The 121,491-nt window shown below is 40.2% G+C and overlaps 9 protein-coding genes, 1 long non-coding RNA gene and 1 pseudogene across 13 annotated transcripts; 4 read left to right on the top strand and 7 right to left on the bottom strand.

Moving 5' to 3' along the window:
• Positions 1 to 13,960: 13,960 nt before the first annotated feature.
• ccr10 (chemokine (C-C motif) receptor 10) lies at positions 13,961 to 19,259 on the bottom strand. 2 transcript variants are annotated; one of them, XM_005453689.3, is made up of 2 exons: positions 19,103 to 19,259; positions 13,961 to 15,297 (listed from the first exon to the last, which is right to left on the bottom strand). In XM_005453689.3, exons 1-2 carry the CDS (start codon positions 19,125 to 19,127, stop codon positions 14,159 to 14,161), a joined length of 1,164 nt encoding a protein of 387 aa, XP_005453746.1. In that variant the 5' UTR covers positions 19,128 to 19,259; the 3' UTR covers positions 13,961 to 14,158. The 2 variants fall into 2 exon arrangements, with proteins under 2 accessions (XP_005453746.1, XP_025765336.1); XM_025909551.1 differs by lacking the exon at positions 19,103 to 19,259 and adding an exon at positions 15,367 to 15,649.
• Positions 19,260 to 34,657: 15,398 nt separating this feature from the next.
• Positions 34,658 to 45,834, top strand: LOC102081151 (uncharacterized). Its single transcript, XM_005453690.3, has 5 exons — positions 34,658 to 34,825; positions 35,053 to 35,127; positions 39,669 to 39,773; positions 39,926 to 40,079; positions 45,366 to 45,834. The coding sequence occupies exons 1-5, from the start codon at positions 34,789 to 34,791 to the stop codon at positions 45,598 to 45,600; spliced, it is 606 nt and encodes a 201-aa protein (XP_005453747.1). The 5' UTR covers positions 34,658 to 34,788; the 3' UTR covers positions 45,601 to 45,834.
• Positions 45,835 to 55,287: 9,453 nt separating this feature from the next.
• On the bottom strand, positions 55,288 to 62,554 carry LOC109203178 (UDP-glucuronosyltransferase 2B31 pseudogene; annotated as a pseudogene).
• A 481-nt stretch (positions 62,555 to 63,035) lies between these two features.
• LOC112847687 (uncharacterized) lies at positions 63,036 to 65,858 on the top strand. Its single transcript, XR_003221405.1, has 2 exons — positions 63,036 to 65,091; positions 65,217 to 65,858. It is a non-coding gene; the product is annotated as an uncharacterized LOC112847687 (long non-coding RNA).
• Positions 65,672 to 69,099, bottom strand: LOC106098479 (UDP-glucuronosyltransferase 2B31). The gene is made up of 2 exons (XM_025909793.1): positions 68,998 to 69,099; positions 65,672 to 67,602 (listed from the first exon to the last, which is right to left on the bottom strand). The coding sequence occupies exon 2, from the start codon at positions 67,591 to 67,593 to the stop codon at positions 65,992 to 65,994; it is 1,602 nt and encodes a 533-aa protein (XP_025765578.1). The 5' UTR covers positions 67,594 to 67,602; positions 68,998 to 69,099; the 3' UTR covers positions 65,672 to 65,991.
• A 2,205-nt stretch (positions 69,100 to 71,304) lies between these two features.
• LOC100699395 (endonuclease domain-containing 1 protein) lies at positions 71,305 to 74,989 on the top strand. Its single transcript, XM_003448635.5, has 2 exons — positions 71,305 to 71,780; positions 73,739 to 74,989. Exons 1-2 carry the CDS (start codon positions 71,457 to 71,459, stop codon positions 74,372 to 74,374), a joined length of 960 nt encoding a protein of 319 aa, XP_003448683.1. The 5' UTR covers positions 71,305 to 71,456; the 3' UTR covers positions 74,375 to 74,989.
• Positions 74,990 to 75,284: 295 nt separating this feature from the next.
• LOC100694160 (DELTA-stichotoxin-Hcr4a-like) lies at positions 75,285 to 76,436 on the bottom strand. The gene is given in 4 exon segments (XM_003448699.5): positions 75,285 to 75,826; positions 75,829 to 75,848; positions 76,013 to 76,133; positions 76,262 to 76,436. Coding segments are annotated over 3 exon segments (552 nt in total). The 5' UTR covers positions 76,117 to 76,133; positions 76,262 to 76,436; the 3' UTR covers positions 75,285 to 75,398.
• Positions 76,437 to 77,582: 1,146 nt separating this feature from the next.
• On the bottom strand, positions 77,583 to 79,169 carry LOC100693886 (bryoporin-like). Its single transcript, XM_003448698.5, has 3 exons — positions 79,013 to 79,169; positions 78,674 to 78,798; positions 77,583 to 78,156 (listed from the first exon to the last, which is right to left on the bottom strand). The coding sequence occupies exons 2-3, from the start codon at positions 78,775 to 78,777 to the stop codon at positions 77,730 to 77,732; spliced, it is 531 nt and encodes a 176-aa protein (XP_003448746.1). The 5' UTR covers positions 78,778 to 78,798; positions 79,013 to 79,169; the 3' UTR covers positions 77,583 to 77,729.
• A 5,533-nt stretch (positions 79,170 to 84,702) lies between these two features.
• plaub (plasminogen activator, urokinase b) lies at positions 84,703 to 90,691 on the bottom strand. Its single transcript, XM_005453691.4, has 11 exons — positions 90,541 to 90,691; positions 90,346 to 90,439; positions 88,875 to 88,979; positions 88,638 to 88,791; positions 88,168 to 88,265; positions 87,700 to 87,741; positions 87,420 to 87,621; positions 87,183 to 87,334; positions 86,208 to 86,348; positions 85,633 to 85,781; positions 84,703 to 85,561 (listed from the first exon to the last, which is right to left on the bottom strand). The coding sequence occupies exons 1-11, from the start codon at positions 90,631 to 90,633 to the stop codon at positions 85,367 to 85,369; spliced, it is 1,425 nt and encodes a 474-aa protein (XP_005453748.1). The 5' UTR covers positions 90,634 to 90,691; the 3' UTR covers positions 84,703 to 85,366.
• A 2,695-nt stretch (positions 90,692 to 93,386) lies between these two features.
• Positions 93,387 to 108,600, top strand: hid1b (HID1 domain containing b). Of its 3 annotated transcripts, none has more exons than XM_013273423.2 (19): positions 93,388 to 93,563; positions 95,421 to 95,570; positions 96,485 to 96,649; positions 98,771 to 98,890; positions 101,334 to 101,440; positions 101,925 to 102,041; positions 102,336 to 102,576; positions 102,655 to 102,711; positions 102,800 to 102,940; positions 103,767 to 103,857; positions 103,948 to 104,099; positions 105,477 to 105,555; positions 105,642 to 105,806; positions 105,886 to 106,107; positions 107,007 to 107,155; positions 107,249 to 107,332; positions 107,434 to 107,525; positions 108,179 to 108,337; positions 108,413 to 108,600. In XM_013273423.2, the coding sequence occupies exons 1-19, from the start codon at positions 93,438 to 93,440 to the stop codon at positions 108,474 to 108,476; spliced, it is 2,481 nt and encodes an 826-aa protein (XP_013128877.1). In that variant the 5' UTR covers positions 93,388 to 93,437; the 3' UTR covers positions 108,477 to 108,600. The 3 variants fall into 3 exon arrangements, with proteins under 3 accessions (XP_013128878.1, XP_013128877.1, XP_003448682.2); XM_003448634.4 differs by having other exon boundaries at positions 93,389 to 93,563; positions 102,336 to 102,567; XM_013273424.3 differs by lacking the exon at positions 108,413 to 108,600 and having other exon boundaries at positions 93,387 to 93,563; positions 108,162 to 108,316.
• A 13-nt stretch (positions 108,601 to 108,613) lies between these two features.
• Positions 108,614 to 114,276, bottom strand: LOC102081765 (proton channel OTOP3). The gene is made up of 7 exons (XM_005453693.4): positions 113,749 to 114,276; positions 113,534 to 113,670; positions 110,768 to 110,826; positions 110,516 to 110,670; positions 109,685 to 110,361; positions 109,222 to 109,380; positions 108,614 to 109,132 (listed from the first exon to the last, which is right to left on the bottom strand). The coding sequence occupies exons 1-7, from the start codon at positions 114,131 to 114,133 to the stop codon at positions 108,962 to 108,964; spliced, it is 1,743 nt and encodes a 580-aa protein (XP_005453750.1). The 5' UTR covers positions 114,134 to 114,276; the 3' UTR covers positions 108,614 to 108,961.
• Positions 114,277 to 121,491: the final 7,215 nt, after the last annotated feature.

The following is a 121,491-nucleotide window of genomic DNA, read 5'->3' as shown; positions in this document are numbered from 1 at the left end:
TCCTTCAAAATCTGTGCATTTATTACTCATACCTGCTACAGACAAAAGTACTAAATGCTTCGTTTCTATGACTTTTTTTAAACCAAGACAGAGTCAGAGATGGTCAGTGTGGAGGTGAGATCCGACTTACTCTTGTCTCACTGTATGAAATCAAAAAGGGGACTTAGATTATATTAAATATGTTTAACTTTCGTCAGCTCTGTACCTGTAAGCTTTACAGTGTCCTGTTATCTAAGACTTTGTATCAGGCTGACATCTAGTGGTAAAAACTCTGTATTACAACAAGAAATGTACACTTCATCCTCTGTTTTCAAAGAGTGGGCTAAAGATGACACGCAGCAGTGAAATGGACCCAATAAGAGCAGTTAGTCAAAGTCAAAACAGCTGCTTTATTTTTTTTATATCACCTTTATTTTTACAGGTAAATCTCACTGAAACACAAGCTGTCATTTTCAACAGCAGCCTGTTTTATCCATAGAATGTGTTAAAACTAGAGATGGCACGATACCACTTTTTTATGTCCGATACCGATATCATAAATTTGGATATCTGCCGATACCGATATGAATCCGATATAGTGTGTTTTTTAATCAATAAAACTGTTTTTTAAATATCTTGCTGCATTTTGTATAAGTTCATACTCAAGTTTAAATAAACAACAACACTAAAGCTATTCTGTTATACCTGCATGTAAAAAATACACTGCACCCAAAATATTTCATAGTTCAGCAACACTGATCAATCTAATAAACTTAAACCTACTCCATCCTCCCTATTCTGGTATTTTAAAGAGTACTTAGCAGAAATATTAAGCAACCTAACTAATAGGGTTGCAAACTCCCAGCAAAAAAAATAGGGAACCACCCCCCACCCTCCACCTCATGATGCTTAATCGACGTAATCAACTTTAATTTGATGCAGGGTGAAAAAAAATGCACAGAATTAAATTATTTTTCAAGAATAATTAAATAGATTCAACATCTTTCTTCAACAGAATTGCAGACTGCACAGATGGTACCTTCCCAAAGGAAAAGTACTATAGCTTACTAGGGTATATTAGACTTAACAGTTACTATATACAGTAATGGACTTCTATATATTTTACATCAGATTAAAACTTTGGGTGTAAGATTCAGATAATTATTTATTAAAAGCTAGATATTTTAAATGAGAATAAGAAAGAAAAGTATGTCTTTGTGCCCCCTTTTCCCTGTTCATGCCCTATCGGCCCCCCTGGCTAAACTTTGCTAGATCCGCCCCTGCACAGTTACCAGCCGTCAGCTGCGTAGAAAAGGATCCTGGTGTAGAAAGTAATATTAAATACATTCTAACAACAGCTTATCAAGCTTAAACGTGCTGCTGTTGTTCAGCTGCTGGTTTCCTCTTTCTGGTGCAAAGTGGGCCAAAAACAAAGAAGAGAGACGGACTCGCGACAGAAAAGCCGATCAGCTGATCATTGATCAGTTTCACGATTGAAGTAGCGGCAGGAAGGTGAGGGAGAGAGAGAGGCGGTCGCTCCATATATCGGTTGTTAAGCTTAACGTGGGAACGCTTTACAAACATTCAGAGATGAACTTACACACTTGCTTTACTTCTCTCTGGGATAACTTCCTCGGAGATGAAATGCTGGTTTGGTAGCGAGGCTACAAATACATACAGCCGCTCTATCACTGAGCACACTGCTCCGACATTCTACGGTTGTGAGGCGAGTTACGCCGTGTCGCAAGTTTTGTGAGGTGTTTTTTGGATATTTAATGGATCGGATTACATTTTTTATTTCTCGCCGATATCCGATCCAGTAATTTAGGTCAGTACCGATACGTAATATCGGATCGGTCCATCTCTAGTTAAAACACACTGTAGTCATTACAATTCATAAAACCAACTAACTGGAAAAATACAATTAAAAATAAAATAAAAGGTAGTAGAAATAAAACATTACAAACAGGAACAATGATGCTTTCTCCAATATCCTTAGAATTTATTTAAAACCCTTCAGTTCAATTAAGCCGCACAACTACAAGTCCTGTTGTAATTTGTTCCAAGTCTAAGGAGCATAGTAAGAAAATGCCCTTTTCCCAAGTTCTGAGTTGATAGTTATTTATTAAGGTGGGATGGCCACCTTTTCTAAGGGTAGTATCAAAGCTGTTTTCCAAACATCAGGAACAGTATTAGTTTGAGTGGAAATATTACAAATTTGTGACACTGGTTGGGCTATAAGACCTGCAGCGAGGCGTAAGAAATAGGGAGGAAGGTTATCCGACCTGCTGATTTTTTAAGATAGGGAGAACGTTTACAGGGGGAGAGGGGGAGAAAAATAGAGGAGAAAAAGAGGGAGAGAGGAAAAAACACTGAGAATCTGCTGAAGAAAAAAAAACAGCAGAGAATCCACAACATGTGCGTAAATAACAGTAAATCATAATAAATAATTAATGTTACTGAACAGCACACAGTACTAATAATACAAGCAACAGCCACAGTGCAGAGGCCACAGGAGGCTGTGACATCGAGGCCACAGGCTCTGCCGTGGTCCACACCAGAGACCGGAGACCCAAGGGCACCCCACCCCCAGCAGGGGCCCTGGGCAGGCAACCGCAGGTGTGCCAGTACACCTGACCACCCGGCACTGAACACAGAGAACCACCAATGCCACTGGCAGGGAGTGTGTGTGTGTGGGGGGTGGGGGATTGACCCCCACACCTGGGGGAGTCAAAGACCTGACCTGACACATAGACAGACACAACAGACACAAACATGCACCTGGTACTTCACAGTTCAATCTGAATTATGTTCAATCTGAATCTCCAAAAAGTTTTGAATAATAAATATAAATATATATATATATATATATATATTTATATTTATACATAGAGAGAGAGAGAGAGAGGGAGAGAGAGAGAGAAAGAGAGAGACAGATATTATAGATGTTGTAATTCTTATTATGCTCTCTATAAGCAACATATATTGAAAGTACTATAGTAATTGAAAGTGTCATTATTATCAAATGAATGCTACCTTAAAGTAGAACTTCTTTTAAGGAACAAAGAAAACAAAATGAATGTTTTGTTCACTACTGCCTTTAAAGAAAGCATAGAGTGCTTTTGTTTAATGGTATATTTATGGTGTCTTTCAGTTTTGGTTTATTCATAGTGAAAAACCATCTGTCGTTTGCAAGAGAACATTCATATGTTAGTGAGTGTAGAAATACCAATTTTTTGGTATTACTATTAAAAATAGTCAAAATATGTACGTTCCAAGTCAGATCAAATCTGTTGTTTGTTTGTCATCTAAAAAATAAACATTAAAGTCTCAAGTTCAAATAAGAAGTTAAGTCTAAGTAGGAAGTGAGAAAACGGTCCACAGACCGAGCGTGACCTCGAGATTTTAAAAGCTCGGGGTATTTTGGAGAGTTGTGTTTGATAATTGTGCTTAACAACAGCTCAGCGCAAAAGAGGCTGAATAAACAGAAATCAATCAGTAGAATTCTGATTAGGTCAGCAACTTTGGTTTGGTTTTGTCCTCTGAGCTCAATGAAACTGAAAACTGAATCAACTTTTTGCTTCTTACATCAAAACAAACAGGCTCTTATTTTTGTTATGATACTTTGAAATAGTAAAGAAAAGTATGCCACAGGAACTAAAGGCCACCAAGATGTGAAAAAAAAACCCCGTTGGTTTCTCAGTCCTTTTTTGAATTGTACATTTCAGCCATTTTCATATTTACAAAACATGCTAACGTGGAAATGACTAACCCGGCTTTCCAGGCTGTAAAGCTGAATTTAAGGATACATTTTGTTTTAATTCTACTACCATTGAAAGCCAGTTAGAAGTAACCTTTGAAGCTCTTCATACTTCAGGCCTCCTTTAAGAAAATAAATGAGTGGGTGTGCATCAGAAGCCAGTGAGGCTGGAAAAACCTTGAAACTATTGTAATGGGCATCACACCACATATTTACTGACATATACTACTGTGTCAAAATTCATCATTAAGGATAAAGAGGAGGACGTCAGATATCACGTTTATAAGGGAAGAGTTAAAGTTAGACAGGTCGGACAGATGGATGGTGTCGTTTGGTTCAGAATTCCAAAGTTTTCAAATATGAGCAAATTAATTTGACAATGCAGACAAAACCTGGGTTTTCTCTGTAAAACTGTCTTGTTGTGGCTTTTTATTTATGATTAATGAGTTCAGCCGTCCAATTAAAGTAGCAAACATCTCTATTAATTAATATGTGAATAATACGGCTAATACTACATACATAAGAAACAGCATGTGGCAATTTGTCCAAAAACATGTGTGCAGACACTCGTAGGTTCCTCTCATTACCGGAACAGAGTGGCCTCACGTGCTGCAGCTCAGACGTGTTTACAGAAAGATGCCTCTGCGGATGGGTGCTAAAACCACCAAAGCTTTCTTTGAAAAACATGCAAGTACCAGAGATTATAAAGAGCAACACATACTGGCACAAACAGACCCGAGACGTATGAATGTACTGAAAAGGTAAACCCGTCTGACTGCAGCATAATGTGGAGTCTAATAAAGAGCTGGAAATGAGAAATAGGCTAACACTTGTCTGCAGTTTCTGTGACTAAAATGGAGCCTCAGCAAGCTTTGATGATAGCCACGGTAGCGTGTGTGTGTTTGCATGTGCGTGTAAATGTATTACTCGTGTTGTGGGCACATAAAGTAGGTTTTTTTTTTTTTTCAGTCCACTTCTGTGCACCTGCCACTCTTCTGGGAACAGAAACAAGGTCCCCAGAAGGTATGTCATTCATTTATAGTATGGAAGCTGGGTTGGAGCTTAAAATGTAGCAAGCGGTGGTTCAAATCTCCACAGCCATGAATGTGAGTCCTTACAGCACTCTGAAACCCAACTCTGTGTGTGTGTTTGTGAAGTAACTGGAAATGTATGAAATTAATCTTTAATTACACATACTGAGAATTTTAAAGATCAATCCTTCAGAGAGATAACAAATGCAAAAATAGCCTGAAGGAATAATTTAACTGTATCATTACAAATGCACTTTATATGTCTTAAAAATATAAGAAAAATATATGAACAAAAACCGGATGCTCTTTTCTTGTTCTGCACGATGAAGGAGTAAAACAGGAAATCACAATGGTGTTTTAGGGCCATTGAAGGTTTTACACACAAAAAAGGAGGGAGGGGGCGGAGTAAGATTATGAAACAAAAATGAGAAAAATCTGACAAATTACAGGAAAAAAACAAACTAATTAAGGAGGAAACACCTTTTAAATGGTCAAGGAAACACATTGTTTCTGTTTTTATGTTCGGCTGGAAATTCATCAAAACCAACAACAAGCTGAAAGCTTATTTTCATTACACAGACTGACTTGGACTGGATTGATTTTAAACAATCACTACTGGCCTAGAATTAGTTCATCTGTATTTTTCCTGATATATGATATGATACATGATATATGTAACATTTGGCTCCCTACATTAGGGACAAAGACATAATACACACTATATCAGTTATATACTAATGAAATTACTGAGAGGCTCTGTGGGAGATCTGATGCCAAGGTGAAAAGTTTTCCTTTTCAGGGGGACAACTGTGCCTGTAAGCTCCACACTGCATATGAAACAGATGCCCACAGATGGTTGAAACTGCTAGCGGTTTACAGGCTGACATTTGAAAATGTTGTAAGCAAACCCTCAGCAACGAATCTGTTTCCTAAACAACAAAAGTCATTAAGGTCCAAGTTTTGTTTGGTGAAAGGCAAAAACCTCTCTGGTGGATACAAAACCCTAGCCAGTTTTGAATTTTACATCTTAAATGAAGGTGCAGATGGCAGGCACGCGTGCTTACATGGACAACACAAGGGGTGAACCGAGTAAAAGAAGACGGGGAGCACAGGACGTCAGAGTGTTTGAGGAGAAATAAAAACAGTGGTGAAAACTTTTCAGGCTCATGCAGACGCTGCTCATACAGATGTGACACTACACAAAAATGTAAACATTGTTTTATTCCAAATAGATTTTCTTGAAGTATTGAGCCTCCAAGTAAAAATCCCAATCCTACTATAACTGCATCATCAATGTTTTCGTGTGAGATTAGAGAAAAACATTGATAACCTGATTCATACACATGTATCTGATCGGCACCCACATCTGGAAAATGTGCGTGCGTTATGTACGAATTTGCACTTAAATTAAAAAATGCACTTTTGAAAATGAAATTCACCTCTCAGCTCACTCACCCATAGTTCAGGCTTTTGTTTAACTGCGTGAAAACGATCGGCGTGAACGCATTCTGCAGTTCGGGTGCTTGAAAAAAACTAACTAAAAAACAGAAGATCTTTTATCACCTTCTGCTTCTTCTTTCCCATGTGGTGCAAATGAGTGTGTGGTTAGAAGTTTCAAAACTGAATTGACTCCAGCCATCTGCTGAAGGGTGATAAACAGCTCTGGTGACCACGCTGTTTTTTTCTTGTATTGTGATCACTGTGACCAATGATGACATGGGACTGTCGTCAAACCACAGAGAACCGAGCACCCAAGGAAATTTTTCAACATTCCTTTTTGGTCACCGCTAAATGTGTTGTTTGATCAGATATGACCTTATTTAAGCCGTAAATCTGACTTCAGGAAAGTTTCACATTGGCTGCTGATACAAATCGACTTCTGTCACACAGAGCACTTTAGACTGTCTTAAGCAGGATTATGGTGCAACAAATTATGAGAGGATTATTATGCTCCTGTTTTATTGAATTGTCACCTACATGACGTGTCTCAATGGAAAATCTTGTAATAGAAAAAGTATAAGGGCCGAATGTAAGCATGATACTTTATTTCGCATTTAACATCCCGTAGTTGTCTGAAAATCTGCTTGTTTGGCATGTCGGTAAAATACAAACTAAGCTTATTCAACTTATATTAATCGGTCATTACTAATTACTAATCAGTATGTTCTGAATCACAATGATTACCTCTAATGTGAAGGCGTCTGCAGGTCGAACAGCTGATGGGGGGTTTAGGTATTTATTGCATGGGATCTTAAACCTGTGTCATACAGCGTCAAACAGTATGATGCAAGTCTTGGGTTTTGCTTCCAAGCAGCTGGTAATTTTCGTAATTTTTCAAAATCTGTTCTTAAGCAACACTGAATACTTTTTCACTCATTTTCAGTCCAGCTGTTTGCAGAGAAACGATTTTTGTTTGTCTGTTAAAACCGACCTATTAATCATGCAAACTTGAAAAACAATGTTGAAAAGTGTTTTAATTCAATTTGAGCAAGCGCTTTGACGACAGTGGGAAGGAAAAACTCCTTTTTAACAGAAAGAAACCTCTAGAACCAGGCTTAAGGAGTGGTGGCTATCTGCTGTGACCGGTTGTTGTCACAGGACAGGACAAAGACATGCTGTGTCTTTAATAATAATTAAGAATTACATGCAGAGAGGTGTATAAATACATAGTGAGAGAAGAAGGTGACTGAAAAAGAAACACTCCGGCAACATAGAAATTAAAGCATAACTAGCATAACTCCAGCCCTAACTATAGCAAAAAGGAAAGTTTGAAGCCTAATCTTGAAAGTAGAGATAGTGTCTGTCTCCTGAATCCAAACTGGAAGCTGGTTCCACAGAAGAGGGGCCTGAAAACTGAAGGCTCTGCCTCCCATTCTACTTTTAAATACTCTAGGAACAAGTGAGCCCACAGTCTGACGGTGAAGGTGTTCAGTGTATGAGGTCTTGAGCCTGATAATTCAAGACCTTGTTTGTGAGGAGCAGGATTTTGAATTTGAGCAAGTATCTGCTTAGATACTAAATTTCTAAGAAATTTAAGGCCAAGTACAATAATAACAGTTTTGCTCTCCTCAACAATTAAACTTGCTTCTGCATTCTTTCATCTTGTCATCCAAATCTGTGTGAAATTTCAGACCTATGCGGCTGTTCTTGCAACAGACTGTGACTTTCCTGTTTGGGATGTTCCTGTTTTTGTTATCACCAGAGCTGAGCAGCTTCACAAGTTGCAGCTTTAAGATGTTTGGGGAGCAGCGAAAACCACCAAACCTCTCTCTGAAAAACATTCAGGTACCGCAGGTTATAAAAGAAAAACGTGTGTTGGCACATATAGATGAGAGGAATGCATGAAAAAGGTAAACCCGTCAGACTGCAGCATGATGTGGAGAGATGAAAATGAGAGACAGTTTAAAATATGCCTGCAGTTTCTGTGACTAAAACAGAGCCTCAGCAGGCTTTGATGATAGCCACCATAACGTGTGTGTGTGTACTTATATTACTTGTGCTGTGGGTACAGAATCTGGTTTATTCAGATCAACGCTGTCAATTAGTCTCTCTTTTGTAGACAAAAAAAATCCCCATCGAAGGCTGACTTTGAGGTCAACGTTACTCAACCAGTGGCTATGCCTAAGTCTGTGAAGGCCTTGATAGAAATCAAAATGAAGCAGTTTGGAATTACAGAAACTTGACCCTGTGTGTGTGCCTGGTAAGGATCGACTCTTCAGAGTAAACAAAGGTAAAAAAAAAACAACAACAACCCAACAAAAACACAATGACACGGTGATGTCAGTTACCAGAACAGGATAATTTCAGCATATGAACATTCTTCTGCAGGTGTTAGATGTGAACTTCATAATGTTTTTTTCCTCTTTTGCTCAGTGGAGGTGTTACTTCTTGTTACAATTATAACCCTGTTTTTTACAGTTAGTTACCCTCAAAGTAATGTGTTGGTGACATCAGCCCATTTACTATTTTTCTCATTGTATATTTAGCCATGCTCTCCTTTCTTTTAACTGTGAAATGGTCGTGTTTGCATGACTGAAGATCTCTTTTGGTCTAAAACATAATGATGCGAACGTGGTTTAGAATATTTTGCTTTATCTATCACATTAGTCGTCATATCAGTCAGTAGCAGGGGCGTGTCTGAGTGTGCTTGTGATTGACTTCTCATTATCCAGTGAGTTAGCAGAAAACTAAGTGACTACAAAGTCTTGTGTGAAAAATGGTACGACCAAGGTTTGCAAAATAGATTTTTCAATCAGTAGGACTCAGCATGAGTGACAGCAACAATGTGATTAGAGAAGTCAGAAAAGCCTTTCTTCCCACAGGCTTCGATAAGAAGAGGTTTGAGAGGCAAGGCTGGGATGGTTTGGACATGTGCAGGGAAGAGATAGTGGATATGCTGGGAAATGAATGGAATATGGAGCAGCCAGGCAAGAGGAAAATTGGAAGGAAAAGTGAGCCACTGCCAGATATTGTTCTCCAGTCTAATTACCACTTACAACAGGCATAGATTGCAAATTCAAAACTTTATTTAGTCCAATAGATTGATGACCGTTACCCCCAAACCCCAGAGGCTGTCTGCTCCCAGTCCATCTAAAACAAAGAGAAAATACTAGAAAAAATGCTCAAAGCACAGGTACAAGAGGAGTAATAGCAGCAATTTTACATTCTAGCTTATAAGCAACTAGAAAGAGAGAGCATATTTCTCCTGTTTTGGCTTCCCTTCATTGGCTTCCTGTTAAATCCAGAATTGAATTCAAACTCCTGCTCCTCACATACAAGGTCTTAAATAATCAGGCCCCATCTTATCTTAATGACCTTGTAGTACCATATCACCCCATTAGAGCACTTCGCTCTCGCTGTGCAGGCTTACTTGTTGTTCCTAGAGTATTTAAAAGTAGAATGGGAGGCAGAGCCTTCAGTTTTCAGGCCCCTCTTCTGTTGAACCAGCTTCCAACTTGGACAGACACTATCTCTACTTTCAAGATTAGGCTTCAAACTTTCCTTTTTGCTAAAGCATATAGTTAGGGCTGGACCAGGTGACCCTGAATCCTCCCTTAATTATGCTGCAATAGACGTAGGCTGCTGGGGGATTCCCATGATGCACGAGATTTTCCTTTCCAGTCACTTTTCTCACTCACTATGTGTTAATAGACCTCTCTGCACTGATTCATATCTGTTATTTATCTCTGTCTCTCTTCCACAGCATGTCTTTATCCTGTCTTCCTTCTCTCACCCCAACCGGTCGAGCAGATGGCCCCGCCCCTCCCTGAGCCTGGTTCTGCCGGAGGTTTCTTCCTGTTAAAAGGGAGTTTTTCCTTCCCACTGTCGCCAAAGTGCTTGCTCATAGGGGGTCATATGATTGTTGGGTTTTTCTCTGTATGTATTATTGTAGGGTCTACCTTACAATATAAAGCACCTTGAGGCAACTTTTGTTGTGATTTGGCGCTGTGTAAATAAAACTGAATTGAATTAAATTGAATTGAATTAATTCACCGTAGACTCAGACAAAGTTTTGATTTATTTGACTGACTCTTCGTCTTAAAATGGGAAAAAAAAAAAAAATAAATAAAATAAAATAAAATGGAAAAATAGGCAAAACGTATAATTGCATTAAACTGCTATTGGTGCTTGGGGGGGTGTTCTTATTACTGCGTCATATTACTGTGAAAACAAACCTTTGTATGCTGTTGCAACAGCTATAAAAAATATTGTTTAAAAAAAATGGAAAAATAGAACCCAGTTCTATTTATTGTCGTCTATCGTCACAGCTGGCCCTTACACAGAGTTGCCGGTCTGATTTTTATCTGATCTTTATCTGTGCTCAGTTCAGAGAAAAAAATGATAGTAGCTGATTTTAACATTCATGTAGAGACTGAAAATAACAAACTCAACACCAGGTTTGACGTATGATTTAGACTCAGCTGGCGTGTAAATGAGCCCACTCGCAGCTTAAGTCACACTCTGGATTTTGTCCTGACATGTGACGTGGAAAATGAACATTGAAAACCATTTCTCAATAACATTTAATTTCAGCACAAAGAATTGTAGCACGCTATATTTATTTCTGATAGTGCTGTAAAAAAATAGTAAGCTAATAAAAAATAAATAAATAAATCAGAAGTCGTCTTAAAGCTGGAGTAGAAATGATGTTGCACTAATCTAACAGATGTTTTTTTGACCCAGAAAAATAGCTTGTTGCTCTACAAAAAAGCCAACGTAAAGCAACTATTTGTCACTGGTGACAGAAAACAGACCTCAGTCTATTTGAAGAGTTTCAGTCAGGTTTCACAATCCATCATAGCACAGGAACGGCACTACTGAAGTTTACAACTAATCTTATAGCGTCTCATGTCTGATTGTGCTGCTACACCTCGGTGCAGGTTACGACACTGCCGATCACAACACTGTAATACAGAGCCTGACTGTTGCAAACTGCTATTAAAGGAAATGTGCTGCAGTGGTTTGAATCGTCTGTGCTAGCACCAACTCTGTTTACATTATTAGAAAATACTTCATAGATATTCATTGCTTTGCAGATGATGAGTTATTTCTGTCCATGAAGTCACATGACACAGCCATGTCTCAGAGACAAAAACCTGAATGACCTGTAATGTTTTCGCCTAAATAATGACAAAACTGAGCATATTATATTTGGTCCTAAAAGTCATAGAAACATTGCGCCTAACCAGATACCAATTCTGATATCTGTGGAGAATCTTGGTGTCGTTTTTGATGAGGACATGTCCTCCAATGCAGATATTAAACAAATATGTAGGAATGCTTTACTTCATCCGTGCATTATCTCTAAAATTGGAAACATTCTGTTGCAGGGTGATATTCAAAAACTAGTTCATGCATTCATTACTTCTAACTTAACTATGGAAATTCATTATTATTATTATTTAGTTATTATTTTCACTCCCCGTATGTATATATACCACTTCAGCATATTTGTCTTCTCTGTCTCTTCATGTCGCTGCCTATGCTCTCGTTTTCATGTCTCTTCCCTTCCCCCACCTTCTAACCAGTCATGGCAGACGAGCCTGATTTTGACTCTTCCTGTAAAATGTAAGTTTTTTTTTCTTCCCATTGTTGCACAGTGCCAACTCATAAGGAGTAGTTCCATTGTTGTGTTTTTCTCCAGAATGGTGTAATAGCTTTGGCTGATCATATGAAGTGATATGACTACTGTTGTAATTTAGAGTGATATAAATAAACTTTAACTGATCAGAAGGATCATGGATGCAGTGAAGAAAGTTGGTGTGACAGCAGAGGATGTTTGGGATAGATGGAGGCAGATGGTCCGTTGTAGCAACCCAAGAAGGGAGCAGCTGTAAGAAGAAGGAGTCCAAGTTTTGCTGTACTAATGATCAGTCCGTAGAGCCGGATAATGAGGGGGGGGGTGTAAGTGTTCATTGTGAATGGTTCAACTGACACTCAACCAACCTCTGAGTAATTTTATGACTGGAAACTTAACACTCCTCTAAGCTCTGAGGATTTATTGTGTCACCAAAGAGTGAAACAAGACTAAAGGTCAGCCAAATCCAGTCAGCTCTGAATTCTGCACGAAGACCTAAAGCTGACAGAATCAGTGAGATCTTTCGCATTCCTTCTTACAAATTTGCTTTCTTAAGTTTTTTAAATTTCTCTTTTCTTTGCTCCCTAAAAACATGCATTTCTATATTTCTTATTGGCAAAATGTATTATCTCTTACTGTCCCGATTCTACTGAATGTATTTATATAAAGCACTTTATGTTTTAAGTGCTTTATTAAGTTATAAATATAAATATTCTGGTTTGAAGGCCAAAGTAAAAGGAAGGTCTGTGTAATTAAACCTAAAAGGTAAATATTCTCAGAAAGTTATTTTAAAATAGCTGACTCATAAAACCCATAGAAATTTGTTGTGTCAACCCCTCATATCAAAAGCAACATGGAATTTTAATGGAAGAAAGCATATGGTTAATGCCTAAAATCCAAAATTTTAGACAACAGCTTCATTCATTTTGGGCTATCTTGTGAGAACTCCCAGTGAAACCAGAAGTGTAGAGAACGTGAGTTAAATTAGACACTCTGTTTATGCTGAGTAATGTAGTTCTGCTAAAACTTAACCAACTTGTCTTCAACTAGTGCCTCTGCCTCGGAGTCTGTTAGTGCAGATGATTTAATCCTGCTAGTTACATGCTGTTGTTGGGTAAATCAAACACACTAAAATAATTCAAGTGACAAAATGTTGTTTCAAGGCTGTTTCAACCCCTTTCTGAAATTAAAGGTTTTGGGTTTTTTATAGATCAGCTATAGCTCTTAAAATATACCGTAAGGCGTTTATTCAAACAAAAAGCAAGTCTTAAGGCAAATATCTAAAAAAATTAGTATGAAACTTTATTGTAATTTATAAAAAAAAATAATGCAAGAGTAAGTGGGCTACAGAGTCACAGTAAGAATGAACTAAAAACATCACATGATATGATATTTACATACAAACATTTGATAGTCTTGTCAGTCACCCCGTGGTATACTGCAGTGGATAACAGCATATATAACTAAGGTGTGGTCTATCTTCAAATAAGCTGCATTTTTGTACAGTAACCTTTTTTCAAGTATTGTCTTCATGCTATGAATGCTTTGGCGATGCTGGCCCTCCTAATCCTTACGGCTGGATCCTGATCTTCACATCAGGTCTGTAAGATCGTAGCTTTGAAGTCTCTTCAGGCTTCAGGCTTGCCACTTTGTGTTGTCAGTTTTGTGTTTATAGAGAATGTGTGTCGTCATCAGGATAGGGATTTGGGTTGGTGGGTGGAGCTAATGCTTAAAGTTTACTGGTAATTATGTGACAATGCATTCAGGTCATGTTATGGGGCAACACAAACGTAATGTAGAGTAGTGTAATGAATTAATTAATTAATTTTCCAGTGACTAATGAAAATACCGTTGGGCGTTACTCAACAAAAAGGAAAAAAAAAGTCATGTGTAATATGCTACTTTTTTAAGGAACAGCGCCATTACTGGTCATATGTGGGATAGGTGGTTGGATGAGACAAGGTATTACATGAAAGATCTCCTTTTTACCTATATTTTTGAGCAGGGTTTATCTTCTAGAATTACATGAAGTTTGTTAGGTTTGAAATGACACAGAAAAAGCAAAAAAAAAAAAGAATATATATATATATATATATATATATATATATATATATATATATATATATATACAGTGAAATAATAAGCTGAAGGGGTCAGGTAGGACAAACTTATTGATTTTTCATGGGATGACCCATTCAGCTTGACTTACCGACAAGTTTTGAACAGTGAATATAAGATGTTCCATTTCTAATAATAATAAAATACAATATAATACAATATATGCAAAGCAGTTCATTGTCCACTCAGAGTTTATTTGGTTCCCGAAAACTTGAAGGCAACTGGAGCATCGGGAGATGTTGGAGAGCACGCCGAAAGCACGGTGAGAGCAGGTGAGGAGGCGGAGATTGATGTCGAGTTCACCGTCTGTGGCACAACCAGATTGCGATATGGGCAGCCTGAATCGTAGATGAGCCTCACCACGTCCTGACGGAAACGCACACCTACCAGGGCGTAGAGGATAGGGTTGAGGCAACAGCGGGTGTACGCCAGCGTGCAGGTGACGTACTCCAACATCAGACCACAGAACGGGCCGAACATTTTGCGACACAGCACCGCAGTGTACGGCAGCTGGAATACCAGAAAAACCAGCACCAGGGCAACCATCAGCTTCAGGGTACGCTGCCGTTGCCACTGCTTCCCTCGCCGATGTGCGTGCCCTTCCCACAGCACTCGAGCAATCGAAGTGTAGCTTGCCACCATAATGGCGAGGGAGAGGCAGAAGACGGTGATGATCACGCCACTGGGGACCAGTCTTATTCGACCACTTACTTGCATGACGCAGAACGCTTCAGTTTCATTGCCTGAATGCCCTGAGAAGCTGACTGAAACCCCTGAGAAGCGGATTTCAGGGATGCTTAGAGCCACTGCAACAAGCCATACCCCCACAGCAGTGAGCTTCCCAGCTGTTAGGATTTGGCTGCGCAGCCTGAGCATTTCCTGCGCTCGTGCTACTACCATGTAGCGGTCGACGCTGATGCATGCAAGCAGCAGCAGCCCGCTGTATGTGTTGATAGCGTAGGTTGCACGCATGATCTTGCAGAGATGATAAGAGAAAAGCCAACCCTGAGTGTCAATGGCCTGCAATGGGAGTGTGAGGAGGAGGAGGAGGTCAGCCAGCGCCAGGTGGAACAGGAAGACATCGGTCATGGAACGAAGCCGAAAGCGGCGGTAGAGAGCAAAGGTGGCGATCACCAGGGAGTTTCCTGCAACGCCAAGCAGGAAGATGGCAGTGAAAGCGCAAGCTTGGAAGGTTTTGATGACGCGAGCCTGGTGGTCATCAGCTTCACACCAGTCTCCATTGTCAGGATAATCATCGTATGAGCCATTATATGAGCCATTACTTGTATTGAACAAGTACAAATAATCTTCTGTAGTATAGTCAGCCATTGCTGTTGGAGAAAATAAAACTTGTAAGTCAAAGAATTATTAAAATAATGAAGAGCAGCAAAAATACATACGTTTGCAATCAGTGTTTGCAGTACTGCTTTTTAAAATGTACTTTAAATACTATTGGTGATCCTCAGCATTTCCCCTACACTGTGGGCAGTTTAACTTTAACACATAATTCGGGGCTAACTGTATCATTTAAACTTAGCAGGAGCAGTTGATAAAGAAACTGAGTTAGGCCTAAAGTATCCCAGTATCACATGCAGTCCCTTGGGAAAAAATAATTGCCTCTGCTCTTGGAGCAACAAGAGGCTGACATTTTTGCCTTTCAGTAAATCAACTTAAAAACTAGCAAACAGATTGGAATAAACTGGGCTCAGACGCACTCTCGAGTGGCCACCACCAGGTCAGGATTATATTTGGTTCATGACTGTAAGACTGACACTTATTATGACAGATTAATAAGGACATGTTTGGGTCATAAATTCAAAGTTGGTACTTGTGATGAATTTATTGATTTCCTGCCTTTTTAGGGGACATGGTCAGCAGACGTATACTTTCCAAAAGGGCCTTCATTGCGTTAGCTTATTTCCTGATATTACAGGAAATTTATGGTCAGATGTTGATTCCTATCGTCGCTGCTGTTCTTAAAGCCTGTATGCATTCAATTTCTAAATGTTTGTTCATCAAGTGAGTTATTCTGCTTATTCTTGTCAGTAATTATGTAAAACAAACTACAACCAGAAAGCTGGTAACTAAACAGCTGCTCTGACTTGTGGTTTTTTGTCTCCTACCTCTATTATTTGTAGCTGCACCACTGCAACATTTATTAACATTTATCTAAGCAGGAAGCGAAACTCATGCAAAGATTAGAAATCTTCTTTGCATGAGTGCGCTGGGCTAAGACAGAGTTTCAGGAGAAAACCTGCCCAAGCATGGCCACTTATGGATCCAGGACCCTCTTGTGAAGCAGCTAACGACAATGTGCAGCTTGAAAAGGGGAGAACTTCCCCTCATTATGAGTTGTGTTTCCTTTCGTATAGTAGAGGGCACATGTCAACCATTCACTGATAACACCCCAACAGCTGCAGGGCCATGTCATTTCAGGGCATGGTATTAGGCTTCAAAAAAGAGGAAGCAAGCATGGAGTTGAGTGCAGCTGAAACATGTAACTAAAGACTGGAACTGAACTTTTCCTGAACAGACTTTGCCTTCTGCACTTTATTTACAACATAAAATTAAAGCAGTCAGTTGTGGGCAAATAGACTGCATATGAAAAACTTCCTGCTGTTTTGACATGTCTATAATGAATGTCTTGAGTCATTCTGTACTTCTCCAAAATGCCACAGAAAGACCAGCTTGCGTGAGTACTTATTATTGTTCAAAAACTGCAGTGCTGCTTTTACATGAAGCCGGGGCTGATTTTGAGCAATGTTTTGCCCTGCACGTCACGATATCAGGAAATACCAACCCCTTTACAATCAGGTTGAAAGTGAGAGATCTGCAGCAAAACTCTTCAGTCTGACTAGGCAGCTGTGATATTTTAGTCATTTTGTAGCATGTTGCGTGACACTGGCATCAGGTCGTTGGCACAGGGGAAATCGTGGGTAGCTTAAAGGTTTACAGATCAGTCAGTGTCGCGTGCTAACAGCCTTTATAGACAGTTTCCACAATCACCTTTTTATCATTTCATCTTCAGCGATGTCCCTGTTTGTACAGGCTGCTCACAATGTTAAGTTTATTACAGCAATCTTTTTTCTTCTCTTAACTTGTCGGTTTGATGGTGGGGACACACATTAAGGTAAGCGGAAAAGGAAAACGTGTAGATGGGCTTGTGTCAGAGGGTTTGGTGCCAGTGTGATTTTCTGCTCTTGAAGTGTGAGTTAGGTGAGGGCTGCAGTTAAATGTGGAATCAGTCAGGATGGAAGTAAAGTTTTCAATACTGGAAATAATGTAAGTCATGTGTAATACTTAACAGAAAATCTCCCTTATTAGAAACGTCCGGGCGAATGGAGATGTCTGACAAACAGGACACTAGAGAATTTGTTAGCAATATTAGCTATGTCTAATTCATACAGGGTGGGGGTTGAAAGAAAAAACTGCTTTAATAACCTTGTCATGTGCAATTTAATAAAATAAGAAAAACTCGGAGCTCCTTTCTGCACACTAGTTGTTCTAATAGATGCGTTTTTTCCGCAGTTAACAACTTAAAAACATAATCTAGTAATACTCGTAAATTAAGCGTTTAACAGCACTAATAGCTAAAAACAAGGTTTGCAAGCTGCTTACTTTAAATATCGCTCTCTAACGATGGACAAAAGGAGCGCCACTCATATATATTCCTAAGCCATGTTAATTCATATTCTACGTATGTGTTTATATAAGACAGCATTTTATAAATATTATATTTACAAAGCATTACTGTGCATTTCAATGGTTAATACTCATAACAGCACTTTGCGTGCCACTGATTGTTCGCCTTCTCTGTCTTTGACTCGTCAGCCTTCAATCTGCCTTTGAGCTTATTTTTTCTCAGTAGTGGGCTTACTCTGTAAATGCATAAAAGACAAATTATATATATCACAGCATTTAAGATTGACAACATTTAAGATTTAAAATTAAGATTAAATGTAAAAGACTAAAATCTGAAGAACTTGGACATCCAAAAGACTGATTTGTAAACATTGTGATGTGGTTTCTTGGTACATTAGAGGTGTTAAATTCATCCCTTTACTTTTTGCAGCTTTTTCCATCTGCAACTGATTTTCTTTATGTTGACGAGGGGATGGTTATTTCACGTCTAAATAAAAAGAATTGTGGGCAAAGTTCCTAAACTTTAATGTTAAATTAAAAAGTAAAACAAAAAAATGTGGGTTTTTTTCTTTTTGGTTTTATGGCTTATCAAATACTTGTTTATGCATTTTTAAAAACAATTTAATGTTTTACACGGATATACGTTTATCGGCAAAGGATGTGCAGCATTTGTGCCGCTGCAACAGCTATTTGTCTGCAAATGGCTTGTCATGAAATATTTAGAGTAGAATAATTATTTTTTGAGTGGATTTTAAACAAACTGAATCATTTTTCTTGCTGTTGCACTTTGCATTTTAAAAACAAGGCATTTATATTGCGCATGGATTTTTCCCTGATTCAGTTTGAACTCTAAATATGTTTTGCACTGAAATGATTATTTTTAATCTTTATTAACAACAACAGAATACTGTGCCTTACATCACAATATCAGGAAACTTTTACCTCTTACAATCAACCTGAAAGTGAGAACAACCCCACCAAACTCAAAAATGTTTTATTTGAGTAGGCGGGCGTTTTATATTTCACACATTTTCATGTCTGTCTGCAGCTTTCAAGAGCCAGTTTCATATTTTTATCATCAGTGTAGCAAATAAGAAAATTATATTTTTAACTGAAGCATACATCTTTCTCATAGCATTGTGACGGAGTAAATCCCCAGCTTATGCTTTACAATTTACAGTCACTTCTATGGTTACGGAGAAATAATTCTGACAGTTTGGTAGTCATAGCTTTGGTATAGTTGTCAAAAATCATGTGATTATGAGTCTTATGTGACTGCAGATTTGTTATGAACCACAACCACACTCCCAGACATTTCAACTTGGTGGATTTTTCACAGCAAACAGATTAAAATCACTAAATTACCCAATAAAAAATTGATTCTTTGTAAAGTTGCTGTTACATATATGCATCTGCACATCAAAACATGTGAAAGCGTCGTCCTTCAACTTATATTTTGCATTATTTTATAGTTACATGTGTTAGAGCCCTTACCTGTACTATTAGAGGTGTTGAACATGTCCTTGGTGCTCCTCCTGTGGCTGTTGGAGAGATCAGTGAAACTCTCATGTTTAAAAACACGCCTTTGGGGTGAACCTTAACCAATGAAACACACTCTGTGTTTTGCTGACCTCGCAATACCCCCAGTTGTTTCTTTCCCCAGGAGGATGTGAACTGACTGCGATGATTCACATAGATCTTTATGGTACCTTGGCTTTATTAAAACGATGCAATCAAGATAAATCATTAAAATGGTTTTTGCCAGTCAGTGCTTTTGTTCTCTCATACAAAGTCTAGTTGACTCCCTACCATGCTGTGGCTTCTTTTAGTTCACTTTTATTCACTTATATATGCAGCTTATTTCAATAAATGCTCATTCAGCCCTAAATTAAAATAAAATATATAAAAGCTCAATGAAGCTTCTGTTTTGAAAATCTGTGGGTGATCATGTTGAATCATCCTGATAGTAGGTTAGTAGAGAAAAAAATAATGCGAATTGGCATTTGTAGATACAGGTTATTTCCCAAGATTTGTCTTTGTACTTGTTATAGTTTGAATAATACAATGCATTTTGCTGTAGGTTCAACTGGCAGGTCAAACGTATCAAACCACATCTTGGGGCGTGACTGCATACTGGTGCCAGGACCAGTTCATAACCTCTGCCTGCTTCGTTTCGAGAGTTTATGATCGTTTGAGGACCCTGGCCACATAAGTCTCTCAACTTGTGAACTCAGTCAAGCATTTTTTCTCAAACCAAACTCAGAGTCATCCCTCGTGAGACCAAAGGTGCTCTGTGTAACCACCACAGAACCGTTATTATTGACACCTTAAGACATGAGATCAACTGTCAGTCAGCTAAAAACGTGATGAGCCACAAGACTCCGTTCATGTTGGATGATGTTATGAACGTTGTACATCGACTGAGAGACCAGCATATATATATATATATATAGGTTATACCAAGAGCATTGGTTGTCGATGAGGTGGTAAAGCAAGATGACCAAAAACAAAACTCGGGGTTTTAGAAATTTCATCAGACATAAATACTGATTACTGTAAAAGTTTAGCCTTGTTACCAAAACCAACACATTTACAAAGATATAGAGTTTACTGTGAAAGCAAAAATGTTTTATTTCTGGTTTGCGTCCCACTTTTCACTGCTGCTTGACGAGTAGTTTGCAAGTGTTTATAGACAAGTTAGCATCTTCCATGCAAACTACTGTTGACCCCAGCAATCGTAAGGAGGTTCTCAGGACAGCACTGTATGCGTCTTTGTTTGAAACTAGCAACCTCCCGCAACCACTCATTACTATTATGGGAATACCCTTTCCCCCCTCAGTACTGGTGGTTGCATGAGGGTTTTAGGCCTACGTGACTGAGGCCTAAAAACGTACGTGGCATTGCTACCTGCTCTGGAAATGCCCCTGCTTTATCCCCGAGTACAAAGTGATTGGACCTGATGAATGCTGCATAGCCAAGTTACAGCTAGCTGATCTAGCATTGTCGTTGCCCACCGAAATAAATAATCAGCAGTTATTCCAAGAAAAAGTTATAATCAATATTCACTGGGAACTAGTCTACTTTTCTTCAAAGATCACTGTAATCTCCAAATGACTGTTCATAGTTTCGAAGAAGCTCCTCTGCTTTTCCTAACAGAACTATCTCATTCTCATTGGATAATGACCTGCGATTAACAACCCATTAGCCAAATACGCCACATAAATTTACCTCACTTTAAAGGTTAAATTTTTTGCTTCTTTGTTATATGCCATTTAATATAAATTATCATGGATCACATCAGCTGGTGAAATAATATGAGAAGCTGTCCAATAAGCATTTGCAATTGTTTATAATTTTGCTACTAATAATATTAGCAAACACGAAAGCCATAGTTAGCCAGCTAGCTAGAATTTAGCTTATGCTACATGACTCTTCAACACGTTCTAGTGTTAGATCTTATGTAGCCCTTTCGATACATGATAGCAGAGTATGTTTAAAGTATGTTGTATGCAAACGACTTTTCAATTCTCTGGCTTTGACTCATCAGTCTTCAGTCTGCCTTTCATGTTTTTCAAAAAGTTGCTTCTCAGTAATGGGCTTACACTTACACTAAAGACAAAATATATTTATCTGCACCCGTTCCTACAACAAAATTAACATTTTACATTTATATTAAATGTAAAGACAATTAACATGCCCAAAATACAAATATACAATTATGTTTTGTTTTTTGAAAGTTGTTACTTCTGGTGGTTTCAGAACCACCAGAAGTTTCATATTCAAACTTTGTGTTGAAGTTTCATGTTCAACCTAATATTTCAGATTTTAGTCATGAAAGCACTAACAACAAATAAAAGTGAGTTTTATTAAGTTGTTTCAGGTCATAGAATTTGCAACTAGATCATATTATTGTGCACAGTAATGGAGTCTTCTCTGGGTTATTTATTGAATAAAATTTTTAAAGACAACCCTTTCAAGCACGTGGAATCTAATTTTCAGCCCTCGTAGTGTCCCTGAGTGAAGGTGTGATAATTAGAAAGTGATAGGCCTTATTGTGGTCCTTGACATAGCTAGCCTGATTCCTAATTCAGAAGCATATTCAGACTCATACTGACACAATGTACTGCATTTTTATTGGCTCTAGTTTGCAAAAGTAAACATGTCTCATGAAAAAAAGACATTTGTGTAGATGCATAGATACGTTGCAACTGCAACCCAACAGTTCAAAGTTAAATAAAGGGGATGCAACAAAGGGACCACAGAATGGCGCAGACTATGAAAGCAAACACTGGCTTCTGTTTGTTTGTTAAACACTGGTGGAAACAGACAAACACGGTATCTTGTTCCAGTGAGCTACACGATGCGCAAATTTTTCATCGCTAACCATTGGTCCCACAGAACCACAGTCTTTGACCCACTTTTAATTTGTTGTGATTTGGTCACCCTAGTCATGCCATCTACACAGCTTAACCTCTACCCTTTATTTCAGTATCGATGCATTCGATGCTTTAGGTTAGCAAAACGTTCAGTGGAAATATTGTAGGCCAAATGGAGAAGTTTGCATAGTGCTGCACTGTACCAGTGCAAATGAAGAAATGCCAAAGCTGATGCTGCTGTAACAGCTAAATCTTCTGAATTATGTATAAGTAAAGTAGGATAAATAAATGAAGTCAATATTGACATTGCAAAATAACCCCTAATGTGCACTTGCATCCATTATTCCAAATGACGTCAGGCTGCAACATCATTAACTCCATTCAGGACTCGAGCTGCTCTGGAATCCAATTAAGCAGTATTACCAGTTTAATTACATTTCCTACCATTCGAGAAATGGGTCAGATCAATTGACTGATTTAAATGTCTGCGAACGCATATTTATGACGGGTATGCAAATCGAAAACTAGTTGTCTGATCGCTGTGGAGGCGTTAACAAAGATTAGACCACAGCATTTGCTTTGCAGACCATGAGAAAGTTGTACAATAGGTTTCTCTGCAGTGTTTCTGCTGATGGGAACTTGTTGGCATGTTGACAGCTGAGCTCGCACATTGTCAATCCTTAATCCTCAGTGTGGTTTAGTTAACTTCTGATTGCAAACCTCCATGCTTGTTTGTACGTGTGGTTGGTGCAAAACGATGTGAAAGTGGTGACCTACTACTCAACCTGTGAACAACCTCTCAACAGTCATTGGCTCGTTTTTCTTCATTTCCAACTTTTGATTTTGCATATCTGAAGAACTTTATATCTTTTTCACCAATGATATCCGACCAGTAATTGTAAAAAACATTCTTAATTTAATTTGTCTTTATATGTAGGTCTTTAAAGATAGGTCTAGTCAAGTGCTTGGTGATGTGTCAATAAAGGTCAATAAATGACTACGATCTACCAAAAATCGAAAGGAAAACATTTGCATCAGTCTCACTTTGAAAAAGTGAACATTTAATTGTCTGTTACTGTGTTATATTAAGATATACACCATGTCAGTGTGTAACATATGCATATTTTCATTGGTTTATATTTTTTAAAGACCATTAACCAGTTTGGGATCCCAACAACTGCCTGTAGCTAAGCAGCTAAGTATGTCAACTGATGCTCATAATTTACTACGCATTTAAAAAAACAAATGTTAACATCATCATATAACAATAACCTCCCAATAACAAAATAATATTAAATGCAGTGCTGACTTTGGATAATTTTGACATTAATATATTATTAGAATACAATTATGGCAAAATTCAGTGTTTGTGTATATATAAAACAATTTCCTCAAAAAACAGCAGATTTCCCGGTATCACCGTTGGTCTTTTATGTCTAGCTTTTCATAGCCTCAAAAAATAATATTTTCATGTTATTATTAGAGATGGCACGATACCACTTTTTTATGTCCGATACCGATACTGATATCATAAATTTGGATATCTGCCGATACCGATATGAAGCCGATATAGTGTGTTTTTTAATCAATAAAACTGTTTTTTTAATATCTTGCTGCATTTTGTATAAGTTCATACTCAAGTTTAAATAAACAACAACACTAAAGCTATTCTGTTATACCTGTATGTAAAAAATACACTGCACCCAAAATATTTCATAGTTCAGCAACACTGATCAATCTAATAAACTTAAACCTGCTCCATCCTCCCTATTCTGGTATTTTAAAGAGTACTTAGCAGAAATATTAAGCAACCTAACTAATCGGGTTGCAAACTCCCACCAAAAAGAAAATAGGGAACCACCCCCCACCCTCCACCTCATGATGCTTAATCGACGTAATCAACTTTAATTTGATGCAGTGTGAAAAAAAAATGCACAGAAATAAATTATTTTTCAAGAATAATTAAATAGATTCAACATCTTTCTTCAACAGAACTGCAGAATTCACAGATGGTACTTTCCCAAAGGAAAAAGTACTATAGCTTACTAAGGTATATTAGACTTAACAGTTACTATATACAGTAATGGACTTCTATACATTTTACATCAGATTAAAACTTTGGGTGTAAGATTCAGATAATTATTTATTAAAAGCGAGACATTTTAAATGAGAATAAGAAAGAAAAGTATGTCTTTGTGCCCCCTTTTCCCTGTTAATGCCATATCGGCCCCCCTGGCTAAACTTTGCTAGATCCGCCCCTGCACAGTTACCAGCCGTCAGCTACGTAGAAAAGGATCCTGGTGTAGAAAGTAATATTAAATACATTCTAACGACACCTTATCAAGGTTAAACGTGCTGCTGTTGTTCAGCCGCTGGTTTCCTCTTTCTGGTGCAAAGTGGGCCAAAAACAAAGAAGAGAGACGGACTCGCGACAGAAAAGCCGATCAGCTGATCATTGATCAGTTTCACATTGAAGTAGCCGCAGGAAGGTGAGGGAGAGAGAGAGGCAGTCGCTCCATATATCGGTTGTTAAGCTTAACGTGGGAACGCTTTACAAACATTCAGAGATGAACTTAAACACTTGCTTTACTTCTCTCTGGGATAACTTCCTCAGAGATGAAATGCTGGTTTGGTAGCGAGGCTACAAATACACACAGCCACTCTATCAAGTGAGCACACTGCTCCGATGTGCTACGGTTATGAGCCGAGTTACACCGTGTCGCAAGTTTTGTGAGGTGCTCTTTTGATATTTAATGGATCGGATTACATTTTTTATTTCTTGCCGATATCCGATCCAGTAATTTAGGTCAGTATCGGACCGATACCGATACGTAATATCGGATCAGTCCATCTCTAGTTATTATTACATTATTATTTATTTTAATGAATAACTAATGAATTGTTTCTGACCTCTGACCTCATCAGCAATCAGTAATATTTATTATAAACTTTCTAAATTTTTAAAGGCCAACATCTTCCCTTTTATAAAAGTAACAGTCAAATGACACTGTCATGCTGCTAAACTGCCTCAAAAAATTCTGCAGGTAAATGTGTGTGAGACATATTTGTAGTTTATTAAAATTGTCATGCATTAAAAAAAAATGTCTAAATGAGTCAATCCTGGTTTTATCATGTATGAAATATTTCAGTGATGCAAACATATTTTACAAGAATAAAACCTCCATAAGCTGACTGACCTCGTGATTCCTCACAGTGATATGAGTACAGATAAATCTCTCTGGAGGCTTCAACAAATGTAAAGGTGGAGAAACCGGAACAGAAACCAGGCATCTTCAGAATGGATTCCAAGTTATAAAACGATGTTAAAGTCTCAGCCAGGAGTTTTTTTTATCACATCTGTTATTTTCTACACAGATAGACTGATTGATCCACAAAAGGCACGCAGTATATGATGTTATCCTTTAACATATTTTATTAGAAAAAGACTTTTTTAAACCTTTTTTCTTTCCTTGCATTTTTTCTTTGTATTTTTTAAGGCTGTGATATTTTATTATAGATCACTCTGTGTTTGTGTTTTTTTACTTCATGCAGGGAAAAAGCTACAAAAACGTAGAAACACCAGGCAGTAATTTTAATTTAAGCACATTCTGATGATGTCACTAAAAACTGAGCACTGTGTAATTTTACCTGTCATGCAGCCATGTTATTAAATAGAATTAGCTTCTACAGGTGCCCCTAATGAAGAACTACACAGTGTTTAAGCACACATACAGCTACATATTCTCTATGACAGCAGTTCAACTGTTCCTTTTTTTAATGTGATAGAAACACTGTGACAAATACTGATAGGGCATCTTTAGCCCTGCATAATTAGCCCATATTATACTACTCTGCAGTTTCATTCCCCAGACTCTTTTAGGTTTGCATGTTTATTATTAAACTTTGATTGTATTTTTAAATACACTCTTGATGAAAAAAAATGCACTCTTGCTGAAACACAGATATCAGTTATTAAAAATTAACATTTTAGTGCTGCAGCTGAAAAACAGCCATGCAGTGAGGCTGAACTGCCTTCGGTCTGAAGCGTAATTCTGAAACTAAGAAAAGGATCAGTAGGTGAGAAGAGCGATAAAGCGTGGGTCTTAGGTTCTGACTTAGTCCTGCAGGTTCTTCTGGGTGTCATAATTGTTGTTTCGTGTCTAACTTTTTAAAGGTTTTTTTTAATGTTTTTTTTTTATATTTTCTTGTTGTCTGTAATTCAGATTACTCTTTGCATTTCTTTTTGTGAGTAATGTTATTTATCATTTAATCTGGAGATTATTTATTTTGATCATCTAATAAAGTCTGATGTTTTATCCTCGGATAGCTTCCTCTGTCCAGCTGAATCATCGTTTCAGTAAACTGTACATAATGAAGTGGCACATAATGCAATGATGCCTTTTAACTTGTACACAGCACAGAAACTACTCTTAATTCTGTTCACACTCTTTAAAGGATTTCATTGTTCAACTCAATAGATCATTTCTCACCTCTGACCTCAAAACATCACATGGTGACTTTATAAAAGTCTGTGCACACATGTTTACAGCAAACCTGAAAAATATTTTCCGTTTATTTCTTGCACTACATCATTTTCTATGCACAGCTGTTTATATGTTCATGTGCACGCTGCTGCAACAGACACACACACACGGGTTATATGTACTGCATTGTGACATTTCCTTTCATGTTGTTCAGGTTTATATAGCACATATAAGGTGCGAATGTGTCAAATGTTCGGCAAGTTGAAACTAGTAAGGCTATTATAGTAAACTAAAACTAAACTAAGGTGTGAAAAGACATTTGTTCCCCAAAATAACAAAACAAAAACAAAAACAAAGCAAACATTTGACATTAAGAAAGAAACTAACTTTACAATAAAATGAAAATGTATAGGAAATTTCTTATTTACTCAAATTTGTTGTCCCAACTGGCCAGATGAAGAATTTGTGAATTTGTTTACTGAAACTGAAGTTTACATGACAAAATCTGCTGTTTGTGTTTCAATATTTATTATAAAAATCCTCAATTTTCCCCACATCGAAGGTCTTGAACAATCAGACCCCATCTTATGTTTATGACCTTATAGTACTGTATCACCCCATTAGAGCACTTCGCTCTCAGATTGTAAGCTTACTTGTTTTTCTTTTTTGATAAAGCATATAGTTAGGGCTGGATCAGGTGACCCTTAGTTACACTGCTGTGGGATTCCCATGATGCATTGTGTTCCTCTTCTTCACTCACCTTTTGTCACTCACTATGTGTTTATACACCTCTCTGCATTTAAATATTGGCTATTATTCATCTCTGCCTCTCTTCCACAGCATGTCTTTGTCCTGTCTTCCCAACCTCGACTCCAACCGGTCGCAGCAGATGCCCGACCCTCCCTGAGACTGGTTCTGCTGGAGGTTTCTTCCTATTTAAAGGGGGTTTTTCGTTCCCACTGTCACCAAAGCGTTTGCTTAAGGGGGGTCATATGATTGTTTAGATTTCCTTTGTTTTCTTTGTATTATTTTACGGTCTTTACCTTAAGATATAAAGCACCTTTAGGCAACTGTTTGTGATTTGGCGCTATATAAATAAAACTGAAGGTGCCGCTAATGTAGAACTACGGAGTGTTTCAGCACACATAAAGCCAATTTTACATTTGAACACTACAGTATTCTCTATGATAGCAGTTCTGTTAGGTAAGTAGAACACCAGGACAGCTGGGCTCCGAATAATGACGACACTTAGTGCTGCTGCGGACTACTTGGTAGTTCTTGGTGGGACCTACAAAAGAATTAAACTGTGCGCTCATTTTAAAAGAAAGGAGGCTCTTCCGCTGAGGAGAAGGGTGCAAAACCACAAAACATGAGATATGCAAACTGGCAGCTATTGAGCTGCTTCTACCTTTATCTAAATGTAACGAAAAGTATTTGATCTCTAACTAGAAAAACTGCTTCGTTTTTCCACTGCATGTGAATGAATCCAGCATCAAAAGGGCTTTAAAATTCTGCCCAATGAAAAATGTACTGTGGCTTTGTTATGGAAATAATAAAACAAAATACAAACACCAGACCCCCTGTGACCCTGATAGGGATAAGAAGAGAATGGGTGGATAGTACGACACACTGATTTTGTGATGTTTTTTGGTAAATGTGTGTTCGGTTTGCACGCTGTTTCCAATGCTCACTATCTATTTGTGTCCTCTGAGTACCTCCTACAGTGTAGTAGTCTGCAGTGGTTTATTTGATGTGTGGGAAGGTTACAGATAGTTTTTTCTAAACCCTCACATGTGTTTTATGAGTCAATCTTTGTCACCTACAGACGTTCTCCATTAGTGTTTTTAAGATGTTCAGTCATCCGTGAAAGACTTTCAGCTGCATGAAACTGCGTGATAGGTGCTGTGCAGATAAAGCTGCCTGTAACACAATAATAAAGAATACTTTCACAGAAAAATTGTGTTTGTGGTGATTTTTTTAATTATGTATGTACGTATTTAAAGGGAAACTTTTGTGCTCAGTTCTAGCTTCATATGTACTTTATGGACTCTACTATAGCAGCTTTTGCTGGATTCACAATTTAGAAGAGTTCATTCTCTGTCTGAAACAACCTTTTTTTCGCTCCTCCCCCCTTAAGATCATGTTTGATTTCCTGCACCTCACAAGTGGAAGATCTGAACAGCAGATTGATGGGGCGTCTTGGCTCACAGACAGCGTAGTGTGCCTGGGATATCCCTTCTTCATGATGTCATACAGAGCCAAGAATCAAAGTGTAATAAAGTGTTTGGAGCAGTCTGACAGGTTTGTATATTTAATATGAGCATTCACCATCCACTGGTTTTTTTTTCATGTATACAGAAATTGTGGCAGCTCTACAAGAGGGTATGACCTTCAACTAAAGGGAAATCATCCAAAAATACGTCACTGTGTATTGAATGCTTAGAAAAAACAGGAAACACACTCTCTGCCTTAACAATGTGTCTTAACTATGGTACTTATGCACAACGTCACACCTCCGCCCACAAGATCCATTTAAAGCCAGAAAATCCTGCATATTCCCCATTTAATTATTTTAAGCAGATACATTTCTTTGATTAGTGGCTTGCACGCATAACTCTAAGTGTAGTGTGGAACTACTAATACTAACTTAAATTAAATTAATTAAAACAATAAAATTCAATATGCAATAACAACAGGTCTTAATGAGATGCCCTAATTATTAGTGAGTGATGTACATTAAATATAGATATACATTTATAATGTAGTGTTAGCATTAAAGTGCAGTGGAACTTGAATTACATAAAAACTATGTATTTAAAAAAGTGACCGCTCGTCATATTTCATACTTAGTTCAGTCATTCCCTTAATCAATAAAGCTCAGCATCTACAGAAACGCATAATCGGGTTTTTCATGAGCTGAGACATTCACCAAAACGATTTTTGAGAATAAAATAATCAACATGTTTTGTTAGTTGGTGTTTTGTTTACTCAGACATCCTTTATTTGTGTCAGTTTATCTTTCAGTCAAACAAGGTAAAGCAGAGTCTTTGTTGTTGTTTTAACCAACCACCAAAGATTGACTTTGAAAAATTTCAGGCACGTGAAAAGTGACGTGGGGGAAAAATAGCTTCGAAACACCTGAACGGCTCACTTGTATTTAAGTGGTTTCTTTAAAAAAAAGGGGGGAAAACAGCTTCACCACATACAAGATTGTCATCTAGTAGAGGGGCAGCCTGTGACGCAGCGTGGTGTCAGTGACGACAGTACGTATAGATGAACATGATTAACTCTGTTACAAGGTTTAACGTGTTAACATGTTAATTCTGCATATCTTTGATCAGAGTTTTTCTTGGCTTATTAGGGGCCTTTAACAGGTTACTAAAGGCACAAATGATCTGCATGATAAACTCACATTAAAAAAATCTTATTTCTGTATTACAGTTCTGGTTATTCCTCTTTGGGAAGGATCAAATGCTCTTTAGAATTATTTTAGTATACATACAAAACCACGTGTAATAAATATTAGCATCCAGTTACTGTGTGGTAATTTAGCAGGCCCCTGTGATGTATAAATTAGATCGACTAATCTGACTTCCCTGTAACTGTTAAACTGAAATCAATCTGACTTTGTTCATTTAACTTGCACTTGTTTGCATTAAGAGCCTGGCTTCCTGTAACCTTTAACCTGCACTCTTGTTCATGCTTCCTCAGTTGTTGTCACCTGGCTGGAACTCTGCCTTTGCAGCACTTATACACCTGAATAGCAACCTCACTTTTCCTCTTGCTGTCATGCTGTGTACCTCAAAACTAGGTTTCTGAAGTACAAAAGCACTGCTTTAGAAACCTGATTGTAACCAGGATGCAGATGTCCATTTAAAACCCTTCGACTGTCCCTTGATGTCTGTCAACAAGCAGCAAACCCCCGAATGCCAGTTTAGTTTCCTGTCTCCGACAAGCCAGCTGAAAAAAAACTGACATCCTGCACATTTAATACCACAAAACACAGGAAGTTGTTGTTTTCATACCTCTGTGTGTATCTGTAGTGGGTAAAAGCTTGTCTGTGTGAAATGTAAACTTACTTTCAGGCCGCCTATTTTTCCCAACATCTGGTTAAGTCATCATGACAATATGAGCAATTCAGGTCAATTCAACTCAGTTTTACTTACATTGCACCAAATCACAACAACAGTTGCCTCAAGACATTTTGTATTGTAAAGTGAAGGTAAACCCTACAACAATACAGAGAAAACAGCAACGTGTCATGTTAGTAAATAGGACCAGACAGACACACCGTTTATGGGTTTCCTGCCTAACATTCATGCTGCACATACTTCCTGATTCCTGAAGGACGAAATGCCTTAAGAGTGTTTTTTACTAGTTATACATGAAGGATCATGAAGGATCAGGAAATTGGGCATGCTCATTCACTTGCACTGGGAAAGTCCCAGCAGCAGGCCTATCATATGTCTATAGGACAGAGTGCATCCAATTACTTAGTGCAAAACCACAATAATATGAATATACAGTCTGCCACCTGACAACAGAAAAAAAACACATAATCATAATATTGTTCATTTTGATTATTTAGCATGACTACTAACTTGGAGTTGTGGGGCGATCGTGGCTCAAGAGTTGGGAGTTCGCCTTGTAATCGGAAGGTTGCCGGTTCGAGCCCCCGGCTTGCATGGTAAATGGTAAATGGCCTGTATTTATATAGCGCCTTAATAGTCCCTAAGGACACCAAAGCGCTTTACATATCCAGTCATCCACCCATTCACACACTGGTGATGGCAAGCTACATTGTAGCCACAGCCACCCTGGGGCGCACTGACAGAGGCGAGGCTGCCAGACACTGCCGCCACCGGGTGAAGTGTCTTGCCCAAGGACACAACGACCGAGACTGTCCAAGCACAGTCTCGGTCGTTGTGTCCTTGGGCAAGACACTTCACCCGTTGCCTACTGGTGGTGGTCAGAGGGCCCGGTGGCGCCAGTGTCCGGCAGCCTCGCCTCTGTCAGTGCGCCCCAGGGTGGCTGTGGCTACAACGTAGCTTGCCATCACCAGTGTGTGAATGGGTGGATGACTGGTTGTGTAAAGCGCTTTGGGGTCCTTAGGGACTAGAAAAGCGCTATACAAATACAGGCCATTTTACCATTTAAAGATGTGCAGGAAGACACACTGACACACAATGGCACTCCAGCTCAAACGTCATTACTGAAATGAGTTGTTTATTTCTGGGGTGTTCCCCAGGGCTCCATCCTTGGCTCCTTGTTGTTTTCCTCTCACATGTTCACCCATAAGTAAAGCATTCATTATCATTAAAAACATCAGAAATAAGTCTATTCTTTTCCAGTCATAACAAATCCAAAAAGACCAAACCATCGGCATCGGCACTGTTTCAGACTCCCTGCCCTCATTACTGATTTTACTGATTAAAAGGCGGTGAAAAAAGTGACCACACATGGGAGTGAAGGATACTACTGAGTGACATTTGGACTCGTTCATTAGATATCTGGAAGTGAAGCATTTAAAGATCCACTAGAAAAGCAATGCAATGACAAGGAAGTCCCTATGTGTGTGGTCAAGATTAATGGCACTATTGGTCACTTAGTGCATCAGAAGCAATGTCATTTTATTTTTGCCATTACAGAGTTTTTGTCCATTTGCAATCTTCTCCAGCACCTTTGGTGTCACTGCTCACAAAATCCATCTCACACGGACAACTAGTGGTCGCTGATGGATTGGAGGATATCTGCAGTGGCAAGAAGATGTTGTATAAACATTGGTCTCAAGAAAAAAAAAATGCTTAGAGGTTCTCCACACAGAGCGATCGAGAACCATCAGCATCAACCAGCATCTTGGTTGCTGATAACCAAAAGACCAAGTGACCTTCATGGTTTGAAAACTGAAGCCAGTATGGAGGTGCCTTAAATATGAATTCTTTTTAATGACCAGCAGGTGGCAAAATTATGTTATATTATTGTAGGGTCTTTACTTTACAATTAAGAAGTGCCTTGAGCCAACTGTTGTTGTGCTTTGTTGCTATATAATTCAATTGAACTGAAAAAAGTTCAAAGACTTCCAACATTGTAGAAGACTATATGAAAAAGTCAATTTGTTCTGACCTCTGTAATCACTTTTCAAACATGTTTATGGACTCAGTCACTCATCTCAGGTCATACTGAATAAATTATGTTGTACATTTGGACGCTTTCAGAGTCAGAGAGTTGGATTATCTATGATGTGTTTAATCAGTATCAACGAGTGTGAACTAAGGTATTTTAGAAGAAAAGTGACTGAAAATTTTTACGTTTCTTGAAGACGTTTCACCTCTCATCAAGCTTCTTCAGTACTAAGACCAAATGGTATAAAGTCCCAGGTAAATAAAACCTGGTTACTCAATGTGAGTAACATATTCTGAATCCTTTGAATTACTTAATATATTGTCATGATTGTTGCAACTACATGAATGTACTATTGCTGTGTGATTTACTGCTTTCAGTTCTGAAAGACTGCTTTCAGAATTGCACATGATTATTTGCAGCTAGCTGGTGGTTAATGCTATCCATCAAGTCTAACAGTCTGTGGTCTATGAACTAACCTCAGCTAACGCCAGCTAAGCTGTTAGCTTGGGGGCGAGTAGCCTTCAGTAATAGTAATAAATCGCACAGCAGTAGAACATCAAAGATACTGAAGTGGCACATAACCCAGGTAGCTACCACAACTAAAAGAAGGTAGTTGCAGTAGGCTAACATTGTTTTTTAAAAAAGAACTTACTTTCAGATGTTTCTTTAGGTTGGAGGTGGAGTCTTTTGACACTGAGAGCAGTTTGGGTCCTTTGGCTAGTGCCTTCTTTTCAGGTTCAGTGAGATTCCTGTCTGATAAATTGATCACCCACTTTTCCTGACTGTCTTTGGTTGTGGTGTCTTCCTGTTCTTGTCTTTATGGTCTAGGTATCAACTCTGAATTATAAATCATAAATAAATGAAGTTGTCTTTCTTTTCTTTTTTGTCTTGGACGAGCTGAGCCTTGTCCACAAACTCAGAAACTTCTTCAAAAGTAGCAGAGGTTAGAAGTGTTTTGAGTTCCTGCAGAGTCTGATTGATCGTATTCCACAGCGCATTTATATTGAGATGCACGTGTCTTATCCTTTCACTTCAAAGCCGGTTTTGTGCTCTCTGCAGAATCAGCTTCCCTCTATGTTCCCTGACCGTGGATCCATTGCGCAAACTCTTGGAAACAAGTCTGCTTTGTCTGCGTCTTAGGTTAAAGGGAAGGTGGTTTCCATATTCTGCTAGTTTTCTTGATTCCCTTTCATATCACAGCAGTTCAAGAATGTTCCTCCCAAAGTGCAAGGAAATATGTATGTGTAGGTTCTCATTCATCCAGGTCATAGTAATCTAAGGAGCTTGGAAAAGAAAGCAATTGGACTTCTTTAAATTCCTGGGAATCTCTGCCATTTGGTCTTAAAACTAAAGACACTCCTCAAATGAGGGTTGAAACCATTTCAAAAAACTTAAGGAAGTTCAGTCAATTTTCTTCCCCAGCTCCTTAGTTCATGCTCATTGATGTTTACTGAACACATCATAGAAAATCCAACTCTCTGACTCAAATTATCTATAACAGTTGTGTTGACTGGCTCGAGCAGAATTAGTCCAGAGTTCTTAGCATTTTTTCTGGTGTGCCGTCTTTTAGAAGCTAAACAAAGATTACTTTCCAAACTTCTGACATATTGTTAATACAAAATTATCACCCAAGTTAATATTATTTTAGCAGCAGCCACCACAAGTTTGCCCTGTTCATCACATTGCAGCTACTGTGGCTTCCACCCACAATTTGAAAACCACTGAACTAAGCATGTTGATCAGTGAATTTCGCTTCATAAGCTAATCTGCCCTTCCCTGTCTACTCATTTCTCAACATTCAGTGTCTAAAATTAGCTACTAATATATGCGGGTGTTTTACTCTGACACTCATAAGGCTGAAATGGTTGCAGTTAAAGCTTTTTCTGACTGTGTAACAATTGGAATAACTTGTGATTTATTTTCTTCGCTAACCTCTTTCTCTAACTTTGGTAGCTTCGTCTTTGATCTGATCATGTTAAGTCATTGTCAGATCAGCATCTTTATCTGCTCGTTTTCCAACACTAGGCATGTTTAACAAGGATCTCTCAGTGACACCATGGCACAAATGCACTCAGACACATCTACAGCAAGCTGAGATAAGGAGGGCTGGGTTTCCTTCTTCCTCTGAGCTCCAGGAGGGAAATTATAGCCTCTAAAGACACGTTGGGTCACAGAACTGCCTCAACTGCTGTCCACAATGATCCTCTACCTGCTGTTCCCTGCTTTTGTCCTCGGTATGCGTTTGCCTTCACTTGAGGGTTTTTCTTTAGATTTTGTGGACATTTCCTGCTTTTTGGATTTGCGTTAATATTTCCATGAATTGTTTTCCCTGTGTGGAAAGGAAAGGAAAGGAAAGGAAAGAGCAGAGGCAAATGAAAGTCAGAGTGAGAGCATGCCTTTTAAAATTGGCCCGACTGGCATACCTGATCGTAAGGAACATCTTTGAATTTGTTGTTTGCAGGTACTGTGACATCACAATCAGCCAACAGCACAGCGGGAAAGCTCGATGAAGTTGGGAGGAACCAAACATTCAACAGTAAGTTCATTTCTTACTTTAAATAGTACAAAAGTGTCAAACATGGACCTGGAGCCCAGAAATAATAATAATAATAACAATAAATTTTATTTATGAGCGCCTTTCAAGTCACCCAAGGACACTTTACAATAGGAAGACACATAGTAAAACAATGGCAAAATAAGAATAATAAAACAAAAGCACAAGATAAAATTAACAAACAGTGGATTCACAGTGAATATGCAGATTTGAACAGATGAGTTTTGAGTTGGGATTTAAACTGGGGGAGAGAACCAATGTTTCTTATTTCTGGGGGTAGGCAGTTCCACAGCCTGGGAGCAGAGCAGCTGAAAGCTCTGCTTCCCATGGTGGTGAGGCGGAAGGAAGGTACAGCAAGCTGGATAGAAGAGGAAGATCGAAGTGAACGGCCAGAACAGGTAGTGGTTAACAGGTCAGAAAGGTAAGGAGGAGCGAGCTTATGAAGGGCCTTGAAGGTGAGCAGAAGAAGTCTGAATATTAGGCGAGGGGTGTGTCAGAGATGCCGAGAGAGGAAAGTCTGCTTAGAAGTACAGAGTGAGAAATAGCGTCGAAGGCTGAGCTCAGATTTAAAGGGACGAGAATGGTGAGAAGACCAGAGTCAGCTCCGATTAGAAGATCATTAGTGACTTTAAGTAAAGCAGTTTCTGTACTGTGACATGAGCGAAAACCAGATTGAAATCTCTCGTAGATGTTATTATCAACCAGGTGTAAATGAAGTTGAGCTGCAACCACTTTTTCGAGTATTTTAGAAATGAAGGGTAAATTGGAAATCGGACGGAGGTTGTTAAAGTTGTTGGGATCTAAAGAAGGTTTTTTCAGTATAGGAGTGACTAGAGCAGTCTTGAATAAGGAGGGAACGATACCGGTGGTGAGAGAAGAGTGAATGATAGCAGAGATGAGTGGGAGTAAAGAAGAGAGGCAGGATTTTACAAGCCCCGTGGGCATGGGGTCAAGATGACATGTGGCAGGCTTTGATTTACATATGAACTCGGAAATATCAGATAAATCAGGAAGATGAAAAGTGGAAAACGGCTCAAAAAGGAGAAAAGGTTCTGGAGAGGGGGTAGACACAACATTTGATCTGCACAGCAAAATCTCCAGAGTTAAATTAACACTACAGAGTGTCTATATGTGTCCACACTGTTGAGTGTTAAATGAACACTTTTGACAGTGTTGTATTTTTAAAAGTAACCTAGTCAGTTTTCAAGATTTACAATGAATAAAACTGAGCAGTGCTGATTTTCTGAACACTGGAAAATAACTCAAATATTAGAAATATTCCAGTGTTAGAAAATCAGCACTGCTCTGTGTTAGTCATTGTAAATGTTGAAAACTGACTAGGTTACTTTTAAAAATACAACACTGTCAAAAGTGTTCATTTAACACTCAACAGTGTGGACACATATAGACACTCTGTAGTGTTAATTTAACTCTGGAGATTTTGCTGTGTGAGTTGCTGGTGGATGTTATTGATTTTCGTAGTCCAGAACATCATCAAGGAGTTGCAGGTTTCAGAGGAATAGAAGTGTGGTGGTAAAGCGTTGGGGGGTTGAATTAGTTTGTTAAAAACTGAAAACAGAGTCCTTGCATTACCCTCATAAGAGTCGATAATACCAGAGTAGAAGCTTTGTTTGGCCTTGCTGATGGAGTCTTTATACTGAAGTACGTGGTATTTATAGATTTCAGAATCAACAGTTAAACCAGATTTCTTATATTTACGCTCTAGCTGCCGAGCTTTGGCCTTCAAAGCTCGGAGGTCAGAGGTAAACCAGGGAGCAGAGCGAGCGAAGGAAACAGTGTGGGTTTTTACAGGAGCCAGAGAATCAAGGACAGTGCGTAGACAATTATTATAATATAACAACAAATCATCAGGAGTGGAATAGAAGTCCCGAATCTGAACATTGTCCAAACTGGTAGTGAGAATGTCCATATCAATGTTCTTGATGTTGCAGAACGAGATGAGACGGGTTGGCTTGGTAGAAGAGCAGCAGAGAGTGAGGTTAAATGAAAGGAGGAGGTGGTCAGTTATGGGGATTTCAGTAGCAGAAAGAAAGAAATAGACCATGAAAGGATCCATTTTGTTCCGGTGAATGGCTTACTTTTATTTTTCCATAAGAAAAATGCAACTGCTGCCTATAAATTGTAACATAAATCTGATGACAGTAAACTGTAAATGCTGAAACCTCTGAGGGGTTTTTGTAAGCGGATTGCTCATAAAATGAAGCAACATAATTAAACAAGTAAGAAAACGTGCTGTCTGGCAAATTCATTACCTTATCAGTATTTTTACAACGTTTTTGGTGTTTGTAAACACTGATGATGTGTTTTGAGGACAGAGCTCACCTGATTGCAGAAACTGGCTGATCTCCAGTAGTGTATCTGAAAACAGCATCTATACAAACTAAATGCACACAAATGTTTTCATTCATACATTTTTGTATTTTATGCTCATTTCCAAGACGTCACATCTCACATCCAGGATATTTAATACAGATATTTACTGATTTATTTCTGTGTAACAGACCAACATACTGTATAAGACATGGGCTGTGATTAACACGTCTTATTGGAAAACTGCAGAATATATTCATAATTATTTAAATGCCACTAGGATTAAAAAAGCTGTCCAACACAGCAGATGTAATGACTGGATCCTGTGTTGGACAGGTTTGGGTGCTTCAGTGATCACAAAAAGTATGTTGTACTAGCTAGCCTAAGAGCAATTCAATACACCCCTATGATGTCTATAAAAATCAAGAGACCAGTTCACCCTGCCCAGAACAGGGTTACAAAGCTCCAGACCTGGGGCCAGACCTCGTGTACGGGCTCAAACCAAACACTTGGTGGCCTTAGACCATTGGACGAAGCCAACCCAGCATAACAGAGAGACATGGGCCCACCATGCAGGAGGGGGCGATCGAGGTTTGGTGCATGTACCTTGCATTGTCTAAATAATTGCAGAACACTTTGTGTTAATGGACTCACAAAATGAATTATTAAATCTTAGTTATTCTTTAGACCAAAAAGAGTACACTCTGGATTAAGCAGCCATTTGTTGTATTCTGAGACTGACAGCAGCAGTTTTCTTCTTCAGCAGAGGCGTAATTGCATCTGCCAGCCTCTGCTTCCATCCTTTCCAAACTCCATTTTACTTTAGCTTGTTGTTTGTAGAGTTCTGTTCAAATAAACAACTATTAGAGTGTCTTGATGCATGCTCAATCTGTTCATCTGGACGTAGCGTTTTCAGTGGGAGAAACGTTTCGTCACTCAACCAAGTGACTTCTTTAGTTACTGACAGGAGTGCATTGATACGCTGAATTTGATACATGACATGCAACTGTCTTCGTAATGGACAGAATAAACAAGTGATTAAGTCAGCTAAGAATAAGAATAAGAATAACTTTATTTATCCCGAGGGAAATTCTTTTGTCATGTACATGCTCAAAGCAGCAGGAGAGACAGAGGAACAGGTGAATAAGATATACAATATATACAACAAGAATAGTAGTATACAGTAATATACAGTAGTAGGATAGTGCAAGACATAGTATCAAATAACTCTAATGAAGTAATATAAATGACTGTATCCTGGAGAATAAATAACTTAACTATCAGTGCAGGCGATTCTAGAAAGTGACATAGTATTGTGCAATAGAATAAAGGGAGTAGCAGCGTATGATGGGGAGATGAAACAAATATTCAATAAGGTACAGTTGGGTAATATTGCGCGGTCTGAAAGGGAACAGAATAACATTGGTAATAGTCTCAGGAAAATCACCTACAGAGTGAGGAAGAGTTATACAGTCTTATTGCCACGGGCACAAAGGATTTACTGTGGCGGTCAGTTCTGCATTTCGGGGCAATGAGTCTTTTGCTGCGTTTGCTCCGATGGTCCATCATGGAGGCGTGCATGGGGTCACAGGGGTTGTCCATGATAGAAAGAAGCTTTTTTAGCATTCTCCTCTCAGACACCTCCTCCAGGTTCTCAAGTCTGACACCCAGGACAGAACCAGCCTTTTTATTCAGTTTGTTCAGCCTGTTGGCATCAGCTGTCTTCACCCCACTTCCCCAGCACACAGCTGCAAAGAACACGACGCTCTCCACCACCGAGTGATAGAACATGGTCAGCATTTTCCTACCAACATTGAAGGACCTGAGCCGCCTCAGTAGGAAAAGCCGACTCTGCTCTTTTTTGAAGATAGCATTGGTGTTCTTGGTCCAGCTAGGAAGCAGGAAATTGTCTGCTTGAGACACAGATCAAGGCAAACATCTATAAGTTGTTTTGCAACAGAAGGAATCACCCCCTTCTGAACATAAGGAAGAATGCGGATTTAAAGGAATTTTATATTGTCTTCACTTTTCAAATCTAGAAGCAAAGTCCACCAATTATATATCTGCTTCTAAACAGGAATTCAAAGCATAAATCAAATTTAAATGCAAAAAGTTTTCCACTTTGGATAAACAACCATTATGAATTCAAGGTGCAATAATACTTAGAGTAAAAGAAAATGTTTTGTCTGCAGGTACACTGAAACCAAAGAACGTGACATCCACATTTTATGAAGAGAACAAGGAGGTCGAGGATAAACTGCAAAGTAACCAAGTGTCTGTTATCACAGAAGATAAAGGTAAGTTCATGATTATCAGTGCCTCTTATTTACATGCTGTGCATATAGTGCAGATGAAACATGAAAAAATTGTCTGAGCGTCAGCTTCTGTTTTATACACGTGTGTCCCTTTTAGTTCATATGTGTCAGAAAAATCTTTGATTACTTTGCAGAGAGTTTCCAGGATGAGGAAAATAAAATTACTGGGAAAAACTGTGATCGGGAGTCACTACAATACTACAGTTCCAACTACTGTGGTCAAATTTTTCACCAGGAAATGTTGACTATCGGCAGAGATAACTGGTGTGTCCAGGAACATTTCATCAGGTAACTGAATAAATATATCCACAAACCTCCATGTTTAACACGCTGAATTATCCTTGTTACGCTTTTAATAACACAATATTCTGAAAGACAAAACAGCATGATTAGAATTCTTGCTGAGAAATATGTAATCATCTTTCCTGTACTTATTTGCATCAATTTTCAGTATTAAAGAAACATGACGTGACCTTTTAAACTTTATTCTTCAGAAAATTATCAGAAAGCACAAAGATTTAGGGTAATAGTGCTGTTTTACTAAAGTCTATGTCATAGACATGAAACTGGTGAAGTTTTGCTCCTGAAACTGTAAAATATTCCATAATACTGGTCTATGGAGTGTTGAGTAACAGGCTAATAAAATACTAGAATTTCTCTCACAAAAGTTATAAATGTTTTGGACAGCCTGCCCCACGTGTCCAAATATTCGATTTAAAAAAGTCAATTCAATTAAAAAAAATCTTCAATAGGCGCCAACAGCACAAACTTGGGGATCGACTCACTTTTGGTGCCAGCCCCATGTGGCCACTCGAGGAACTGCAGTGGGATGCCGCCACAGATGGGCTCTACAGGGCCCCATTTATTATTTATGGAATGTAATTATGGGAATAAGAAAAGACATCAATACCCAGTAAATTTAATTTAAAAAAAAAAATGTCCATACTTACATACAGAGCTTTAAATGGACAAGTAAATTGTAATGGGCTGGTTGTTTTATAGTGCTTTGCTACTCTGAGCACACAACTTGCCTCTTTTACCCAAGCACCTTTCTCTATGCTCTCTCTATCTAAGGTCATGTCCACACTAATACGATTTCGTTTGAAAATGCATCTTTTTTTCGCCGTTTTGGCCTTCTGTCCACACTCAACGGCGTTTTTGGTCAAGGAAAACAGAGATTTTTTAAGACGCTCTCCAAAGTGGGTAAATTTAAAAACGCAGTTTTCGAGTCGCAGTGTGGACCACGAAAACGGAGCCTTTCGAAAACGATGAAGCTTTTTAGTTTTATGATGCAGTGATGTGACCAATTCAACTAAGATGGTGAACAGCATTGTACAGCAGTTGTTTTGTTTGCTTTCAATTATGACAGCCCTATTAAAGATTAATATCGGTTTTTACATGCTCCAGATAGCTTTTCTTCAATTTCTTCAATTCTCGCTTTTGCAACTCTGTACTCTTGTGTTACTCGCAGCAACAACTTCACCTCATTGTCAGTCCATTTAAAAAACTCGGTGCTTTTCCTCGACATTTTGCCGCAATGTTTCTCTTTGAAACGAGAGCCGGAAAGTAAAAATATATATATATATATATATGTATACATATTTTTAAGCTCATATATATATATATTAAAAAAAAAAAAACACCCAGCACGCCCCTGCGGGCGGTTTTATCCTTTCAAGCTCGGGTCCTCTACCAGAGGCCTGGGAGCTTGAGGGTCCTGCGCAGTATCTTAGCTGTTCCCAGGACTGTGCTCTTCTGGACAGAGATCTCCGATGTTGTTCCCGGGATCTGCTGGAGCCACTCGCCTAGCTTGGGAGTCACCGCACCTAGTGCTCCGATTACCACGGGGACCACCGTTACCTTCACCCTCCACATCCTCTCGAGCTCTTCTCTGAGCCCTTGGTATTTCTCCAGCTTCTCGTGTTCCTTCTTCCTGATATTGCTGTCATTGGGAACCGCTACATCGATCACTACAGCCGTCTTCTTCTGTTTGCCTACCACCACTATGTCCGGTTGGTTAGCCACCACCATTTTGTCCGTCTGTATCTGGAAGTCCCACAGGATCTTAGCTCGGTCATTCTCCATCACCCTTGGGGGCGTCTCCCATTTTGACCTCGGAACTTCCGGGCCATATTCGGCACAGATGTTCCTGTACACTATGCCGGCCACTTGGTTATGGCGTTCCATGTATGCCCTGCCTGCTAGCATCTTGCACCCTGCTGTTATGTGCTGGATTGTCTTAGGGGCATCTTTACACAGCCTGCACCTGGGGTCTTGCCTGGTGTGATCCAGCCTCTATGGATCTTGTACTCAGAGCTTGCTCTTGTGCTGCCATGATTAGTGCCTCTGTGCTGTCTTTCAGTCCAGCTTTGTCCAGCCACTGGTAGGATTTCTGGATATCAGCCACCTCCTCTATCTGCCGGTGGTACATACCGTGCAGGGGCCTGTCCTTCCATGATGGTTCCTCGCCTTCCTCCTCTTTCTTGGTTTCTGCTGCCTGAGGTATTGACTGAGCACGCTGTCAGTTGGGGCCATCTTCCCAATGTATTCTTGGATGTTCGTTGTCTCATCCTGGACTGTGGTGCTGACACTCACCAGTCCCCGGCCCCCTTCCTTCCGCTTAGCGTACAGCCTCAGGGTGCTGGACTTGGGGTGAAACCCTCCATGCATGGTCAGGAGCTTTCTTGTCTTTATGTCAGTGGCTTCTATCTCCTCCTTTGGCCAGCCTATTACCCCAGCAGGGTACCTGATCACGGGCAGGGCGTAGGTGTTGATGGCCCGGGTCTTGTTCTTACCGTTCAGCTGACTCCTCAGGACTTGCCTGACCCTCTGCAGGTACTTGGTGGTTGCAGCTTTCCAAGCTGCCTCTTCATGGTTCCCATTCGCCTGCGGGATCCCCAGGTACTTGTAACTGTCCTGTATGTCTGCAATGTTGCCTTCTGGTAGCTCGATCCCCTCAGCCTGGTGCTGTCCAATTCTTCATACTAGAGATGTCTGCCACTGGACCCTGTTCAGGGAGGTCGCTATGGTCTGCCCTCAGATCCACTAGCCACTGAGCATTGCCGTTATGGGTTGCGTCCTTCTCCCATATGCTCTTCCAGTATTGCTCCATCTCCAGCCTTGGTGGTGCTGTTCTCTTATCGTTCCCTTGCCACTGAGAGTACACCTTTGCTGGTTCTGTGGAGAACAGCTGTTTATTCTCCTGCCTTCTATCTCTGCCACCTCTATGTATGTATGTATATATATATATATATATATATATATATATATATATATATATATATATATATACACACACACACACATACATACATACATACATACATACATAAGCTTTTTTAAAGAGCAAAAGCAAAGGTTCAACATGTGTAACATTACATATATTTGATGTATTTATTTATTTGATGAAGCGGAGGTTGTGCTTTATAATGATTCTGCTTTTTTTTTAAAAAGTACACATTTACTGTATATTACTCAAGTAAAAGTAGTTTTTGGTAGCAAATACTAAAGCAGCATTTTTAATGGGTTAATTCTAGCAGACTGACACATGATATATATGATACTTTATGACTATAAATACTGTTAATATTGTAGCTTCTTGAAGTGAATTTATTTATTTACAGCACAGGTTAAATCTTAGAGGTTGTTTGATTGTTATGGAAAAAATTTTTTTGGCTTTTTATATCCAATCTTGGAATTTTCAGATCATCTGAAGGTTTACTAAAATGAAAGCGTGTGTTTTAGAGAATGACTGAAATGTGACTTTTGTCACCGTCATCTGGGTGCAAATTTTGATCTTAAAAGTCGCTGGCTACTACAGTTTTTAAATATATGTACTGGACTGGATGTAGGATATGGAAATACTTAAGTATGGTGTAACATTTGAGTACATGTACAAATGACTTAGACTGTGCGTGTTTGCTTTGGTTCTTTACTGTAAAACAGTGATCTTATCATCTAAATTACAAAGTAAATAGGAAAGAAGTCAAAAAGCCCATTAAGTCGATAACAAGTCACAAAGGGAAATATCCATCATCCAAACAGGCTTAAGGAGAACGAGTGCCTCTCCAGCTGAAGGGTTAATATGAGCAGTGGTCTCTTCCTTCAGCCCACTCTGTCCTCTGCTTAATTTCAAACAGGAAGCAGTTTAACCACAACAGTTTTTCTCACAGGTTTATGTGCTGCTCAGTGTCAGTGTCAGTGCCTCTAAACAGTTTAATCTTATAATCTTAAAATCAATGTTTTTATAATTTCTAATGAAATATGCCGCCACCACACGCAAAAGCGTATCAAATTAAAACTTATCGGTGTATATTTGTGATAAAAACTAAGAGATTAAATGTTTTGGGAGGTTTTTGGATGATGAAAAAAAATCATCAGCTTTAAAGGAACTAAACTAAAAGAAAAATTTAACTTTAGGGAACCACCAGAACTAGACAAACACACAGCATAGAGGGAGATCGCAACAAGGGACAGAAGGAAACTAAGGACGTATGAAATCAGGGAGATGGAACAAACCAGGGAACACAGATGAACTAAATCGACCCACACCCAGACTGAGGCTGCCAAAGTAAACCAGGAAATAACAGAACAAAGATAAAAAACCCAAATGCTGAAACAGAGATTAGACACAAACAAACAGAAAGAGAAACAAGCACAGAGATTAAACTGGCTGCATACAGGGAACCCTAAGGAGAACACTGGGAGATGAGACCAGGACAAACTGGGCACGAAAGTGGACTGACTAAATAAAACAGGAAACCAAGAACTAGAAATATATATATAAAACTCAGGTAGTAGGAAAACTAAACTCTAGACTAACTAATACAGAGCTTGAAGAGAAATTGTTTCATAACTTCAAGAGAATGAATCATGAGCCCATAACACAAATCCAAACACTGGGCTCAAACCCCGGGATCCTAAAAAGCTAACTAATAAATCCTGAAGTTAGGGAAAACGTAAAAACACAGGAAACTTCAGAACCGACTGCGGGTGTCACGTCATTAGTGATGAAAAATTAGAAAAGTACTATTCAATATACTATGTGTACACCATATGTTAGTACTAAGCAGAAATCTCACACCCTTTGAGGTCTGCTATGGTGTATGGTTATAAATCTGGGGAGGTGCACTTCAGGTTAAAGCATGGATTGAACCCAGCACCATTAATTAAGGATTGCCATTAATAAGTGGAGAATAAGGCAGGATATGCTTTACCTGGTGACCTTTGCCCTTGAGGTAAACACTTAGCTCAAGGCTTGACAAGACGTTACTAACTAATCAGTGTAAGGGTGGCTACACCCATATTTTATGTGCCTTATGGCTGTTTTGTTTTTGTTTTTATGTCTGATTCTTTCGAGGTTTCTACTTTTTTTACCTACTTTTGCTGCATTCAAGTCAAATTGTGGCTGCAGGATCAATAAGACACTTTCAAACATTGCAAGTTTCATACTGTACCTGATGAAAAAAAAAGAAAAAAAATACAATAAAGTACATCAACACATTTGAGCAAATTTTCTTCATTATCAGAGAAGTTGTTTCACCTCCATCATTAACTTTTCTCCATCTGTTGCAGAGCTTACAATGATCTAACGATATGCGTGGAATCTGTGGCTAAACTGACCAGCTGTTTCTTCCCAAACCCTAATATTCAAGACTTCTTTATCGACATCCATTTGAAATACTTCCAGAACTGCACCAATGAGAATGATCCGATGACTGAAGATGCCCCTCAGGAGGTGGTGATTGGCCTCACTCTCCTTTCTGTGAGCTTCATCCCCATCATGGTTTATCTGGTCGCTCGGAGTTAGATGCGCACTTGTTGTTACTCCAGAGGCTGATGTGTGTATGTTTTTTAACAAGATATAAGTCATACATTCAAATGTGGTTAAAAATGTGCTTTGTTAAATCATCATGCGTTTTTACAACTATTGTAACACTTTCACTTTTGCGTGGTAGACATCAGCTGCCATGCATAAGCGCTTGAAAGAGGGTTTGGCTTAGATGCTATAAAAATGATGTTGAATAAAAACTCCGGCACTGACTTTGCTATTTTGTTTCATTTTTATCTAACTGACAAATATGCATCATATTTAATTGCATAGTTTGACTGTGTAATCTATATAGAGGAAAAATATATATGCAATTAAACTATATTATCTTAAATAACAGCTTTTTGAGTCTATATATTATATATGAGTCTGTGTTTTTTTCTTACTGTGTAATTGGAAGAATGCCAGATTTTTTTCCCCCCAAAAAAATGTCACCCTATGAATGCCCTTCAATAATAAACAAAAAATCGTATTTATTTGATACTCGTGTAGTTCTGCAAGAGCTTCTATAACTATAATCCGCAAAGAGTTTTGTCATTTATCACAGACCAAAGGTTTATTTATGGACACTTTTTAAAAGGCCTCCATGTCCGCCACTAACCACTCCACAAGGCACCTGACCGTATCGTTCCACCAAATTATGCTGGTCAACATATGTCACCCACTGCACCATCACAAGGTGGTGATTCATTGAGGCCTCCTCAGGAACTGGCAGGACCCACAAACCACACTCAACAACGTGTTTTAAGTTGAACTTTATTGTGGCAAAGTGTTTTTTAAGAAACTGGGAGCAGGCAGGCTGTGTGGATTACAGATGTTTAGGAAGTTCAGGTGGTGATGTGGAGTGGAGTCGTTCCTGTTACGTTCCCCTGAGGGGTCTAGGCGGTGAGGGGGAAGTAACAAAAAGTGTCCGGGTCAGAAAAAGGAGTCAAGGAGGCAAAAGGGTTAAATTAAATAGTTTTATTAAAGTAGCTCAACTAAAAGAGACGGACAAGCCGCTATCACCATTTAAGGAAACGAACAAAACTCAAGCTTTGGTCAATAAAGTAAAAACGTAAGTCAAAAAGAGAGAGCAGCTCACTAGCAGCAAAAACACAGCTCACTAGCTGTAACCATTCACATGGCACTCTGGCCCAGAGCTCACCTGTCCCTGGGCTTAAATCCCTTTAATTACTGATGTGAGTCAGCTGTGTAAAAGAGAAAAGGTGGCACCTCAGGCAGAAGAGATTGAAGGACACGCCCACACAGGCACCTTCAGGAGGAGGCCCTGCTAGGGCCGTAACAGTTCCCAAACTGCAGGTAAGTCTATGTTTGATCTTTGATTGTGAAGTCTTCAGACAGGTTGCTAACTGGGGCGGCCTAAAGCCTCCTTTTCCATTTGAACCTACTTGGATCGACTTGATGCAGATCGGCACGACTCAACTCGGATCGACTGGTTTTCCATTACAACCCAGTGTGCGTGTTTGTCATCATAGCAACGGGTCTAGGCGTGCCATGCCGTAATTAATATGCTACATGAGTGCTACAACAAAGGTGGACATCGAGGCAAGAATATACCTGCTGCTCGGCCTGTGGCTTTTCGTCGGTCTCGGGGACCACAGTGGGGGGGGGTTTGTAACCATTTCTCCAATTGCTGGGTTTCAAAAATGGTGGTTTTAATTTTTGTGAATGAGACACTCTCATGACTCATCAACTGACGCAACCAGCAAATCGGTGGCATGCCGTGCGACAACTTCACATTTTACTACCTGCTTGGATCGCTTGGCACCCGGGCCAAGCAGGTACTAATGGAAAAGAGGATTAAGAGACTTGTAGCCTGATGATTCAATATATCAATGGGTGAGAAAAGGCTGACCCACATCAAGACCAGGCAAAGACCAGGGACAAATCCAATTCCAACTGAGAATATCCGAGAGGGAGAGACAGAGAAGAAGAGAGTGAGAAGAGAAAAGGGAAGAAGAAAAACAAAAACCCGCTCGGTTCATAACACCTAGGATGAGTTGCTGCGGCATTTAGTATTTCCTGTTTATAGAACCCTATAAAAGATTAAAGATGTGATTTAGGTGCCCTAGGACTCATAAAGATACAAGAACGACCTCTCTTTAACACATTTTTTTTATTTAATTCAGGTCATCTCAAAGGAAAACCACAGTTTCTTTCTGCACACCTACACCACCCAAAACCACACCAAGTCAACCCTCCCTTTTCTGTTCACCCAAGAAAATCCTAACGAAAGTTTATGGTGAGTTCAGTGATACCCTTGTGCCCAACAGAAGAAAATTCAGCGGCCGAAAATTAACCAGTGGTCTGCCAGGGAATCGTTGCACCACCTGTCCTTACATTTGTAGCCTGATGATTTTGTATTTACTGTTTCTAGAACCTTATAAAAGGTTAAAGCAGCTGTTTAGATGCCCTTCTTAATGAGTGGACACTTTGTACATTCAATTACATTCTTCTGCTACTGTGAAATACTGATCTCTTTGTCTTGCAGCAACTTCTGGGGGGGGGGGCTATGCACCAAGTCAATATGGCACTGCTAAAACTGCTGACTTTGAAGAGCATAATGCTGGGCTTATGCCGGGCTTACACTATGCGATTTTTGGCCCATTTTGAGCCAATTTTTGAGTTGTGCGACCGTTTTGGTGATCGGCCCGAGTTTGGCCTTCATCGTGCGTCGTGCATCGTGTAGTATACATGGGATTAACGAGAAGCGATTAACACCTCACGACCAGCTCCCGATCATCAATCGCTTGGTCGGGAGGGTGTCACCGCAGCCGCTCACACTGCGCACGCGCAAACACATAAATGTCGGTGAAAAAGACGGAGTAGCACAGCAGTGCAGCGTGTGATCTGGACACAAGCGATGGAGGCACTTGTAGAACTTTGGAAAGCTCATCCGAGCCTTTTCGATGTGGCCTCACAAAATTATCACGACCACAACAACCGTGAAAATAGTTGGATTTACACCACTGCTCAATCACAGCTGCCTGATCAATGTTTTTCATTAGCAATTTAGCAAAGTTGATGGTGGTGGTGTGAGTCTGTGTGAGTGAAAGACAGAGAGGGAGAGCGAGTGACAGATCTTCCGTTATAACCTTCATTTTATGGACGCACAGTGTGAGCACTCAGGTCGCATCAGAGCATCGGGCCGTATAGTGTGAGACCCTGCATCGTGACCTGCGAACTTATAACCCCTGCGAGTCAATCGTACAGTTTGAGCAGAAGCTGAATAACGCGACTGAAAAAAATCGCACAGTGTATGGCCAGCATAAAGCATATGCCCATCTCAAAGAGGAATATTAGATCAATCCAGAAACACTGAGAGCCGGAGAAAACCTATAACACGATCTACTTTATAAAACATGAGGGACCAGACACAAACTTAACACATATAAAAAGGAATAGATGAACACAGACACTATGAATAGCAGGTAAATAACAGAAGAGGGAAGTGAACACACCGAAAACCACACCAGGATCTGACTTCCAAAATAAAAGAGGAAGTAAAAGTCAGCTTCAAAGTTTAAACAAAGAGATCTGAAGCGGAGATAAAATTCAAGAACCAGATTGTGACATTTATTGACTTCAAAATCAGATCAATTTCTCTGACAGCAACTGGCTTCCTTTTATAGTCCACCTCCCTCCGGTTATATCTGGAATATTCTATTTTAGGGGGCGGCAAGACAAAAAATTTTTTTTACATAAATCAACATCAAAGAAAATATGGAACAAAAAATTACATATTTACAAATTCCTTTAACTGTAAGTATCTCTTCCAGATTAGTTAATAGAAAAAATAAGGTTACCTAGAATTAACCCATAAAAAATACAGATATATACATAGAAGCAGGAGCTGTTTGTTGAAGCCGCCATCTTGACCCACCATCTTCAACACAACGAGAGATACTGATGTCCCCGGTCCACCTAACCACATTTAATGTTTGTATTGGCACACTTGATAAGTTACTTTTAATTGAAACATCCTAAATAACTGTTTACAACTGTATATGAGCATTTAATATTTCTACATGTTTTCATAATGTCTTTTCTACTAGATCTTTCTCCTCCTCACTCCTTTGTACATTATTATCATCTCCTGAACTGATTTCAGGGCTCTAACACATGAAACATGTTTATTGTCATGCTTACTTATAGCAGATGAAACATATCACCCCCATGTCTCTGGAGAGCTGACAATGAGCTATCTGAATGAAGATAACAGCTCGCTATAAGCTGCCATTGTACCAGCTAATATTGGGCTCGACTGTTCTAAAAAACACTTTTTCCTACTGAAAACACTTTGATTATATTCTCACATCATATGAGAGTTTATTTGAAAAGTGTCCAAGTTCAACAATGTTAGATGTGCTTACACTAGCTAACAGCAGCTAATAGAGGCTAACAGAAGCTAATAGAGGCTAACAGAAGCTAATAGCTAATAGCTACAGATGTTTTTAATCACTTCACTTTATTATGATCTACGATAAAAGAGGCCATGCTTTGCAAGTCCCTAACCTATGAGCACACAGTAGTGTGAACAACCGTAAACCATGACTAAAATGTTTATTCATTTAAATACTGAAAACGAAACCGTTTACTGCACCACCCAAAACCGCATAGTAAAATCAGGAGTTGTCCGCATACTTCTGACCACAAAGTTCACATAGTTATCTGAGACCTGCGAGCATGAAGAAAGCAAATACTGAAACTTTTTGTTTGTTTTAGTCCTGAAAAAAATAAAGCAATAGATTGTTAAAATCTGAAGATTATTTATAGTCATGTGACCTTATGGCAACTTAATCTGACTGAGAAATCAACAGTGAGGCGCAAACTTCACTGACTTGAAAAGGTCTAAAGATATGAGCTCCATCAACCACTCAAAATCATTAACCTCATACTCAAAAGCTATGATCTGTTGGCTCCCGCAGATGATGATAGGAATCGTAAACTCACAGGAACAACCTCTCTTTAACAGCTTTTATTGAATTTCCAGGTCATCTCAGAGGAAAACCACAATTTCCTTCTGCACACCTACAGCACCCAAAACCACACACCAAGTCAGCCCTCCCTTTTCTGTTCACCCCAAAAAATCCTAATGAAAGTTTCTGGTGAGTTCAGTGATACCCTTCTGCCCCACAAAAGAAAGTTCAGCTTAGTGTCAGGGGTGTCAAACATAAGGCCCCGGGGCCATTATCGGCCTTCCTGTGGTCCAATATATATATGGGTTTGCAATGCACTAAATGAGGTTTCCTTACTGTCTGGCTGTTTTTGAACTTTTTTTGAGCTTCAGTTTGTATTTTGAATTTCTTATTATACTTCTTGTGTTTTAGGTTCCTCTCTTTGTTCCACACTGTGTTTCTTCTGTATTCTACCACTTGTTCTTCTGGCCTCTGTTTTTTGTTTTTGTTTGTAATTTCCTGTTTTGCTTTGAGGTTTAATTTTCATTTGAGTGTCACTTTCTGTTGTTGCCTCCTCGTTTTCACTTGCTCTCCAGCTACTTTCTTAGGTTCCAGCTATGTGTCAACACAAGTATCTAATTAGTCAATCACATGGCAGCAACTCAATGCTTTTAGGCATGTAGTCATGCTCAAAGCAACCTGCTGATGTTCAAACCGATCATCGGGATGGTGAAGGGAGATGATTTGAGTGACTTCAAAAACTGCTGACCTACCAATCTTTACGGAGTTTACAGGGACTAGTCTGAAAAAGAGAAAATATCCAATGAGCAGCAATTCTCTGGGGGAAGTGTCTTGTGATCTCAGAGGTCAGAGGAGAATGGCCAGACTGCTTGGAACCTATAGTAAGATTTAAAGTAAACTTCAATAACCACTCCAGGTAAGGTATCTCAAAGTATCTCCGGAACCAGTTCAGTTTTATTTATATAGTACCAAACTACAACAACAAATGTCTCAAGGGGGTTTATATTGTTGAGGTAAAGACCCTAAAATAATGCAAAGAAAACAGAGAATACCCCAACAATGATATGACCCCTTATGAGCACTTGCTTTGGCAACAGTGGAAAGGAAAAACTCCCTTTAAACAGGAAGATACCTCCAGCAGAACCGGGTCAGGGAGGGACAGCCATCTGCCAGGATTAGTTGGGCATGAGTGGATGACGACAGGACAAAGACATGCTGTGGAAGAGAGCCAGAGATTATTAACACATCAAACATCAAACACATGAAACCTGGGTGCCACTCCTGCAGCTAAAAACAGGACACAGGAGGTACAATTAGCACAGGTTCACAATAATAATAATAATAGAAATAATAATGATAATAATAATAATAATAATAATGATGATTAGTGGTGCAACAGATCACTATTGATCCATGATCCAAACCAATCCTAATCCACGGTTCGGCACGCACGTGATCCGAAGATTCCAACAAGAAAAAAAAAAGTATTTGTATGGTGCGCGATAGTCATGGCTAGCGGTCCAAGTCGAGGAGCAGAGGAGTTTGCGGCATTTAAGCAGGCCTTTGCTGCCCAATCCGACCGGGCTAAAGCTATTACAAAAGCTATTGGGGTCTATAGCTGCAGACATGAGGCTGTATTCCGTTGTGCAAAACAAGTGGTTTAAACATATGATGAACATGCTTGAGCCATGCTGTGATGTCCCGTTGCACGTCCACTTCAGTGACAAGATCGTTCCAAGCATGTATGAGCAGGAAAAGTCTAAAGTTATGGCTGAACTGTCCCAGACGTCTTCTGTTGCCCTAACTACAGATGGGTGGATCTCCAGGGCAACATAAAGCTACGTGACTGTGACCGCTCATTATATCACAGCAGAGTGGTACATACAAAGCCCTGTACTGCCCTATATTGCACGTTAATTTGTTTTATATGAGTTTTTATATGAGTCTTGAGTTGAATGTTTTTTAATGGGCAAAAAATACGTAAATAAATAAATTTCATGTCTTTTTTCTTTTTTTGCTGATCCCAAAATTGATCCGATCTGAACCATGAGTTTTTTGATCCGTTGCACCACTAATAATAATAACGGATAATAGAACACTGAATAATTGTTGCTTGCTCTGGTGACTCTTGAATTGTGCTCCAACATTTGGATGATAGGTCAGAATCTGGCATAAACAACATAACTGCCTGGATGAAAAGCTACTGTTTAATGGTGTGGGGGATATCTTCTTGGCGCACATCTGAGCATTATTTAACACTAAAGTATTGTAGCTGATGATGTCCATCCCTTTATGGCCAGAGTGTACCATCCTCTGATGGTGGAATCCATCACGGTGATGTTCAAATGATCTTAATTTTGGCCTCCACATTGACCAAATATCCAATCCAACAGAGCACATTTTGGATGTGATTCCCATCATGGATGTGAAACCAACAACAGCAGCTGTGTGCTGCTATCATGAAAATATGGTCCAAAATCTTTGAGGGATGTTTCCAACATGTTGTTGAATCAATGCTACAAAGATTTAAAGGCAAAACGGGGTTCAGTCCTCACAAGGTGTACCTAATTAAGTAGCAAATGAGTGTATAGTCGTGACTTCAGTTTATCTTGGTTGAACTGGCTGTTTATATCGTTTATATCTTCAATCTCCTGTTTCTCTTGCTGTGATCTAGATTGATCTATGAGTCTTTGACTTTCTGTAGCTACTGAAGTTCATCTTTTGTCAAATTATTCTGACACTGCATCCTGCATGTGGGACTTCTAATCCACAGCATAACTGTGAGGTCCTGACCCTTAGCTTTGAAATACTTGGTTTAGATAATAGCACTCTGCAGTTCAATTTATGTGAACTAAGAGGCACCAGGCCTTGGTCAGTTCATTGCTTCTCGAAGTTCTGGCGAGCCTCACTGATGGGGAGGAGAGCCAAACGTAAAAGAGCACTGGAAAATTGGCAAATTGGTGTGATAGGGTTATGAAAAGTTGTTTGTCACAGTTTTTTTTGTTCTTTTTAAAAACATTTCAAGGTTTGTTTTGTTAACACTTTCCATTTTCCTGAGCCACTACACCGTGTTGTTTTGGCTAACAGACATTTAAAGCTTCTGCAGAAGCCTTAAGAGAGAGATTTGATGCCCAATCTGATCGGGTTGGGTTAAAAATTATTGAGAAACATAATTAATGAAATGAGAAGATTTTAAATACCTACTTTATCAAAAGGAAACAATAAAGGTATCATAAATCTAAATACCGTCAGGAATAAGAAATTATTCCTGTAGCTTCCATCTGTGTGTGCGCGTGTGTGTGTGTGTCAGTTAAATTGCTATACAGAAGGGTGCACTGCCACCTTCTGGTTGAAATTCGGTAAAAGTTTTGATTTTTTATACCCAGAAAATGAATTTGAGTATCTGTTCTGTTTCTTTTATCTATTCCAGTGTAACATATTTTAAAATGTACTAATGTTGTTTTGGTTTGTTATTTTTATACATTAAGAAAAAATATTATTTAGCCATTTCTCGTTGGCTACTTCTTACAAAAAAAATGTAAGTTAGTTTCATTCACATTAGGAAAAAAAATTGCATTTAAAACTTAAAGTATGTTTGAGTGAACGATACATTGCCGTATGTTAATATCTCCCTAATAGGTGAAGTTATAACTCCGTAATACTTTCATCAATAACAAATGATAACGAACGCCATCATAGTCAGGCTTTTTTATCTTTTGTTTCTAATTAATTCTAAATAAACATCTAATAATTAAAATATTTATTTTATTATATCAGAGACAGATAAATTAGGTGAAGGTAAAGGGCAGTATTCCCTCTAACGTTGCATTAAGGAACCCCAAAGTCACATCATATACATGCTTTTACCAGTGTCCAAATGTACCTGTTTTACCCTGAAACTGCTTGTGCGTGTATACCGCGTAAAGTCATGCTAAAGAAACTGTTTTATGATACATAACAGGAAAACCACACTCACTGTCTCTGTGGGTTAGGAAGTCTTTAAATTATTTTTCTTCTCTTGGGTTCTGCCTTTATTTGAAGTCTAGACACGCAAAACGTGTGTCTGAGCGAGAGTGTGTGGGCTGATGACGAAAAACAAGTAGTGCATTTTTCTTTCTAATGAACCCTCAGCTCAGGAAAACAAAGCCCCCCACTGCGGTCCACATGACTCAAACTGAGCTTATCGCACTTTTCTGTTTGTGTATGGCTGCTGCGGCTCGTCTCTGATATTAGGATGTCTGTCTGCAGGTTAAGCCTCCTGCAGACTCTGCGAGTTCAGCAAAGCAGATCATAACTAACTTTTACATTGATAAGTAGTACAGAAACACATTTCCAGCTCTGTTTTTTTATTCTTAGATTCTGCTAGAGTGGCTTTTCATGATTATCAGTTTAAAAGAATCCTTATTTATCTCATGCTGGACTTTCCAGAACAAATAAAGCTTCTGACAAAAAGCTTCATTTTTTAAATTTTAATCAAGTATTTTGTCTTCAGGTGATATTACACAACATACATTTGCATCACATAAATATTGAAAGAACATTAAAAATAAAGTAAATTATTCAGTTTTTCTATAGCTTGTTAAACATAAGAACTACATATTAGTTCACAGTAACCATGCTAAAAACACACTCATGGCTTACAAATTACACACTCACTGTTGCTATGTCAAAATTCCACATTAACAGTAACAGAGCATTCAGCTTTCCAGCGTTTATTAAATGTAAATGTAGTTACTGAATGTAAATGTAAATATGATAATCAAATGTACATATTTGTCTCCTTTTATCCATCTACCTTCAGTCTGAGGCTAACATGGCTGAAAATACATTTGAAAAACAGCAGTAAATTATAACCCAGTCACTAAAAATAATCCGAAAACCTTGTGTTTATTCAAGAACAAAGGATAGTTATGTTTAGATAAGCTTGTACTTCCTCTGTAATGTTTGCTGGCTCTACACTTCTATTGGTTAGTGGATGTAAACAGAAGAAAGAATATAGTTCCTTTATGCAACTGCTCGCAGCAAGGCTTGTGTTTTGTTTCAGATAGTTATTTTAGACAAGACCCAGTGACTTACTAAAACAGCTTGACACTACTGTATTGTGAAATTACTGAAACATGAGCATGAGGTGCATTTGCTGCTTGTGCGGATATAAACACAGGCTGAACACAGATGTCTGACCACTCAGAACTGCCTTAAATGTGAGTTCTGTGGGGAAAGAGAGATTGGCTACTATAAAACCTTTAATGATGAGCTTAGCTGGTCGTTTTGACTCTTATTGAACAGAACATTGAAAGTCAGTCCGATCCATAAAAGTCAAAGTTTCACATTTAACAGACTATTTTCTCTCATGTTTGGTTGCCACAGTACTGTCCAAAACGCTTGAGCCACCCTTCATCTCTTTGTATTTTGATTCCAAGCAGCAAGGCTTTGTTGTAATTTGAAGTGGTGTTTACCAATAGTTCTCCAGGCTTTTGTGTTTTTCTTCAGCTGCTTTTTCACTCATTTTCAGTCCAGTTTAGTGTTTTCACACAGACAAAGGGATACCCAAAGAGTTATTAGCTGAAAACCTGGCATATCTTGTCATGTTGTGGAGTGCGTTCATAAAAAATTTAAAGAAACTGGACAAGCGAAAACAAACAATGAAGTATCAGACCTAAAAATCTATCATCAGAAATGGTCCCAAGTTGAAGGGTGGCTGTCAAGAAGCCATTTACAAGGATGGGAAGCAGGGAGAGAAAGCTGAGGTGTCTGAAATTACACAAAAATTAGACTGAAAATCAGTGGCAACTTTTGGTTCTGCAGTAAGTAAAGAAGGGGATCTGGAACGAGGTAGAACAGTGTCTACAGCCATCTGTAAAACATTGTGGAGGTACAGTCATGGGCCTGGTTTGGGGCTGCTATAAGGCAGGCTGTACATATTCTGTATTTTGATTATTGTGTGCACATTTCGCTAAGCTTTTGATATGTCCCTAGCAAAATATGAAGAAAATCTGACTATGAAATATTTCTTTTCATGGTCATATATTGCTCACCATTGGAAGTTTAATATTGCATCACTTATTTTATATTAGCATTAAGTGACAGTGACAGCACCAGAGTGATTTGAATCAAATAGACAGTCCTAAAACCTTTGTATTTTATGGAACAGGCCAAAAAGCCAAATGCTCTGTCCCTATATTACGATGCAGGATCTTTGGAGGATAAGTTAGTGTAAAGTTGTTGGGTTTTTTTATTGTGTTCCATATTTACTTTTTACTTTCCATCCATCCATTTTCTAACAGCTGGGGCCAGGTCGCGGGGGACAGAAGTCTAAGCAGAGAAGCCCAGACCTCCCTCTTCCTAGCTACCTCCTTCAGCTTCTCCAGGAGAACATCAACACATTCCCAGGAAATTCAAGAGATATAATTGCAACAGATTGTCCTGGCTGGCTTTGTTCATTATTTGTTCCTTTCAGGCAGCAGTAAAGAACGACTAACCGAAGAGAAATCTCAAGTAAGTTTTGGTCTTTTCATGTGATTGGGTAAAGAAAATTCTAGAATATCAATATAAAATTTTAATTGGATCCATCTTCATTCAAGGAGTCACTCTTGCTTTGGTTTCCTCCTCCTGCACATTCGAAGGCACGTGAATCGTATGACTGCGACTACAAAGGCTGTCAGCATAAACAAGATGGCCAACAAAAAGCTTATGACATCCACAGAATGATACACATACCAGGGCATCTTATAAGACTCGGTGCGTAAATGTGCAGCTCCTTTGTGCCTCATAACAAACTCAATCCAGTAAACTGCAGCATCCAGAGGATGCATTGGTCTGTCTCGATGGAGAGCAGACAGATGCTTCATGTTGTTTCTGTAGGAGGGATTGATGAGAACTTCTTGTAGGACTTTGAGGAAATTCTGCTGGGTGATTTTTGTTACATCCACCATTTTAGCAGCTCCTCGAACTTCCATTCGCAAAATGTTTTCAAACTGGTCAAACAGCAGGGGAATGCCAATAATTGGCACACCATGGTACATGGACTCATAGATCCCATTGGTGCCACCATGGGCCACAAAGGCTTTTATCTTTGGGTGACCCAGCAGGTCATTTTGGGGCATCCATTTCACCAGAAGGGTATTGTTCCCCACATTGTTGGGGCGTTCACCAGCATGCCTCCATACGACCTTTTGAGGAAGCTGAGCAAAGGCAGCTGCGATTTCTGAAGTTATTTCTATTGGCAGACCATTCACCAACGTCCCCAGAGACATCAGGATGAAGCCGTGTTCTCCTGAACTTTCAACAAACTCCTCCAACTCTGAAGGTAAGGCCTCAGCAGGCTTACACTGAAATCCTCCAATGTAGACAATGTTCGGCATGGTAGGCCTGGGGAATTCGAAGACAAAGTCCACTCTCATGAGCCACAGGTCTACTCCTTGAAGAAGATGATAGAAGTTCACATCTGGGCCTAAGTACTTTTCTACCATTCTATCATAGGGAGGACACACTATAAACTTGTCAATGCAGGTGTTGAGGAAGTAGTGGAATGTGTTTTTGACTCTTTGAGAAAAGGTCATCTTATTAGAAACGGCATTTCCAGAAGTTGGGACATATGACGTTGGAGATGGAGCAACCACAAAATGACCTTCCCCACTGGTGATCCATCTGACGTTAAAAACAACTGGAAGCTTTAGTTTGTGGGCCACTATAACTCCAACAGGAAGTCCAGGGTCCACAAGAACCAGGTCAAATTTAGAGTCACGTATCTTCGACATTAGAGTCTTGTTCTCAAATATTTCTACACCTAACACACTAGCTTGTTGGTGGATTTTTGATAATGAATCTGTCATTTCCCAGTAAAACGTCATGAAGGCCATCAAAGATGCCCCCTGTTTTTGGATCTCCAGCATCTTGACCAGGAAAGTTACATAGAAGTCCTGCTCCTCTATGCAGACAGCCTCTGGTAAGGTGACAGTGATGGAGCTGTAATGTGGTGCCTCTTCTTTGACATACCAGCTAGTGGCTGTGCGGACTACAGTGACTTCATGGCCTTTGGCGTGGAGGCTCTGAATCAGCAGGTTCATGTTCACCCAATGGCTGCCATCAACGGGGAACACCAGAATCTTTCCACCCTGGAGAGGACTTGGAAGTAGTGACAAAGTCACCCCCAGAAGAAACAGAGAAACTCCTGGAAAGCTCCCCATGGATCAAGTCTGAGGAAAACAATAGAACAATTATAATTTAACTGTTAAGTTTGCAGTCAATGTTGCAAGTATGATTTTACAAGTGATGCATAAATTACATCTTGAATTTCTTCCAAGCTACTTAAGTTGCAGGACCCACCAGATTACAGAATTATTGAGAGAGTTGAAAGGGTTGTCTTTTTGAATGGTGCTACTTAGATAGCGTTCTTATTTCTAAGCACGTACTTATCCTAAACCTGACAAGTGTGCAAAAATAAAGGTAAAAAGTAAAAAGGGAGTAAAAACAAATACTAGTTCAAAACAAAACAGATCCCAACAGGACTCTAATCACAGCGTCCTGGCAGACAATACCATGTCTTTACATGGATTTTGTAGGTGTTGGGAGAACAATTATCTCTCAGCATCTAATACTGTTGCAAAAGTTTTGAATATAATGGTAAGACATAGGCATGCATTGTGTCATGACCTGATATGAATGAATGCATCCATGTATGAAGGTTAAATACTCGGGATTGACAATCGGTTAAGTCAAAGTCAACTTAATTGTGAGTTCTGCTCTATGTACAGGACATACACAGAAATGAAATGTCATATCTTCCTGATCCACAGTGTGCATACAGATACAGATATGAAATTACCTATGAGGTCTCAGCATATTAAAATGAATTACACAAGACACATTAAAGCCTAGATTCTATTATTGCTTTCTATGCACAAATACATTTGAGGCTTACAAGAAAAGTGAGGAAACATCAGGATGAAAGTCCTTCATGTAAAGTAAAGGCTAAGACATGGAGCATCTTTTTGAGAGCAGATAATTCTGAGTAGGTAAAGAGGTGAGGGAGGAAGTTCAATATCATGACAGCCTGGCTGATGAAACCTGGTGGAACCTCCCATACGTTTTCTCTGGGGTCACGAGACTAAAAAAGCTGTGTGAGGGGTTTGTGGGATCACCCACAATACTAACAGTGTTGTAGAGGGAGGGAGAAGATTGAGGCCCCAGTTAGCTTTCCTGCTCCATTTACTATATTCTGTGGTTCAAGGTGGTTGAGTCTTCAAACCACACAGAAATGCAGCTGGTGAAGATGCTCTCAATCATGCCTCAGTAGAAGGTGCACATGATGGGTACTAGGGCTGTCACTTGTCTAGATTGTTTTCACTGCACCACATACTAATTGAGATACCTCACTTCTGTAGTATGTCTCATCATTTTTCCTGCTGAAACCCACCATAGTTGTATCATCAAATCAAATCACTTTTATTGTCACGTCACATTACTGGTACACCGGTACAGCACATGTGAGTGAGATTCTTTTGTGCAAGCTTCACAAGCCAAGGTAGTGTGCAAGACAAAGAAATGTAAGAAACAAGCCAATTATAAGAGCAGGAATGTGAGAATTATGAGAATAAATATATGTACAATTTAAGGATGTGCACAAAAAATGTAGGTATGTATGCCAAACTCTGACTGGATTAGATCGTGACAATATCCCTATAGTTAAGTTGCATCACTGCATATTGTTTAGTTTGGACTTTGTTACTTTGACTGAATGCCAAAATTAAATATAAATATAAATAAACCATAAATAAACCTGCAAATCTAATAAAGAGGTTATTGCTGTAGTGTGGGGTGTGGTTGTGGGTCAGCAGAGTGAAACGAAGAGGACTGAGCACACATCCTTGGGAAGCTCTGATGCTGAGCGTGATGGTGCTTGATGTGCTGTTGTTGACCTGAACTGCTGGTGGCCTCTCATTGAGGAAATCCAGCAGTTAAATACATGGAGAAGTGTTTCCAAGTGTCTATTAGAGCCCCAGTACTGTACTTGTGTCTTGGCAAAGACAAACACAATAAACTATTACCCAAGAAACACAAAAAAGGACCGAAGGCTCTGTATAAGCAGGACAGAGAAGAGCCATAGTGTCTATGTGCCACTTTCTTGGTGTGTGTCAATCAGTCCATGGTTGTTTTTGCCCTAGGCCAAAGTAAAATGTTGGCAAAGCTATAAGAGTAATGCATCTAACTAGTGCACTCAGTGACTTTCCACTACAGTTGGTGTTTTATGCACATTTTGAGTCAACTGGGAGATCTGCATAGCATCAGTGGAAAATCATCCAGAACACTTAATGTAGGATATTAAGTGTGTGTGTCACCTTACAGAACATTGATAGCGTAATAATGCAATGATACAGTCACATCCAGCAACAACTCATTAAAAAAACTACATGGAAACGATATTTGTAAAGTGAAATAAGTCTCTTCAGAGATAACCCAGTCAATAATCAATTGGTTTCGATGTAAACGTGTCTTCTATTCTAAATGTCTTTTCCACAACTTGAAAAGATCTCATATCACCTTGAACATTTCAACCAACTTTCTGAGGTTGTGAGCTGTCTGCCAAAGCTGTCTAAAGTTTTATTTGTTTTGTTTTTGTGTTTTTTTCAGGTAGCATGTACTTCAGACAGCTCCAAAAAGCTTGACTTCATAATCATAACATTATTTAGTCCAGAAAACAACATCCATGGACAATTGATGATTGCTGGTTTAGGGCCTGGAGGTCCCTGTTATCATAATGGTGGTGTATTTGTTATTAAGTGGCCATACTATACTTCAGAGGTTGTATTCAATGTACAAAGCACCTATAGTGTGCCACTGGCGAGCTCACACTGCATGTAATTAAAAAAAACATTGCATTTAAAATGACTTGGAACAGTTTAATAACATCACTTTCTGAGCAACCAACAACAACAAGAGAAGAATTTTTGCCAGATGTGAGAGATCAGTGGAGCTTTTTACTCTATGTATGTGTTGGATCACTTTAAAACTCGAGCAGTTGATAAATATATGTCTGTCTGTTTCTCTTACTTTGCAACAATCGTGTGACATAAAGTTGCAGAATCTTAGAGGTATGTAGCTGAGATCATAGTGGAGGCAGATGCCCTCACAAGATCTTCTCTGGTTATTAAAATAATGGTTTGTCTCATTCTGCTCCTTAATGCACACTGTGTGCATTAACTCTAAATATACAGTTCTATATAATATAGCATTTTAATTCTTCTTTAAGCCACATTTCCTGTTGTTTTCTGAGGCTATCATTTGTAAATTAAACCATACTAAAAACCACTAAATGCCCAACCTGTGATCTATTTATTGCTACATTTAACAGAGGTTAAGTAACGCCCACACCTCTTTGAACTCTGACTGGATTGGACCATGACATTATCCCCATAAAGTTGCATCACTGCATATTGTTTAGTTTGGACTTTGTTACTTTGACTGAATCTGTCCAGGCACACATAATACTTGCAAAGAACTCAGAGATTTTTGGAGTAGTTTGTGTTGTAGGAGCTCCCTTAAGGATCACTTTGCCATAATGAGATCACACACAGGCTGACCTCGCTGTGTAACATGAAATGTTACAACAAATCAAAGTTCAGGGGGTTTATGTATGTCCTGAGAAATGCCTGCAGTCACTAATCTCATCATCTACATTTAGCAGGGATTTTCTGAAAAGCTAAAAACACCAAAGAAGAAGAAACATGCCCTTGTATTCAGTTTCTTTTCTGAATGCCAGTTGCTGAAGAAAAAGCAACTAAGTCTTCTGAGTTTATTTCAGAAGTGCTGAGTAAGCATTTGTAATCGTTTAACTGTTATAGAAAGTGTTGTAACCTACCTTAAATCCCTGAGAGTGTGGACAAAAGTACTTTGGATCCTCTCTAAGAGAAGGGAGCTCAGCTTCAGAGAGCAGAAGAAAAGAACCCAAATCCTAATTACTGTGTTGCATAAGGTGGGAGGAGTGTGTAACCAATGGGCTTCATATGCATGTGTGCAGTTCAGAGTTGGGGGAGGAAAGGGAAGCAGTCTTCCTACAGAGCACGTACTCTGTGGCACACACACACAAACTGTGGAGTAACACTATTGTGTTACTCCACATAGTAACACTATGTTTAAGAAGATAGTAACACTATCTTCTTAAACAGAAAAATAAAGCCAGTGTGGTCTTGACCTGTATGAGCTCAACCAGTCAGATATCCCTGTTCCTAGAAAGTAAGAACATTCCAGTGACAAAAGAAAAAACCTGGAATTGCAGATTCTGGGAGTTTGCAAAAGCTCTCTGCATTCTCAGGAAATAACCTTGAGAGAACCAATGGGTTGTCACTGGAGCAATGCACACAGCAGCCCTCACAACATCCTGTGACCTTATTGAAACAATACAAAAAATAATATTTTAAAGAGTGGCAACATTGGCTTGCCATCAATTTATTTAATCTTCATTTATACAGTTTTTAATATGATTGCATTTGTATAGTAATCAGTGTCAAACTCAACACCACCGTGGTGCTGACATACAAGGTAAAGACCGAATCAGACTCATCAGAATGAATGCCTGTTTAATCTAGAAGAAGTAGTATAAATATATATCCTTTAATATCTGGGAACATGTGAAGCTTTTTAGCTCTCGAAAAAAATGTAGAAAACTACTGGAGGTCAAATAATTACCCCTCGACTGGAAATTCATAGTGATTAGACTGCACCTGCAGGGTGCGCAGCAGCTACTGATTTTACAAACTTAATTCTCATAATTACTTACACACAGCCATGGCTAATGGATCAAACCCAAGACGGTACCTATGCCATAAAATATGAGCATAAATGTGATTTATTTGTGTGCATGATATGGGAAACATGATCTTTCTTGATACTAGCAGCAGGGGCTGAAAGATTCACATTGAAATTTGACTGCTATTACGTGTTGCTCTTGCCATTTTAGTTTCTTGGAGTCAGAAATAATCATGTAGTGAACACATGTGTTGGTACACGTGTCAAAAGCCAGCCACTCTCCAAACTTTGAGTCTTAAAAAAATGTAAAAATACAAGTTATAGAAAACGTCTCCCATGATGCAGTTGTTATAAAGGTAGACCTTACCCCCAGAAAACAAAAAAAGGTTTCATGTATCAAGCTGTAAACATCTTTATTTCTGCTGTAAAGTCTGTGAGGACTGGCTCGCTTTTGGAGACAGCAGAGGAACTGCAGAAGTTGCACATGTAAACATGTAAACACTTTCTTATTCATTTTTTAACCTTATAATCCTCCCAGTCACCCACTCCTGTAAACCACTATTTCCCATTGATTAAAATATATCTAACACATATATCTAGTTTTCATTTTAATTTCAAATCAAAACCCACAAATGAGCAGTCAACACCACCGTTTAGGGTTTTTCCCTCGTAACTGCAAGATACCAACTTCAGTATTCGAAACACAGATTCAGACCAACAGAGTTTCATATGAAACAAATGAAATAAAACAGCAAAATAATTTAAAGTTTGGTTTCTTTTTCTCTAACAAGGTACCAGGTTCTTTAGGGGCTAAATGTTGATCTTGTTTGTAAAATGACGTTGATAGCAGCGGAACAATCAGCTGAAAAACTCTGTAGATTTGAGGGAACTGTGGTATAAGGTTGAAATGAATTAAGGAAGTAAATATACATTCAAACAAAACAATGAAAGCGTTTCCTCTTATGAGCTGTGACCATGTAGCTGGTAACATTCATGCTTTCAGAGTCTGTGTGTGAAAAACAGTAGAACGTGGTCTTAGAAACCGAGGACATTTCCAGGATATTTCAAATGGGAGCCATGAGCACAATGCTCAGTCTCAATGCAGAAATTATGACACAAAATTTAGCTTTAGCTTAGCAAAATGTTTTTTACATATCCACAGTAAATGTTCTTTAAGTAAAAGTACTCCTTGTGCTGCTGATCATTATTGATTAATTGATGTGTATATCATGTCAGTGTTGCAGCTGGAGATGATTACAATTACTTATATACTGCTGTTTAGCTTTGTCTACAGTGTTACAGGATCATATATTAGTGGCTTTATGTTTCAAAATCTGCTAAATAAAGTGTAACTGATGCTTTGAAATAAGTTTAGATTAGATGTTTTTTATGCAATTATTTAAAAAATGAATTACTGTTTTGGTAAAACACCAATAAAAAATACTCCATGTAAAACAGTAGGTTATAAAGTCAGTAATAAACCTAAATCATATTTAGGAGAAATGTAATAGTGCTGAATTGATAACGTAATAATAGAGCGGTAATTGCTGATGAAAAGCTTCTTATGATGTTTTTGTTCAGCAGCCTGATTGATGTGAGAAGCATGTGGTTGTTCCATGAACGCTCCTGTACGTGTTCCCTGAAAATAGGCTGCGAGAAGGAGAGTGGGCTCGTTTGGAGGTGCTTTTACATCCTTCAGTTTGTCTGTACAGTCCTTCAGAGCAAGACCTGCCATTCATCTGAGGGTTGGTGTCAAGAGAGAATCGATCCTTTAAAACCACCAACTAATTAAGTTCCATAATTTAAGGTAGGAAATAAAATCCACACATCACCTCCTAATGCATTACCTGTCCAAGCCTGCAGACATGTGTCTAACATTTTCTGCCATGATCGCTGTCCTAACCAATGACTGTAGTCCTAACTGTCTTTCAGAACAGGAACCACGGGATGATTCAGCCTGAAGACTCACTCTTTGTTTAATTATAAGCATTAGGCTTCCTGATGGTTTGTTCCTTTATTTATAAGGTTCAAATGTTGTGCTTTAAGCTTTGTCAGCCAAATTAAGCCAACCTTTATCTCCTCTCGCTATCAAATGGATAATTGTACATGTACATGTATACTCCTGCATCACCGTGCAGCAAAGCACATAACAACAAAGAATCAAAAATCATCAAAAACTGTATGACATGCTATTCATTTATCTTAGGTTTATTGGAGAATTACTTATTGAATTCATTTTGGTAGCTAACTGCAAGGTGAGAGACAAAACATACAAACCACGTGTGTTTATATATGGAAAACATAAATGTGTTCAACATCTAAATAAAGAGTTTTATAACAAGAAATGTCTTATAATGCTGGTTAAAAACATGCCTGGTGACACATGATTCACAGTATTATGTGTTTTAATGCAACTTCAAACGTCTTAATGTGTTATAATTTCATAGACTTCTAGACATCCATAAATTCCTGCCTCTTTCACACAAAATGTGAAAAATACATTTGTTTTGAATTAAAATGTTTCATGTTTAAATGAATTAATCTTCTGGGAATGTCTTCCTGAACTTATTTCCATGTTAATGCACCTGTCAGTCACCTTCTGTCCTATCTCAAAGTCTTAAAAGTAATTTGTTATTTAGAAATTACTGAAATACAATGAAGAAAAACTGGTACGTATGAAATAATTCATTTTGAAATATTACATTTATCACTCTTGCTTTGGTTTCCTCCTCCTGCACATTCGAAGGCACGTGAATCGTATGACTGCGACTACAAAGGCTGTCAGCATAAATAAGATGGCCAACAAAAAGCTTATAACATCCACAGAATGATACACATACCAGGGCATCTTATAAGACTCGGTGCGTAAATGTGCAGCTCCTTTGTGCCTCATAACAAACTCAATCCAGTAAACTGCAGCATCCAGAGGATGCATTGGTCTGTCTCGATGGAGAGCAGACAGACGCTTCATGTTGTTTCTGTAGGAGGGATTGATGAGAACTTCTTGTAGGACTTTGAGGAAATTCTGCTGGGTGATTTTTGTTACATCCACCATTTTAGCAGCTCCTCGAACTTCCATTCGCAAAATGTTTTCAAACTGGTCAAACAGCAGGGGAATGCCAATAATTGGCACACCATGGTACATGGACTCATAGATCCCATTGGTGCCACCATGGGCCACAAAGGCTTTTATCTTCGGGTGACCCAGCAGGTCATTTTGGGGCATCCATTTCACCAGAAGGGTATTGTTCCCCACATTGTTGGGGCGTTCACCAGCATGCCTCCATACGACCTTTTGAGGAAGCTGAGCAAAGGCAGCTGCGATTTCTGAAGTTATTTCTATTGGCAGACCATTCACCAACGTCCCCAGAGACATCAGGATGAAGCCGTGTTCTCCTGAACTTTCAACAAACTCCTCCAACTCTGAAGGTAAGGCCTCAGCAGGCTTACACTGAAATCCTCCAATGTAGACAATGTTCGGCATGGTAGGCCTGGGGAATTCGAAGACAAAGTCCACTCTCATGAGCCACAGGTCTGCACCTTGAAGAAGCTGATAGAAGTTCACATCTGGGCCTAAGTACTTTTCTACTATTTTATCATAGGGAGGGCACGCTATGAACTTGTCAATGCAGGTGTTGACAAAATAGTGGAATGTGTTTTTGACTCTTGCAGAAAAGGTCATCTTGTCAGATACGGCATTTCCAGAAGTTGGGACATATGACGTTGGAGATGGAGCTATAACAAAATGGCCATCCCCACTGGTCATCCATTTTACATTAAAGACAACTGGAAGCTTTAGTTTGTGGGCCACTATAACTCCAACAGGAAGTCCAGGGTCCAAAAGAACCAGGTCAAATTTAGAGTCACGTATCTTCGACATTAGAGTCTTGTTCTCAAATATTTCTACACCTAACAGACTAGCTTGTTGGTAGATTTTTGATAATGAACCTAGCACTTCCCAGTAGAACTTCAAGACAGCCATGAAAGACGTCCCCTGTTTTTGGATCTCGAGTATCTTGGCCAGGAAAGTTACAAAGAAGTCCTGCTCCTCTATGCAGACAGCCTCTGGTAAGGTGACAGTGATGGAGCTGTAATGTGGTGCCTTTTCTTTGACATACCAGCTAGTGGCTGTGCGGACCACAGTGACTTCATGGCCTTTGGCGTGGAGGCTCTGAATCAGCAGGTTCATGTTCACCCAATGGCTGCCATCAACGGGGAACACCAGAATCTTTCCACCCTGGACAGGACTTACAGTTAAGGACAATGTCACGCCCAGAAGAAACAGAGAAACTCCTGGAAAGCTCCCCATGGATCAAGTCTGAGGAAAACAATAAAAAAATAATAATGATTATTTGAATGATGCCTAAATTACAACTTGAATTCCTTCTAACTTATTTTATGAGCTTGTCTTCACTCCTGGCTATGCTACAGGACCCACCAGATTACACCATTATCAAAAGGGGGCTGTCACGCCCAGCTTTTCTGTACAAAAAGAAAGAAAAAAAAACAAGCTCAACACAGGACTCTAATCACAGCTCCGAGGCATATAAACCCTCATCTTTACATGAACTTTCAAGGCACTGTGGGGAGAAATTATTCCTCAGCAGCCAAACTGTTCTTCAATAGACAAAGGTACATTATGATGACCTAATTTGAATTCAGGTATGAATATATTAATTAACTACTGGGCAATCATTAGGTGTGTCTCCACCCATCCATTTTCTTCCACATATCCGGGGCCGGGTCGCGGGGGCAGCAGCCCAAGCAGAGAAGCCCAGACCTCCCTCTACACGGCCACCTCCTCCAGCTTGTACGGTTGAACACCAAGGCGTTCCCAGGCCAGCTGAGAGATATAATCTCTCCAGGATGTCCTGGGTCTGCTCCGGGGCCTCCTCCCATTGCAGAATACCTCACCCCGGAGGCGGCCAGGAGGCATCCTTGTCAGATGCCCGAACCACCTCAACTGGCTCCTTTCGATGTGGAGGAGCAGCAGCTCCACTCTGAGCTCCTCCCAGATGGCCGAACTGAAGGGAGAGGCCAGCCACCCTTCAGATGAAGCCCATTTCTGCCGCTTGCATCCCCAATCTCGTTCCTTCGGTTACTACCCACACTTCGTATCAATAGGTGACAGGATGTCCTTCCCTTTCATTTCTGTTGATCACAGTTAGGGTCAAGTTGGGTCATCGCTTACTCAGATAATAAAACCAAGAATCAGTGGGTTTCTATGTAAAGGGATGTCTTTTAACATTAGAGGTTCAATCACACCTCTTTGAACTCATTGGTTGATTGGATCTCGACAACCCTTGTAAAGTTGCATCATTGCATATTGTGTAGCTTGGACTCTGTTTCTTTGACAAAATCTATTCATAGACACACAAAATACTTGCAAAGCCCTCAAAACCTTTTGCTGTGGTTCCCGCTGCAGGAGCTCTGTTAAGGATGACATTTTGCCATAATAAGACACATACACACACAGTTACACTGTCCAAACCGGTTAACATGAAATGTTGCAACAAATCAAAGTCCAGTGGGGTGTATGTCCTGCCTGCAGTCTCTGATCTCATCATTTGCGTTTAGCAGGGACTTTCTAATAAGCTAAAAGAACACCAAAGAAGAAACACACACATTCTGTTTCCTATCTGCATGACAGTTGCTAAGTAAGCATTTGGACTCAATTAACTGTTAATGTGGAGCATAGTGAGTATGAACCTACCTTCAGTCCTCGAGTGTGTGGAGAAAAGTACTTTCAGACTAGTGTGGAAGAGGGGAGCTCAGCTTCAGATTGCATAAGAACAGAACCCAAATCCTGATTATTGTGTTACATAAGGTGGGAGGCATGTGGTAAGATCTTAAATATATCCTTAATTTTAATTTGGACTCACAGTCACAACTCACAAATGAGCAGCAAACAGCCACAGCTCTTCCAAACATCCTAGTTTTATTTTGGATGCTTATTTAACTTTGCAGACAGAAGCTAAATTATTTCACAAAAACTACCAGGGTCCCAATTCTTAGCCTCCCTGATGCTAATAGGGAGTTGTGTAACCTTTTTACTGGATAACAGCCCACAATCGTTTGTTGTCATTTTCAGCAAGTCTTACATATGTCTCCTGAGCAATCCTAGCCTATTCTTCTTTATTCAACCTCTCAAGCTCCTCCATATTTGAAGTTCTTATGGCATGGACTTTAGTCACCCCACAGTTTTTCAATAGGAGTCAGGTCAGGGTTTGTGTAGCAGGTCAGGGCTTTGAGTAGGCCAGTCAAGAAAGTTCAACTTTCATATCCTTCCTTTTCATGATTCCTGCCACCTTTGCAAGATTCCCAGTTCCTGTTACTGAAGCATCGCCACAACATAATATTTCCACAACCGTGCTTCAGTGTGTTTTTTGGCTTGTACGCCTCTGCCTTCTTTCTCCGAGCATAAGCAGCAAAGGTCTCCAGTTTCACCTCTCTTCTCCAGGTTGTCCTTAGCATACTTCAGTCTGGCTTGAAGGTGTCTCTTCTACAGAAGCTGAGTTTTTCTTGGTCTGCAACCTGACAGTCTATTCCTGTTCATGGTTCTAGTCATTGTCATCTTTGAGGCTACAGTGGGCTAAGTCATGCACCAGTGTCTCTGGAGTTGTTCTGGGGTCTTTAGACACATTTCTCACTAATTTTCTTTCCAGAGTCTTTGAAGTCTTGTACTTCCTCCCTCTGCCAGGCGTGTTCTCTACTATGTGGCTCTTGATTTTGATACATCTTATTTCAGTTCTTGACACTTGGAAACACTAAGATAATTTTATATATCCATTTTCTGCTTTGTGAGTATCAACGATTCTTTTTCTTGAGTCTAAACTGATATCTTTTGTTTTTGGCATAAAGCTCTTTCATGTTATAGCTCAAACCCTTGGTGGGTTTTTTATTCTGTGAGAACATTTTTAGGTAACGCTCAGACTGACTGATTTTACAAGCTTTCAACATTACCAAGTCAAAGCGCATCATTGAACAGCAGTGGTTTTTGCCATGGTTCAGTTAAAAGCTTGTTTTTTCAGGAGGCTGATAATATTGATCATGGTAGTTTTTGTTTTTCTGAAATAATTCTGTTATTATGTATAAATAAATACAAATTACTGAAGTTTTCTAAAGAAAACTAGTATTTTTAGAAGTGCTGTGTTGAAAATATTTTACTCAGTTAACGAAGCACTTCATTGGGAGGGTTGATAATTTAGTCCTCATCTGTACTTTATATATGACAGTGAATGCTGAAGTTCTTGTTAATAGCCTGTTCTTGATTATTAACAGTCTAATGGAAAGAAAGCACATTTTATTGTAAGTGGCTGCAGTCAGAAAAGTTAGCAACACACACAGCAGATTTGGTTGGATGACCTTATAACTGAGCAGCTCACAGCATTAATAAGGTCAAGGTAGTCTGTGTCCATTCACACTTGTCTGTTGCTGAAAGTGAAATGTAAATGAGACCTGGCCCGACTTTTTAAGGTTTCTTTTAAGACTTTTACAGAATAGTGCCCAAGGTGCTCAGTCAGCCATGACATCAGCCATTTTGATTCCCACGGGGTCAAATACAGCTGCTCTTTAACACTTGCAGTCCCTGCTGAAGACTGGCCTCACTCCATAAAATATTTACGTTTATCTTTTTATGAACAAATCAGAAATCACCATGAAGAGCTGATCATTACACATCAGTCACTTGCTGTCTTGAGGAGTTCTTGACTTCTTTGCAAAGTACAGTTCGCCGGTTTCACTGTTGTTTCTACTGTGCGATGGTGGCTCTAATGAGACTTTAGAATTTGTCCTAAATTTTTTATTTTTTTTATGTGCCAATCCAACATCCCATACCTCCAACCCAGACACATTAAAACTATTTTCCACCTGTGTCCAGCAATGACGTGTTTCGTGTTCTTACTTTAATTTACGCTTTTATGAATGTTTTTTTTTTTTTTTTTTTTTTTTGTACTTCTGGTTAAATACAACGTCACAAATAAACGCTGACATGGTTGAACAGATGTTCTACATCAGCTGGAATTTACTGAGATGGTGACACGGTGGACAGACTCAGTAATCCTATTTCCTTCTTTTTTCTCACTGAAACTGTTTCTCCTTTAAAGAGGTCACGTGTTGATCTAAAGGGAAAAACCATGAGTGGATTCGGGCATCGCGTCTTTGTGTGAACGTATGAAAAGGCTCTGGGAGTTTAAAGAGACGCGCTTCGCCACCGGTAAAATGCCTCGTTTGTGTGCTGTGCTCGCCCTGCTCCTCGCTGCAGGCTGCTCGCTGTGCACGGCGGATGTCGGGACCTTCACTCCGTGCCTGCAGTTCTTTTACAGGTCTTGGCCCCCTAAGGGTCTGACAGGGACGCCGATCTGCCAGCGTTTTATCAACAAGTATCGGTTCGCCACCCTGTACAGCCGACCCCGCCGTTCGCCCTGGTTTTCCGCCTATTTGTACACAGTACCTGCCGGAAAGCGACCCTCATCATCCTGGAAGTTTGAGCCACAGGTGAGAGTTTGAATAATCCCTGTGTATATATATTCAAAAGAGCATCAAAAGTAATAGATAGCATGCACTATGGTGATTACTGAAGCTGGAAGGAAAACGGGCCAAAGAAAGAAAAAGAAAAAAGCCCGAGTTTAAGCAGAAACTCGAGTTTAGACGACTTTGTGCTGTGTCAGCTCTGCGTGCAAAGACGCCGCACAGTTCACGTCTCAGCACTGTTAACCGCTCCAAATGTGTTGACATGCCAGCGAAAATCATGTGATTGTCGAGCATGTGCGGCAAGAGGAATCTGGTTTATGGGAGGAAGTTGACTCTTGACACAATTACTGTAGCGCAGCCTGGCTGGTACACAAGATTTTTTGACACTGCATGTTTGATCGAGCAAATTTACTGAAATACAAATGTGTTTTCCACTGTAATACCCCAAAATATAAGAGTCACACACGAGTTAAATGGGGAAGGCAAAATAAAATGACTGTGATGGTTTGGTAGAGTTGGAGTGAGCGGAAGCAGAAGGACAAATATTTCATTTGAATGCTACTTTTCCCAACTTCCTCTTGTAAAGTCCGTTTTTGTCATGTTATCTGATGATCTTTGTATGCTTATCTAATGCTTATCTTATCTAATTTCAAGTCAAGGCAAAAAGTTAAACTTTTACTGACAAATAAATCAAATGAATGCAAACAGTCAGCATTTGCAGTATTGACCTTTCTCCTGCATCGCGTCCACACTTTTTTGTGCCATGGCTGAGATCAGCGTCAAGGGTAAATCCTGATTGATCCTGCCTTTATCAGTGCTGCAAACTGAGAACTGAACATACTAAAAACGTGAATAAAGAGAAATAAATGAATAAAAACTGAAGCGTGAAAGTGTTTGAAGCTCAAATTCTGTGCCACTTCCAAACGTTTGGGCCATAACTGTTTAACGGTCAAGTTAACAGGTTGAAAAGGGGATATAACACTTCGGGTTTTTTTCTTTTTTTGTGCCACATATTTCTTGCTTGACACTTTCTCGCTTTTATAAAGCAGACTATGTCAAAAAATGCAACATTGGCTCTATGCGTGAGACTGTAAGAGAGTGGGGGTGGTGGGGGTTGTAACCCTTTGACTGTTTATATCAAGAAATCTTTCCACGACATCCTGTTAAAGGCCGTGTGATATAAATAAATAAAAGTTCTAAGATTTCTCACCCCAACAAATAAAATGACTAAAAGCTTGAAAGTTCTTTGGACTATAAACATAGTAAGCACCACATGTGCGGCAGGAGATTCCCCACTCCCCCACCCTAAACGGAAACCCCCTGCTCCGCTGATTAGTCAAAGGCGGAAATGAAATTGTGACCCTATTTGCCTAATTTATGTCGCCACTTTTAATTTCACTGTGCTGATCCGTTTTGCATTTCGCACTTCTGACTGTACAGAAATCGGCTGCAGTTCATCAGTACACACACCAGGGGGCACTAGCAACAGTACTTCTCAATGACAAGGAGTGATTGGAGCTAAATATGTAAAATAAGTTTTTACACCTGCTTCTAGAAAAATTAAAAAAGCTATTTTACTTTAGTTAATAAGCAATGATAATGTGTCTGAAGGGAAATAAAGCAATGCTTCTGTAGTTTCTCTAATTAGGAAGTTGACTGTGCACATAAAACCTTAGCATTCTGCTCATTTCTGCTGATTGGTCTGTTAAGGATTTTTAACAGGACATTTGCTTGATGTCTGTTTAGCCCCAGAGTAAAAGAAGTGACATATAAGTTAAGGGCCACATTGAAAACATGCTTATAGTCTTGGACTAAAGGCAGTATCGAGTGGCAGTGCCAAAATAAACTTCATAACTTACAGTTACAGTTACAAGTACAAATGCAGCTTTAACGTTTTAGCTGAACAGCTTAAAGTCATTTGTGAAATCAGTGAAGTGTAAAGTCTGTAATAAACCCCCGTTTCTTCCTTTGCTGATCAACAGTTAGCCTACCCAGGGGGAGATGGCAACATGGAACAGTTCCCCCCAGGCCCTCTGGATCAGAACATTGTGGAGAGCCAGGCAGTGCAGCCGGACTACATCAACTCCACCTACTCCCGCGGCCACTTGAACCCCAGCCTCCACCACATGAGCCACGACACCCGCTCTTCCACCTTCACCCTCACTAACGTGGTTCCCCAAAAGGAGGGCTCTAACGACGGGCCTTGGCAACTTCTGGAGCAGAGTGTGAATCACACCTTAGCAACCTACTGTCTCGGAGACGCCTACGTCGTGACGGGCATCATCCCCTACCGCAATGACGAGCACTGGCTCAAGAATCACCGCGTGGCGGCGCCTGAGTATATGTGGTCTGCCTACTGCTGTCCAAAGTACAACCAAAGTCTTCCAAAAGAGCTGACCAACACCTTTCCCACGTATGCCGCCATTGGACGCAATGACCCCAACAGCAGCGAGGAGATTGTGCCTGTCGATAAGACGGCTAAGAAACAATTCAGGGGATACGATGTGAGAAAAATGTCCCTGGCAACACTTGAGATGTACTTGAAGGACAGGTTCAATACTGTTGTTAGTGTGTTTTATGAGCAGTGCACCGGATCAGACCTCACAGAAAATACATAAATGATACATAAATGTTGTGTATATACACATTTCTGTGAGGAGAATGACACAATGTGCAAATTTTAATGACCACTACTGAAATGATTACTATACGATGCGCTGCCACAGAGCTCAAGTACGCACAAAACACTTTAAGCCACTAGGTGGTGTCCTTGTGCAATACATGTAGCTGCACATTTCGGCTGAAGTTGTATGTATGTATGTATGTATCAAACTAATTCATTTTCTGATTCTGATTCACTAAATAACTAATAATGATCAGCGGTGTAAGAACTACTCGTGTACTGTACAACAATGCACATTCTTACCAAAGTAAGAGCACAGATGTTTTTTTAGCCAAATATACTTGAAGTATCAAAGAAAACTTTTCATAACCTGATCTATAACTTCTATATCTTTGCCCCAAAGGGCAAAAATGACAATGACTCCAACTCTTATATGCAACATCGATATTACTACATATCCTTCTTTTATTTTTTACTATTGAGAAATTGGAATGTCCCAATTTTCCTTTTGGATGCATAAAGTGTATCTGATTTATCTAACAGCACATAGTGTATGTTAATATGTGCACCTGCAAATGACAGAAACTATAATAAATTGATATAGAAAAGATTTTCATTGCTGCAGTGTTTGTGTCCTAAAGCAGCTTCCGCTGTTTGAATCAAAATGTTGTAGAATTCCACAGACGATTAAAACTGTAAAGCTTGACTCTTAAAATTATATTCTAACACAGTACTTGAGTAACTGTACTTAATTACTTCCCAAACCTGCTTGTTTTGTTTGTACTTCATGCCTCAATCAAAGTAATGAGTAACAGACTCAGTCACCTGCTCCACAAGTTAAACCCAACTGGTTTGTCGTTGTGTGAATTTCATGTCAAATGATCACTGACACTTGTGTTTTATCACATCAGACTAGTAAGAATTTATTGCATTTACAGGTAATACAGTAGCACAGGTGTACAATTGGCTACACGGTGGTGTTTCAAGCAGGTTTACTTTGACAAACATGAATCGACAACTCAGTAAGATTGCTGCATCTGGGGAGTGAAGAGCTTGTCCCAGATCTCCACCTTCATGATGGCCCTGCCCAGGGGGGACATGGTACCCTTGATGTCCAGGCTCCCACCCTCAAAGGTGAGGTCGGAGCCTTTGGCCTCCACCCGAATGAATCCCACCTGCTCTTTGTTGTAATACATTTCTTTGAACAGGCTCTCATTGCACTCTTTGCCCTTCTTGTAGATTCCCAAGGCAAACCAGTTCTTGTACATGTTATAGTCATATGGCACAGAGAACATTATAGCGAGTGTCTCATCGGCTCTGTTGAGTTCCCTCTTGAACAGGTCGTAAGTCAGCACGCCCACCGCCCCGGTGGCTTTGGCTTTGCCCTTGCCGAAGTTGCACACTTCAGTCTTTTGTGGACGTACAGTCGGTTGGGGGGGCTGCGGCAGTTGCCACTTTCCAGGAAAACCCTTTAATTTTTAACAGCAGCAAAAGTGAGAAAAAAATGAAAGCAGGAGGCAAAATTTGTAAAAGAATTTTCCTAACTGGATATTTGTCAAGCTGCACCTAAAGCATATTCTAACTTTAATCTGTACAAACAAAGTGAGCAAAAGTGCATTTATTTTGGACTTACTTAGGGTCAGTCAGGCAGTAGTTGTTGGTGAGGTTAGTTATCTCAATGGAGACGTTCCTTCGGCTTTCGACAGCGACAGCCAAAGCTTCTGCAGATTCACTCATGATGTTGCTTGTAAAGGCTGTGACAGACAGAACACAAGTGTAAACTGCAGATCTGTGAATGAGTTTAACCAACAATAATAAAAATGCACAGAGTTAAATCCATCTGCAAACCCTCAAATAACTGAGCAGGAATGAAGCATCTTACCTGTCGGGATCACTGGTACGTAGCTGACTCGTGCTTGGACAGATTTGAGACACTGAGTTCAGCTCTTACATGAGTCTCGTTGGGGAATGCGTGGCACCCAAAGGTGTCTCCACCCATTAGCATGTATCCACTTCCCATGTCACTTCCCATCGCATGTCTTCAGAGGTGTAAAGCAAAGGGTGTAGCTAACAACAACAGCACAGGATAACTGTAGTCTTTTTGTTCTCATACTGGTGTCAATTTGTGATGCTATGAACTGGTTTGTTGAGGTTTGTGGGATTTTTCTGCACCACACCTTTTCTTTATGGGTCTGTGATTTTGGTTTTCCATTGTCTGCACGAGGAAACGAGCACGCTGTGTCTCTGCAGAGGGCTTAGACAGTTTTAGGATTGAGACATGTCTGTTGAGAGGTTGATGAATAACCTATTCCCCAAACCAAACCAACAAGAAAATTAACTTTAAACTTAAAAAATTCCAATAAGGAGAGGTTATAATAATTTATGATAGACTCTGCACTCCTAATAGTACTGTGTAATCGCATTGGAAGAACAGGAAGAGTTATTCATCCTTTTCAAGATAAGAAAAGATGTGATACACTGTGGCAATAGGCACTAAACATTAAACATAACTTATTAAAAAGATATATTAAATAACTCAATAAAATTACATGCAATGAAAAGACAAAATACCACAGCAGGGTAATGTTATTGGTCTGTATTTGTGTGACTGTGCAGAGCAGATTACAGGAGCAGCATGTCAGAGATGCACACCTGATGATTTTACAGGGAAATAGCGTTTAGATTATAGATTAGGATACTCTAGAATAAAGCATGCACCCCAAATACTTTTGGGGAGTTTAGGACACTTATTCAATACCATATCATTTAAAAAACTTTTATATTAGCTTCATAACGATGGCCCACAACAGTGAAAACAACGTCTTAAGGATGAGACAATAAGTTAGATAGTAAGATAAAAGTAAAGACTGCAATATGAGAAAGAACTAATGATGACCAGAACTCCCTTCTCCTCTCTTTTAAAACGCTCATTATTTGAAAATACTTAGAGTATTTTTTGCAGTTTTATACTCTTTTGTTCCATCGTACCATTAGTAAGCAGGAAGTGTTTTTGGCAGTGAACTTAAACCCTAAATTTAGAAGAAAATCCAAAGTAAATAACTGGAAAATAGTGGGATAAGTCACAGGCTGTGTTAAGGGTTTAGAATGATTAGCTACATTTTTATTCACTTTTGAATGCAAACATTTGAAGTCATGTCCAACAGTTTATTTTGGATTAAACAAAGAAACACAGAGGACGGCGATTCAGTTGAATTGTTTTTTATTTGTTTAAAGCACCTCTAAATCATAACGATGACAACTTGCACTTTGGTTTTTATCAATATCAGCAAATACACTCGACACATTTGTTTGTGAACATTTTATTCTCACACCTAATACAACCAGACTCTTTAGCCCATCCTGTCATAAAGCTCCAGTTTAACAATAGCTTTGCCCTCATCGGACATGCACGCCCTCACATCCACCGTCTTGCCTCTGTACACCAGCCCGGAGCCTTTGGCCTCGTAGCGGACAAAGTCGCTGCAGTTCTTGTCGTTGTACATGTAGTCGAACAACTTACTGTCGACAGCTCTCGATTTATCGAGGACGCCCACGGCGAGCCAGTTCTTGTAGAAGTTGTAGTCGAACGGCACAGAGAACATGATGGCCACAATGCCATCGCAGCGGCGATTGCGCATGTCAAACAGCTCGTAGGTCAGCACACCCACAGCGCCTGATGCTGTGTTGTCATCTTTGGTGAAAGAGCACACCTCTGTCTTAGTGGTGCGCACGGTGGGCTGCGGGGGGCTGTGGGCGAAGCCACTTTCCATGTGAACCCTGAAAGGAAGGAGGGCAGAGGAAATGATGAGAGGCTTATTAATGCACCCGATGGAAAAACAGTCAACTGTGCATTATCCTCCTGACTGATGATGCCATCAGACATTTAACACTTGCGCTGCTGGAGGTGGTGCAAGCTCCTCAACTACAGACTCAACAGGACTAATGTTTAAATATCAAAGGACATGGAAATATTATTTTTGGCCTGTGACTAAAAAGAAGCAAAATACATCAGTAAAAAATATTGGATGCAATTAAAACGCAGACACAAGAAACCACAAGGATACAAAGTAACAAATGATGCGTGGCATAAATAACTTGTGTGTTAAAAAGTGATAGACGGGTCTTTTTGTCTGATGTTTGATAATTTTGCATCACACAGGCATTGAAATGGAGGTTTTAAAAGACAAATGTCTTTTTTTTTGTTTAACTGCAAACAATAAATCCTTTTCTGCATAAGCAAAGAAATCAAATACTTTCTGCTGGACTAAAAGAGAAATAGTTTGGGCTCTGTTACTTTGGGTTGACGAGGCAGTAGGTGGCACTGATGTTGGTGATTTCCATGGTGCAGTTGCGATTGGTGGTAAGAGTGGCGGAGTGGGCCTCTGCGTTCTCGGGCATGGTGGCGGCTGCTGGTAACGTCTACAAGAAAAACAGGTGTGAGCCGTGCAAAGTGCAGCAAAGCTCTGTCATGAAATGCTTTAGCTGTCCTGCTGAAATGGAATATGATCTGAAGATGAAAGTAAACACTAAACATTATATATAGCCAAACAAGTCATTATTAAATATCTGTATTCACTAGTTTCACAAATTGACAAAAACACCTGCAGGAATATCTGAAAATAAGAGCACTTACTTCGCGTTAGGTGACACACACAGGATGGCAGAGAGTCCTCTGAAAACAGGTTGGACTTCGATTTGGAGACAAGTTTAAAGTCACGCCCTCTCTGTCACACCTCACACATGAGCTTCAGGTAAGTGGGTGTGCCTTTACTCTGCTTTCGTATGTGTGCACCAATGCACGGGTACATGCACACTCAAACCATATGTGATCACTTCACACATACCTGAGAGTTTGGTAACGAGTGAAGAGCTGCACCCAAAACCTCACAATCCCACCCAAACCGGTCCATCTCGGCAGCTGATGTGAAATTCTGCTTTTCTTTGTTTTTTCCACAGTCTGTCTTTTCACAGGAGACTTAACAGTCTTGCAACAGTTTCATGATTCATGGACACAAATGAATTCAACACACCCTTTTTTAAAGGTCTGGATTTTTAAATATTTGTGTTTCCGTGCTGTTTGGATCTGTAGCCTGTCCCATCATGCACAAAGTGGAAGCAAGAAGGCAGAAAAGTTACCAGTCCATCAGCCCAGCAGTGCACATTCAGACGCATACTATGACTAAAAACACAAAGACAGATTACAGATGGCTGTGACCCCTGCATAAAAGAGGTGCAAAACTACAACAAAGCGATGTAAATACAAACAAATTGCACTCAGAATGACAATAAAACGTACTACATAAAGATGCAAAAGTACAAATAAGAGGTGCAAAACAATGAGAACCAAATAAAAATGAGCACAAAGCAACCGAAAAGAAATGTTATATGACAAAAAAGAGCAGCAGGACTATAAATACATGCAGCTTTATTGTACTTGTACTGAAAGTGCAAGCAAAAGCTTCATGACATAATTAGTATTTTACTTTAGGACTTTCATTACTTGAAAGTATTCATAGCAGCATCTTTCATCAGGACTGAGTGAATGACTAAATTTGGCCAGTTTACTAATTGTATGCACGGCCAGAGAGGTGCAAAATGATGAAAATGTCAATGTCATTAATGTCTCAAGCTACAGTACATGTTTGCATGTAGTTTGGATCAATGGCTTTTGTTTTCCTGCATTTTTCTTTTCAGTTATGTTGCATTTTGGGCTTTTTTATGAATTTGTCATGTAGTTTCAAGTTTTTGTGCGACTGAGAATTTGTGTTAAGATGATGCACACAAAGGGCCTCGGTGACTGAGACTCGTGAGTTGATTGATCCTGTTTGGTCAGTTTTCACATGCAGGGTGGTACCTTGACTACAGTAAAGAATTTGAGTGCTTCCTGCAGACACATTTGTGTGACTAATTTAATTTATTGAGTCAGTCGGGGTTATCCTATGGTTTGCTTTTAAAATCAATGATTGGTAACCAAGAGAATGAATATTAAATCCTTTATTACTGTATACTTTACCCTGACAGTGGTTGTAAAATGCAGGAAGTTTTGTACAGTAACTCACTATTATTTGTTATGACAGTTGTTTCACAGCAAATACAAGTTACCAGTGTTACATGTAAAGTGTTCCAAAGTAAAGCAATACTGAAATCACCTTCTCTATAATGTGGTAATGTAACGCATTGTTACTAAATTCTTTAATAAAATAAAATTTTTAATAAGTGTTGTTAACACGTTTTAAATTGTCATGTCTTTTCTTACGTTTTCTGCCACAGACAGACTGTGGGGTGGTCACAAGTGGTGGGAACAGATTAAGATATTTGGAGAACCTATAAACAAACTATTTTAAACTAACACTGCAGTGCACAGAGACAAGTGTGTGCTAATTAAAGGACAAACTAATAAAAACATCAGAACTAGAACTAAAATATCTGAAAGAAGCAGAGATCTGTTGAGTTGTCAGTAAAGCATAGCACAAGCAGATTTGTGAGTGACTTCAAATAGTGAAGGTGAGGCCTAGCAGGTCTGCTTTAGGTGGAAGCGAAAACTAAGCTCAACTAAAAAATGAGCCTGTTAGAGGTGTGAGGGGACACTTTGAGCCCCAGATGTTGCGTTCTTTGACTACTTTCACCAGAAAAAAGTTTAATAGATGATTCAATGATTATTGTTCTATAATAGGAAAACTGTGTTAATAGTCTTTTTTTAACATTCCTATAATCAATATCTATTAGAAGAGTTGTTTTAATGCTGACTTGAGTTTCTCTGTATGCAGTTGGAGGTTACATAGCTATGTATTTGATTATAACACACAGGAAGGCAGGTGGGACTGATAAATGTTAATTGCGTTGCCGTCAGTCTTATCTGTGTGTGTGTAGCACCATCCTGTGGTCACTGTGTGTATAAACTTTAAAAGTCCTGAAGTAAGAAGTTTTTTAAAAATGATATTTGATCATGTTTGCAGTCTCTTTCTGACAGTTTCACTTCTGTTCCTGACGACTCATTTTATAAACTTTAAACACTTTATACTTCTATCCATTAATTCATCCACAGTGGGGGACACACCAGTGTACTCTCATTCCAGTTCAAAGCTAGATCATATGGTGATTAATCGTTGCCACTGCCCCACAATGCCAACCACTGGAGCTCTGATTCAAACCAGCGTTTCAATTTAAATTCGAATCGGTTACGTTCACTGACGTTTTGGCCTCTTTTTGAAAGAGAGCAGCTGTCCCAGGTTTCCCACACCTGATTGCCACAGCTGAACAGTAGTCACATCTTTGTGTAACTTCATATATATATGCTGGTAAAGTGTTTTATTTGTTAGTGGCAGCTAGATGAGGAGTTCCCTAACATTTTTGTTTATGCACGTTTTTCTCCTGTTTTGTGGCCAGCCGGGGAGTTTATCTGTATTTAGTATTTTTTGGTTTTAACCTAGAAATATGTGTTTCTGGGCTTATTTGTTGCTTATTTTGATCTTGGAGACCCTGGCCTTATTTCTTTCCTTTTCCCTTGCTTATTTATGTTAAATAATGTAGTATAATTATAAATACTCCACTATAAATTTGTAAAATAATTTCATTTGATACACAGTTAGGTTTGTGCGGAGGCTCACTCTATAGTTTGTACTGCCTATACTTCATGTTACATTCACTGTGTCCCCCAGGCTTTTTACATGCAAGGGGCTTGTAAGATAAGTGGGGGCTCGTCCAGGATATTCCCTGAATCATAGCTCTGTGCACCCTGTTGGTGCCAGAGGTTATTGTTGCTAACCTGGGCCTGACCTGTCATGTATGGAAACCCCATTCTAGATAATCCAGATGTTTAATTTGGTAAAGATTTTATGCCGATGCTCTTCTTGGTACAGCGCTCCCCATTTATCAGACTTCAGACCAGCACTAGGAGTACGCTGGCTTATACCCCTTCAACATCTGCAAAGAACCAGTTTTAAATTGCATCTTTAGGCACTTTGTTACTAGCTGTCTGTTGGAAAAACATCATTCCTTCCAATTTCTTTGATCGCATCTATGAAAATGTCAAAGATAACAAAGTTTGGCAGACAGAAAGTTGTGTTTTTGCACATACAAGGAATTTCCCAAAGTTCTATAATATCCAGTGAATAATGTTAGAAAAACAGTAAAATAAAGTTTATTTCATTTAAAGAAGAAAATGTCTGAAGAAAATCTGCAGACTAATGCATGAAAATACAAAAATATGTCTCAAGATGATACAGTACCAGTCACAGGTTTGGACACACCTGCTTATTTCAGACTCATGTACAGCAAAGCTGAAGACTTTTGACTTACAAAATATATAAAGTATAACACATGGACGTAGCCTGCAGGAAGAGTAAACAAAGCATTTTAGATTCCTTAGTTAGAGTTTTTCCACCTGATGAATTCTAACAGGTTTCAGCTGCTGGAAGAGTTTTGTTCAAATTATTCAAGGTATGATCTCATGAACCTGAGCAACACACCAATAATGGTGTCCCGGTCTGTCATCGGTATCTGTGTGACTACATAGTTTTGATTTCTTAACTTCTACAATGAAACCAGTGAATAAGTAGGTGTGGACCTGACTAGATACAGACACAGTAACCGTCACACAGCATTACACATTACCCTGTTTGTAAGAACATCAGCATTTCATTTAAACACAGTAGATTTAAAGTTTCCACACAAAACAAAAGTCCTGCAAAAGTGGTTTCTAAGGTGTTTAACTTTGAGCTAAAGTAAACCTGACTGGAAGATGATGAAACCAGCAAAAACACTGGAAACACTGGTTCTTAAGATAAGAATGAACTTGTTGAATTCTCTTTTATTCCTAACATCAGCTCAGTCTGAAGCCCATTGCTTACTCGTGTGTTTGTGAAACAGTAACATGTTTTCATATTTGGAGACTCAGAGTGTGTATTCACTCTATTGCATGAGACACATCAGTCAGCCACAACATTTAAACCACTGACGAGTGAAGCAAGTAACACTGCTTACTGGTGTTAGCATAACAAAACCACACAAGTACACAAGCTAACTTAGCCGCTTAATGTTTAATTTGTCTTTTAACCCTTTCATGCATGAATTATGACGACCTCAATCAGGATTTCTATTCATCTTTTCATGCCTAAAGATGAATAGAAACACTTAAGACAAATCCTGATTGAGGTCGTCATAATTCATGCATGACAGGGTTAAATAACAATAATTACAATGAAACACGTCACACATCTATAGTAACATTAAACGACCAGTGGGTGGTTGGTATGGACACATCAGTGTCCAGTTTAGTGGTTTATGTGCAAGATTACCATCAACACTGACACAAATACAAGAAAACAGCCTATGAACAGCTGTAACTGTAGTGACCACTATGCGTGAAAGGGTTCATTCTTATATTTGTTTGTTTGTTTCTGTTGTATGGCTTAAATTATGTTTTTCATGATGTGTTTTTAGTGTCTCTTGTGTTTAATGCGAACATCCATCAGGTCACAGGTGTATGGAAGCCTGTTTCCGCCAGCAAAAAAAAAAAGGCATCCATAACTCGAAATTTTGAGTTATTTTCTCGAAATTTCAACTTATTAACTCGAAATTTTGACTTAACTTGAAATTTCGAGAAAAGTAGCTTGAAAGTTTGACTTACTTTTCTCAAAATTTTGAGTTAACAACTCGAAATTTCGAATTAGCACTTCCAATCAGTGATCTACATGAATGACGCCATATCCTTGTTACCCGGAAGCTGAAGCCCTCAGCTACAAATGCTGCAGCTAAGCTACCAGTATTACAGCCAGCCATGAATGCACTAATTGCTGATTATTTTCAGCGTGGCTTCACAAATGATAAGATCCTTGTGTTATTTATTGAATGGCGTAACTATCAGCAAACGTACTCTCGAAAGCGCCAATTTGTTGTGATCCGGTTTGGAGTGCGCGTTCCACGTAGATTACTGATTGGCAGAGCTAACTTGAAATTTGGAGTTAATAAGTTGAAATTTCGAGTTATGGATACTTTTTTTTTTTTTAGTGGCAGAAACGGGCTTCCACACTGCAAAAACTCAAACTCTTACCAAGTATATTTGTCTTATTTCTTGTCAAAATTATCTCATTACACTTAAAATAAGACACAATCAGCTACAGAGCAACATTTCAGTAAGATATAGGAACTTGTTTGAAACTAGAGAAAAACTAGAGAATTTTCACTTGTTTTATTGGCAGATTTTTTTCACTTAATACAAGATATTTTAGCTTGAAATAAATCTGCCAATAAAACATCATAACAGTCTTATTTTAAGTGTAATGAGATCATTTTGACAAGAAATAAGACAAATATACTTGGTAAGAGTTTGAGTTTTTGCAGTGTATACAGGTGACCCTAACCCTTTCCAAGGTTAGCACTAGATTATGTTTAAGCCACGTGGTAAATGGCCAAATTTTCAGAAAGATGTTACTATTCAAATTACGTCTCATAAAGTCTGGCCAGCGTGCTGGTCAGCACCATCGCTTCGCTGACTCCAAGTCCTAGAATTAAACTCTCTTTACCCTGGCTTCCTCCCACAGGTTTCTGAGTGTGAATGGTTGTCTCTTTGTGTCAGTACTGCCTGGAGTGCTACATATTTAAAGCTACACCACAGCTACAGCACTTAACAAATGTGTTTGATGTCTTTCTGACTGAACATCTCTTGGTCGGAAAACCACATTCAGTCCAAGGCTTCACAGGTCTTCTGACTCCATGTTTTGATGTTGTCCTAATACTGTGACTTACTCCCACATCTCAGACTGAAATACAGGGCTGTAGGCTTACCGCCGGTTTTTGTTCTGTCTTGGGATTTGTTCATACGAATAATAAACATATTATTGCTATACAACTATTCGAACAATAAAACAGCACCACCAACAAAAATTTGTACCGCAACCAGTGGAAACAAAACATGAGGTTTACAAGCACAACCACAACCTGAAATATTCACCAGCAAATGGCTCTACATGTGGGCGGGGCTTAAAGGTCATTTCTGAGGAAACATGGCTCCAGCGGTGATGGACCCCAGATGAGTCTTCTCTTCTATCCATTTGTTGTAGTTGGTCACTCTGGTGTAAACACCGGGACGCAACTCTTTGGCGCAGCCGTCGCCCCAGCTGATTACTCCAAACAGGAACAGCCTGCTTCCGACTTCGCACACCAGAGGGCCTCCTGAGTCTCCCTGCAGGGGAAGAAAAGAAACTGACAAACCGACCTCTGGAAACAAAGTCGAGACCAGACGTGTCCAAATACCTCACAGGCATCCTGACTCCAGTCGGGACGAGCGGCACAAAACATGTTGTCAGTAATCATGTTATCGTAATAATTCTTCTGTCGGCACACGTTGTCTGCGAGGAGGTTGACCTGAGCCTCTTTGAGGTACTGAGACCTGTACCACAGAGCTGGAGAGAAGAGGAGTGTTAAAGCCCTGAAGGGTGAACAATTATGTGCTGCGGTCGCAAAAATTTAAGATGTAGGCATTTAAAATGAGTCTGTTTCCTTCACTTGTTCTGCTGCACTGATATCTGGTGACTTGTCTTTGTAGGGTTTCCAATAGCATTCCCATAACAAAAGGAAAATGAGCACAAAGTTCAGAGTGTGTCAGTGATTCCCGACTTTGTAGCCGGTGTGCAAACATTCAGTGGACAGATCAGATCAACTTGAAACAGCACAAAAGTTATTATTGGATCAAACACATAAGTCTGTAAGTAGTTAATGTTCGATTTGCTTCAGGCTTCACTTACAGGTGTAATATTTTAGTGTAGACATACTTCATATATGTCTGTTTCAGTCAGATGTAAGAACAATGCTCAGAGGACTCTCCTCACCGTGACTTTCTTTCCCGTATCCGGCGATGTCACAGGTGAACCCTGGCTGGAGCCTCTGCTGAGGTGGCGGCAGGCAGACCGTCCTCACCTTGTCGCTCTCTTTAGCACATTTACCAAGTTTGGTCTTCAGCTTCACCAGGGCTGCAAGACAATTACCGACAATCACAGCTTTGATTGAATTACAGCTTTACGAACAAGGCCTCTGAAATTCAAGAGAGTTCTTAAATCTGATGGCAGGATGACTAAATTTGTCAGTTAACTTAATCCTAAAATCCATCTAATGTCGGATGTTGGTTTAAAATTCTTCTTAGGGTCCGAGTGTTTCCATAGTTAAGTAAATAAAGCCACAAGGGGTCACCAAAGTGCTCCACGTTTGATTTGGCAGAGTTTTTACACCAGATGCTCTTCCTAACACAACCCCTAAGGGAATTTATGTCTCAGGTAGGAATCAAACTGTTAACCACAACACCATTTGAGACACTTGACCACATGATTCCCTTTGAGCAGCACTTGCTGAGAGTAGCATTTTAATGGGAAATGACCTGAAGCAGTATCAGCCTCGGGGTTAAGCAGCCAAATATTATTTTAAAAAGACATTAACCCCTAAACCAAGTTTTTAAAAGAGGACGAGAGTCCTTTTGTTTAGTTTGTTTGTAGAGGCAAACAAACTCAAATCTGAACCTGAGAAAAAAAAACATCATGTATTGCTATAAATATATTTTTTTTTCCATATTTTTAAACTATAGTCAAAGACAAGTGTTATCTCTAACTGTCCTAACTTCTATTTGGTGGATTGACTGTTTTGGCACCTGACAGTAAAACCCAGCACAGAACAACAGCTGGGGTGGAAGTGGGTTGCAAAGCAGCTTGCAGATGCATTGCAACTGTGGGCAGGTTTAAACAGTGAGGCTGGAGTAACGCTCTGCTCGATTAAAAACTTAGTTTCAAAAGATTTTTTAATTTGTGTGTTCGCACCAATATCATTGTTGAAGTTCCCGTCGTTGTTATCGAACCCTTCGTGGATGAAGATTTTTTCCACCCTGAATTTTTGCTCCACAGTCGGGTTGCTCTCATTCAGGGCGTTTTTCCCCAGGATGACGGTGAAGCGCTCTGCTTTGGTGTTATTTCTGAAACACAAATTAACAAAACAAGCCCAGTCGCAGCTATTTCTCAGCACCTGCTGCGTTTCCAGTAAGCGGTCTCACTTCCTACCCGTCGGGAAAGCAGTGGGCAGCTGTGAGGACCCAGCAGGCGGAGATCAGACTGCCCCCACAGCGGAAAACTTTCTCTCTGGATTTAGTGCGCCAAAATATGGCAGCGATCCACGGGTGGGATTCCACAGTGGCAACTGTTCCGCCAACGATCTTCAGCTGCTTTCTTCTGGTGCGCTGGCCACATGTCATCATCTCTGCAACTGGAAAATGAAAACAAGTTGAAAAGTGTGGCTGAAAGAAGCAAGGAATGGGATTCACAGGCGTTAGTGAGGACTCACCTGGCTCTGGCTGGGTGGGGACAGGTGAAGCCACAGGTGGAACTATAAGATAGAAATGGGTTTTTTAATACTAAAGATTTGATTTTCCCAGAACATTTAACCCTTTAAACTCTGGGTTATTTTTTAAATTGTTATAGGAGGTTTTTTATATACTCTAAGTGTCAAAGTCTCCAGCACCAGAGCAGAGTGAGACTTAAAGAACTGCTGAGAAAAAATATTTACACCCTTCTAAACAAAATAAGAGATTATTTATTATTTATTTTTCTTTTTGCCAATTTCCCAAAATTCAGTTACATTTTCATCTGCATTTGGAAAGACCCCTATACTTTGAATCCACTGTGGATTTTGGATTTTGTTCTCCCTCCTGTTCCCCATAAATTTGGCTCCTTTTGCTCTAGTGAGTGATGCACCGTCAATGAAAAATGCTTCACTGACTTTAATAACAGTCCCATCAGAGAACACACTTACGTGGCTTGAAATTGCAAAGTGGCATATCACAGTACTCCCACACCAGCTGCAGGTTTTTCCAAACATAACACCACGGACGGCGTCTGTAGTGAAGATTTCTGAATAAAAAAATTAAAAAACATCCCATCCATCCAAGTAAACAAACAGTCCAGCTCACAGGATTTCAAATGAAGAACATATGCAAATGGTTGGAGTATAAATGATGGAATCTGGCCATGAAAGACCTGAAAACATTTTCTAACCGTCTCTGCTAACACTGACAGGTTTGATATGAGCACTGTCTCTGATTGCTGACACTAGTTGGTCACAAAATTAAAAGAGCCGGACTGCTAGACCAGCTGTGGTTTTTACACTCGCTTAAAAATGTGAAGGAGCCCAGCTGATTAGTGGGAGACACTGATTTTTTTTTTCTTCCAACTATCCAACATGTTGCAAAAGGAATGGGAAACTTCAAAGATCCAAACTCAGACCTGCAGTAGTTGTGCTTCCCTGCGTTGATGTCCAAATGCAGGTACTGCCTCCTGGTCTCCTCGTCCCACTGCAAACATGTTTGTCCGCTGACTGTTTTAGATGCCGTGCCTTTGTAGTACAGCCCCACGCCCTCATAGCAGTGACTCGCTTTTACTGAAGTAACAGTACGATATGTGAGGGCGATTAGAAAATCTGAGAACTATCAGTGACGTTTGGTTTGCTGTTGAGCTGCTCACCTCTTTCACAATGTGTGCCTTCAAAGCCATCAGCGCAGAGACAGAACAGGTGTGCACCAGAAATCAGCGTTGGGACCGAGGTGCCGCCGTTTAGACAAATCTCTCCTACAAAATAAGACGAAAGCTGACGACACTTTCGAGACCTGAACTGTGGCTGGAAAATAAGAGGTCGTATAATACAAGGTATAGCAGAAATATCTAATCAGCCAAGCAGTTTCACAGCCTAGCTGACAGTGTCCATCCCTTTGTAACCACAGTGTTTCCATCTTATAACGACTGCTTCCAGGGGGATAAGTTGCCACATCATAATCCTCAGATCATCTCAAACCCAGTTCCCTGTACTCAAACATCCTCCTCATTCACCTGATCTCAATCCAGCAGATAAAGTTTGGGATGTGGTGGAACGGGAAATTTGCACCATGATGCTATCATGTCAACACGGACTAAATCTCTGAGGAATGTTTTTAGCGCTTTGTTGAACCTTTGTCAGCGACAATGAAGGAAGTTCTGAAGACAAACGGAGGTCCAGCCCAGCATTAGTAACCCTGGGCTGGACCCTAACCCTAACCTGACTCAGTGCGTGACCTGGATGTTACCATCTCTCTCGGACAAGTGAGTAAGTGGTGAACCAGTCACAAGTAATCTGGAACAGGCTGTCTGGTTATTCCCAGGTGAGTACAGGTGAAGCTGCTGTATGCTCCAAACCGCAGGAACGACCTGATGACTCACATTAGGTGACTCACCTTTCAGGACTCTATTTATGGGTCAAATGATCCTTTTATTTCTGCTGCTGCGTGCTTTTATTTATTTTAGTTTGTTTGGTTTTTTGATGGGAGGGGGGCTCAATGATTGCTTTTCTTAATTATTTTGTGAATTCATCTGTTTACATACAATACTGTGCAAAAGTCAAAGGTCACTTATCATTTCTTTATCTTTTGCTTCCAAGGAGCCCGACTTTATTCTAATTATTTTAAAGCTACTGTTTCATTTGTTTTCAGTCCAGTCTTTGTAGCTGACAATGTTCAAATAAATGCTGTTGTTCGTTAAGCCACTCAAGCCGCTGACCTACATTCACATTCTTTGTGTCATACAGTCATGGATTGGCCTCCCACAGAGACCAGACTGCAAAATTATTGAAGCAGTGTGGGATCATTTTGACAGAGAATGAAACAGACGGCAGCCAACATCCACACGAGAGCGTTGAATCTCCTACATTAAGCTCGGAGAGCTAATTCAGTTCAGGCTGTGCCGAGGAAAACAAAAAGTCACATCAAATATTGACTTTCAAGCTAGTAAAATATAAATAAATACAGGTGCCTCAAGACTTTTGCACAGTATTGTAGGTAATCATACGAGCAGCACTTTGTGCTTACACCTGGAATGAAGTGTGCTGCATAAATACAGCTTTGCTTATTTGCTGCCAAAGTAAATTACACATTTCGTGCTCAGGAGATGAATAAAAGCGTCTCACCTGAACGCTGAGAGGACGAGGAGAACGAAGACGAGGAAGAGGAGGAGTGGGGGGAAAAAGCTAACTCACGCCTTCTTCTTTCATCCAGCAGCCCCTGAAAACATTTTAAAAAGTTAAATAAAGCCTTGTAAAAGAAGACTAATATAAAATTGGAGTTGATAAAAAATAAAAACCGATAAAAATAATTGTCCTCACAGCCTGAGCTGCTGACAGGAAGGCCAGCGCACAGAGGAAAAAGCTTCTCATTGTTTTCATGCTGCTTCTCGGCTCGGTTTGAAGGCTTTGCATGAGCGTGCTTGCGGAGTGGAAGCCTCCTCGGGGTTTATTCTGTTCTGTGGAGGGAGGAGTCCTGATTGGCTGACAGCTGGCTGGCTGACCCACTAGATGTAGAGTGAAGAAATGGCTGTTTACAGTACATGTGAATGAGTCATCACTGGTAATCCACACCATCAGTTTTCAGGGAGCATATCAGTATCTCTGGTATGTCAGCCACTCTGGAACTGCAGGTGTTTACATGCTGAATGTAACTATAATTGGATTTAAATGAATCAGGATGAGTGATTACATAAAACATGTTCATATTTGTCTGAATATCACATTTCTGCCGCGTGTTTGATTCCACACAGCATAATCTGTTGGGAAACTCACACTACTGATGTACCAAGAAATGGTTTGGGGGATTTTAGTGGGTGTGGTCTGACACAAAAATGTATATATGTGTATACAGTGCTGTGCTAAAGTCTTGAGTCAACACTCATTTCTTTACATTTTGCTTCCAAGGAACGAAAACAGGGAGAAAAAGGCTGACGTATGCCAAACTACACAAGAACTGGACTGAAACCCGTAGCAGCAGGTTTTATGGAGTTATGAATCCAAATTTGACATTTTTTGGTTCATAAAAAAATGTAAGGATTTGTAAAAATGTAAAAAATGTAAGAAAATTTGTAAGGACGAGGTCAGGAGAGAGGTACAACAGTGTGAAATCTGTACAACACGGTGCAGACTCTGTCATGGTTTGAGTCTGCATTTCAGCCAGTGGTGTTTTAGAGCTTGATGGGATAATTAACAAAAACCACCAACGTCCCAAGAAGAGCTTTGAATGTCCTTCAAGAAGCCTGCCGAACTGTTCCTGAAGACTACGAATTTGTGGTTCATTGGCCGAACAGGTCGTGTTTTATAGTTTTTATGTTGTTGTCTCTTTTCAATCTACTTGCAGACAACAGACCTGCTGTTTTTAGCAAGACCTGAAACTAGAAAATGTCCAAATTCGCCCCATGTTACAAAGTTAAATACTTAAACCTACATTACTTCTAAGGCCCAGCAGGGGGCGACACCTGTTATTGCAAAGTCAGATTTCACAGTGCTGTATCTCAATTTAAAATAAGGTGATAGCACCAGATTTTGCTTGAGTACCAGCATTGCAAAGTGATTTACATATGTTTCACTGTAGCTACGAGGCACTCATCAGTTTAGAGTAAGTGCTTGAGAGAATCGTGTGATTGGGTGAATGTGGCATGTTGTATAGAGCGCTTTGAGAACTCCGGGAGAGCAGAAAAGCGCTATATAAGAACCAGTCCATTTACCAAAAACAGTGGCGGGCTCTGTACCGAGCTGTAAAACTGGATCATACACAACTAAAGTGGCCTTGAGCTAGTTTGTCACTGAGTCATTTACAGCATTGACTTCATGTGTGAAATGTCACAGCTTCCTTAAAGTATATAAGTTAAAATAACATATGTATTTGCGCAGAAGCAATTTTTTTTTTTACAAATAAATATGTACGCATTTTTGCTATGAAATGTAATCATATGTTTTTAAACTTTAGGTAAACATAACTCGATAAATATAAACAGTACTGGCATTAATTGTATGTAATTGGCCTGTCTTTGCATTGAAGTCACTGGATGTCGCTGTTGCTCCATAAACGCCAGAGCTCATTTATTCTGATTGGACCTGAAGGGGCTCTGTGTGCGCTAACGGTGCACGTTAACGAGCATCACTTTCCTGCCTTCAGGTGACATGAACAGGCAGGTGACTGTGGCGTCACGATGACGTATTTTCAGTGATCTCTTGAATCCTCCTGGTATGTAAACGAAAGCAAACTGAAGAAGAATGAGAAAAGCACGAAAGCAAATATGTGCATTAGGATCCCGGAAGTCGCCTCGTTTGGATCCTGTTGGTCTGATGTTGCCTTCACGGACTCGAGGTAATCGCTACAACTCTTATTGAGACAGAGGAGCTAATTAACGATTCTATTAATTTAAAAAAAATCTGATTTTTATTAATAAATAATAATAATAAACAATAATTGGATTGATAAAATTTTAAATATGGATTTTTTTTCCAGGATGGTTTTACATGTTTTATCTGTTAAATGTTGTTGAATAGCTTTTATTTTATTTTGTGATATTCCGTTGGTTTTCTCTTATTTTATCTGCGTATATCTCTATTTATATTTGTTAGCATATAAAACCCTTATTGTTTATTTGGTATTATTAATGTGCCTTTAATTCGTTTACAATGAATTTATTTATTTGTTTGTTTACTTGTTTGGTGGCATTTTATTTTTTAGCTAGCGTGCTTGTAATGCATTCGTAGATACTTGGATAATTTCCATATTTCACATTTCCAATTCTCTTAGTGTTTAACCACAAAACCTTTCATTATTATTTTATTTATTTTTTTAAATAATTTATAAAGTAAATTATTTTATTCATTTTTTAATTTTGAAAGGGCTTTTAAAAGAGTTCGTATTCTCGTGTCTGTCCTACAAAAAGTTTTCTTTTTGGGAGGTTTACTAAATATTTGGACATTTTCCATGAAATTGTAGAACAAAAATAAAATCCATATTGCACTATTCCACTTTATCGTCCGTGGGTTTCTTTGAGGGGGCTTTATACGTGGCTTTAGCTTCCTCCCATTTACGTATCATTTATTTTCACAAATATTCATACTTGTTTTTAGTACAAACAAATAATGAAACGTGTGTTTGAATTAAACACAATCACAACGTAAGAACTGTTACGCTGGAAGCAGCATGAGCCTGAGTTTTCCGAGCAGCACCTGAACGCAGCGGCCGCACAGCGCTGTGGATGAGGCAGATTATCCTCCCTGTGGATCCAGGCAGGCAGCAGGTGGTTGGAGACAGAAAAATGGGAAACGCAGACAGCAAACTTAACTTCAGGAAAGCGGTGGTCCAGCTGACAACCAAAACTCAGGTCGGGGTTTGTTTTCTTTTAAAGGTGACATGAGGAAATTTCCGCTGAGCGTTTGACTTTTAGCGTTAGTGGAGATGTGGAGATAAAGTTGGAGTGCCAGATGGCAGCGTACGTCACACAAAGTGGAGAGAAAAACCTGAAAAAATCATTGGAGTTATTTCATAAACGAGGATTTTTAAACAGAAAGGAAGCTTGCCTCTCAGAATACGGATTTTTTTTCTTTTTCTTATGCAGTTTGAGGGACTCCAAACTGTCATTTTTGACTTTGTCTGTGACGTGATCCTTAAACGGCTTTAATGTGCAGATGGAAATATTAAAGACTGCGTCAGTTTTTGGCCAGCAGTTGTTTCTCTGGCTGACAGGTGTGTTTAAAGGTAACAGGGCTGGACGGGACAGCTGCAACGTTAATCGATTGGTCGAGTGATCGAAACTGCTCCAGGTGGTGTGTGGGTAGTGGTTTGTTGTAGCGTGAAACAGATGTTAGGTCAGCTGCTGGTAAAGCTGGAATCTGTGTGTTTATGGGCTCATATGGATTCTTGTGTTCGAAGCAGAAGTGATTGGTTGATTAGCTGAACTCGACAAATCAGAATCAATTTTCAAGTATATTTATCCTGGGTTAAACCTGCATTGTCTTTATTTTTCAGTATTGGTCAGACCGAAAGAGATCTTTAAAGAACTTACTTTGTCTGATTAGTCGATTGTTTGCTTAGACATCAGAGTCCACAGACACTCCTGCCTGACCTGTCTGTCAGCCTGGGGCTCAGAGCACATCCATGATGTCATCCCACCTCGATCCCACCTCTCGCTCCTCCAGCACACCTCACCGCTGTCTCACATGACTTCCTCATTCAGCACCACAGTTCCTCGCTTATTCTTATTCTTTCTCTGATCCACAAAGACACAGTCTAGCTCCTTGTGACCTTCTGTTTACTTCTCCATCAATACTCTCGAAGCGCACTCTGCAGCGCTCTTTCTCAGCATTACTGCTGCTCACTGATCGTCACCTCTCTTCTTAACCTAGCTTCAACAACTCTGTCCCATAGCTTCATGCTACAGCTCATCAGCTACATCCCTCTGTGGTGTTGTACACTGACAACTGAGAATTAATGAGATTATGAACACAGAAAAGTACATTCTGATTGGCTAGACTATCAGTGATGGAGTAGCCTCCCCAGAGCTTGGAAAACTTGACAGAGGATGGAACAAAAGGCAGACAACATCCACAGAAGAGCTTTTGGGATGCAAGAGGCTTAGAGAGCTGTTCCTGAAATAAATTACGGAAATCTGCCTCAGAGAGTTCAGGCTGTGCTGAAGAATAAAGGCAGTAACAGCAAATATTTACTTTCAAGCTCAGAATTGTACAAACTCTGTTTTTGCCTCTTATACCGATGTTTCCATAGGTCACTGCTCCTATTTCCTGTGGAAAACATGAAGAAATGAAGGGTGACTCAAAGCGTTTGAGATCCTTTTATGTGCAGCTCTTTATATTTAACTCTGGAATGATTAATTAGTTATTGGAAAAGGAAAAAAAACACAAATCAGCAAAGTTATCAATAATGGAAATGATGTTAATTCATTCAGTTGCTTGACAGAGAATTAAATGTGCTGCTGTATGTGAATAATTTGGATAAGCTTGTTGATCTTTGGTTATGTTTTCTGTGGGCCATGAAACAAAAAGGAAAGATCGTACCTTCTCATCAACACAGTCATAATGAAATGAATGTTGCATACTGTTTTCATTTGATGTGTTTAGCAGCAGATAAGTCACAGAGTCATAGCTGCAGTGGTGGTTTTCTCATCATGTCGAACACACACACACACACACACTGATGTTTGTGTGCGTTTCCTCTCCTGCAGCCCGTCGAAGCCTCAGACGACGTGTTCTGGGATCAGTTCTGGGTCGACTCCTCCACCACGGTTCAGGATGTTTTCGCTCTGGTTCCGGCGGCAGAGATCAGAGCCGTCAGAGAGGAGTCTCCGTCAAACCTGGCAACCCTCTGCTACAAGGTAACCTGACGTCCTCAGGACTGGGCATTTGAAAAAGTCAAGCATGACTCAGTATCAGGACTAAGGGTGTAATCTTCTTGTTTCTGAGTCAGTTTAGAGTTTTGCTCAGACTTACTGCCCTGTGTCGGCCCTCTCTCACATGTTTAAGGCTTTATAGGACGTCTTCTGTCTGATATTATTGCCACCAGCTCCGAGGACTTCTGTACGTTGCTTTAGAGCAGCTTTTGTCCATCCTGGATACACTCGGAACACAAAGGAATGCAGCTGTTTGTTGTTCCCACAGTTTGATGGCAAAGGTCAAACACCATTTATATAAACTGAAGATTATTTGGTAGTTTAAGGTTTTAAAGGGCAGAGAGCTGCTAAGGTGACTGGGTGAAGGTCCTGTGACAAAAAGATGTGCTTGTAAAAACTCCTGAGGTTTTATTTGGTTCATGTGGAACAGCCCATGCTTTTCACTATAAGCTGAAAGAAGTAGCTGCTGGACAGAAACAGCTGCGAATATTAATGTATTTTAGTGCAGCTACAAAGACTAGCTGGTCACATCTTGCTCTTGAAGATTTTATGCATTTATTTGTCATGCATGATGGTCACACTGATTGGGGTTGGGGTCCAAACCCAATTTGCTGACGTAGTTTTACACCTACAAGTACGATGAAGTCACGTAGAGTTTAGAAGAATGAGTCGCTGTAATAACAACAACGCTCAAGCTAATGAGTCCACTCACTCATCAGAAGCTTGATGGTTCAGTCCCCTGGTGAAAATAGAATTTTCCAACACTTTTTTGGCCTTTAAATAAAATCATGATTGACAGGTAAAACAGGCACCTCGGGTGAATAAATAAGAGCATACTTTTTTCTGTCTTGGTTATTTCATCTCATATTTGCACGATACTTGTGTTGGTTTTTTCCCAGGCGGTGGAGAGGCTGGTCCGGGGAGCAGACTCCGGCTGCCCCTCGGAGAAGGAGCGCCAGACTGTGTTGAACTGCACTCGCCTGCTCACCCGCATCCTGCCCTACATCTTCGAGGACGCAGACTGGAGGGGCTTCTTCTGGTCCACCATCCCTGGCAGAGCGGGGGTACGGCGCTGACGTCTTTTAATGTATTCATCTACGTGGCTGTTTTAGTCTTACCTATACTGGCCATTTGATTTCATTTATTCCAAGTAAAAACACCAAATATTTGCAGCTTTATTGTCACATATCATTGAAATATGATATTTATATGTTTTACAGGTATTAGTTGTTTCCATTGGTAGCTGATTAAATACTTTTAGTAACTTTTCAATCAAAAGTAGAGACAGAAAAGTCAGAATCTATAGTTCATAAAACTGATCTTTGCAAATGAGGAAGAGGAAGAGGAGGGGAAAGGGAGAAACTTATTTAAGAACTCCTGCCACATCTCAGGAAAAGCAGTTGGAGGAAATCTGTTAGCTTGCAGACAGTTTGTTAGGTTTAATCTGTCGGCTCTGCGGATATCTGAGGACTTGAGCCTCTCTGATACCTCCACCCTTAATAATCTGCGCCGGTTCAAAGCGATGGTTCCATCTGATTTTCAGAACAGACTCTGCAGTGTGAGATGAGATTGCTGATGCTTTGACGTGTCTGTCCAAATCCCTCCTCTCCCTGCTCTCCCCCTGTTTCCCACCTAGGGCTGCTGGGTCTCTGGTTACCCGGTCGGCAGGGGACCGCAGTCCAAACACTGCCCATATTGTGTCTCCTGCTCTTTCTGGCCAGCGGTTGAATTTAGAAGGGATTGAATGTCTCTTAATGAAAGTGGGGGACTGAAATAAAGTGCAGAGCAGCTGCAGGTTAGAGCAGGGTGATTACTTTGTATTGTATGAATGAAACAACTCTGTGTGGCTAATGGATGGTTGAGCTCTTATATTTGATTATAGATTTATGCTGTTGAAAGATACAAGTGGACAGTGTTTGGAAAAATTTGTGTATGTGGTTTAGAGTTAAATGTGATGACCCATCCATCATTTTCTTGGCTGTTTGCTCAACATGAAGCTTAAACCAGCAGCAGGGTAGCTTAGCCTTGAATAAAGTATAAATAGAAGGGGAAAAATAATTCATCTTTGCAGGACACAAAATGAGACGTAATAAGAATGACTTTTGGTTTATTTGGGTTATGTCCATTATGCATGCTTTTTAAAGTGACAGCAGGTACACTACAGGTGTTCCCTCCATGTCCAGGGATCCTGCTGAGCCAGCCAGTGACTTGAGTCAGTGAATAGCAGTACTCATCTTTTAACCCAAGAAATGACAGAAAAAAGCACATTTTTAGAAGCTGTTTTGTCCACCAAATAAACAAAAAAATCTGACCTTTTTTGTCAGTCACACAGAAAAGCTTTACTGTCCTGTGCTTATGGGGACCATAATTTCAAAGATAATCATTGTGCTGTAGTTAATAAAATGTAAAGCTAGCAACTAACCCTGTAAAGTCATCAGGAAATAAATCGCTAAGTTGAAAAAGCAAAGGAATCGAGGGCAATTTTCCCAAAGATTTCTATAGAACTGGACTTGACCGGAGGAGTCGCCCCCTGCTGGCCATAATTAGGAATCAAGTTTAAGATAAGATAAGATAACCTTTAAGGTCCCACACATGGGAAATTTGTTTTGTCACAGCAGGAAGTGGACAGTGCAAAAGTTACATAGCAAAATTAGAATAGAATAGAATAGAATAGAATAGAATAGAAATAAGAATACTGTACACAACTGTAAAGAATAGAATAAAATAAAATAAAATACTATACACAGTAGAATAAATAGAATAAAATATACAATAGGATAAAAATAGAATGCAAATGCTTTATACAACTGAGTAAAAAATACAACTTTTTCAGAAAAAGAGTATTGCACTTAGTGTTATTGCACATGTGTGGATGTGTGTGTTAGATCAGTTGAAGTCTTTGTTGTGGAGTCTGACAGCAGTGGGGAGGAAATCTCTCCGTCCCACACCGTGGGTGCCGCAGTCTGCCACTGAAGGAGCTGCTTAAGATGATGGATCATTGGCTTTACGCTACAAGCAACTTTGTATATACAGTCTGTCATTTAAAGCAACAAATTGGGACTCAAATTACACACAAACCAACTCTGAAATGGATCCAGAGCAGCACAAAGACAACAAATCGACTTACCAGCAACGACACAATAAAAGTGCCATAAAAGTCACAGCCTGAGCTCTTCTCATTCCAGCACTTGGACCACGATGCTGATGACGAAGGTCGGCCTCTGGCTGAATCCCTGCTGCTGGCCATCGCTGACCTGCTCTTCTGTCCCGATTTCACCATCCAGAGCCACAAGAAGAACAGCCCGGTGAGTCTGCAAAGCCCCAGCAGCACTAACCAAGCAAATCATTGAAGTAGCCTCACTCATTATGTAACTGGTCACAGCTGCCTCTCCGTAAGCCTGGTTCTGCCCTATGATTTTTCCTGTTGAAAAGGCGTTTTTCCTTCTCACTGTCACCAAGTGCTTGCTCATAGAGGGTTGTTTGATTGCTGGGTTTTTGTCTCTTGTCTATTTAATTTCTGAGCTTAGGGTCTTAGCATGGTATTGGCTAATTAGCACTGAAAACACAAAGTTCAGGTAGATAAAGATTAGACATGTAAAAATATTGACTTGAAGGTGGTTTGGAGTTATGCCTTCCAGAGCTGTGGTTTGAAGGAAAACACAGAGCGGTGTTTGCTTTGTTTTAGCTCTGAATCTACAGCCGTGTCAGCACTTTACAGCTCATATAAAAGAAGTAAGCCTGTTATTTGCTCCTGTGGCAGCACCTCTCAGCGCCGTTATCTCTTTACACAACCTTCTCGGGCGGTAGCTCAAGTTAATGAGTGACTCTGTGCGACGCGAGGAGAGGGGCCATGTTTGGAAAGGGTGGAAACGTCTTTATTGTGCTCAGCAAACACTCAGACATTTGAGAGACTGGGAGGTGATCTCATCAGATGACTCCTTACTCCTCGCCACCTCACAACGAAATGTTAAAATCAGGAAAATTGTGCAGGAGAAGGTGGAAAATAGCCAGCAGCTGCTGTTTGTTCCCACCTGCCCCGGTGACCTCTGAGGCATGAAGCAGGCGTGTGCACAAAGAAACACATGGCTGGAGGGAAACCTCATTTGGGCCTTGAATTTCAGCTTTCACTTCCTGGTACAGATTTAGTGATGCAGAGGTCAAAAGCTGTCTTTGTTGACCTAAGAAAATATGTATTAACTTCCCCCTGCTGGCATCTACAGACCCTCCTGTGTGACACGAGCGGCTAAAACATAAAATCTCAACACGGGGAACACTGCGCAGCTCGTAAATGTACTCGTGCAGAAAGCTCGCTTGTCTTGTGACCTAAGTAAACACTTTCCTAATGAGTTGATGGTTTCCATTATGGGTTTTAAGCTTTATTTATTAAAACTTCATGTTTTGTTTTATTTTTTTATTGTGTTTCCATTTAGAATAAATGAAGACGATAAAGGAAGGTATGCATTACAGCAGCAGTCCCCAAACTTTTTTGTGCCACTGACCGGCTTTAAGGTGTCGCGGATAAATACAACAAAATAAAATCATACGACCGAGACAGAAACTCTGGGATTCTGTAAATATAATAATAAACCCAAATTCACTGTGTAATTGTGTAACTTTATTAGCAGTGTCCTCCTGAAATGCGCCAACAACATTGAGAGTAACATCCTCCTCTCTGCCCCTTAATGCTCTCTGGTCGCTATGGTAACATGTAAATATTTATTTCAAAATAAGACACACAACTACAACACGGGAAAAGACCCAGGGAAACCGAGTTAACTTCACACCCGAGCCTCAGCTCTCGCGGCCCGGTACCAAACGACTCCGGCCCGTGGCCCCGGGATTGGGGACCGCTGCATTACGGTATAATGAGCGTCCCTCGGTCACACTGTCTGATTTCAAGAAGAATGAGATGACAAAATTGCTCAGCTCGAGGCCTCTCAGTGCATACACTAAACAATGGTGACGTAAGGCCTGCTATGTCCATCTTTCACATACAGTCTGTGTCTATCCTATGCTCATCTGAATAAAAGGCTTCAGTGACCTGCTTCCTTTTTGTTACACTTTCAGATGTCTGGGGTAGGTCCCGTCCCATACTTGGTTAAAAGGTCTAAAATAACTTCCTTTCGTAAAGTGACTTGTGCTGAGCGGCTATGCGGTTGGCGTTTGACACCAGTGAATTTCGCTGTGTGGCGTACGTGGCACTGTCAGTTCACTTACAGCGGTAGCACCTTGTCACATCTATTCATAAAGCTGTAGTTATCTTTGCGGAGGTGTTACATGCAGATATTGTCAGCGGAGGGCTTAGCTTGGTCCATTTGTTGACTTGCATGGTAGAAGTAGGTGTGAACACAGTCCCGGAGCTCTGTTTAGACCTCCAGCTACAGCTGTGGACAAGAATCCACATCTGTGAGTAAATGAGGCCAACACTCCACACACCGCCTCTCCCTCCACATGTGAGGAGGGGGGAGGAATGCTGAGTGTGTGAGAGAAGCTCTTGGCATCACAAACACACACCGAGACAGTACATTCCTATAAGTCAAGCTCCACTTTTCAGTGACCTCTGTGGCCCCGCCTCGAGAACGACCGTTCCTGCAGAGGTCACGTTTGCAAAGCTGATATCAGAGAACTTTCAGCTTCAAGTCAATTCATAATCAGTTATCAAACCTGTCGTCAGTTCAGCTCTGGGGGCCTTCGGGAGGTGAATCAGGCCCTGATCACTGAATTTTTTACCTGTTGTCTCTGCTGCAGGATACAGCTGATGATATACGAGCCATAGACAGCTGTGAGTACATCTGGGAGGCGGGTGTGGGCTTTGCTCAGGCACCTCCTCTCAACTACCTCCACGACCTGAACAGGTGAGACTGCAGCATCCTTTCAGTGCTGGTTATCGCAGTGTTGGCTGAGGTTACATGTATGTAATCAGTACTGATTTGGGCCCCTGCACATGTGGAACTAATGCAAAAAGAAATGTAATCAGAATTAATGTGCCGAGCTGAGCGTCTCGCTGCGAAATTTTGGGTAAATCAGTTTGAGTGAATTCAGTCACATCCATATCCAACCAGTCTTAGCTCCACCTCTGCATCCACACTCACCCCAAAGAGGCCGTTGCTTTGGGAAAATCCACAAGAGACTAATAGACGAAACAATGTTTGTTTCCTGTATGCAGTGATAATTACAGCTGTGCTGCTGAATTTAATCTTCCAAAATGATTGACCCCAGATTAGACATCAGTACAGATTCCTGATTATAATCATTCATCTGCTGTCTCGCAAATTCAGTTTGTATCAGGCTGAATTCACCTACTAACATCCCTCCATCCTGTGCTAACGCCCTCTCCAGGACAGAGCTGCTGAAGTTACTCCTCACCTGCTTCTCTGAAGCCATGTACCTTCCTCCTTCCCCTGAAAACAAAGTCCTCAACCCCTGGATCTCCTTCTTCTGCTCCACAGAGAACAGGTGACTTTATACCTGGCAACAGCTCACCAGACAGAGTGAGAGAACTTCTCTCCTGTTGAATTTCACTCTCTGCTTCTCTGTTTTGACGTTTCATTTATTTGAAAACCCCAAAATTTTGTAGCTGTAAATTCAGCCTAGTAGTCTTAAAAACTAAAGTCAGTGAGTAGATTTAAGGAATGTTTGTAGGTCTGTGTACACTGATATTTGCCATACAGAGCGGGGGTTTACATCACCGCAGCCTTTCATTCATCCTCGCTGAGCTTGTGCAGACTCACCTCCACCTGTTTTTCACAGACACGCCCTGCCTCTGTTCACCTCCCTGCTCAATGTGGTGTGTGCCTACGACCCCGTGGGCTATGGCATCCCGTACAACCACCTGCTGTTCTCAGACTACCGGGAGCAGCTGGTGGAGCAGGCGGTCCAGATCCTTATCGTCACCCTGGAGCACGAGGCTGGCTCGGCCGCCAGCGCCGCCCTCCAGGCCCTGGACCCCTCAACATCCCCCTCAGCTGAGGAGGAGCAAGAGGTACATACAGTGAGTAATTAATATATACAAGTATATTTTTTAGTTTATGATTTAAAAAATAAACACTGATGTTGATTTATTTTTCAGGCTGGTGGACCTGACAACCTGTTTGTGAATTATCTCTCCAGGATACACAGAGAGGAGGTACTCTGAAACAGCCAGCCGTTCAGCAGCTAACAGCATGATCCTGTGGGATGTTTATGAGTGTGTGTTCTCTTTGTTTGTTCATCAGGACTTGAGCTTTGTCCTTAAAGGTCTGGCTCGGCTGCTTAACAACCCCCTGATTCAGACTTATCTGCCCCGATCCACCAAGAAGATCCAGTTCCACCAGGAGCTGCTGATCCTCTTCTGGAAATTCTGCGACTTCAACAAGGTGCGAGCACGAAATGCAACAGGAAGCCAGGGGATTCACAGGAAATGGGAATATTTCATCAATAAAAAAAGCTGCCTATGTGCAACCACGGTGGCCAGGTCCTAGTGACTAAATGTGGAGAGGACGGTGTGTTTGTATGGGACATTACTGATGCTGACTGAAGTTCTTACTGCTAAACAGATAAACGAGCGTAGGCGTGTCCCTCACGTGTACCCCCCTCATTCAAAACATAGTATTTAAATGGCAGAATGGGGAAAAGGAAACAATCAGGAGAAATGAGAACATTTCAACACAGTCTGTGGTAAAATGCTGCCCCCTGCCGGTGAAGGCTTTGATTACATAAACACCATCATGGTTGTGTGTTTTCTTTTTTATGATTAGTGTTTATTTTGAGAGTAAAGTGGAAATTTTGAGATAAATTTTGAAGTAGTCGTAGTTCGAGAATTAACTCAAAATATTTTTTGGATTTTATTTTCTAAAATACTGTTTCAACTTTAATCTTGAAGTAGTAATTTCACTTTTTGTAAAAAAAAAACCAAAACAAACTTTATTCTCAAAATAAACAAGAATAATTGAAAAATTTGAATCATTCTCAGTTATTTCTTAATATGGCCTTAGTTAAGGGTTTAGCATAAAGTGAATCATCTATAACTTAATCTTAAATTAAATGATGTGATAAAAAGACAAACAGTGACCGTAGTAAATCATGTACGAATTACATGTTTTGTAGGTTTAGAAGTCGAGCTAATACTGATGCAGTTGTATGTGTGATGGAGTGAAGTGGAGCAAACAAGTCAAACCTGATTTTGTTGTTTTTGTGTTTTAGAAATTCCTCTTCTTTGTCCTTAAGAGCAGCGACGTGCTGGACATGTTGGTTCCCATCCTCTTCTACCTGAACGATGCCCGAGCGGATCAGTGTGAGTCACGTCTCCGTGCGTGCGCGCGTGTGTGAAACATTAAATATAATTCTGTGTAAAGTGTCATTGCTCGCCTGTGTGTGTCTGCAGCTCGGCTCGGCCTCATGCACATCGGTGTCTTCATCCTGCTGCTGCTGAGCGGAGAAAGAAACTTTGGCGTCCGTCTGAACAAGCCGTACGCTCTCCGTGTGCCCATGGACATTCCTGTGTTCACAGGAACCCACGCCGACCTGCTCATAGTGGTGAGAACTTATAGCGTGAAATAAATGAGAGAATCTGTTTCTTTCATTTATCCACGAATGAGGACAGAAAATTCTGTGTTTGGTAGAAAGAAACCGAGGGATGGAACGCAATCTTGGGTCACCTGATAACACATGCCCGCCTTTATTGGCTTTCTGGGTAATACTGAAAACTACTAACTGGACATTTCAGTCAGGAAAGTTTTAACCTCTGTAACAGATCAAGAAAGACGCGGTCCGTTTTGTGTCTAGACCAGGGGTGCAAACTCCAGTGCTCGGGGACCGGTGTCCTGAAACTCTTCCATGTGTCCCCGCTGCAGCACTGCTGCAGCACGGTACATTTTTCCAAGTGTTTGGAAAAATGTACTTCTATTGCACCATGTTCATTCACTCCTGAGCGTCTGTAACATGAATCAAGTGGCTGAACTGCCTCCTCAGCAGGCAGTCAGGTTCGTTAGAGTCTTGCTAATGACCTACTAATTTTATTCAGGTGTGTTGCAGCAGGGACGCATGGAAAAGTTTCAGGACGGCAGCCTTCAGGAACTGGAGTTTGACATCTGTGGTCTAGACTCGATATAAAAGATGGATGTGTGCAGGATTCTTATACAGTTATCAGCTAATAATAGCAAACTTGGTTGATGATGTATATGCACAATCACATTATATTTAATTGGTGATAAGTGAATAATAAGATTCACTCACACTTGTTTTTATTTGTGAGATAGATTTTTCTCTACAAGGGCCTGATATCCACTTACGAGGACATTTTACTGCCCCTGTTCTATCAAAATTTGAAAACGAATGTCCTCATATGTGGATCTCATTTTTCTCAGAAACAAAAATTAGGTAAAAAAAAATCTGGTAATTCTTTGTTTTTGTATCATCAGGTCCCCATCAACCCAAATAGCAAAAAATAAAATCAAAATATGCATGCCATGAAAGAGTTTGGGTCTTAGGAGGTTAAGCTTTGCCAGTATCTGTGGATGGTTCCTGTTACTGCAGCAGGTATTAAATTATTGCAGAAAGAAAGACTTCTGCAAAAACGAGAAAATCAACAACCACAAAAAACAAAACAAAAACTTGGATTGATCTGATTTTGTGACTTTATATTATAAATAGACTTTAATTTGACCTGGAATAAAACGTTTTTCCCCTCTTTTTAATTGTAACTAAATGTCATGTACATTCTGGTCTTGCATTTTCAATTAAATGTTCTCCTAAAGATCTCAGAACATCATAGTTTTTTGCATTTTTATAAGGCAGGCATGATATTTTTTGTGGTTTGATCTTTTAATGAAAACTAGTTTTTTGAAGCTTGAGCATTTTTAGTTTTGTTTTCAGTCTCCACTGAGTTTGTTCCTTGTACTTTGTCATGTTTAGATCTTCCACAAAATCATCTCCAGCGGACACCAGCGTCTCCAGCCTCTGTTCGACTGCTTGCTCACCATCATAGTGAACAGTGAGTATTACAGTGCAAATGCTGCCCTCTGGTGGAGGAGCAAACCAGCTGTTTGAGCCTTGGGCTGACCTTTTGTGATTCCACAGTTTCACCTTACCTGAAGAGCCTGTCCATGGTGGCAGCCAACAAACTGCTCCACCTCCTGGAGGCCTTCTCCACGCCCTGGTTCCTCTTCTCCTCGCCCCAGAACCACCACCTGGTCTTCTTCCTGCTGGAGGTCTGCAACAACATCATCCAGTATCAGTTTGATGGTGAGAACGCAGACACGGGCTCATCAGTTTGCAGGTCATTACTTTTGCCCACATGAAAATCTGAACCCTCCTTTCACAGGTAACTTCAACCTGGTGTACGCCATCATCCGTAAGCGAAGCGTCTTCCACCAGCTGGCCAACCTGCCGTCCGACACGGCGTCTATTCAGAGGGCCCTGCAAAAGAAGAAGAGGACGGGAATCTCTAGAACGAACTCTGTAGAGAATGAGTCCATGGAGGGCTCCAGACCTGCTGTACCCGCCGAGCCAGGCACACTCAAAGCCAGCTTGGAGGCCACTCCAGGTAGGAAGTAAGATTACTGCAAACCAGTAAAGGTGCATTCAAATAACGAGGATTTTTACCATTGTTAAGGTTTATTTTGATATTTCACTGAATCTTTTGCTTATTTTCTGTCTTCTTTCACTGAGAAAAAAACACTTCAACAGAAAAATAAAATGACTACAAAGAGACAAAAGATGACCATAAAAAGATGCAAAACAACCACAAAGAAATGAAAATGTCACAAAACCCCAGTGTAGATAAAATCAACACTTTCCATCTGGGTGTTTTGCCCTTCTACATGTTGATGTCCAGGGCTCAATTTTATAACCTGAAACTGTAGTTTCGGTATTAATGGTTGGAAAAAAGAGCCAATGTTTTGCCCCCTAGCACGGCACAGTCAGTCAGGCACGACTACCAGCACACTGCCTGTTTGCACTTAAAACATGCAGCACATCAGAGCAATGGTGACCCTACGCCTCGGCATTGTGTATCTTCATGTGGTCTGATACTCGCGAGGAGGCTGGAGCCTATCCCAGCTATCATAGGACGAGAGGCGGTGTACACCCTGGACAGACCGCCAGTCTGTCGGAAGGCTAAAGCAGAGAGTCGGACAACCGTTCGCACTCGCATTCACACCTATACATCATTCCAAATCACTAGTAACTGCATGTCTTTGGGAGGAAGCCAGAGTACCCGGGGAGAACATGCAAACTTTACCTTCGGAGCTTTTACCAGTCTATCTCTATGGTTGACGTCAGACATGAAAATATTGTCAGCATCTTCACTTAATTCTAGCAGAAAAGTGAATATATGCATTTTCCAAAACGTCAAACTGTTCCTTTAAAGGCCTTCGGCATGTCATTAGGTGCTGCGCTGTGAAATTAGTCCTTGCAAAGTGTTGATTGTGTTGTGTGTTGTAGGAATCGATAAGATAACAGAGAAGTCTCAGGTGAGTCAGGATGGAACGATGGTCACTCTGCCACATTCGGACTCGCCGCACACGTCGACTAAAAGCGGCATCGCAGCCGGAGCCAGCGACAGCGAGTCCAACTCTGAGAGAGATCACAAGGTGAGCAGATGGCTCGTCTCTCTCACACACACACAGAAGTTTAGTTGCTTCTTTCTGCAGTTAAAGTGTTTTTTTGGTTTTTTTTGGTGTAAGGTTAACCGCACGCAGTCGGAGTCAGCAAGGAGTCGACTGTCGAGCATCTCATCGACGGCTGCGTGGAGCGCTAACTCAGACTGGGTCAGAACAAATCCTTCATCTGCTCACATTTACCTTCTACCTTCTGTTCCGTGGGTGTATTTTCTGTCATGTGACGTCCTCCATCATTTACCTGGCGTCAGGTCTCCTCATGGAAGGCCAAACTTCCCCTACAGACGATCATGAGGTTGCTCCAAGTCCTGGTTCCTCAGGTGGAGAAGATTTGCATCGACAAGTAGGAAATCCCTCAGATTTTAAACTGAAAGATGCATTATGTGATAACTAATGTCTGTATCAGTTAATGAGCAGCACCAGGCAGGGTTGGAAGAAATGAACTAAACTGCCTTAATGCAAAGTTTTCATCTGTGACCTGGAATTTTTTGTGAATCATACACTGCAGCTCCAGAGTTTCCAAAAAAGCTGAAAAAGCTTTTTTTGCTCTACAGTTTTTATCAGAATGCGACATTTTTGAAGCAATCGTGTTTAGAGACAGAATGACACGCACACATGCAAACACTACCAAAAACATGCAAGCTCCTTGGTGGGGGGTAAATGTTGAATTGTGAAGCTTTACTTTCTGCCTGCAGTTGTTTTGTTTGACCTGTAAGCTTCACTTTTACATCTAATCTTTAAAAACATCAATTAAATGCAAATGACCTAAACTTAGTGTCTGTATGACATTTAATACAACGAATATACATGTAAGTTACACTCCAGATTCGAAACAGACTCGTGCAGGAGTGTAGCAGGTTCACTTTGATGCTCCGTATAAATAAGAGTTTATTAAACATATTGATAAATAAAACAGCATTTTTCACATACAAGTTACTTTTGATTCTTAGACGTTAGACTTATTTGCAGTGTCATGCAGTTTATTGTCGTGCTCAGGGGTCTGACTGACGAGTCCGAAATCCTCAAGTTCCTGCAGCACGGCACACTCGTGGGCCTCCTGCCCGTCCCCCATCCCATCCTCATCAGGAAGTACCAAGCCAACGCCGGCACAGCCATGTGGTTCCGCACATACATTTGGGGAGTCATCTACTTACGGTAAATAAACCTGCCTGTGTTCTTCGGGACGTGTTCATCTATTAGCTTTTTGTTTATTTTTTCTTCTTCCTGCAGTAATGTTGACCCTCCGATCTGGTACGACACCGACATCAGACTGTTTGAGATCCAGAGGATTTAGAGGAGCTGCCGGTTTATCTTCCTCACACCTGAACTGTTATTAAAAATTCTTAATGCCAACTTATGTAAAGATGAAGAATGTGTAAATGTTGGAAAACCTCAAAATAAAAGGAAAAATGACAGTATCTGGCAAACTTGTGAGTTTTATAGGACATTTATTTATTTTACCAAAAATGTGAGTGCTTGCTGCTCCAATGTCTGATGACAGGAAGGTAAAAATCTTAAGAATCTCGTCAAAGATCCCGTGGACCTGAATCTGCTGCTCTATAAATAAATCTGCCTAAAACTTGAAAAAAGAAGATCTTTAAAACCTTAAATATATATGAGGACGCACAGGCCAGAAGACTCAGAGGTGCTGTCATCTCCATATTTTAAACAATATGAAGTTTGATGATGGGGGGGGTGAGCTTGTTCTTGAGTTGGATTATGTGTTCAGTAATCAGTTTTTGGTTTTGTGCAGTCTAACAGGGATGGAGTCTGTGCGTGTCATGCAGAGATGAGCAGCTCCGTTAAAGCTGCCACGGAGTGCATCCTGTAGAAGACGCTGAGCGGTTGACCCAAATTCATCATAATAAACCAAGTGGTGAAGCCGAAGAACTCTTTTCCCAGGCCGTTCTCGAACTGCGGGTGGACTCCAAATGCAGGAATCAGCCACAGCTAAAGAAGAGGGAACATCTACGTGTTATATAAATACTGAACATTTTTAAAATATTCTTTCAAAACAGGTTCATAAAACACAGGAGTACCATGATATTTGAGAGAATGAGGAAAGCGCAGATCTCTTGTCTCACTCTTTTGGCCCAGGGCTTTGTCGCCTCCTGCTCCTGGACAGTAGGGGGCGCTGATATTTTGGCCTCCAGTAGAGAAATATCTGTCTTTTTGTTCTCTTGTGCTTTTTTCTTCAGCTGTAAAAGAGTTTTTATATATGAAACATTTTAATGACTCAACACATCAGTAAAATGTACAGGAGCTCTGAGGTGCACAAAAAGAACCATTTCAGAACATATTAATAAGCAAAATACAGAAAACAAAAATTAGAAAATACAAAAGAAAGCAGCAAAAGTAATCCCAAAACATGACAGAAAACCAATAAAACTGCAATATTTCAGAAACTAAGATGACATTTTAGAAAAGATTTCAGAAAAGGTTATTTAGGACAAGATAACAATATTAAAAATGTTACCATACAAAGAAAAAAAAAAAGAATACCTTGAAAATACTGCTCATCTGCTTCTTCTTCTTCTTCTTCTTGATGCTGAGGTGTGGGTGCCTGTGGAGGCCTTCGATGATGAAGATGTTCTGGAGGATGAGCTCCAGCAGACTCAAGAGGGAGTAGGACAGATCCAGGTCCCCCAGAGGGCCATTGGTGCCTATGCCCAAAGCTGCCACCACGGAGAAGTAGGACAGAGCGAGCTGGCCCAGGGCCGCCGCCATCAGGAGGACCACATCCAGCCTACGAGAGGGATTGGGCCCGACTTCACGTGCCCTCCTCTCTAACCTTTGGACTACTAGCCCGACCAGTGAGCACAGAGACATGATGGGCATGACGACTAGATGATAGCCATAAAATATGAAGAAGGCGGTGAGGCGAAACTCCGGCTGTCTCACATAGACCTGATAGAGAACGAAGGCAGTCACTCCTGCAGCGAGAACCAGGCCCCCAAACACGAGGCCCAGTGTGATCCCACCTGTGCACACAATATATAGGGTCTTCTTCTCAGTGACATGGTGATCTGGACCCGTTATGCGGCCCACGTTCTTCCACATCACATAGATCAAGCAGCCTGCCATGAGGTAGTATTCTATATTGAAGGGAAAAAGGATTTCGAAGCCCTTCCTGAAGCCGAGGCAGGCTGCGCTCGCATTGCACTGACAGGTTGAATTCCCTGCAGGAAGGAAGAGAACTTTAAATACATTCCTTTTAGCTTTGCATACATCTTGCAGCTACATTAGCAAGTCGTGTGTCATAAATGAATAAAACGAGCTCAACCATACAAACTTAGGATCCTGAGTGAATGTGGCCTTTCTTGCAGTATCTACCTGCTAACTCCAAGCTGTCCCCACCAGGTGGGATTGTGTCGTCATCAGCGAGGCCGTTTCGTTTTCCCAGCTCGATCTCCTCGTGGATGTTGTCCTCTGTCACGGCGTTCAGCCACAGCAGTAGATCAGTGGAGAGGATCATCATAAGTCCAGACCTGCAAACCTGAAGTTAGAAATCTCTTTCTCAAAGTAACACGTGTATGAAAAAAAAGATGCATGATTGCATGATACATTAAATTTAGTAATGTGCACCTTGTGATCATCTTGTGTTTGTGAATGCAGTCTTTGGAGTGAGCCCACAGTAAATATGTCTACAAAAGGAACAAAAGTGCAGTTATTCAAAAAGGACACACCCGAAATGACAACAAGTCTGTTTTAAAGTCAGGGAGGGTGGAGAGGAAAGGTGAAGTTATGTAACAGAAAACATCCGACATATGACCTGAAATCTTAACGTGAAAGGGACAAAGATGAGCCCGAGGAAGAGCGCCTGACTTAAAGTGAACAGCAAAAGAAAATGGGAAAAGTTTAGTTTGGCTCCCTTAAAGGTTTGAGTTGAGAGTTAAAATCAGTTACTTTTTCTTCCATGAATAAAGTTATGGAAAAAAAGTCAAAATTATGAAAGAAAAAATTTTAATTTCATAAAAATTACCAGGACAATTACTGGTTTCTGCTGTTTCACAACATTAATGTGTACCTAACTGCCAGTGTGGCAGCCTCTCTATCACACTTTATTTAGTCACTAAACATGATGACATTAATGAAATAAGTAATAAGCGATATCTGAGACACCGGTTTTATAACTAGCATTATTAAAAAATGGTTTTTGGTTCAAATGCCTGCTGTCAAAGCTGCATCCTTCTACTAGAATCCTCAGTGGACCCAAAAGCCTTTCCTTATAATAAGGATTATTTTGAACTCAAAATCATGCAAAGCTACTCTAGTAGAGCTCAAGAGTGAAAATATGGAGCTAGAAATTAGCTGAATAGATCTGGTCACAGAAATAATTAGATGATGGTTATTAGCAATATCTGCTCACTCACTGGAACAGCTGCAGTCTCCTACAGTCTGTGACTGCACAGTAAATTACACATAAAGTACATAGATTTAACTTTAGAGTAATCATTAAAGGCAGAAGTGCCTTAAACCCACTTCTCTCTTTTTTTTTCCTGATAGAAAAGGAAGTTCATCTGCATGTAAGAGAAAATTAGCATAATGTTCACCTGAAGTTGGACCTGAGATCAAGTTTTAATCATTCATTTCATCAGTTTCAGGTCTTAATATCTAATTGAGAAGTTCGTAATCTCTGCGTTTGTTGCATATTTGTCACACTTAAACCTTTCAGATCAAACTCATTTTAATATCAGACAAAAATAGCACGAATAAATACAAAGTATTTAGGCAGCTGTGCCCAAAAGTCATTTTGGATGTTTCTGTGTGGTTGCTTTGTGTTCTAATATCTAAGGACAATTTAGTCATCCAGGTTTATAAAGAAAATAAATAAGTGATCGGTTTTTGCGATTGTAATTCTACATTGTTGAACCTACATAAACTTAATCCAGTCCTTTTTAGCAAATATAAGAAAAAAATCTTTAAAGAACTGTGATTTGATACGTCTCAGTTTCTGCTGTCCCTCTTGACTTAAAAATAAATAAATCTGAATAAATAATCTTGAGAACGCTATTAATGTGAAACAATTTGGCAAGAAGAAAAAGCTCTGCGCGTTTCTAAACAGAGCTGCATTTTATACCACACCACCAATAACTATAATGTATTATTTGTGTAAGAAATCTGCCTAGAAACAAACAAGGAAAGAACACCGTTGAGATTGTTAAAGAAAGCAAGTTGCAACTGTCAGTAAATACTATTTTCCCCCTCTGTTAACATACGCGAGGCTCTTTCAGGCGCTTAGCAACTCAGTGTAACTCACAACGAACCAATAAATATCCTCATCACTTTTCCCCCCTTAAAATCCAGACTTGTACTTCATTTATGTATTTCCATGCACTTTTTATTCTGAGTGCAATTATTACAGTATTAAAGTAATAAAAAAATCAGCAGCTGCAACATGAAAGATATACGCACATCAATAAATTCATACATTCAGCCCAATAATTGCCTATCGTGTACATGAAGTGTCATTTCACGAGTACAGTCACTTTAAATGCGTTTCGATATACAACCTGAGATCTGCTACGCTGCTTAAAGGGATTTTAATGTTTACTTAAGTAAAAAGTCCAGGTACTTTTTTCACTTTGCAAAAGAACTGTGCATCACAAGGTTATGTTTCACTTTTTATGAGCTCCACTTTTCACCGCCTATCATGAGCTTGAAAACTGTGGTTTGTGCACCGTTTTTACACACTTCTTTATAATCTGACTAAATATTCAGACTTCCTGTGCCCCCTGGATGCGCTGGGCACCTCCCCGGCATTGATCCACCTGTCGAAACGCCGAGGTCACGTGACGTTGTCGTTTTGACTCACGCGTCGGAGCAGTTTCCAAACCACTGCGCTTCTAAACTCGACCCGTGAATATCCCGAGCGACCCATCCCTGCTCATCGCACGGATTTAAGCACCAACAGAAACGCCTTCCTTTATTTTGGCTTCACTTTTTCTGGAGAAAACTTGCTTTTTAAATGCTGTCCAGTCGTCCAGTATTTGGAATGTCATGACTAATCTCATCATTTTCTTGGAGTCAACAGGTAAAACTGGCTGAAGTGCAGGTGATATAATCCCTGCAGCAGGATGCCTGCTGACCAGTGTTGCCTACAGTTGGCCACAGAAATGAGAAAGTCTTCGGTTTTCATGTTAGAAATTTGATCCTTTTACTGAGTTTCTCTTCATCAAATGACTTGAACATCTTTGAATCAGATAGTGAAATAAAATATTTAATTTCATGAGATGACTGATTGGTCTAAGTGCAGAAAAGAAAAGCACTTTTTTTCTGTTTAGCTGCAGCATTTTCCTGCACTCTCAGTAACAACTTGCACCAGTTCTCCAGCCTGCCTTCGGATTTTACCTGCAGAGTGAGAAAAGGAGCCTCCATGAACGGTGAAATCAGCGTTGCAGTGGGCTTACACTCCCTCGTACTCATCAAATAACCGACCCTGAAGACGAACAGCAGCAGGCTGACGGCAGCAAAGAGCAGGAGGGCCACTGCGACATGAAAGCGCTGTTAGAAAATCCAAACGCACCGTGTGAGCAGTCAGTCGAAGATCGAACAGGGGAACTTACCGATGACAGGGACCCCCCCGGCGTGGTGGTCTCTGTGCGGGCTTATATCCGGATGTCTTCTGGCCCACAGCAGGTACCAGAACATCCAGATCAGGCTGATCCCCATGAGCACCAGCAGGAACACCTCAGGCTCCTGGTGGCTCAGACCCTCGGGGTTGAAGTTTTCGCCGACCACCAGAGCGGTTCCCAGCAGCACCACATTGAGACCCACCAAACCAGAGATTAGACGTCTCCCACTGGGAACCCACAGCAGCACCGGGTCCAGCTCCTGTTCATGAGTCTGATGATGGTCTAAACTCTGGAGCGGTTCATCACTAGTGGGATTTTCAGGTGTCCCACAGACGGTATCCAGCTCTAAGTCTCCAGCATCACGATCCGTGCTCATGCTTTTTCCTCTTGTCTTCAAAAGACACGTGTTTCCTTTCCTTTCAGCTGAACTTCAGCGTGGAGACATGCGTCCGACAGGGCGCGACAGTCCTCTAATGCGCCTTCCCACGGCACCCAGACGGCCGTAGGTGTGGTCATGATTATAACACACCTACACAGGAAATGCATCATATTTACTTTGCAAACTGGTCCTTTATTCACCTGCTGAACAATTCGGACAAAGTTTACTTAACAGAAAAATTAATGAACTATTAATTTAAAAAACTAACAATCTAATCTAAAGGCCTGTAAGTGGTGTTTGTCAGTCCGCAGCATTACAGAACTGAAATGTATGAACCTGCCCTAAGCCAACAAGTATCAGAGTTTACAAACAAGCCGCAACAGGACCTGACTTACGTGTGTGACGTCATTCTTATCGCTTCGTTGCTTCAAGCAGCAGTAATGTTGGTTGAGTGGGAACGATAATTTGATCAGCTGATTATGTTTAGTTTCACTTTTTAATGACACAAAGCTGTCTGCTTGCTGTGTATGGAGGACCAGAGGAGACATGCGCATCAAAATACAGCAAAGCATATGCATTAGTCAGTTCAACAAAAAAAACTAATTTCATAAACCACTTTAACCTTAAAGATCTTTAAAAAATACAATTTAAAAAGAGAAATAAGTAAATGGATTTAAAAATCAAAGGTTTATGTGTGACATAAAATATGGTGAGTCCACTCCTCATTTTCAAATCCATTTCCTCAGTGTTTCCCTTTCCTGTTAGCTCATGCATTAGCTTTAATTCATATTAGCCCTGTGCCAAAGCAAAGAGCAGAGATGACATAGGAGGGCTCACATTTCCGGTCTCTTCAAAATCAGATATCTTAGAGTGATGAATATAAACAATGAATGCTTTCGAAGCAGGAAGTGCACACAAGTAATCAAAAGTTTAAAAGTAACACGAGCGCTGTAAAGGTTTGCAGGGTCAACCAGCTCACAGGAAGAAAGTTGGCATCCTTTGTAAAACGCTGGATCATGTATGATTTGTCTGAGACCATGTGTCATTATATGGGGATATTATATGGCAGCTTTGTGCTATGCTGTAAAATAAAACCATTGTCCTCATATGAGACCATGTCTTTGTGTTCAAAGATGATTCTGAGTTCTTATACTTACAAGGTCCAACTAATCTCAAATAGCAGAAAATAAAAACACAAACAGCAAACAGGGTTTAGCTGTTAGGGGGATGTGTGGGGTAAAAGCAGTGATTGGAACTTTCCCTCAGCTTTAGTCAGCATTTCAGCATCTAACAACTCTTTCTTTGGTCTCAAATAGCTGATTTAATTTTACTGGAGACAATGGTTATCATTGGGAGAAACATTTAATCACTCATCTTTGATGAGTAGTAAAAATCTCTCCAATGGAAAAATGTCCAGAGGAACTGATATTTCCAGGTAATATCATTACCTGGAAATTAAATAATGCAATAAGACATTCGAGTTTTTCGAGTCAGCATTTCTGAGGTTTTATTTTCAGCCTTAGCAAGCAGAAGAAAAACAAACACTGTAAACGATCAGCCAATCCTCACACAGAACGGATTATTCAGCCAGGTGTTATTCTTGGGAATTTGAGAACTAACTTTAGATTGGCATTCATAAGCTGAACAGAAATGCCAGTTAAGCTTGACAGCCGTGAACTTTGATATCTGCTGAATATATAACTAAAGTTTAGTATTCATATTCACCTGCTCTATATGGACTAGTGATCCGTCGATCTGCACATGTACGATGTATACAAATTTTTTTTTTTTTAAATCATTCATTTATATTAAAAAAAAAACTTTACTCCTCTGAAATATAACTCATGAAACAAGTTAAAAATTTTGCATAAATTTTTTCAAATGATTTTTAATGGTGCATCAAAGGAGAAAGACATTAGGAGGTAAAGTAGAGGACGTAGAATCAAACATGCAGTTTTTCCTGCATGAAGTCCAAGTTGCAGGTTTTCCTGTGTGGGTGCCTGATGCCAAAAAGCTAACACCAAGTGCTGTCAAAGCCATAACATCCTCCATGAACATGATATGGAACAGATGCAGGTGTGTCCTTATCACCCAGAGGAGTCCAAGTTGTCAAGAACAAACAAACCTACACACACAAATCAATTGAAAATGTAAACATCAGCCAAAATATCACAAGGGATTTAAAAACTTTATGACCTCTGTGAAAATTATTTCCACATCATTTATTGTATTGATCTCAACATTTATTGGGACAGTCCCTGCAAAGCATACAGGGGAAATTAATAAACTGAATCAATTTCAGCCTTGGTTTTCAATATAAATATATTTTATTAATAACTACGTTTCCCCATGTGTATTTTTGACAACATATAGGCGCTGTAGGTGCAGTGAATGGTTAGTCATTGCAATGTACTGAATATTCAATGCGAAGATTTAACATACTGTGTCAGAGAAGCTGGGGTTAGGTCAGAGGTTCCCAAAGTGTGGGGCCCGCCCCCTGGGGGGGGCGCAGAGCCATTGCAGGGGGGCGCGGTATGAAAAGAAAAGAAAAAAAAAAAAAAGAGCGCTTGGACACTGTGGACAGGTTTTTGACGGGGCTCCCACATAAACGCAAAGCAGGAGATGAAGCAAAGCCAAATATGTTTCCAAACCAACTTCCTTCCAAGCCAAAGACAGGAAAATATGGTGAAGCATATCTTCCCTTTGGCTTCACCTGCACAAGTGCCAAGGTAGGTCTCCCCTGCAGAATTAGTTTTCCCTGCGTCGGGAGCAGCGCTGTGCTCTCCAAATCACGGACAAACAGGATCCCACATTCTTGATTTTTAGTTCACAAACACTTCTTGTAATAACTAACTACTCCTGACATTTTGGACATGTTAGCTCTTTATACAGTAAAGTTACAGCGGGATACAAATAATATCAGGCTGATCCTTCCGTAATTTCTTCCCCCTGTTCAAATCACGGACAAACAGGATCCCACAGCTGTTTATGTGTTTAAACCCATTTTGCACAGAGAGACATTTTTTGAAAAATGTATTGATAGCAATGTTGAATATTATTACACAGGAAAAAAACAACTACACGTAAAATAATTACACCGTGACGCCTCTGCCTTTCTAAATGGAGGGACAGTAACTGCGTGTGTATATGTAAGCGTGTAAAACCTGCATATAGAGATAAAATACTGTTAATCTGACTATCTGCCATTCTGCAATTCATCTCATGTAAACAATAACGTGGCGCACAGCGTGACGTGAAAAGAGGCACATACCTTTGACGTTGCGTGACGAACTCTGTATTTCTCGTCCACACATAAACGCAAAAAAGGAGTTTTAAATCTCCGTTTTCGGTGAATCGCAACGCCGTTTACGTGTGGACGAAAGGCCCAAACGCATAGAAACAGCTGAGCTTTCAAAAATACCCGTGTAGGTGTGGACGCAGCGTAAAAGAGTTAGTAGTATATTTTATTACTACCTGTAATTTATTGCCGTTTACTTGTATTTGCTTAATTGTTTACTAAATGTTTGAGGTGTGAAATAAACCGCAATGGAGTTTGTTGTAAAGGCTCACCTTTCAGCACATTCACTTCACCAGATGCACCTTGTTTCTTTTCCTCACCTTTGATTGGGGGTGGTGCTTGGCCTTAATTGCGCTCACCTGTCACTCGCTATATAAGGACTGCACTCACCTACCCCTCACTCTTTCTTCACTCCCACATGGGGCGGCAGCTGAGAGATCGCAGTCCATGTGTGCCTTTCCTTTCTTTACCCATTATCCAATGAAAGGACAAAACCTGTAAATGATTGACTGCTTATTCTCATTCTAATTGGATGAGCCCATGATGATGACTACTTAAACCCTGAACCTTCCTTCCTCCAAAACATGGTCCTCCGAGCCGGAGTAGTGTTATCATCATGGATTCACAGCAGCCATTGACTGAAGGTTTGAGACGTTCCAGTCGTGATAGTCGACCTCCTACCCACCTGCAGTATGACGTTCAGTACCCTGGAAGTAGAAGTGCTAGATGTGATACAGAGAGTCAAACAGAATGCCAGCATAGTGACACAGACACACATGGGCTGCAGGATCCTGACGGAGAGTCAGAAAGCCAACCAGAGACATCCCCTGCTCCTTTACCCACCAATCAAGATGAGGTGATGAGGGAACTCCTGATGACGATGAGGGAGATTAGGCAATTCATGATTCAGTTATCTCCTCCCCATTCTCGCAGTTCTTCCAGATCTTCAATTCACACTGTCTCATCTGATGAAAGCAAATCATCTGTATGCGGTTTACAAGCCATTCCCCAAACGCATCAGCAACATGAGCAGTTCCCAGTGATTGATCCAGCAACATGTCAATCACCCTCTCAGCCCCCACAGGTTAGCCATCACTCTGGTGCAGTTCCGGCTGCTAGCCCTCCTTTCCCTAATTCAACAATGCTGCAGTTCCTTCAAGTGGTTTGCCTAGACCAGTTTTTCCTACACCAGATGAGACTCCTTTTAATTTCCTGGCCACACCACTGCAAGGTCCGCACCAGATTTCATGTGTTCAACCTGCTGTTCCTCTAGATGAAGACCCCGCTCAACCTCTCATTTGCATTCCAGAACCAAGGCAGCACCCTCCTGTAAAGCAGCAACCAGCTACATCCAATGGCTTACATGAACAGAAACCTTTGGTACCTGTTACTGCTAGCTCGGGTCACTCCTCTAGCATTAGAACACATGTATATAAGCTTGAGGGTCCTTCTTTCCCAGACCTTACCAGTGAAGATGAAATCCAGTATAGGCTGTTACGAATGGCCCTTACTAACCTGCTTGACCCTCATGAGACAGAGCATTTCAAGTATCATGTCCTTCTCGATCATCTGAAAGTAGACCAAGCTAAACGGTTAGCTATTTCCTTTTCCTATGCTCCTGACCCATACACTCAAGCCATCAACGCCCTTGATGAGCGGTATGGGCAACCAAGACAGCTAGCATTGAAAGAGCTACGGAATATACTGGAGCTTCCTCCTATCAGAGCAGGTGATGGTCGGACTCTGGATAACTTTGCTCTTCGTGTGCAAGCTTTAGTTGGTTTGCTTAGCACTATGGGTGATCAAGGATGGACAGAACTAAATTGTGGCTCCCATGTCGATCGCCTACTTGAAAAGTTGCCTGCAGAGCATTCTAGTCGCTTCAAACGGCACATTTACAGGGAACAAGGAGATATGATGTATGACTTACCTTTGTTCTCGTCCTGGTTGCAAATGGAGTGCAAGTGTCAACCAAGAAAGGACAGTCCTGTCTCATCCTTTAACCAGCCACGACCTGCCCGTAAGTACACCTCTCCACTCACAACAATATTATATGGGACAAATCCATCCGATCCTGTACAGGCAACACAACCCATCATAATGACTAAGGCAAGATGTGCATATTGCTGCTCACCTGAACACCACATTAGCAAGTGCCCTGAGTTCATTAACAAGACAAAGGATGAGAAAATAAACTGGATAAAGAGAAACAAACGGTGTTGGCGTTGTGCTAGAACTCATCAGGCTGCAAAGTGTGATCTGAGGAAAGCATGTGCCTCCTGCATGGGACGACATCTACAGATCCTGTGTGAGGTGAATCAGAGACCTAGAACTGAAGTTAATCCTGTAGTGAGGACACTGTACTTTGATAAACCTAGTGACTGTCCCAGTGTACTATTAAAAGTTGTGAAAGTGCTCCTGTGAAATGGCAAAAGAACTCTTGAAACATATGCCGTACTTGACGATGGCTCCCAACGTACCATGCTTCTGACATCAGCAGCTCAGCATCTCCACCTAACTGGGAAAGCTGAAAAATTATCACTCAGAACTGTCCCTCAAGAAGTTGAAAGGTTCTTCTGTAAGTTTCCAGATTTCTCCCATCGCACATCCAGAGAAAACTTACACAATTAATAATGCCTTCGCTACAAGTCACTTAGCACTTTCAGACCACACCTACCCCGTATCATCTCTCCAACGGAGATACAAGCATCTCCAAGGTATCCCATTAACCTTTATTAACAAAGCAGCTCCACTACTGCTCATAGGCTCTGATCATACCCACCTTATCACGCCTATTGCACCAGTTAGACATGGACCATTTGGATGTCCTGCAGCAGTCAAAACCCGCTTAGGATGGACACTCCAAGGTCCAATCACAGACTTCCAACCCCAGAGCAGTTCCACGCATGCCCAATGTTTGTTCACATCTTCCAGTTCAGGTTCAGGTGAACCGCTCCAGCACATCCTCGTGTCCACTGATGGCTCTAAATTCATTCAGCCACCTCGTACTTTACCATCAGCAGTACCTACGTCGTCACCGGCAGTGCCGCTATCACCAGTTCCACCGCCTGTGGCTGTCATTCCGCCAGTGGTCAGGGCACCGCCTGCTCCTGCATCACCTGGTCCTGCCCCTGCCAAGTCCAGTAAATTGCCCCCAGCACCTGCAAAACTGCCCGACGGTCTGCAGGTCTGGGCCTGCAGCTGCATCCCACGCGGTTGGCATTTGGACCTGCTTTGCCGCCACCGCTGGCTACATGGTCAGCCCCCTGAACTGTCTGGCCTGCATTGTCGACCTCCAGGTCGACCCCCGAACCTATATCAGACATGCTACAGGTCTGATGAACAGTTCTGAGTGATAATTTTTCAGCTTTCCCAGTTAGGTGGAGATGCTGAGCTGCTGATGTCAGAAGCATGGTACGTTGGGAGCCATCGTCAAGTACGGCATATGTTTCAAGAGTTCTTTTGCCATTTCACAGGAGCACTTTCACAACTTTTAATAGTACACTGTCTCTGCCCCCGCTTTGTGAAAAAGAACAACTCTAATCCTTTGAACATATTTCTCACTAGAAATACGGGGGCGGCTGTTGTAAAGGCTCACCTTTCAGCACATTCACTTCACCAGATGCACCTTGTTTCTTTTCCTCACCTTTGATTGGGGGTGGTGCTTGGCCTTAATTGCACTCACCTGTCACTCGTTATATAAGGACTGCACTCACCTACCCCTCACTCTTTCTTCACTCCCACATGGGGCAGCAGCTGAGAGATAGCAGTCCATGTGTGCCTTACCTTTCTTTACCCATTATCCAATAAAAGGACAAAACCTGTAAATGATTGACTGCTTATTCTCATTCTAATCGGATGAGCCCATGATGATGACTACTTAAACCCTGAACCTTCCTTCCTCCAAAACAGAGTTTGTAAACAAAATATGGGTGTGTGTGTTTGGAGCATGTGTTTGTGCGGGGGGGTTAGGTGGTGGACCAGAACAGTCACCTAAGTGCTAAATGGAGAAGCTAATCCCAAAACTGAAAATGAGGGGAGAGATGGACGTTTTGAG

Source organism: Oreochromis niloticus, linkage group LG8 (assembly GCF_001858045.2).
Source record: "Oreochromis niloticus isolate F11D_XX linkage group LG8, O_niloticus_UMD_NMBU, whole genome shotgun sequence".
Taxonomy (NCBI): Eukaryota; Metazoa; Chordata; class Actinopteri; order Cichliformes; family Cichlidae; genus Oreochromis; species Oreochromis niloticus.
This window is presented reverse-complemented; position numbering and strand designations above follow the sequence as displayed.

What these genes read in the sequence shown, in the direction of transcription:
- ccr10 (XM_005453689.3), bottom strand. Translation starts at nt 19,127, where the DNA reads ATGTTCAACACCTCTAATAGTACAG. An exon ending in CAACACCTCTAATAGTACAG is followed by an intron (nt 15,298 to 19,102) that starts GTAAGGGCTCTA and finishes TTTCTCCAACAG; the next exon opens with CAATGGCTGACTATACTACA.
- LOC102081151 (XM_005453690.3), top strand. Translation starts at nt 34,789, where the DNA reads ATGATCCTCTACCTGCTGTTCCCTGCTTTTGTCCTCG. An exon ending in GAGGAACCAAACATTCAACA is followed by an intron (nt 35,128 to 39,668) that starts GTAAGTTCATTT and finishes TTTTGTCTGCAG; the next exon opens with GTACACTGAAACCAAAGAAC. An exon ending in TGTTATCACAGAAGATAAAG is followed by an intron (nt 39,774 to 39,925) that starts GTAAGTTCATGA and finishes ATTACTTTGCAG; the next exon opens with AGAGTTTCCAGGATGAGGAA.
- LOC106098479 (XM_025909793.1), bottom strand. Translation starts at nt 67,593, where the DNA reads ATGGGGAGCTTTCCAGGAGTTTCTCTGTTTCTTCTGGGCGTGACATTG.
- LOC100699395 (XM_003448635.5), top strand. Translation starts at nt 71,457, where the DNA reads ATGAAAAGGCTCTGGGAGTTTAAAGAGACGCGCTTCGCCACCGGTAAA. An exon ending in CCTGGAAGTTTGAGCCACAG is followed by an intron (nt 71,781 to 73,738) that starts GTGAGAGTTTGA and finishes GCTGATCAACAG; the next exon opens with TTAGCCTACCCAGGGGGAGA.
- LOC100693886 (XM_003448698.5), bottom strand. Translation starts at nt 78,777, where the DNA reads ATGCCCGAGAACGCAGAGGCCCACTCCGCCACTCTTACCACCAATCGC. An exon ending in TACTGCCTCGTCAACCCAAA is followed by an intron (nt 78,157 to 78,673) that starts GTAACAGAGCCC and finishes CCTTCCTTTCAG; the next exon opens with GGTTCACATGGAAAGTGGCT.
- plaub (XM_005453691.4), bottom strand. Translation starts at nt 90,633, where the DNA reads ATGCAAAGCCTTCAAACCGAGCCGAGAAGCAGCATGAAAACAATGAGA. An exon ending in ACTTTGCAATTTCAAGCCAC is followed by an intron (nt 87,742 to 88,167) that starts GTAAGTGTGTTC and finishes TCTATCTTATAG; the next exon opens with TTCCACCTGTGGCTTCACCT. An exon ending in GGAGTCAGGATGCCTGTGAG is followed by an intron (nt 85,562 to 85,632) that starts GTATTTGGACAC and finishes CTTCCCCTGCAG; the next exon opens with GGAGACTCAGGAGGCCCTCT.
- hid1b (XM_013273423.2), top strand. Translation starts at nt 93,438, where the DNA reads ATGAGGCAGATTATCCTCCCTGTGGATCCAGGCAGGCAGCAGGTGGTT. An exon ending in GGAGCGCTAACTCAGACTGG is followed by an intron (nt 107,333 to 107,433) that starts GTCAGAACAAAT and finishes ACCTGGCGTCAG; the next exon opens with GTCTCCTCATGGAAGGCCAA. An exon ending in GAGAAGATTTGCATCGACAA is followed by an intron (nt 107,526 to 108,178) that starts GTAGGAAATCCC and finishes TGTCGTGCTCAG; the next exon opens with GGGTCTGACTGACGAGTCCG.
- LOC102081765 (XM_005453693.4), bottom strand. Translation starts at nt 114,133, where the DNA reads ATGAGCACGGATCGTGATGCTGGAGACTTAGAGCTGGATACCGTCTGT. An exon ending in CGGGGGGGTCCCTGTCATCG is followed by an intron (nt 113,671 to 113,748) that starts GTAAGTTCCCCT and finishes TTCATGTCGCAG; the next exon opens with TGGCCCTCCTGCTCTTTGCT. An exon ending in TCATTCTCTCAAATATCATG is followed by an intron (nt 109,133 to 109,221) that starts GTACTCCTGTGT and finishes CCTCTTCTTTAG; the next exon opens with CTGTGGCTGATTCCTGCATT.